Raw genomic sequence first — 144,179 nt, 5'->3', positions numbered from 1 at the left:
AAGTTTGCATTTAAAAAACCTGAACACCCCTCATTTTGAAGGTGTGTGTGTGCAGAATGTTGTTCCTATTTTGATTTTGGAATTCACTCTTCAGTTGTCAAAATGCCGTCCAAGCAAGAAGAGCAGCGTATCACAATTTTGCTCACGCATCGCGACAATCCGAGCTACTCGCACGCAAAGCTGGCAAAATCGCCAAAAGTTGCCAAATCAACCGTAACAAATGTAATTAAAGTGTTTGGGGAAGGTTTGTCGACAGCCAGGAAGTCTGGATCGGGGGGAAATCGAAAACCGGAAGCCGCTGAGACGACAAAGAGAGTTGCTGGCTTGAAAAGCAGCATTTTCATAGCTTCCGGGACTGTCAACCAAGAAATTTACGTGAAAGAGTGTTTGAATAAACGTCTGCTGCCTTTCCTGAAGAAACACGGTTGTTCCGTACTGTTTTGGCCGGATTTGGCATCTTGCCATTACGGTAAAAAGGCCATGGAGTGGTACGCCGCAAACAACGTCCAGGAGGATCCCAAAGACAAGAACCCTCCCAACACGCCAGAGCTCCGCCCAATTGAGAAATACTGGGCTATTGTCAAGCGGAACCTAAAGAAGACCAAAAAAACTGCTAAGGACGAGCAGCAGATTAAGGCAAACTGGCTTTCTGCTGCGAAGAAGGTGGACAAGGTGGCTTTACAAAATCTGATGGCAGGTGTCAAGCATGAGGCCAGTCAATTCGGATTTGGAAAAGCGAAAGCCTAACTGAATATTTTTCCTGAATTTTATACTAATTGAACTTGAAAAAGAAATTTAATTTGATTCTTTAAATAAACGATTTCACCGATTTACACGCGTTTTCTTGACCAAATTTTGACCGTATCACCCTTTATTCTCCAGATCCGGCCCCCAGCGACTTTTTCTTGTTCTCAGACCTCAAAAGGATGCTCGCAGGGAATAATAAAGAGGTGATCGCCGAATCTGAGGCCTATTTTGAGGCAAAACCGAAGGAGTACTACCAAAATGGTATCAAAAAATTGGAAGGTCGTTATAATCGTTGTATCGCTCTTGAAGGAAACTCTGTTGAATAATAGAAACGAATTTTTACAAGAAAATGTGTTTTTCTTTGTTAGACCGGGGACTTATCAGCCAACCTGTTATATACCGATCGACTCAGAATCACCTCCTGAGTCGACCTAGCGCTTGGTGTCCGTCTGTCCATGTATTTGTTGTTCGCAGGATTCCGCTATTGAATTTGGGAAAAATCGGATCAAATTTAGATATAGCTCCCATATATATGTATCGCCCGATTTCGATAAATGGGGTCATATTGCGTTCATTTACAAAACGATCGGCGTCAAATTTGCCAAAAAGTAATCTAATTGGCCACCCTTTAAGTGTGCAAAATTTCATGGTAATCGGTTCAAATTTAGATATAGCTCCCATATATATGTATCGCCCGATTTTCCCAAATTTGGCCGTAAGTTCCTTATTTATCAACCGATCTTACTCAAAAGTTGGCCAAATCTAATTTTCTATAGTTCTCACTATATGCGCAGAAGCTCATCGAAATCGGTTCAGATTTAGCTATAGCTTTCATATATATGTATCGCCCGATTTTAACAAATTTGGTTATATATTTATTATATATCAACCGATCTTACTCAAATTTGGCTTACTGTGATCTTCTGTAGTACTGACTATATGCGCAAAATATCATCCAAATTGGTTCAGATTTAGATATAACTCCCATATATAAAGGGTGATACGGTCAAAATTTGGTCAATATAAACTTGACGTATTTCTTTCAATTTTGCATTTAAAAAACCTGAACACCCCCCATTTTGAAGGAGTGTGTGTAGAATGTTGCTCCTATTTTGATTTTGGAATTCACTCTTCAGTTGTCAAAATGCCGACCAAGCAAGAAGAGCAGCGTATCAAAATTTTGCTCGCGCATCGCGAAAATCCGAGCTACTCGCACGCAAAGCTGGCAAAATCGCTAAAAGTTGCCAAATCAACCGTTACAAATGTAATTAAAGTGTTTGGGGAACGTTTGTCGGCAGCCAGGAAGTCTGGATCGGGGGGAAATCGAAAACCGAAAGCCGCTGAGACGACAAAGAGAGTTGCCGGTAGTTTCAAGCGAAACCCTAACCTCTCTCTCCGAGATGCCGCAAATAACCTGGGTGTATCGTCTACAACCGTGCATCGAGCCAAAAAACGAGCCGGACTATCGACTTACAAGAAGGTAGTGACTCTAAATCGCGATGATAAACAAAATACGACGGCCAAAGCGCGATCCCGGAGGCTGTACACGACGATTCTAACGAAGTTTGACTGCGTGGTAATGGACGACGAAACCTACGTCAAAGCCGACTACAAGCAGCTTCCGGGACAGGAGTTTTATACGGCAAAAGGAAGGGGAAAGGTAGCAGATATTTTCAAGCACATAAAAAAAGTTCGCAAAGAAATATCTGGTTTGGCAAGCCATCTGTACCTGTGGCTTGAAAAGCAGCATTTTCATAGCTTCCGGGACTGTCAACCAAGAAATTTACGTGAACGAGTGTTTGAATAAACGTCTGCTGCCTTTCCTGAAGAAACACGGTTGTTTCGTACTGTTTGACCAAATTTTGACCGTATCACCCTTAAGATTCGGCCTGGTTCAACTTTCGGTAATATATACTTGTTATATTATATACTGTCCTCAATTGTTATACTGTCGCTGAATTTAGTTCGTTCCGGAGGAATGTATTTGTTCTGTGGGTGTACATACTAACATTTTTGATTTGCTAGAAATTCGATTCCTTGCCTATGACATTCGTCTATTTCTCCATTCTCGAAAAAATATTATTTGCGATATTTGATCACAAATTAGGGAAATTTTAGTCTCTAATAAATTAGAGGGTATACCCCATTCGTTGTAAACCTACATTTAAATTAAAGATATATCCCCTTCGCTTTGCTCGCTTTCTCTGTATCCACAGAAATTCCGCTTAAACACCCACAACAACTACTCGCAATATTCACATGGCACAAAAGCTAAGAAAAACTATGGTAAATCACTTACAACAACGTGACAGTACCAATGGGTCAGCACATGGATGCTATGTTCACTGTGATTAGCAAGAAAACACCTTCTCCTTCTCGATAGCAGAGATTTTACCTCTTTTGTATTATTTGTTTATGATAAACTTTCTACATGCATTTCCTTTTCCCGAGTTTTACACAAACCCAATTATTGTTTTGCCTTCATCATTCTTTCTATGTGGGGTATGGTATTTAGAAATATGGTGACTTTAACACCATACTTACTAAGTTGTTGTTAGTACCAAAGGAAAAAAACAGATGACAAGTATTAAGGTCTATTGGCGTTTAATGGAAGGAACGTAGATTACTTATTTGTGATGATTTTCCATGTGTTTTAAATTTGTGCCTACTAGAAATGTTTATTTTAAAGCCCATAAAATATATACCGATCGACCCAGAATAATCTCCTGAGGCGATCTAGCCTCTCCATATTTTTCTTTTTCTTATGTCACTGAAGACACTAAAAAAGGACAAATTTTATTATAGGTAAGGTTTGGTGGCAGCCCGATGTATCAGGCTTACGTCGACTATTCAATCCATATCACATTGATATCACATATCACATTGGTGAACTTCTCTCCTATCACTGAGTGCTGCCCGATTCCATGTTAAGCTCAATGACAAGGGACCTACTTTTTATAGCCGAGTCCGAACGGCGTTCCACATTGTAGTGAAACCACTAGAAGCTTTGAAACATTGAGAAATGTCACCAGCATTACTGAGGTGCGGTCGAAGCAGGAATCGAACCCGCGACCTTGTGTATGCAAGGCGGGCATGCTATCCATTGTACCACGGTGGCTCCAAATAATATTATACTCAAGGAAATTCTGATTTATGGCATATTTTTTACGGGACTCTTCCTGGAAGCGGGACTCTTCCGGGGCTATCCAGGCGTATTCCGGCCATCAGGTAAGTCTAGAAGTAACGGCCTATATCGTTCCCTGCTCATATTCATCGACCGGAGGTAAATATAAATGCCGAGTATTATCGGGAAAATGATGTAGTTAAATATAGGATTGAAGTCTTGGGCCTCAGCACCTCTCAAGCACTCAACATGTGTAAACTAGAGGTGTGCACGTGAATACTATTTTACTCACGCTCACGCACACTCACGACGGAAAAGTCTTACTCACGCACGATATTGTTTGGTAGGACTCACGCTCACGCACACTCACGAAAGAAAACTGTTACTCACACACGAAAATGTCGTGACTCACGAAAAATATCGTGACTCACGAATAATTTTATGAGTAATTTACCTGAGGGACGTGTCTGAAATCATGAGCACGATTAAAATCGAGAGCGTTATTAAACTCTCAACATCCTAGGTGACACTAAAATATCAAATGAATTTAACTTTGAAGCGTTTTATTTTGGAGAGCGGGATTATTTTCGTGAGCGTAATTCGTTATTCACGCACACTCACGAAAATATTGTTTTCGTGACTCACGCTCACGCACGACATTTTGGTTTGTTAATCACGCTCACGCACACTCACACCGCTGACATTAGCCACGACAATTTCGTGTCACGTGAACACCTCTAGTGTAAACCAAGAATGGCTTAAAAATGACCAACAAATTCTCCACAGTGACCAACAAATTCTCCTTAGTTGGTAAAATTCTATCAAAAATGGCAGATTTTTTATTGCTTGGTAGATTTTGCGAAACATTCCTTTCTAACTAAGAGTACTTCAATTCTCTATAGAAGAAGAATTTTGACAAAATCTATAGAAATAAAAATTTTCCATTCGTTTTGTTTTGTTATTTTGATACAAATTTTCTATACAAATAAAATTTTGATAAAAATTTTCTATACAAATAAAATTTTGACAAAAATTTTCTATAGAAATAAAATTTTGACAAAATTTCTTTAAAAATAAAAATTTTACAATATTTTCTCTCTGTTGGTTAAGCTATCCTTGTAGTGGTGTTATGCTGAAATCAAAGCGATAAGAAATACAATTTTGACAAAATTGTCTATAGAAATAAAATTTTTATTGTTGTTTTGATTTCAGCTTAAAACCATTGTGTTGACTAAACTACAGGAGTAGCCTAGCCAACATAGAAAAAGTATTTTATGTCAAATTTAATTTGGTAGATTTGTGGTAAAATGTTCTTCAAATTTTGGTGGATTATTTTTGGCACGTGTGGTAACCGTGATCTCAATCCGTTGGATTTTTGCGCCTGGGACATTTTGATGTGAAACGTTGGCATCAAAAGATAGCAAAGTGTCGATTTTATCAAAGCAACCCTTGGAAGAGAATGGGCAGCATAGCCACTATCGAGCTATTTTCGACAAAATTTGTTTTTATACCCTAAACCACATAGTGGTCAGGGTATAATAAGTTTGATCTGCCAAAAAATGTGCCTACCAGAAATATTGATTTTAGACCCCATAAAATATATACCGATCGACTCAGAATCACCTCCTGAGTCGATCTAGTGCTTGGTGTCCGTCCGTCCGTGTGACCATGTATTTGTTGTTCACAGGATTCCGCTCGCAATTATTACCCGATTTTGATGAAATTTATTACAGGGAGTTTTTTGGCCACAAGGACGAATGTTATTGAATTTGGAAGAAATCGGATCAAATTTAGATATAGCTCCCATATATATGTATCGCCCGATTTCGACAAATGGGGTCACGTTGCGCTTTTTTTTCAAACGGATCGTCACCAAATTTGGCAAAAGGTAATCTGTTTCATCGCCCTTCAAGTCTGCAAAATTTCATCCAAATCGGTTCAGATTTAGATATAGCTCTCATATATATGTATCGCCCGATTTTCCAAAGTTGGCTAAATGTAATCTTCTATAGCACTAACTATATGTGCAAAAAATCATCGAAATCGGTTCAGATTTAGTTATAGCTCCCATATATAGGTACCGCCCGATTTGTCTAAATTTGGCCATAAAACCCTTATTTATCAACCGATCTTACCCAAATTTGGCTAAATGAGTCATCTATAGCACTAACTATATGTGCAAAAAATCATCGAAATCGGTTCAGATTTAGATATAGCTCCCATATATATGTATAACCCGATTTTGAAAAATTCGCCCCTAATAACCTTATGTTTGACCATACAGGCCTCATTTCTTAACTGATCTTACTCAAATCTTGCACAAGGTAACCTTTTGTAGTATTAATCAAACCCTCAAAATATTATGCAAATTGGTTCAGATTTAGATATATCTTCCATATATATGCATCGCTCGATTTTCCCACATTTGGCCATAGTACGCTTATATATTAACCAATGTTACTCAAAATTCAAATTTTGATGTACTAGTCGATCGTATTTATACGTACTTGAAGCTCTTACATAAGAATATTGCTTGATTTTTACAAATTTGGATTTATTACCCACACCAATTGAACGATTTTCTATTTTTTTAATAATGGGCTCAATATTAGTGGCATACTAACCCCGTAGGTGCAATATCAACTACAGCCCTATATATATAGGGTTTTTCTAATATTTAGCGTCTTGTAGGTACGTTGGACCACAATGTAGGGACATTTTCACTCAACACAATTTGTAAAAATTTTTACTCTAGAGGAGGAAATTAGAAGCCGGCAAGGCTTGGTCTTTAACAACATTTTCCACTCGTGCCAAAAAAATCTAACAAAATTTAAAGATTACCACAAATCTACCAAACAAATATTTCTATAGAAATTTTTGTCAAAACTTTATTCCTGTAGAAAATTTTGTCAACATTTTTTTTCTATAGAAAATTGTGTCAAAATTGTATTTCTATAGCAATTTTTTTCAAAATATTATTTCTATAAAAAATTTTCTCAAAATTTTATTTCTATGGTATTTTTTCTCAAAATTTTATTTCTATAGGAAAATTTCTCACAAAAATTTGTTTATAGAAACTTTTTCCAAAATTTTATTTTTATAGAGATTTAACAACAACAAAAATACTGTTTTGGGTAGAATTCTACCAACTTTGTATTACCACCACGGTTGCCACGGTTGCCAATTTATATTCAAAGTTATATACGTTGCATATTCATGTTTTAAGATAATAAATTACTTACAACCATTTTTGGTTTGTAAAATTTGTTTAAATTAAACGAAAAATATTGTGGGGAAAATTGTTTGGGAATGCATGGGAAAGTAGGGAACTTTTTTTGTCATTGTAGGGTAAACCGAACATTTTCCCTGGCAACACTGACTATGAGCTATAGTCGGATTGAAACAAAGCACCTGTAAACATGTACCCCTTAATTTTCTTAAATATGCAACTGCGGTTTATCTCCCATACCTATATCAATGTTACCCCACAAATGCTTATGTTTACTAATTCAGCAAGTGTGGTTTAGGGTATGATATAGTCGGCCCCGCCCGACTTTCTACTTTACTTACTTGTTGAATAATAAAATTAAAACAAGTAAGGAAAGTCTAAAGTTGGGCGGGCCCGACTATATTATACCCTGCACCACTTTGTAGATCTAAATTTTCGATACCATATCACATCCGTCAAATGTGTTGGGGGTTATATATAAAGGTTTGTCCCAGATACATACATTTAAATATCACTCGATCTGGACAGAATTTGGTAGACTTCTACAAAATCTATAGACTCAAAATTTAAGTCGGCTAATGCACTAGGGTGGAACACAATCTTAGTAAAAAACAAGTAAGGAAAGTCTAAAGTCGGGCGGGACCGACTATATTATACCCTGCACCACTTTGTAGATCTAAATTTTCGATACCATATCACATCCGTCAAATGTGTTGGGTGTTATATAAAGGTTCGTCCCAAATACATACATTTAAATATCACTTGATTTGGACAGAATTTGATAGACTTTTACAAAATCTATAGACTCAAAATTTAAGTTGGCTAATGCACTAGGGTGGAACACAATTTTAGTAAAAAACAAGTATATACGGCCGTAAGTTCGGCCAGGCCGAATCTTATGTACCCTCCACCATGGATTGCGTAGGAACTTCTACTAAAGGCTGTCATCCACAATCGAATTACTTGGGTTGCGATAACACTTGCCGATGGCAAGGTATCGTAAAACTTTTTAGCACTGTCTTCTAAATTGTAAGTTAGCCCATACGGGGTATATATTAAACAAAAAAAGGCCGATTAAATACGTATATAATCTAGTTTGAAAAAATTTTCTATAGAAATGAAACCTTGACAAAATTTTCTATAGAAATAAAATTTTGACAAAATTTTCTATAGAAATGAAACCTTGACAAAATTTTCTATAGAAATAAAATTTTGACAAAATTTTCTATAGAAATAAAATTTTGACAAAATTTTCTATAGAAATAAAAATTTGACAAAATTTTCTATAGAAATAAAAACTTGACAAAATTTTCTATAGAAATAAAATGTTGACAAAATTTTCTATGGAAGTAAAATGTTGACAAAATTTTCTACAGCAATACAATTTTGACAAAAATTTCTATAGAAATAAAATGTTGACAACATTTTGTATAGAAATGAAATTTTGACAAAATTTTGTATAGAAATAAAATGTGTACAAAATTTTCTACAGAAATAAATTTTTTACAAAATTTTCTATAGAAATAAAATTTTGACAAACATTTCTATAGAAATAAACTTTTGACAAAACTTTCTATAGAAATGAAATTTTAACAAAACTTTCAATAGTAATAAAATTTGACAAAATTTTCTATGGAAATAAAGTTTTGGTAGATTACAAAATTTTCTATAGAAATAAAATTTTGACAAAATTTTCTATGGAAATAAAATTTTGACAAAAATTTTATAGAAATAAACTTTTGACAAAACTTTCTATAGAAATGAAATTTTGATAAAACTTTTTACAGTAATAAAATTTGACCAAATTTTCTATGGAAATAAAGTTTTTGTAGATTATTTTTGGCGATATGGACCAATTTTTGTGTAATAAGTCATCGGTTATATATAACTAAAGACCGATATGGATCAATTTTTACATGGCTGTTAGAGGCCATATATTGACAAAATGTACCAAATTTCAACCGTATCGGATGACTTTTGCTCCTCCAAGAGGTTCCGGACGTCAAATCTGGGGACGGTTTATATGGGAACTATATATAATTATGGACCGATATGGACCAATTTTTGCATGGTTGTTAGAGACCATATACTAACACCATGTACCAAATTTCAACTGGATCGGATGAATTTTGCTCTTCCAAGAGGCTCCGGAGGTCAAATCTGGGGATCGGCTTATATGGGGGCTATATATAATTATGGACCGATATGGACCAATTTTTGCATGGTTATTAGAGGCCGTAAACTAACATCAGGTACCAAATTTCAAATTTCAATCGGATGAATTTTGCTGCTCCGGGAGGCTCCCCAAGCCAAATTTGGGGATCGGTTTATATGGGGGCTATACGTAAACGTGGGCCGATATGGCCCATTTTCAATACCATCCGACCTACATCAATAACAACTACTTGTGCCAAGTTTCAAGTCGATAGCTTGTTTCGTTCGGAAGTTAGCGTGATTTCCACAGACGGACGGACAGCCGGACAGACGGACAGACGGACAGACGGACAGACGGACGGACGGACGGACATGCTTAGATCGACTCAGAATTTCACCACGACCCAGAATATATATACTTTATGGGGTCTTAGAGCAATATTTCGATGTGTTACAAACGGAATGACAAAGTTAATATACCCCCATCCTATGGTGGAGGGTATAACAAGTAAGGAAAGTCTAAAGTCGGGCGGGAGCTATATCTAAATCTTAACCGATTTCAACCAAATTTGGCAGGCATAGCTACAATGCTAATTCTACTCCATGTGAAAAATTTCAACTAAATCGGAACAAAAAATTGGCCTCTGTGGTCATATGAGTGTAAATCGGGCAAAAGCTATATATGGGAGCTATATATAAATCTGAACCGATTGCAATAAAATTTGGCACGCATAGCTAGAATGCTAAATCTACTCCCTGTACAAAATTTCAAAAAAATTGGGCCAAAACTCGGGCTTCTGGGGCCATATAAGTCCATATCGGGCGAAAAATATATATGGAAGCTATATCTAAACCTGAACCGATTTCAATCAAATTTTGCACACTTGACTATACTACTAATTGTACACCTAGCGCAAAATTTCAACCAAATTCGGCCAAAACTCGGGCTTCTGGGGCCATATAAGTCCATATCGGGCGAAAAATATATATGGAAGCTATATCTAAATCTGAACCGATTTCAATCAAATTTTGCACACTTGACTTTACGACTAAGTGTTATGCTAATACAAAATTTCAAGCAAATCGGTATAAAACTCTGGCTGCTGGGTCCATATTAGTGCATATCGGGCGAAAGATATATATGGGAGCTATATCTAAATCTGAATCGATTTGAACCAAATTTGGCACACATAGATACAATGCTAAATCTACTCCCTGTGCAAAATTTCAACTAAATCGGAGTTAAAAATTGGCCTCTGTGGTCATATGAGTGTAAATCGGGCGAAAGCTATATATGGGAGCTATATATAAATCTGAACCGATTTCAATCAAATTTGGCACGCATAGCTAGAATACTAAATCTACTCCCTGTGCAAAATTTCAACCAAATTGGGTCAAAACTCTAGCTTTTAGGACCATATTAGTCCATATCGGGCGAAAGATATATATGGGAGCTATATCTAAATCTGAACCGATTTCAATCAAATTTTGCACACTTGACTATACTACTAATTGTACTCCTAGTGCAAAATTTCAACCAAATTCGGCCAAAAATCTGGCTTCTGGGGCCATATAAGTCCATATCGGGCGAAAGATATATATGGGAGCTATATCTAAATCTGAACCGATTTCAATCAAATTTTGCACACTTGACTATACGACTAAGTGTTATGCTAATACAAAATTTCAAGCAAATCGGTATAAAACTCTGGCTGCTGGGTCCATATTAGTGCATATCGGGCGAAAGATATATATGGGAGCTATATCTAAATCTGAACCGATTTCAATAAAATTTGGCACACTTGACTATAGTACTAATTGTTCTTCTTGTGCAAAATTTTAAGCAAATTAGGGTAAAACTCTGGCTTCTGGGGCCATATAAGTGCATATCGGGCGAAATATATATATGGGAGCTATATCTAAATCTGAACCGATTTCTTCCAAAATCAATAGGGATCTATTCTGAGCCAAAACACATACTTGTACCAAATTTGAAGTCGATTGGACTAAAACTGCGACCTAGACTTTGATTACAAAAATGTGTTCACGGACAGACGGACAGACGGACAGACGGACAGACGGACATCGCTATATCGACTCGGGAACCCACCCTGAGCATTTTTGCCAAAGACACCATGTGTCTATCTCGTCTCCTTCTGGGTGTTGCAAACATATGCACTAACTTATAATACCCTGTTCCACAGTGTGGAGCAGGGTATAAATATGGGAAACATTTAAATATGAAGCAATTTTAAGAATATTTCGCAAAAGTTTATATATGATTTATTGCTCGATATATATGTATAAGAAGTTTAGGAAAATTTTTTTACAACTTTTCGACTAAGCAGTGGCGATTTTACAAAGAAAATGTTGGTATTTTGACCATTTTTTTTCGAAATGGGAGCTATATCTAAATCTGAACCGATTTTATCAAAATTTGGCACGCATACACGCTCACAAAAAATCGCTTCTGTAACATATACTCCCAAACATATTTTGCTTCAAGCATATACATTTTTGGGTATTGCCCAAACATTTATATCTTTGATCTCTTCCAATATATAATATGTTTGAAAGCATATTGGTCTAAACAATATATGTTTGGGTAGTCAATTTCCAAACATTTTGTATTTTTGCATCCAAATTCAATAATGTTGTCTTCCAAAAAACAATATGTTATTATGTGAACATATAATATGTTTGGAAGCATTTTGCACCCAAAAATATTGTATGCTTAAAAAAAAATCTCCCAAACAATATTATGCTCAAAATTTTATTTATTTATTTATATATTTACAATCATAATGAATTATGAAAATAAACAGGTAATATAGGTGCTAACAACATAGGTTTTCGACCTGAATGCTCAAAATTTTGTTTCTGCCCAATTGTATATTCCCCGACATCTTTCTCACTTCCACCAGATTTTTTTTGTTCTTACCACCTTTTTCTGTAATACAAACATTGTAGAAGAAATTATTCAATTGTATGATTTTTTTTATTTTAATTTTACCTTTTGCCGGACGGGGATTCGAACAGCGGACCACACAGTTTGTAAGGATCAAAGAAGTAGCTGATCAATTGCCCAAGGAAAAATAAAATGTTAATTTTGTAATAACAAGCAACAACCACCAACTTAATTCAATATCGCTCCCTGTTAAATAGCGCTCCAAGCTACTAAACACATATATGTTTATAGGCAATTTCTAAATTAATATATGTTTGCATCCAAGCATATTATATTTACAAACATTTTATGTCCCAAACATAATATGTTCTAACATATTAACATATATGTCCCAAACATGTTATGCTAGTTTATGAACATTATATGCTTGCACTCAAAAATATTGTGTTTAAAAATTTGTGTTCCAAACATATAATGTTTATAGCCAAACATATGAAAAACAGTCTTTTTCAACCGTGTAGCTACAATGCTTATTCTACTCCCTGTGCAAAATTTCAACTAAATCGGAGTTAAAAATTGGCCTCTGTGGTCATATGAATGGAAATCGGGCGAAAGCTATATATGGGAGATATATCTAAATCTGAACCGATTTCAATAAAATTTTGCACACTTAGCAGCACAACTAATTGTACTCCTAGTGCAAAATTTCAAACAAATTGGGCCAAAACTCTGGTTTCTATGACCATATTAGTCCATATCGGGCGAAAGATATATGGGAGCTATATCTAAATCTAAATCGATTTCAACCAAATTTGGTACGCGTAGCTACAATGCTAAATCCACTCCCTGTGCAAAATTTCAACCAAATTGGGCCAAAACTCTGGCGTCTAGGAGCATATTAGTCCATATTGGGCGAAAGATATATATGGGAACTATATCTAAATCTCAACCGATTTCAATCCAATTTTGCACACTTGACTGTACGACTAAGTGTTATGTTTGTACAAAATTTCAAGCAAATCGGTATAAAACTCTAGCTGCTGGGTCCATATTAGTGCATATCGGGCGAAAGATATATATCGGAGCTATATCTAAATCTGAACTGATTTCTTCCAAAATCAATAGGGTTCTATTCTGACCCAAATTAGGAACATGTGCCAAATTTGAAGGCGATTGGACTTAAATTGCGTCCTAGACTTTGATCACAAAAATGTGTTCACTGACAGACCGACGGACGGACGGACATGGTTATATCGACTCAGGGACCCACCCTGAGCATTATTGTCAAAGACACCATGTGTCTATCTCGTCTCCTTCTGGGTATTACAAACATATGCACTTACTTATAATACCCTGTTCCACAGTGTGGCGCAGGGTATAAATATAGCGCTTTACATTTTGTATTATATGACTATCACCCTGCTTATCATTTAAACCATTCTTCAGATTTATTTATGGCTATGGGCATTGAACCTTACAGATTTGCTTAAACTAAAAATAATATAAAACTAAAATATTTAAAAATATATACAAAGCAAATGAAAAATCTTTTAGAATTAAAAACATTAAAAAATCATTTAGAATTTAAAACATTAAATTTCTTTAACGACCAAAGCAAAGCATCATTACATGAATAATTTCAATTCTTGATCCTTTTATACGTAGAGTTTAAACCGATCACAAAAAAATCTCATCATAATAATGAAATATATGGCGGCTGTGATTATAGTATGTTGTTTATGAACATAATATATGATTATTGTTGTGATCATTCTATTGAAGGGGTTGCCAAAAAGTAAAGGGTGATACGGTCAAAATTTGGTCAATATAAACTTGACGTATTTCTTTCAATTTTGCATTAAAAAAAACTGAACATCCCTCATTTTGAAGGCGTGTGTGTGTAGAATGTTGAATATTTTGATTTTGGAATCACTCTTCAGTTGTCAAAATGCCGTCCAAGCAAGAAGAGCAGCGTATCAAAATTTTGCTCGCGCATCGAGAAAATCCGATTTCTTCCAAAATCAATAGGGTTCTATTCTGACCCAAATTAGGAACATGTGCCAAATTTGAAGGCGATTGGACTTAAATTGCGACCTAGACTTTGATCACAAAAATGTGTTAACTGACAGGCCGACGGACGGACGGACATGGTTATATCGACTCAGGGACCCACCCTGAGCATTATTGTCAAAGACACCATGTGTCTATCTCGTCTCCTTCTGGGTATTACAAACATATGTACTTACTTATAATACCCTGTTCCACAGTGTGGCGCAGGGTATAAATATAGCGCTTTACATTTTGTATTATATGACTATCACCCTGCTTATCATTTAAACCATTCTTCAGATTTATTTATGGCTATGGGCATTGAACCTTACAGATTTGCTTAAACTAAAAATAATATAAAACTAAAATATTTAAAAATATATACAAAGCAAATGAAAAATCTTTTAGAATTAAAAACATTAAAAAATCATTTAGAATTTAAAACATTAAATTTCTTTAACGACCAAAGCAAAGCATCATTACATGAATAATTTCAATTCTTGATCCTTTTATACGTAGAGTTTAAACCGATCACAAAAAAATCTCATCATAATAATGAAATATATGGCGGCTGTGATTATAGTATGTTGTTTATGAACATAATATATGATTATTGTTGTGATCATTCTATTGAAGGGGTTGCCAAAAAGTATTAAGCATTTAAAAAAGAAAAGTCTATTAAATTAAATTTAAAGACATACTCGTAGTGATTCATGGTCAAGTCAGAAGTTACTTTGAGCAACCAACAAACAGTGGGTGAACTGACATCTTTTCATCGAATTAACTTTCAAGTTTTCTGATTGTAAAGAATCGTCCAGGATTGTGACATTTGTCCTTTGTAGAAAAATATGTTTTTTTTTGTTTTCATTCACATCTTTTGTTAAGAAACGTACGTTTTAGATACATTTTTCTTTGGCTATTGTTCTGGTTCTTTGGCTCTTTTGTTTCTATGCCATTGTTTGGCATGGCTTTTGTCCATGAAATTGATGTTTTGTAAGTTCCCCTCAAACGAAACCATTTAATTAGTCTCAATCTTAATTGTTGGAAGCTGTGAAAACTTGCCTTCGATGTCTGCATTGTGGGGCTTGGTTTTTGCTAGAGCTAGAGCTAAAAACAAAAAATAATTGAGAATAAAGAAAAATTGGCAAAAAATCGGTCATGTTGACTTTTTCATTGTGTCGCTTTTAAGTTCATTAGGAAATTTTCCGAAATTGGTCCGAAAGTTTTTTCTCAAGTAGGCTGATGTAGGAGCAATATCCTGCTAGAAATGAAGTCATGTTGAAAATCTTAATAAATTTTTTAAGATAAATTATTCGATTATTGTTTGTTGATGCCTTGGCCAAATATGCATCCTAACTAGTTTAACCCAGTTTTGCTAAAAGTAATTAAAAGCCATTTGTAACCAAGTGACCAAGGCACATAAATTTAGCTGCAGGGCCGAATGACAGTTGTAATTCCAAAATACACTGGGAGAAGATTTGGTAAATATATTGAAGTAATTGCAAATATTTTCAAGGACATTTTGACAGATTGGAGTAGCAAATTTCCTTAAGCGTTGATGAGTTATGTCAATATGGGGAATATAACCATCTAGACTGATGTAAACTTAATTGGTTTATTTCGCAGTACCAGAAGCAGTACCAATTGCTTACAAAACAACCGAATCATCGCTGATTTTTGTGGGCGATGTCCCGATTTAGAGCAGTTCTACATAGCGCTGATATAATTGCTCACTTTAATAGAAATATTGCTCAGAAGTGATATATGTAATCATGAGTATAGAATTGTTGGCGTTAAGGGAAACAGCACTACTTTTTATGTATCTATACTGCATGAATTGGTCGCAAACAAATGATCATAAAACAGTTTGATTAATCGTTTACGTTATTGCCACCGATTCATGCAGTGTGGAGGCACTGCCTACTTTATTGTATACCAAAAAGCTCAACTAAACTTTTACTGCTGAAGTATTTTTGGCTGGGAATGCTCCATTTTTTGCTGAGATATAGTCCCCATATAAACCGATACCCAGAATTGAACCGCTTCCTGCACGTCAAAATTTCATCCAATCCGTTTGGTATTTAGTAAGTGATGTCAGTATGTGCTTTCTGATAATCGTCCACATCGGTTCATAATATTTATATTTATATTTATTTATTTAGTTCATTTCTAATACAGCAAGACTAATATCTTATTAACGTAGTACTAGGATAATGTGCGTTATGTGCATTAATAGTTAGTACCTTGAACTTATTCAATACTAATTTTAATTTAAACAAAAAGAAAAAATATATATATTTTATAGTTTTTAACAATAGTATAATTTCAATAATAAGTATTTAAATCTACGAAGAGTTTTGTAGGAAGTTTTTTAAACAAGTTTTAAATTTAGCTGTGTTGGCGATAGTTTGAATATCGTTTGGTAATTGATTCCAGAGACGAATAGCTCTAACATAGAATTGTCTTTCCGATATTTGACTATTGTGAAATTGTTGGGTGACATTTCTGCCTCTCCTTGATCTAGAGAAGGTTATCCTTTCATAAAGGTGACTCGGTTCTTTTGTGTATATTATTTTATGGAAAAAGGAGAAAATTATATATGTTATATAGCATTGGAACGGCATGTTAAATATTTGATTCGCATGCACGGAAATTCTATCGAATCTTCTGATTCCATAAACATATCTGGCTATATTGTTGAAAGTTTTAGTGAGTTTGTCAGCGTCTCTAAAATTACAACCAGCAAAAATTTCGCAGCAGTATGTAAGTGTAGGAGTTAAATATGTTTTTGTCAATAGCATTCTGATTTTGAATGGAGTAAAATATTGGGTTAACCACAGGTTTCGCAGTTTGGCATACACACTTGCGCACGCCATGTTTATATGGTCAGTCCAGCTGAGATGTTCATTAAATACAACTCCCAAATTTTTTGCCTTGGGTACAATTTCAATGCGGGTGCCCCCTAGGTGTATATTGACATCTCTAATCTCAACATTCTTTCTGCGAACAATCATTGCTTTTGACTTTCTAGGGTTCAATAAAAGTCCGTTTTTACTCGCCCATTGCAATATATTTGAGAGATCGTGGTTTACCATATAAATGCAATCCTCAAGCATTGAAATTTTGGATGAAATAAATAGTTGTACATCATCCGCGTACATTCTGACGCTACAGTGTCGGATCACATTCGGCAAATCGTTAGAGTACATTGTGTATAACAGTGGTCCCAATATAGAGCCTTGAGGTACACCTCTTTTTAATGGAAGCGACGACGAAGATTGACCTTGATGTACAGTAAATTGTTGGCGACCTTTTAGGTAGGAAGCTATCAGTCTTGTAGCAGTATCGGAGAAGGCAAACATGTCGGATAGTTTCCGACACAATGTAGGGTAATGCACTGAATCAAATGCCTTAGAGTGATCTAATAAGATAAGTACAGAGACTTCATTATTGTCGAGGCTATAACGCAAAGATTCGGAGACACCAACCAGGGCCGTAAGACAACTATGATTCGATCTGAAACCTGACTGGGAAATTGAAAGTAGTTTGCGATTTTTCAGATGTGTATAAATTTGTTCATGTATTAGTTTTTCGAAGACTTTGGATAAAAAGGGCAGGATGGATATAGGTCTAAACTCTTTAGGGGCCCTTTCTATTGGGATGACTTTGGAGCATTTCCAAATATTTGGAAAAGTGCTAGTTGTTATGATAAAGTTGATGACATGGGTTAATGGTCTTAGAATTAGTGGTGCTACAAGTTTAACAAATTTAGGATTTATGTCATCGTATCCTGCAGTGTTTGACTTTATCGATATTAAGGCACACAGTACATCTTCTTCCTCCACATTATAATATAATATCACTTATATATATATATATATATATATATATATATATATATATATATATATATATATATATATATATATATATATATATATATATATATATATATATATATATATATATATATATATATATATATATATATATATATATATATATATATATATATATATATATATATATATATATATATATATATATAAGTTATTCATTCAGTTATTCAACATTGATATCATAACTAACAATTGTTCGTTTTATCATAACTAATAATTGTTCTTTAATTATATATAAACCGAACCCCAAGTTGGACTTTTGGATTCTCATATGGACTAAGACAATGTTAAGAAGTTTTACGATACCTTGCTATTGGCAAGTGTTATCAAAACCCAATTAATTCGATTGTTGATGACAGTCTGAAATAGAATTTTCTTCGCAATCCATGGTGGAAGATACATAAAATTCGGCCAGGCCGTATATACTTGTTTTCTTTTTGTGGCGTTAAAACAGATCGAGTTTACAGTTTACTTGTTTTCTGTGGACTTTCCAATTATTTTCTTACATGAGGATATAAAGCCGCAGAGGCTTCCTCTACTATAAAACTACAATATTTAGCCCAATAGTGAAATGCTGTAACTGTAGTTGCGTCTGTATATTGTTTTGTAAGTTAATTTATAAAACGACAAAGTTCCCGTTAAAAATTCTTATGAATCTTACCACCACCACCCCACACAACTCCAATAATTAATGTTTACTTATAAAAATTTTTGTTTCATCTGACACATGACATTTGTCGTGTGCTTCATAAACAAATTCTTTTAAGTATATTCAAAGGCCATGGCAAGAAAAAAGCTTCCGGTTTATATGTTCATTAGTGTGTACAGTCGACTATCTTAAGATTTTTGTATTGATATTAGCATTAAGTTGAAAATTATTTATATTAAAAATTATTTATATTAAATTATTGGGTATATTAAAAATTCTTAAAAAACTCAAATCAAGGACGTAACATCCTCAACATAAATCTAACTTTATATTTAAAAATTTTCCTTATCATTAATCCAAAGATTCAATATCCTAATAAAATTAAATACAGCATTTCAAACAAAAACATTTTCCTTATTCAAATTTCAAAAAATAATATCCTAAATTTAACGAAGCAAGCGTGTACGGTCCTAAGTACAGCAAGGTCGAATCTTAAATACCGACCACACGGATGAAAAAGACTGTTTTTCATATGTTTGGCTATAAACATTATATGTTTGGAACACAAATTTTTAAACACAATATTTTTGAGTGCAAGCATATAATGTTCATAAACTAGCATAACATGTTTGGGACATATATGTTAATATGTTAGAACATATTATGTTTGGGACATAAAATGTTTGTAAATATAATATGCTTGGATGCAAACATATATTAATTTAGAAATAGCCTATAAACATATATGTGTTTAGTAGCTTGGAGCGCTATTTAACAGGGAGCGAATATACAATTGGGCAGAAACAAAATTTTGAGCATTCAGGTCGAAAACCTATGTTGTTAGCACCTATATTACCTGTTTATTTTCATAATTCATTATGATTGTAAATATATAAATAAATAAATAAAATTTTGAGCACAATATTGTTTGGGAGAATTTTTTTAAGCATATAATATTTGTGGGTGCAAAATGCTTCCAAACATATTATATGTTCACATAATAACATATTGTTTTTTGGAAGACAACATTATTGAATTTGGATGCAAAAATACAAAATGTTTGGAACTTAGACTACCCAAACATATATTGTTTAGACCAATATGCTTTCAAACATATTATATATTGGAAGAGATCAAACATATAAATGTTTGGGCAATACCCAAAAATGTATATGCTTGAAGCAAAATATGTTTGGGAGTATATGTTACAGAAGCGATTTTTTGTGAGCGTGCACCATGAATGAAATATAATTGTTTTCTTTTTAAAACACCCCGCCCTAAAAGCGTTAGGTTAGTAGCGTGATACCTAATCGTGGAAACGGATTTGGTGTTCACTCAGACCATATTGGTCTTTTGTGGTTCTTCTTCAAGGTACGAGATGGAGCCTCTTGCTGTAAGTACTAATCTATAGAGACTGATCTATAGATCTATAGAGGGTTGTCCCTTCTCATGTGGCTTTATACAGCGTTAATAAAATCTGTAGCTACACAGAAAAAAGTAAACTGTTTTATAGCAAGAATGAACTACGTCGTCGTCGATTGAACTAAATTATCCTTCACGTTTTGAAATTTCCACAAATAGTTGTTAAAACCGAGAAAACTTTGTGCCCTGTTGTACTTTTTAACTGCAATACACGAAATTACACCCTCTCATAGAAGAAACAAGTAAGGAAAGTCTAAAGTCGGGCGGGGCCGACTATATTATACCCTGCGCCACATCCGTCAAATGTGTAGGGGGCTATATAAAGATTTTTCCCAAATACATATATTTAAATATCACTCGAGCTGGACAGAATTTGATATACTTCTACAAAATATATAGACTCAAAATTTAAGTTGGCTAATGCATGGAAACATTTAAATCTGAAGCAACTTTAAAGAAACTTCGCAAAAGTTTATTTATGATTTATCGCTCGATATATACGTATTAGAAGTTTTAGGAAAATTAGAATCATTTTTACAACTTTTCGACTAAGCAGTGGCGATTTTACAAGGAAAATGTTGGTATTTTGACCATTTTTGTCGCAAACAGAAAAACATATATATGGGAGCTATATTTAAATCTGAACCGATTTCAACCAAATTTGGCACGCAAAGCTATAATGCTAATTCTACTCCCTGTGCAAAATTTCAACTAAATCGGAGTAAAAAATTGGCCTCTGTGGTCATATGAGTGTAAATCGGGCGAAAGCTATATATGGGAGCTATATATAAATCTGAACCGATTTCAACCAAATTTGGCTCGCATAGCTACAATGCTAAATCAACTCCTTGTGCAAAATTTCAACCAAATTGGGCCAAAACTCTGGCTATTAGAACCATATTGGTCCATATCGGGCGAAAGATATATGTGGGAGCTATATCTAAATCTGAACTGATTTCAATCAAATTTTGCACACTTGACTATACTACTAATTGTACTCCTAGTGCAAAATTTCAACCAAATTCGGCCAAAAATCTGGCTTCTGGGGCCATATAAGTCCATATCGGGCGAAAGATATATATGTGAGCTATATCTAAATCTGAACCGATTTCAATCAAATTTTGCACACTTGACTATACGGCTAAGTGTTATGTTTGTACAAAATTTCAAGCAAATAGGTATAAAACTCTGGCTGCTGGGTCCATATTAGTGCATATCGGGCGAAAGATATATATCGGAGCTATATCTAAATCTGAACCGATTTCTTCCAAAATCAATAGGGTTCTATCCTGACCCAAATTAGGAACATGTGCCAAATTTGAAGGCGATTGGACTTAAATTGCGACCTGACTTTGATCACAAATATGTGTTCAAAGACAGACGGACGGACGGACAGACGGACAGACGGACATGGTTATATCGACTCAGGGACCCACCCTGAGCGTTATAGCCAAAGACACCTTGTGTCTATCTCGTCTCCTTCTGGGTGTTACAAACATATGCACTAACTTATAATACCCTGTTCCACAGTGTGGCGCAGGGTATAAAAAATATGGGAAACATTTAAATCTGAAGCAATTTTAAGGAAACTTCGCAAAAGTTTATTTATGATTTATTGCTCGATATATATGTATTAGAAGTTTAGGAAAATTAGAGTCATTTTTACAACTTTTCGACTAAGCAGTGGCGATTTTATGTTGGTATTTTGACCATTTTTGTCGAAATCAGAAAAACATATATGTGGAAGCTATATCTAAATCTGAACCGATTTCAACCGAATTTGGCACGCATAGCTACAATGCTAATTCTACTCCCTGTGCAAAATGTCAACTAATTGGAGCAAAAAATTGGCCTGTGTGGTCATATGACTGTAAATGGGGCGAAAGCTATATATGGGAGCTATATCTAAATCTGAACCGATTTCAACCAAATTTGGCACACATAGCTACAATGCTAATTCTACTCCCTGTGCAAAATTTCAATTAAATGGGAGCAAAAAATTGGCCTCTGTGGTCATATGAGTGTAAATCGGGCGAACGATATATATAGGAGCTATATTTAAATCTGAACCGATTTCAATAAAATTTGGCACACTTGACTACACTACTAATTGTACTCCTAGTGCAAAATTTCAACCAAATTGCGGTAAAACTATGGCTTCTGGGACCGTATTAGTCCATATCGGGCGAAAGATATATATGGGAGCTATATCTAAATCTGACCCGATTTCAATAAAATTTGGCACACTTGACTACACGACTATGTGTTATGTTTGTACAAAATTTCAAGCAAATAGGTATAAAACTCTGGCTGCTGGGTCCATATTAGTGCATATCGGGCGAAAGATATATATGGGAGCTATATCTAAATCTGAACCGATTTCTTCCAAAATTAATAGGGTTCTATTCTGACCCAAATTAGGAACATGTGCCAAATTTGGAGGCGATTGGACTCAAATTGCGACTTTGATCACAAAAATGTGTTCACAGACAGACAGACGGACGGACGGACAGACGGACATGGTTATATCGACTCAGGGACCCACCCTGAGCATTATTGCCAAAGACACCTTGTGTCTATCTCCTCTCCTTCTGGGTGTTACAAACATATGCACTAACTTATAATACCCTGTTCCACAGTGTGGCGCAGGTTATAAAAATGAACTAAAAGTAAAGAAAAAAATCATTGGCACCAAATCATGACCATTGGGATTCGTACGAAAAATTTCTACTGCTTTGGTTCATATTGAACTTATGCGTACGGTCATTGAACTTTATAACCACGTTTAGTTCATGAAATGTTTGAGACATACTTAAAAAATGGAAAATTTCGTTGGACTTTGGAAAATTTCGAAGAAAAATAATAAAATTGATCTTCAAATAATTATGTTCATTATAATAATTATTTGAATAATTATAATATCTTACTCACACACACTCACGCACGAAAATGTCGTGACTCACGAAAAATACCGTGACTCACGCAAAATATCGTGACTCACGAAATATGTCGTGACTCACGAATAATTTTATGAGTAATTTACCTGAGGAACGTGTCTGATATCATGAGCACGATTAAAATCGAGAGCGTTATTAAACCCTTAACATCGTAGATGTCACTAAAATTGTAAATGAATTTAACTCTTAAGCGTTTTATGTTGGTGAGCGGGATTGCTTTCGTGAGCGTAAATCTTTACTCACGCACACTCACGAACATAATATTTTCGTGACTCACGACTCACGCGTGAGTCACGACAATTTCGTGTCACGTGCACACCTCTAGTTGGTACATTTTTTGACAGATTAAAATTTATTATACCCTGGCCACTATGTAATTTAGGGTATAATAAAGAAGAAAACCATTTGCCCCAAATCACGACCACATTAATTCATTCCTCCAATTTTGGGAATCCTACGAAAATGTTGTGCTTTAGTTAATATTGATCTTGTATTATATTATTGATCTTCATATTGAACTTTACACCCACGTTTAGTTCATAAAATACTTGAGACATACTTTATAGAAGTAAGATTGCATTAGCTGTGCAAAATTTCGAAAAGCATTAAATTTTATTACATACATTTTATAAAATTTTATTATTGGTAGCAAATAATTTTTTTGCAATAAAAATAAGTTAAATTTAGAGTTAGTTTAACCGAGGAATGGTTTTTCTCGGAAACTTTTCGTTGCACTCTGTTATACAATTAAATATTTTGCCAAGAAAATTCCACATCCAGAATAAACTTAAACACTCTCCAACATTCACATTAAAACCCACCCACTCAGGCGGCATCATTTCCAGTACAAAACTGATGCTGAGGCTTGCTGTTCCAAAATATAGCACGAGTTAAATGTTAAAATATTTTGAAAATAATTAATTAGCGCCTAGCGCGTATAACGCGTCAATGCAATGCACTTCACTGGCACTCCATTTAACACTTTTGCCACCACAGCACACCACAGCCCGCCATAGCATTGGCAAATGGCATTATGCCACAATGTCATAGCTCAACAGAAGAATACCCCCACTCAACCCACTATGCTGTTATTGCCGGCATAGTGCAGCATTGTATCGCATCTTGGTCGCCTTAGAACAACCATTAAATGGGCACATATAAATCTAAAAAATCCCATGAATGGAACCATGCCGAATAGAATGGAAAACGATAATACAAGGTTGGCGGTTAAATTGTTTGTGCCCCTTTGGTGGAGAGGTCGGCATTAGAGAGAGAGAGAGAAAAATGAAGAAACAAAAAAAGAAAGGAGTTGTTTCTATGAAGCATCTCGTTTGCCATTCATCGTCATGCTGAAAAGCGTGATGGTTGCGTTAAGACCAACATTGCGTGGGATTAAGCATCTCAAAGTCATTTCTAGAATTTCGGATTTGTCTCATTGCCAACATTACTCTTTCACTGGTTGGATAGATAAAAACAGAGGCTAATGATGGGTATACCTACCACCAATAAGGCCTTTATTTGGCCTCAAACACATTCATATATTTTCAGATTTTTGTTTTCAAACAAACTTTTGCTTGTATAGTGAAAACTAAAGGTGTTATGATATATTTGGTTGGACTCACGTTCACACACACTCATGGAGAGAAAATCCGTGAAAACTAAAGGTGTTATGATATATTTGGTTGGACTCACGTTCACACACACTCATGGAGAGAAAATCCGTATTCACGCACTCTCACCAACGAAAATCTTTTAATACTCATTCTCACGATCAGAAATGTCGTGATTCACGAAAAGTCTTGCTTCTCACGAAAAATTGCGTCATTAAAGAACATTTTAGTGACTCACTATTGAGTCGCATCCCAGCAAATAAAGCGTCGCCAAAAACGTAATGAAAATGTTCTTTTTGGATCCGGAAGTGGTGCAAAATTGACGCAGAAGAGATGAAGTTAGCATGGGCTTGTCATAGGACGGATGTCCACCATTTCAACAGCCGTTGCACTTAATTTGCATCACTTCTTAAGGTGTGATGCGACTCCAGTGTTTTGTATGTGAATTAAGAAATTTTGTGATATTTTGACAAATAAACAATTTTTAAATTTTTTTTTATGATTTTTAATGCATTACAACGCTTGTCTGGAACATTTGACATCAAATCAAATTTATCAAATAACATCAAATTCAAAAAGTCGAATTTTTTCAAGAAAGGAGTTAGCATTTTTTTTTTTGCAAAATTTAAATAATTTGCACCATTTTATTAATTCTTAATTTGTTTTTAACTTTTTTGAAACAATAACTTCCTGTGTAGTTAAAATAAAGAACATCTTTGCGATGACATTTTTGTGCTTTTAAAGTTGTACCTTTAGTAGAACTTCTATTTTTTTTTTGCCGGGAAGTTAGTCCATGTATTAGAAAAAAGGCAGATTAAATGCAAGTTCTTCGATATATAAATATGGGGAGTATAAAAATAATTACGATCCGATATGATCTTTTGCGCAGTAATAAGAGAACAAGAAGTGAAATATGGGGGTTGGTTTATATGGAGGCTATACATAACTATGAAACGATATGGACCTATTTTTTGCAGGATCATGGTTGTTGAAGGCCGCATACAAGCAAAAAATACCGAACTTCGGCCGAATAGGATGAAATTTGCTGCTCCAAGAGGCTGCGAATATACTAAAACCACCTACTACATTTCAACCGGATCGGATGGAATTTGCTCCTCCAAGAGGATCCCGAGCACAAATCTATGGATCGTTTTATATGGGAGCTATACGTAAAAGTGGTCCTATATAGACCATTTGCACTACCATCAGACCTACATCAATAGCAACTACATGTGCCAAGATTCAAGTCGATAGCTTATTTCGTTCGGAAATTAGCGTGATTTCAACAGACGGACGGACATGGCTAGATCGACTCAGAATTTCACCACGATCCAGAATATATATACTTTGTGGGGACTTAGACCAATATTTCGATTTGTTACAAATGGAATTACAAAGTTAATATACCCCCCTTCCTATGGTGGAGGGTATAAAAAATAAAACAAGTATATACGGCCGTAAGTTCGGCCAGGCCGAAACTTATGCATCCTCCACCATGGATTGCATAGAAACTTGTACTAAAGACTGTCATCCACAATTGAATTACTTGGGTCGTGGTATCTTAAAACTTCTTAAGATCGTTTTCTATATTGTGAGTTAGTCCATACGTGGTAGAGAGCCAGAATTGAAATATGGGGGTCGCTTATATGGGGGCTATATACAAATATGAACTTGATATGGACCAATTTTTGTGTGATTGGGGATCGATTTATCTGAGGGCTATATATAACTATAGACCGATATGGATGGTTGTTAACGGCCACATACTAGCAAAATGTACCAAATTTCAACTGACTCGGATGAAATTTGCTCCTCCAAGAGGCTCCAAAACCAAATCTCGGGATCGGTTTATATGGGGGCTATATATGATTATGGACTAATATGAACCACTTATGGCACGGTTGTTAAATATCATATACTACCACCACGTACCAAATTTCAACCAGATTGGATGAATTTTGTTTCTCCAAAAGGCACCAGAGGTCAAATCTGGTGATCGGTTTATATGGGGGCTATGTATAATTATGGACTGATATGAACCAATTCCTGCATGGTTGTTGGATACCATATACTAACACCACGTACCAAATTTCAACTGAATCAGATGAATTTCGGTCTTCCAAGAGGTTCCGGATGTCAAATCTGGTTATCGGTTTATATGGGGGCTATATATAATTATGGACCGATGTGGACCAATTTTTGCATGGTTGTTAGAGACCCTATACTAACACCATGTACCAAATTTCAGCCGGATCGGAAGAAATTTGCTTTTCTTAGAGCAATCGCAAGCCAAATTTGGGGGGTCCGTTTATATGAGGGCTATACGTAAAAGTAGACCGATATGGCCCATTTGCAATACCATCCGACCTACATCAATAACAACTACTCGTGCCAAGTTTCAAGCCGATAGCTTGTTTCGTTCGGTAGTTAGCGTGATTTCAACAGACGGACGGACGGACATGCTCAGATCGACTCAGAATTTCATCTAAAACGAAGAATGAGCTGGCTTTGTTGTGGCCTCTGCATGTCGGGCCCTTGAACTCAACACCACTGTACACATTTTAATATTTGTCTTTCAAGCACTCATCTTTCTATGAATGTTCCATTTTTAAAAGAGGAAATGTTTTTCTACTTTTTTTTTTGGAAAGTGTGAGCGATGAAAAAGAACATCAACATAAAGACATAATAGAAACATAAAAATTAATTAATTGAAAAACAAAAGTTTTTTCTTTGGGTTGTTTTAACTTTATGTGTTTAAAAGTTGTTTTTATCATCAGTTGGTAGATTAAGATTTTCCAAGTCATTTGATATTAAAAAAAAAAACAAATATTTACCAAATTTAACTTATTTAACAATAAAACTGCAATATATTTATTGTAGGCTAATCATCGATCGGCTGGCATGTGTATAGACTGATTACCATTACGCTACAGCCTTCAATAATGAAGCTTTTACCCTGAGAAGGAACATGATCACCTCAATTCTGTTTCAAGTGCAATATGTTATTTTTAGACGGAGAACATGTAACAAGTTTGTCTCAACCATTGTATTTTCTCGGAAATTGTGTACTTGATTTCAGCATTCATGTATATGTTTGGCGAGAAAATAACCTTTTTGCAACAAACATGTTCCATGTTCCACGTCCAATAAATAACATTTTGCTCTTGAGGTGATCATATTCCTCCTCTGGGCGATTTTTTTTTCGATTTGTAAAAGTTCGCCTTTTGTCTGCAGGCAATTTCCAATTTCTAACGATTTTGTCCTCGGGTGATATTGCAAATGGATCATGTTGGACCACTGTAGTTTGGATCCCCCATTTGTGATCTGGAAGTAGTGCAAACTTGGAAGTACTCCATTTTTGGATCCTTTGCATTTAGAAGTTGGGCATGGGAAGTTCATTTGGATGAAGAAAATTAAAAAAAAAACCAAAAAAATTCCAATTTCACTCTTTATTTTTAGCAAACTCAGCCACAGAACAGCCATTAAACACGATGCATCAAAACGTCCATACAAATGTTTGTGATATGAACCTAATATGACACCATGGCATGACATTCTAACTACTTCCTGAGATGTTCTTTAGTATTATGAATGAAAAAATAAAGAACTCTGGTTAAAATTTCACCAGTGGCACATTTTTAATTAAACAGGTTTCCAAAATATGATATCTTTTATGTTATACAATGTTTTTATTGTGTTTGTTTTTTTTTTTTTCGGCATATATTTTTATATAAATGTATTGTTTCCATTAAAAATAAACCAAAAATTAAAAATTACCGAAATTTGCAAAACCTTCTCAAAATAACTTTCTTGGAAGTGGAAAACCAAAAGGCACAAGTTCAAATCACACCGGCAGCGTTACGTTGGGAATTTTCGAAAAGTGGCCCAAATATTTTTGAAAAGTGGCACATTCTTTCTATTAACTTATACCAACAAAACTTTAAAAATAAATGCCCTTATGAGGTAAAATTAAAATATATTTAGCGAAATCATATAAATTGGAAAACAATTGCTCTTTAAAATTGTTTTTAAGCGTTTTTAAATCATCGGGCCTTTTAATTATATCTTCAAATTCATTTACGATATCAAAATAATTTATACGATCATTGGTTTTTAAGTAATACGGATCTAAGAATTTTGTATTATTAAATTTCTTGCCATTTATATAAATTTATGATAAAATTTTAGAATATTAGATTTAACTGCAATATTATCAGTATTTGGGATGTTTTCTGAAATAATTTGTGATTTGGCTTCGTGGTCTACATATATTTTCGTAACTTCTTTAATACAGATATTCAATATTAAATTTCTTTATGGCGTGAACTTCGCAAAAAGTTAAACTTTAGAAAAAGTGGCACAAAATCGTGAAAAGAATCACATTTAGTGGCACCAAAAAAAAAAAAAGGCACAAAAGTGGTACCGGCCAAAAAAAGTAGCACATATGCCACTAAAGTGGCACAACGGTAAGGCTGCCCACCGGCGATGAATTTCCATAATGCGTTGTTATGCGTCGTGGTGAAATTCTGAGTCAATCTGAGAATGTCCGTCCGTCCGTCTGTTGCAATCACGCTAACTTCCGAACGAAATAAGCTATCGACTTGAAACTTGGCACAAGTAGTTGTTATTGATGTAAGTCGGATGGTATTGCAAAGGGGCCATAATGGTCCACTTTTACGTATAGTCCTTATAAACGGACCCCCAAATTTGGCTTACGGGGACTCTAAGAGAAGCAAATTTCATCCGATCGAGCTGAAAGTTGGTACATGGTGTAAGTATATGATCTCCAACAACTGTGCAAAAATTTGTCCACATCGGTCAATAATTATATATAGCCCCATATAAACCGATCCCCGGATTTGGCTTGCGGAGCCTCAAAGAGAAGCAAATTTCATCCGATCCTGCTGAACTTTGGTACATGGTGTTAGTTTATGGTCTCTAATGACCATGCAAAAAACGGTCCACATCGATCCATAATTATATATAGACCCCATATAAACCGTTCCCCAGATTTGAGCTCCGGAGCCCCTTGGAAGAGCAAAATTCATCCGAATCGGTTGAAATTTGGTATGTGATGTAAGTATATGGTATCCAACAACCATGCAGGAATTGGTTCATATCAGTCCCCAATTATATATAGCCCCCATATAAACCGATCCCCAGATTTGACCTCCGGTGCCTTTTGGAGAAGCAAAATTCATCCGATCTGGTTGAAATTTGGTACGTGATGTTAGTATATGGTATCCAACAACCATGCAGGAATTGGTTCATATCAGTCCCTAATTATATATAGCCCCCATATAAACCGATCCCCACATTTGACCTCCGGTGCCTTTTGGAGAAGCAAAATTCATCCGATCTGGTTGAAATTTGGTACGTGGTGGTATTATATATGTTATTTAACAACCATGCCAAAAGTGGTCCATATCAGTCCATAATCATATATAACCCCCATAAAAACCCATCCCGAGATTTGGTTTTGGAGCCTCTTGGAGGAGCAACTTTCATCCGAGTCAGTTGAAATTTGGTACATTGTGCTAGTATATGGACGTTAACAATCATGCCTAACTAGGTCCATATCGGTCTATAGTTATATATAGCCCTCAGATAAATCGATCCCCAATCACAAAAAAATTGGTCCATATCAAGTTCATAATTGTATATAGCACCCATTTGGACTAACTCACAATTTAGTTAAGAAGTTTTAAGATACCACAACCCAAGTAATTCGATTGTGGATGACAGTCTTTTTTTTTTTTTTTTTTTTTGAGGCGTGCAAAATATAACCCTCATAGGTTCAAATTTTGACAGCTCCTATATCGATGCCCTCATTCCAGAGTACGCTAAGTCGACTTAGCGTGTTTTGATGGAGTTCATTGTATATTATTCGGATTTTTGTGAATTACATCCTGTAAAAATTTTTTGGAAACTTCTATCAAAAGTTATGATTAATATTGTACTTAGCCTGTGACAAAAGTAAAAAAAAAATCCAATGTAAAAAGGTCAAAAGGCTTTGATCGGTTAAAGTGGTCTAAGTAATTTTTAGCCATGTTATATTATTACTATTTTGAGATCGTAAATACTAAACACAACTATAATAAATATGATTTTAGAGCGAAAATAAGGCAATTTATATCTTATTCTGGTTTTGAGGAATTTCAAAAACAAAACATTGAACTTGTTTTCTGTAAAATTCACTTTTTAGACTTAGCGTACTTTGGAATGGAGCAGTCGATATATGAGTAAACAATATTATGTAAATTTTCCTATACAATGTTTTTGTTACTAAACAAAAGTTGATAAATATGAATAAAATTATGGTGTAATCGCATGACGGTGGGTTGAATAACTTTGGTCATATTTTTCACTGACCCACGATTTTATGTTAGTGCATATGTTTGCAACACCCAGAAAAAGACGAAATAGAGACATAGTGTCTTTGGCAATATTGCTCAAGGCCGGCGCCTGAGTCGATCTACTCATGCCCATCCGATCCTTCTGTCCGTGTATATGTGAATATATTTTTGTAATAAAATTCTAGGTCGCTGTTTTGGTCCAATCAACTTCAAATTTAGCACATAGGTCTATTTTGCGTCACAATGGAACCCTATTTAAATTGGTTCAGATTAGCTCCCATATATATGTTTCGCCCGATATGTACTTACATGGCTCCAGAAGCAAGTGTTTTCCCTGATTTGCTTTAAATTTTACAAGGATTTAGCTCCCATATATAGCTTTCGGACGATCTGCTCTCATATGGCCTCAGAGACCAAAATTTTACTCCGATTTATGTGAAATTTTACACAGGGAGTAGTATTAACATTGTTGTCACGCAAGCCAATTTTGGTTGAAATCGATTCAGATTTAGATGAACATCTCATATATATCTTCCGGCCGATTTAGATTCATATGACCACGGAGGCCAAAGTTTCATTCCGAAATTTTGCACAGAGAGTGCAATTAAAATGTTAGCGTTTTGTGCCAAATTTGGTCAAAATCGGCTCCCACATTTTCTTTACAAAATCCGTACTGCTAAGTCGAAAACTCGTAAAAATGTTGATTATGATGAAAGGGGACATAAACATTTATATGCAGCACCCAACAAATTTAAAGAATTTGAAATGGTGTGCATCTACAAAATGGTACAGGGTATATTATGGTCGGTCCCGTCTTGCTTTAGACTTCCCTTACTTGTTTTTATATTGACTCAGATTTCTTTATTATGCCAAAAAATAAATGTAAATTTCACGATGATATGAGAGTTTATTGTAGTTTCCCATACAATCGATCCCCAGCATGAGTTTTTGATTGAAATATTTACTGTCACTCAACGCCCATTGTGTGAATTGTGAATATGTCTTTCATTTTCCCTCCACCTTCCTTCTTTATATTTTCCTATACATTGTGCTTGTTCATTCACATGGGTGGAGACTGGAAGTTTTAGCCAACTCCATTTCAATAAGGAGTATTAGTTCACACAAATGTCGGAACATGTATTTGGACAACTTAATACCACCTCATCATTTTCATATCCGGCCAAAAAGCAATATTCGATGATGATGTTCATGTTGCGTGTTTCACGCAAATCTTAGCCACACAAAAACACCGTAGGAATAATGACATTGCTTTTGTCAGGAGCAAGAAGAAGAATGTATGAAGCCAAATAATCCTGAATCCAGAGTAACCAGATGCCTCTTCTGTTTGCTTTTCCGTCAGTATCATGGAATATCAATGTTGGAAAAAACGTGGATTACAATCCTATTGCTGCCCTAAAACCCCGGTAGTTTGACGAATTCTATCCTTGAGGTCTTGAATCGACGCTCCCATAGACCTCATCATTGACGTGGCTCCAATGCATAAAGTCGCAAGGTGGCAAATCCCACACGCAAAAAATTAATCTATTTTCTGAGAAACGAAATTTTAGTGTAATGAAATTTTTTGTCATTAGTTTCAGTAGTTTCATTCAACATTAAAAAAATGTTTACTTGGATCCAAAGAATTTGACCTTCGCTTAAGGATTATGGTATTGATTCAGAGCCAAAGATGCGGTTTCTTTAAATCGAGTAATTTTTCTGCTACCTATCAGGCTTTAAGTCTAGGACCAATAAAATTAAAATTAGGCTACAAATCTCATTTAAATATTTACTTTCTTTGATTTATTTGATAGGAAGCATAAGGTGTTTTTATTCAGGTACTTAATAATCGGATATGTTAAGATGAGAGATATCATACCTTGAAAAATTATGCTTGGAATTAACACGTAATGTACAGGGGGTCCAAATGCATGTTTACAGTACATTTCTTACCTAACCTAAAACAAAAATATACAGCAGTAAGTTTGCCTGGGCCGAATCTTATATACCCACCACCATGAATCAAATATTATAGTTTCCTTTGAAATTTCAGGGGTTTTGATGACAGATATTCTTCCAAACAGAGCAGTTCAACCAGTACACTTCCCCAAGATAAATTTAAAGATTTTACCTATGAAGACTATATCATATTCTAGATTTATAAGAACCATTTTTGTTTGAGTTTTAGAGGAATCATTAACCTCTTGTAAGTGTGCAAGAAAATGATGAAATAACGCCTTGATTTGAAATCTAAAATCTGCAGATTTTCACTCCCATTTTGTAAATGATTACGAGAAGTAAAATCTGGAAAATGTGCATTCAGTTTCAAGCTATTTTCATGATCAGTGCGCCTTCTATACCCTCAATTGATAATGAGTTTCCGGACTCTGCAAAATTCAAGCGTCGTGAAATGAGCACGGAGGACGGTGAACGCAGTGGACGCCCGAAAGAGGTGGTTACCGACGAAAACATCAAAAAAATCCACAAAATGATTTTGAATGACCGTAAAATGAAGTTGATCGAGATAGCAGAGGCCTTAAAGATATCAAAGGAACGTGTTGGTCATATCACTCATCAATATTTGGATATGCGGAAGCTCTGTGCAAAATGGGTGCCGCGCGAGCTCACATTTGACCAAAAACAACAACGTGTTGATGATTCTTAGCGGTGTTTGCAGCTGTTAACTCGTCATACATCCGAGTTTTTCAGTCGATATGTGACAATGGATGAAACATGGCTCCATCACTACACTCCTGAGTTCAATCGACAGTCGGCTGAGTGGACAGCGACCGGTGAACCGTCTCTGAAGCGTGGAAAGACTCAAAAGTCCGCTGGCAAAGTAATGGCCTCTGTTTTTTTTTGGGATGCGCATGGAATAATTTGTATCGATTATCTTGAGAAAGGAAGAAGCATCAACAGTGACTATTATATGGCGTTATTGGAGCGTCCGAAGGTCGAAATTGCAGCGAAAAAATTTGGCTGCAATGAAGAGTTGATCGCCGAAACTGAGGCCTATTTTGAGGCAAAACCGAAGGAGTATTACCAAAATGGTATCAGAAAATTGGAAGGTCGTTGTAATCGTTGTATTGCTCTTGAAGGGAAATATGTTGAATAATAAAAACGAATTACTTGTAGATTTCGAATTTCAAGTAATTGGATAAAAAAATAAGGATTCTCTAAGTCCAAGAAGTGAAATCAGGAGATCGGTCTATATGGGGGCTACACCAAAACAAAGACTGATACTCACCATTGTTGGCACAAATCTTTATGGTTCTAAAATACCTCTAGATTTTGAATTTCAGGCAAATTGAATAAATCGGGAGGTCGGTTTATATGGGGACTATATCAAAACCTGGACCGATATAGTCCATCTTCGAACTTGACCTGCCTGCAGTGCAAAATTTCAGTACGATTGCTTCATTATTGAAGACTTTAGCGTGATTACAACAGACAGACAGACGGACATGCTAATATTGTCTTAGAATTTCACCCAAGAATATATATACTTTATATAGTCGGAAATCGATATTTCGATGTGTTACAAACGGAATGACAAACTTATTATACCCCCGTCACCATTCGATAAAAAGCCACCAAGCCATAAAAAGCCACCAATAAATGGAAACCGTGTTCGTGTGAATTTGGTAATGAATTCACATTCTTTGGATTTTTTTTTTTCGGAAGGATAATTGTATTTTCTTATTCTTCGAAATAATCTCTAAGTATATGATTAACGCAAAAAAGTTTACATCGAAGTAAATGCGATATTTTTTAACAACTCTCTCAATTTTTAAAAAAATTAGGAAGTCGCCCCCTGGGTTGGGCAAGCAACCAATTAAAGGAAACTTGTAATTTAGGACGTGATGTCGGTATACATCCCTCTGGAGGAAACATAAGATTTGGCCGTATTTACTACCCAGCAAGTAAATTTGGAAGTTCATCCAAAGGCACAACTTTAAAATCACTTCCAGAAGATGCACTCCCAATGATCTTCTTTATTTTAACTACCCAGGACGTTCTTTTAATTAAATTGTTTATAACTTGGTTTTTTCATACTTTTAATGGATTTTAACTTTTTATACCCTCCATCATAGGATGGGGGTATATTATACCCTCCATCATAGGATGGGGGTATATTAACTTTGTCATTCCGTTTGTAACACATCGAAATATTGTTCTAAGACCCCATAAAGTATATATATTCTGGGTCGTGGTGAAATTCTGAGTCGATCTAAGCATGTCCGTCCGTTCGTGTGTTGAAATCACGCTAACTTCCGAATGAAACAAGCTATCGACTTGAAACTTGCCACAAGTAGTTGTTATCGATGTGGGTCGGATGGTATTGAAAATGGGCCATATCGGTCCACTTTTACGTATAGCCCCCATATAAAGGGACCCTCAGATTTGGCTTGTGGAGCCTCTAACAGAAGCATATTTCATCCGATCCGGCTGAAATTTGGTACATGGTGTTTGTATATGGTCTCTAACAACCATGCAAAAATTGGTCCACATCGGTTCATAATTATATATAGCCCCCATATAAACCGATCCCCAGATTTGGCTTGCGGAGCCTAAAAGAAAAGCAAATTTCATCCGATCCGACTGAAATTTGGTACATGATGTTGGTATATGGTATCTAACAACCATGCAAAAATTGGTCCATATCGGTCCATAATTATATATAGCCCCCTCATAAACCGATCACCAGATTTGGCTTGCGGAGCCTCAAAGAGAAGAAAAATTCATCCGATCCGGCTGAAATTTGGTACATGGTGTTGGTATATGGTCTCTAACAATCATGCAAAAATTGGTCCACATCGGTCCATAATTATATATAGCCCCCATATAAACCGATCCCCAGATTTTGCTTGCGGAGCCTCAAAGAGGAACAAATTTCATCCGATCCGCCTGAAATTTGGTACATGATATAAACCGATCCCCAGATTTTGCTTGCGGAGCCTCAAAGAGGAACAAATTTCATCCGATCCGCCTGAAATTTGGTACAAAAATTGGTCCACATCGGTTCATAATTATATATAGCCACCATATAAACCGATCCCCAGATTTGGCTTGCGAAGTCTCCAAGAGAAGCAAATTCTATCCAATCTGGTTGTAATTTGGAACATGGTGTTAGTATATGATCTTTAACAACCGTGCCACAATTGGTCCATATCGGTGCATAATTAGATATAGCCCCCATATAAAATGTTCTCCAGATTTGACCTCCGGAGCCTCTTGGAGGAGCAAAATTCATCCGATCCGGTTCAAATTATGAACGTGGTGTTAGTATATGGTCTAACAACCATACCAAATTGGTCCAATCACACAAAAATTGGTCCATATCGGTTCATAATCATGGTTGCCATTAGAGCCAAAAATAATCTACCAAAATTTTATTTCTATAGAAAATTTTGTCAAAATTTTATTTTTATAGACAATTTTGTTAAAATTTTATTTCTAGAGAAAATTTTATTCGGTTCATAATAAAATTTTCATCATTGTCAAAATTTTATTTCTACACGCAAAAAAATAATTCTTTCCTCCCAAACGAAATTTTAGACAAACAAAGTTCGTTTCTCATATGCTTTTCGCTGTAAGGAAGTGTATTTGGAAGAAAAGTATATACTTTTTGTGATAAACGTTTATTCTTTTCCAGGATGTAAAAACAATTTCATAAAGACAAACTAAAAAAAAACATTGTTTTCTTGCTAATTGCATTTTCCCTCACATCTTTCTCACATCCACGAGGTTTTTCAGTTCTTAACACCTTTTCCTGTAATACCAACAATGTAGAAGAAATTATACGATTTTATAAATTTTAAAATTTTTTTTACCTTTTGCCTGGACGGAGAATCGAACCGCGGACCATGCACTTTGTAAGCCAACACACTAACCACTGAGCTATGTACCTGTTATGGTCATCAGTAGATAAATGTCCATATAAGTTATATTTATATAGCATAGCTTGCGGCGCCCACGAACCGAAGAAACAAAGTTTATTTAACAGAAACAAACAATTAGTTTGGCACCGTGGAGCAGTGGTTACTACGTCCGACTTGCATGCCAAGGGTCGTGGGTTCGATCCCTGCTGCGACCAAAGTTTTTTTTTGTTTTTTCTTTTTTTTACATACATATATTCCAGATATGTTCGGAAGATTCCGAAATAATTTTAAACATTACATTGTAGTATATTAAATTTTGAAGTGTAAAATGTGTCTTATTAACGACCTAAAGTCAGAAAAGAACAGTGTTTGATATAAACGAAATGGACTGTGTTGTTGTTTCAAAAATAACTTTGTTTATTGAAAAAATACACATTTTGTAACAAACGATTTTTTTTGGTGATAAAAGTTTAAAATTTTCGAAGCAATTCAAAAAACTCTAACAAAAGAAAAACGTTTTCGGTACACGTTTTCCAAACGTTTTTTTTCTTTGCGTGTAGAGAAAATTTTGTCAAAATTGTATTTCTATAGAAAATTTTGTTCAAATTTTATTCGGTTCGGAATCATGGTTGACACTCGAGCCAAAAATAATCTACCAAGATTTTATTTCTATAGAAAATTTTGTCAAAAGTTTATTTCTATAGAAAATTTTGTTAAAATTTTATTTCTGTAGAAATTTTTGTCAAAATTGTATGTGTACTTTGTCAAACTGAATTATATACGTATTGGATCGATCTTTTTTGATTTAATATATACCACGTATGGACTTACATACAATTTAGAAGATGGTGTTAGGAGGTTTTAAGATACCTTGCCATCGGCAAGCGTTACCGCAACTTAAGTAATTCGATTGTGGATGGCAGTGTTTAGAAGAAGTTTCTACGCAATCCATGATGGAGGGTACATAAGCTTCGGCCTGGCCGAACTTACGGCCGTATATACTTATTTTTGTTTCAAATAGGTTAAAAACAGAATAAAAATTCCTAAAATGGTACAAATCATTTAAATTTTGTCGAAAAAAATGTTTAACCCAATCTGAAAAAATTGTGAATTTTTGAAAATATTTGAGGTCAAACGTTTCCGCCAAGCGTTAGAATCCATTAAAAATTATAAAAAATTATAAATGACAAGCCTATCTTAAATTCATCGCTTCTGCGTCAATTCTGCACCACTTCCCGATCCAAAAAGAACATTTTCATTACTTTTGTGGCGACGCTTTTTTTGCTGGGTAGTTATACACACCATGATGGTGGGGTATACAAATTTTTCATAATTATTAAAGCCAAGTTGACCTTGGTTAAACAAAAATTTTCTTTCATGTAAAGATATCCATTTTTAGGACGCATCGCCTAAGTATAAGGACAAAACGACTTCATTGAAAAGTTTATCGACTTTTGGACAAGGAAAAAACCTTTATTTTAGAGAAATGCGTCTTCTATGCTTATCAAAATTTGCATTCGTTTGTTAATCTTTGGCATGACGATAATATATATTTTCTGAATAGAAGCCGTAATTTTTATCCAATTTTTCTGAAAATTGAAATCTAGAGGTATTTTATGCTTTGTATTTGCATGCTTTGGTACAGCTCTCATATTAACGGATATCTCGATTTGACTTCTTGAGTTTGTAGATCGTACCCATACACGAAATATCTAAGTTTTCTCTAAAATTCAAACAAAACTGTTTCTTATAAATCTAGAAACTGATGCAGACTCCATATGTAGAAAGTCTAAATTTAACTTCCGGAAGCATATCATTTGAACCGATCTTATCGAGGTAGTGTGTTTTATGAAATCACCCTGAAGCACAATAATATATTTTCACGAGGGCTTTCTGAGGGAACTATTATATTTGATTCATGATGGTGGGTACATAAAAGTGCGGCCCCTCGGAATTTTCTGCTGTATTTAACTGTTTCTTATTTACGACGCCACCGTGGTGGAAATGAGTCTCATCTTCGTAAATGATTTTTCCATGGAATTTCGTTTCGTTTTCGTATTTTTCCAGGACAAAGACAAGACATTTTTTATGATCGGCCGGTTTGAGTTCTCATTTTAACTGAACTATATTATCAATTACTTTATTTAGCACCCACAACGTCTGGCAACTCAATTTCCCTTGTACGAGTGAAGCAATAGAACATCAAATTCACATCATCTGAAACAATGAAGCAACACCAAAAGAAAGGAAATAATACATCCTACGAGGGGAATTGTGATTTTTTTAAGTGAATTTCATACAAACGGGAATACACCTGGCACGAAACAATGCTGTTTTGACATACATGTGGTTATCACCAAAAGCTTACGTGTCCGTATCATATTCCACATGACACTATTCAGGTGTTTTGGAAACAGTCATAGAAGAAAGTGTCTTTTTGCACGCGTACAGCTATTAATTGTTTTAATCCATACTGGAGTTGCTAGTATAAAGAGGCATATTAGAGGTTAACAAGTACATACGCCCGTAAGTTCGGCCAGGCCGAATCTTATGTACCCTCCCACATGGATTGCATAGAAACGTCTACTAAAGACTGTCATCCACAATCGAATTACTTGGGTTGCGGTAACACTTGCCGATGGCAAGGTATCTTAAAACTTCTTGACACCGTCTTCTAAATTGTAAGTTACTCCACACGGGGTATATATTAAACAAAACATGTATATACGGCCGTTAGTTCGGCCAGGCCGAATCTTACCCTCCACCATGAATTGCGTAGAAACCTCTACGAAAGACTGTCATCCACAATCGAATTACTTGGGTTGTGGTATCTTAAAACTTCTTAACATCGTTTTCTAAATTGTGAGTTAGTCCATACATGGTATATATTGGTCAAAAAAGGTATGTATAGTAAGTCTACAAATAATTACGAATCGATATGGACTTTTCCACGGTACGTAGAGAGAAATATGGGGGTCGCTTATATGGGGGCTATATACAATTATGAATTTGATATGGACCAATTTTTGTGTAATTGGGGATCGATTTATCTGAGGGCTATATATAACTATAGACCGATATGGACCTAGTTAGGCATGGTTGTTAACGCCCATATACTAGCTCAATGTACCAAATTTCAACTGAGTCGGATGAAATTTGCACCTCCAAGAGGCTCCAAAACTAAATCTCGGGATCGGTTTATATGGGGGCTATATATGATAATGGACTGATACGGACCACTTTTGGCATGGTTGTTAAATATCATATAATACCACCACGTACCAAATTTCAACCAGATCGGATGAATTTTGTTTCTCCAAAAGGCACTGGAGGTCAACTCTGGGGATCGGTTTATATGGGGGCTATATATATTTATGGACTGATATGAACCAATTCTTGCATGGTTGTTGGATACCATATACTAACATCACGTACCAAATTTCAACCGAATCGGATGAATTTTGCTCTTCAAAGTGGCTCCGGAGGTCAAATCTGGGGATTGGTTTATATAGGGGCTATATATAATTATGGACCAATTTTGACCAATTTTTGTGGGTGTTTGAGGCCATATATTAACACCACGTTTCAAATTTCAACTGAATCAGATGAATTTTGGTCTTCCAAGAGGCTCCGAAGGTCAAATCTGGTGATCGGTTTATATGGGGGCTTTAAATAATTATGGACCGATGTGGACCAATTTTTGCATGGTCATTAGAGACCATATACTTACATCATGCACAAAATTTCAGCCGGATCGGATTAAATTTGCTTCTCTTAGAGGCTCCGCAAGCCAAATCGGGGGATCGGTATATATGGGGGCTATATGTAATTATCGGCCGATGTGGACCAATTTTTGCATAGTTGTTTGAGACCATATACTTAAACCATGCAACAAATTTCAGCCGGATCGGATGAAATTTGCTTCTCTTAGAGGCTCCGCAAGCCAAATCGGGGTATCGGTTTATATGGGGGCTATATATAATTATTGACCGATGGGGACCCATTTTTGCATAGTTGTTAGAGACTATATACTTACACCATGTACCAAATTTCAGCCGGATCGGATGAAATTTACTTTTCTTAGAGGCTCCGCAAGCCAAATAGGGGGATCAGCTTATATGGGGGCTATATAATTATGGACCGATGTGGACCAATTTTTGCATGGTTGTTAGAGATTATATACTTACACTATGTACCAAATTTCAGCCGGATCGGATGAAATTTACTTCTCTTAGAGTTCCCGCAAGCCAAATTTGAGGGCTATACGTAAAAGTGGACCGATATGGCCGATTTGCAATACCATCCGGCCTACATCAATAACAACTATTCGTGCCAAGTTGCAAGTCGTTAGCTTGTTTCGTTCGGAAGTTAGCGTGATTTCAACAGACGGACGGACGGACATGCTCAGATCGACTCAGAATTTCACCACGACCCAGAATATATACATACTTTATGGGGTCTTAGAGCAATATTCCGATGTGTTACAAACGGAATGACAAAGTTAATATACCCCCATCCTATGGTGGAGGGTAGGTTAAAGTGGCAGGCCGATTAAGATTCAGGCTCACTTAGACTATTCAGTCCATTGTGATATGGTGGAGGGTATAAAAAGTTAAAAATACCCATATTTAAGGCTCACTTAGACTATTCAGTCCATTGTGATACCACATTGGTGAACTTCTCTCTTATCACTGAGTGCTGCCCGATTCCATGTTAAGCTCAATGACAAGGGACCTCCTTTTTATAGCCGAGTCCGAACGGCGTTCCACATTGCAGTGAAATCACTTAGAGAAGCTTTGAACCCCTCAGAAATGTCACCAGCATTACTGAGGTGGGATAATCCACCGCTGAAAAACTTTTTGGTGTTCAGTCGAAGCAGGAATCGAACCCGCGACCTTGTGTATGCAAGGCGGACATGCTAACCATTGCACCACGGTGGAGAGAATCTATCATCAAATCCTCCTGGAATTCTTACACCCATCACCTAACTTTAAGGAAAAGGCGCTTACTATGTATATTTTGTCAAATTTTGATTTAGTAAAAGAGATTTACAGCAGAGAAATGTGTCTTCTATGCTAAGCAAAATTGGCATTTATTTTTGTGCTTACTCAACTTTTTTCTCAGTGTAGATTTATTACATTCGAACTTATCATCCAGATGTTTTCAAGGCCTTGTATGGCATTGAATGAATAACATTAAAGTTGTAACAATTAATAACTTTAATTCGAAAAACTACAATATTTGGCCATAGTTGAATTATGGCCATAAATCGCTCCAGTTATTAATCATAAAGGCTCGTAGCGTTCTCAGCACCCATCTTTGATGGACAATCCTCAAATTTCATTTGCATTTTTGGGGCTTAGCGTAACCTAATGACACCTGTATGAGCTTTACGCAGTCTACAAAAAATAATTGTAATTCGTTTTTCTGACAAGGGCCTACATTAAAAATTATGAGTTTAGGAAACATTTAACGAAATGGAACAGTGAAAAAAAAAACACCATTAATATTTTTTTTATATTTTTGGTGGTAGTACCAAATAAATATAGTTTTTTTCGGTTGCTATGTAGCCGCTTTTTTTCTGGGTGGCATTAAAAGCCATACAAAGTTTTTTTTTCCCAAAATATTTCCTTTCTTTGAAGGTACTTTATGCCACGCACCTCAGCGCCATTTAAGTGAATTACACTACAAATGTTGTTGAATTGTAGTAATTTTTGTTAATTTGTTCAACACATGCCGCGTTGCCAGTTGTTTCCGCTGTCGTTATGGCTTTTATTACAAAAATTACAGGTTTTTTATGGATGTAGGTAAATGCGATACTTGATTCCCTTTTGCTATGATGTTATATTTAGGTGTAACCAAAATTAGGAATCACACCCAAATATTATTGGATATTAATCATTCAATGGATTTAATTGTAGATATTTAAATCAAATATGAGATTTTAAATCGGAGTTTGGTAAACAATCTTCTCGCATAGGTTAATTTTAATATTTTTAAATAATAAAATATGTAACTACTCTAGTATTGAAACATGTGAGTAACATAAAGTAGAAAGTCGGTTAATAATGGACATACGGACGGATATACGGACGGACATCAAGGGCTAGATCGACTCAGGACGTGATTCTGAGTCATCCAGTATATACTTTGTGGGGTTCTAAAATCAATATTTCAGGTAGACACATTTTTTGCTAGATCAAAGTTTTTATATCCTGACCACTATGCGGCTTGGTGTATAAAAAACAAAATTACTTTCTCCAATTTCACTTTTAATTTTTACAAATTGAAAAACTTATTTGCTTCCACCGGTGGTTGAACCTGGGTCTGTTGGCACCATAACAGAACGCCTTAGCACACTCGGCCACAAACACCATTAAACACGACGCATCAAAACGTCTATTCAAGTGTTTGTGATATGAACCTAATATGACATACGGCAGACATTCTATCTACGTCCTGAGATGTTCTGTATTATTGATGAAATTTGGAACACGGTGTTCCAAAGGTGATGCTGGTGGTTTTCAAACTTCTCTAAGTGGTTTCACTGCAATGTGGAATGCCTTGTCATTGAGCTTAACATGGAATCGGGCATCATTCAGTGATAAGAGAGAAGTTCACCAACACACAAAAAATAAAATATGAATTTGTACATAAATTTGTACATTTTTATAAATTTATGGACTTTTTCATAAAAAATGTGTACACTTACAAAATATATTGTTTTACTAAATCCTTGTTAAGAAATTATGAATCTTTTAATAATATATAGAGACGGTTTCATAAAATTAATGAAATTTTACTTAATATATCAAAAATACTGGTTTCCTCTTAGCGTGAGAGAGCCACAACATAGAGTTACTCTCATATGTATACAATACAAGCATGTAATACGAGACAGCAAAAAACGAAACATAACATTTTGAAGGTAACACGCGAGTTTGATGTATTTGAGTTTTTCAGTAGAGTTTGAGTCGCCGTCGCGATTTGAAGATTTTTTATTGCTGTAAAAAAAATACGAAAAAACAATATTAATTGGAGGCGCTGGTGCTCATGTTTATCAATAATATAAAATATTATAAAATTATGTTCTTTGCTGGCCGGACTTTAATGCGGGTTTTAATAAAAGTTTTCATACATTTTACCAATTATGCAGGTATTAAAAATCAGGGGGAAAAAATTAAAAGAAAAGTTGCATATAATGCATGACGTTTTTAGTACATATTATGTAAAGGTACATATTTTTCAATGACAAAAATATGTATACTTCATTTGTAATATTAAAATTTCCATTCATATTATGTACACATTCAATGAAAACCGGTATTTTTGATTTTATGAATTGTTTTCATTTAATTTATGAATCCCGTGTTTGGAAAATTTTTGTGAACACTATTCATAAAATAAATGTATTATTTTTTTGTGTGAATGTAGTATCACAATGGAGTCTAAGTGAGCCTGATACATCGGGCTGCCACCTAATCTAACCTAGTATATGGTCTCTAACAACCATGCCAGAATTGGTCCATATCGGTCCATAATTATATATAGCCGCCATATAAACCGTTCCCCAGATTTGACCTCCGGAGCCTCTTGGTCTTGGTATATGGTCTCTAACAACAATGCATAATTATATATAGCCCCCATATACACCGATCCCCAGATTTGGCTTGCGGAGCCTCTAAGAGAAGCAAATTTCATCCGATCCGGCTGAAATTTGGTACCAGGGTTGGCCTGTCACAAACTGTGACTTTTGCGACATACATTTGCGACGGTATAATACGTATGTCGCAAAAGTCGTAAACCTACTGTAGAAAACCTAATTTTGAATAGAAGAAATCCTGAACATTTTTTAATTTAGCATGACAGCATTCGCTGTGAGTTTCTGCAGAAATTTGTGAAAGTTTTTCCACCGTCAAGCCTATTTTCTTACGTGGTATCGAAATTCCCGTTGGTGAGTGTGCAAAATACCTTGGGGTTATATTGGACAGGAGACTGAACTTAAAGCTAAGAAAGGACGAGAAAATCCACGGTTACCCTGTACTCGTGCAAAAGGCAATAGGGAAAATGTGGGGACTAAAACCTTCTCTTCGCACATACCATCGTCTTGGATATCATCGAATTTGCTGCCTAGCTGACGCGACTGAAGTATTTTGAGTTTGCGACTTTTGTTACTTTTCCTACATTTACGACACGTATGTGCCGTTTACGACGTTTACAACTTTGCGACAGTCGCAAACCTAAAAAAGTTTGATACAGACCATCTCTGTTTGATACATGGTGTTAGTATTTGGTCTCTAACAACCATGCAAAAATTCACCCGATCCGGTTGAAATTTGGTACGTGGTGTTAGTATATGGTCTCTAACAACCATGAAAAAGTAGGTCCACATCGGTCTATAATTATATATAGCCCCCATATAATCCGATCCCCCGATTCGGTTGAAATTTGGTACGTGATATTAGTATATGGTATCTAACAACCATGCAGGAATTGGTTCATATTAGTCTATAATTATATATAACCTCCATATAAACCGATCCCCAGATTTGACCTCCGGTGCCTTTTGATGTCTTTTGATATATGATATATAACAACCATGCCAAAAGTGGTCCGTATCAGTCCCGATCCTGAGATTTGGTTTTGGAGCCTCTTGGAGGAGCAAATTTCATCCGAGTCAGTTGAAATTTGGTACATTGTGCTAGTATATGGCCGTTAACAACCATGCCTAACTAGGTCCATATCGGTCTATAGTTATATACAGCCCTCAGATAAATCGATCCCCAATCACACAAAAATTGGTCCATATCAAGGTCATAATTGTATATAGCCCCCATATAAGCGACCCCCATATTTCCATTCTGGCTCCCTACGTACCGTGCAAAAATCCATATCGATTCGTAATTATTTGTAGACTTACCTACACATACCTTTTTTGTCTAATATATACCACGTATGGACTAATTCACAATTTAGAAAACTATTTAAGATACCACAACCCAAGTAATTCGATTGTGGATGACAGTCTTTCGTAGAAGTTTCTACGCTATCCATGGTGGAGGGTACAAAAGATTCGGCCTGGCCGAACTTACGGCCATATATACTTGTTTTTTGTTGGGTTATCTCAAAATTTGGAATACAATTTGGTTCAATTTTCGCACGAGATAGTTCATTTTCGCATAAAATAGTTTACTTTTTTGTGTGTACTTACTGATGACACTGAAAAAAAAAATATTGTAGTGAGGCCAAAAAATTTCTTGAACTTAGAGTTCTTTTTCCTTGTCCAAAAGCCGATAAACTTTTCAATGAAGTCATTTAGTCCTTATAATTAAGTGTTTCGACTTAAAAATGGGTATCTTAACAGTGGGTATCTTAAGAATATTTGGTTTGACTAAGGTCAGCTTGCTTTTAATATATCTGAAAAATTCTTCAAAATAATGAAATCGTCTTTAATTTTGTTGATTTTTGTAGCTGGACTGCAAAGCAAAAAAGAGTTTATAGGAGATGTTTTTCTACACTTTATTATACCCTAAACCACATAGTGGTCATAACCCCATAAAATATATAGCAATTGGTGTCTGCACGTCTGTCCATATATTTGTTGTTCACAGGATTCCGATCGCAATTATTAACCGATATTGATAAAATTTGGTACAGTGTGTTTTTTAGGCGCAAGGACGAATGCTATTTAATTTGAAAGAAATCGGATCAAATTTATATACAGCTCCCATATAAATGTATCGCCAGACTTAGACAAATGGGGTCACGTATGCACTTTTTCACTAACCGATCTTCATTAAATTTGGCACAAAGTAATCATTTTCATCATCCTTTCCCCTTCATTGGCTCGTAATCATTACCAAAATCATTAGTGTAAGGACAAGATCTTTGAAATCGGGCGTGCTTTTTTTTCAGTGTACCTGTAAAAGTAAATTTTGTACCCACCTCGAATAAACACTTCTATATGGTATCTCCAAGCTTTAATGAACCTATTGTAAGACCTTATAAATATTTTCTCATTAGAACATAATTAAATTTCCCTGCACCGAATATTTTCTGCATTAATCTTAAATTACTCAAACACTCTTGTGGTTAGCCCACCTTGTATGGATCGGATACAAACAAATGGGCCAACTCATTAGCCATGAGGCAACTGCTGGTCTACATTGTTCCCAATATTGTTGAAAAGTCATAAACTCTAATTGCTTTACGATTTGAGCATACCCGCCCCAATCACCGCTAGCCATATTTCTTTCCAAATTCGTTTTCAATTTGAGATTTATTTACTTATGGATTTCCATAATGCATTCGAAAGGTTAAAGATACTTTGGTTTTTCCCCCTGCTGAAAGTAGGTTCGTCTAAATGTGTATGTGTGTGTGAGTGTCTAATTTTGTGTCTTAGGGCCACCATCAGCACCATTACCAAAACTGCTGCTTTTCAGAGCTCAAAGCTTAAAAGTGGTTCTTGCCAAAAGGCAGACGAATGATAAAATTGTGAGTCAAATGGACGGACCAATGAACAAATAGAGAGACAGACAAACCATCATTTAGACAATGGGTGTCAAAGTTAATTAACCTCAAATTTGTTTTATTTATGTTTTGTTTTTTTTTTCTTCTTCTTCTTCCCTGCCTGCCATTCTTGCAAAGAGTGGAATATCTACTAACAGAAAAAACACAACATTTGAGATATTTGTTTTAATTTTTTTCTTCTTGTTGATTTTTTACAGTTCTACTTTGTAAGTTCCTGGTTGGTTTATTTTTTATAAGGCGGGATAGGTGAAACAAAACAAGATAAATAAAATTTAAGGGAAATTAATTGATATTTAGTTTTTGCCACGAAAAATGCGCTTTACCACAATTCTCTATATTTTCTTTTCTTTTTTTAGAATGAACAAAAACAAATATTTTCCAAAAAAATTTGGCAAAAAATCTCGGTTTTAGATACGGGTACTTACCTACGATAAAAATAACATTTGATGCGATAAAACTGTTGTGGAGATAAATTTTTTAATATTTCGAATCGCGATACCGATACCATGTTTTATTTGCACGAAAATTCGATTTTTAACCATAACAATATATGATATTTAATTTTTTTTATTTATTTATTTGTCGTTACTTGGCAACGTCATACGCAGTATTGTTTGGCAATTACGCCTTATAACATACTTAAAACCAAGGCAGATTTAGTAACGTAGTTTTAGTATTACAGTGTTCCTACTTGTTAAACACTATGTTCAACAAGTGGGAAATATGAAATAGAGAAAATCTGGAAATATATCGATGTATGTTTCGAAATATGAGGAAATGTGTTATGGTTCGCAAGAATAATTGAAGTAATTCTTACCATCAATTATGAGGACAATTTATAGATTCCTTTCTGTCATAAATTTAAAGCAAATTGAAAATTGAAAAATTTTTTGAATCAAATAATAATATTTCGAATTTTTATTTTTATTTGTCACAATTGTGCAGTAAACATTGGCGTAGGTTAGGTTAGGTTATGTGGCATCCCGATGTAACAGGCTCACTTAGACTATTCAGTCCATTGTGATACCACAGTGGTGAACTTCTCTCTTATCACTGAGTGCTGCCCGATTCCATGTTAAGCTCAATGACAAGGGACCACCTTTTTATAGCCGAGTCCGAACGGCGTTCCACATTCCAGTGAAACCACTTAGCGAAGCTTTGAAACCCTCAGAAATGTCACCAGCATTACTGAGGTGGGATAATCCACCGCTGAAAATTTTTTTTGTGTTCGGTCGTAGCAGGAATCGAACGCACGACCTTGTGTATGCAAGGCGGGCATGCTAACCATTGCACCACCATTGGCGTAGCTAGCAACATTTTCGTAAGGGGTAAAAGCTACAATGTGTGCTCATTGTAAAGATACCTCAAAACGAAAAAAAAACAAGTAAGGAAAGTCCAAAGTCGAGCGGGGCCGACTATATTATACCCTGCACCACTTTGTAGATCTAAATTTTCGATACCATATCACATCCGTCAAATGTGTTGGGGGCTATATATAAAGGTTTGTCCCAAATACATACATTTAAATATCACTCGATTTGGACAGAATTTGATAGACTTTTACAAAATCTATAGACTCAAAATCTAAGTTGGCTAATGTACTAGGGTGGAACACAATTTTAGTAAAAAACAAGTAAGGAAAGTCTAAAGTCGGGCGGGGCCGACTATATTATACTCTTCACCACTTTGTATATATAAATTTTCGATACCACATCACATCCGTCAAATGTGTTGGGTGCTATATATAAAGGTTTGTCCCAAATACATACATTTAAATATCACTCGAACTGGACAGAATTTAACAGACCTCTACAAAATCTATAGACTCAATGTTAGTAAAAAATATGGGAAACATTTAAATCTTAAGCAATTTTAAGGAAACTTCGCAAAAGTTTATTTATGATTTATCGCTCGATATATATGTATTATATTAAGTTTAGGAAAATTAGAGTAATTTTTACAACTTTTCGACTAAGCAGTGGCGATTTTACAAGGAAAATGTTGGTTTTTTGACCATTTTTGTCGAAATCAGAAAAACAGATATATGGAAGCTATATCTAAATCTGAACCGATTTCAACCAAATTTCGCACGCATAGCTACAATGCTAATTCTACTCCCTGTGCAAAATTTCAACTAAATCGGAGCAAAAAATTGGCCTCTGTTGTCATATGAGTGTAAATCGGGCGAAAACTATATATGGGAGCTACATCTAAATCTGAACCGATTTCAATAAAATTTAGCACACTTGAATACACTACTAATTGTACTCCTAGTGCAAAATTTCAAGCTAATCGGGCCAAAACTCTGGCTTCTGGGGCCATATAAGTCCATATCGAGCGAAAAATATATATGGAAGCTATATCTAAATCTGAACCGATTTCAATCAAATTTGGCACACATGGCTATATTACAAATTGTACTCCCAGTGCAAAATTTCGAGCTAATCGGGCCAAAACTCTGGCTTCTGGGGCCATATAAGTCCATATCGAGCGAAAAATATATATGGAAGCTATATCTAAATCTGAACCGATTTCAATCAAATTTGGCACACATGACTATACTACCAATTGTACTACTTGTGCAAAAAGTCCATATCGGGCGAAAGATATATATGGGAGCTATATCTAAATCTGAATCGATTTCAACCAAATTTGGCACGCATAGTTACAATGCTAAATATACTCTCTGTGCAGAATTTCAACCAAATTGGGCCAAAACTCTGGCTTTAAGGACCATATTAGTCCATATCGGGCAAAAGATATATATGGGAGCTATATCTAAATCTGAACCGATTTCAATCAAATTTTGCACACTTGACTACACTACTAATTGTACTCCTAGTGCAAAATTTCAACCAAATTCGGCCAAAACTCTGGCTTCTGGGGCCATATAAGTCCATATCGGGCGAAAAATATATATGGAAGCTATATCTAAATCTGAAGCGATTTCAACCAAATTTTGCACACTTGACTATACGACTAAGTGTTATGTTTGTACAAGATTTCAAGCAAATCGGTATAAAACTCTGGCTGCTGGGTCCATATTAGTGCATATCGGGCGAAAGATATATATGGGAGCTATATCTAAATCTTAAACCGATTTATTCCAAAATCAATAGGGTTCTATTCTGACCCAAATTAGGAACATGTGCCAAATTTGAAGGCGATTGGACTTAAATTGCGACCTAGACTTTGATCGCAAAAATGTGTTCGCAGACAGACGGACGGACGGACGGACGGACGGACAGACGGACAGACGGACATGGTTATATCGACTCAGGGACCCACCCTGAGCATTATTGCCAAAGACACCATGTGCCTATCTCGTCTCCTTCTGGGTGTTACAAACATATGCACTAACTTATAATACCCTGTTCCACAGTGTGGCGCAGGGTATAAATATGGGAAACATTTAAATCTGAAGCAATTTTAAGGAAACTTCGCAAAAGTTTATTTATGATTTATCGCTCGATATATATGTATTAGAAGTTTAGGAAAATTAGAGCCAGTTTTAAAATTTTTCGACTAAGCAGTGGCGATTTAATAAGGGAAATGTTGGTATTTTGACAATTTTTGTCGAAATCAGAAAAACATATATATGGGAGCTATATCTAAATCTGAACCGATTTCAATCAAATTTGGCACACATGACTATATTACTAATTGTACTCCTAGTGCAAAATTTCAACCACATTGGGCCAAAACTCTGGCTTCTGGGGCCATATATAAGTCCATATCGGGCGAAAGATATATATGGGAGCTATATCTAAATCTGAACCGATTTCTTCTAATATCAATAGGGTTCTATTCTGACTCAAATTAGGAACGTGTGCCAAATTTGAAGGCGATTGGACTTAAATTGCGACCTAGACTTTGATCACAAAAATGTGTTCACAGACAGACGGACGGACGGACGGACGGACAGACGGACATGGTTATATCGACTCAGGCACCCACCCTGAACATTATTGCCAAAGACACCATGTGTCTATCTCTATCACCATGTGTCTATCTCGTCTCATATGCACTAACTTATAATACCCTGTTCCACAGTGTGGCGCAGGGTATAAAAACAAGAATATACGGCCGTAAGTTCGGCCAGGCCTAACCTTATGTACCCTCCGTAGAAACTTCTACGAAAGACTGTCATCCGCAGTCGAATTACTTGGGTTGTGGTATCTTAAAACTTCTTAACATCGTTTTCTAAATTGTGAGTTAGTCCATATGTGGTATATATTAGACAAAAAGGTATGTGTAGGTAAGTCTACAAATAATTAACAATCGATATTGACTTTTGCATATGGGTGTCGCTTTTATTGGATCTATATACAATTATGACTGATATGGACCAATTTTTGTGTGATTGGGGATCGATTTATCTGAGGGCTATATATAACTATAGATGGATATGAACCTGGTATGGTTGTTAACGGGCATATACTAGCACAATGTACCAAATTTCAACTGACTCGGATGCAATTTGCTCCTCCAAGAGGCTCCAAAACCAAATCTCGGGATCGGTTTATATGGGGGCTATATATGATTATGGACTGATATTGACCACTTTTGGCATGGTTGTTAAATATCATATACTACCACCACGTACCAAATTGCAAACAGATCGGATGAATTTTGCTTCACCAAAAGGCACCGGAGGTCAAATCTGGGGATCGGTTTATATGGGGGCTATATATAATTATGGTCTGATATGAACCAATTCCTCCATGGTTTTTGAATACCATATACTAACATCAAGTACCAAATGTCAATCGAATCGGATGAATTTTGCTCTTCCAAGGGGCTCCGTAGGTCAAATCTGGGGATCGGTTTATATGGGAGCTATATATAATTATGGACCGATTTCGACCAATTTTTGCATGTGTGTTTGAGGCCATATATTAACACCACGTACCAAATGTCAACTGAATCAGATGCATTTTGGTCTTCCAAGAGGCTCCGGAGGTCAAATCTGGTGATCGGTTTATATGGGGACTATATATAATTATGTACCGATGTGGACCAATTTTTGTATGGTTGTTAGTGACCTAACACCATGTACCAAATTTCAGCCGGATCGGATGAAATTTGCTTCTCTTAGAGGCTCCGCAAGCTAAATCGGTGGATCGGTTTATATGGGGGCTATATATAACTATTGACCGATGTGGACCAATTTTTGCATAGTTGTTAGAGACCATATACTAACACCATGTACCAAATTTCAGCCGCGCCGGATGAAATTTGCTTCTCTTAGAGGGTCTGCAAGCCAAATTAGGGGGTCCGTTTATATGGGGGCTATACGTCAAAGTGGACCGATATGGCCCATTTGCAATACCATCCGACCTACATCAATAACAACTACTTGTGCCAAGTTTCAAGTCGATAGCTTGTTTCGTTCGGAAGTTAGCGTGATTTCAACAGACGGACGGATTGACGGACGGACGGACATGCTCAGATCGACTCAGAATTTCACCACGACCCAGAATATATATACTTTATGGGGTCTTAATGCAATATTTCGATGTGTTACAAACGGAATGACAAAGTTAATATACCCCCATCCTATAGTGGAGGGTATAAAAAAACAACAAGTATATACGGCCGTAAGTTCGGCCAGGCCGAAGCTTATGTACCCTCCATCATGGATTGCGTAGAAACTTCTTCTAAACACTGCCACCCACAGTCGAATTACTTAAGTTGCGGTAACGCTTGCCGATGGCAATGTATCTTAAAACCTCCTAACACCATCTTCTAAATTTTATGTAAGTCCATACGTGGTATATATTAAATCAAACAAGTATATACGGCCGTAAGTTCGGCCAGGCCGAAGATTATGTACCCTCCATCATGGATTGCGTAGAAACTTCTTCTAAACACTGCCACCCACAGTCGAATTACTTAAGTTGCGGCAACGCTTGCCGATGGCAATGTATCTTAAAACCTCCTAACACCATCTTCTAAATTTTATGTAAGTCCATACGTGGTATATATTAAATCAAAAAAGATCGATCCAATACGTACATAATTCAGTTTGACAAAGTAGACATAAAATTTTGACAAAATTTTCTACAGAAATAAAAATTTAACAAAATTTTCCATAGAAATAAAATTTTCACAAAATTTTCTATAGAAATAAAAATGTTCACAAAATTTTCTATAGAAAGAAAATTTTGACAAAAATGCCTACAGAAATAAAATTTGAACAAAATTTTCTATAGAAATAAACTTTTGACAAAATTTTCTATAGAAATAAAATCTTGGTAGATTATTTTTGGGTCGAGTGGCAACCATGATTATGGACCGAATAAAATTTGAACAAAATTTTCTATAGAAATAAAATTTTGACAATGATGAAAATTTTATTATGAACTGAACAAAATTTTAACAAAATTGTCTCTAGAAATAAAATTTTGACAAAATTTTCTATAGAAATAAAATTTGTACAAAATTTTCTATAGAAATAAAATTTTGGTAGATTATTTTTGGCTCTAGTGGCAACCATTATTATGAACCGATATGGACCAATTTTTGTGTGATTGGACCAATTTTGGTATGGTTGTTAGCGACCATATGTGTTCCTAATTTGAACCGGATCGGATGAATTTTGCTCCTCCAAGAGGCTCCGGAGGTCAAATCTGGAGAACGTTTTATATGGGGGCTATATATAGTTATGGACCGATATGGACCAATTTTTGCACGGTTGCTAGAGACCATATACCAATACCATGTACCAAATTTCAGCCGGATCGGATGAAATTTGCTTCTCTTAGAGGCTCCGCAACCCAAATCTGGGGATCGGATTATATGTGCGCTATATATAATTATGGACCGATGTGGACCAATTTTTGCACGGTTGCTAGAGACCATATACCAATACCATGTACCAAATTTCAGCCGGATCGGATGCAATTTGCTTCTCTTTGAGGCTTCGCAAGCCAAATCTGGGGATCGGTTTATATGGGGGCTATATATAATTATGGACCGATGTGGACCAATTTTTGCATGATTGTTAGAGACCATATACCAAAACCATGTACCAAATTTCAGCCGGATCGGATGAAATATGCTTCTCTTAGAGGCTCCACAAGCCAAATCTGAGGATCGGTTTATATGGGGGCTATATATAATTATGGACCGATGTGGACTAATTTGTGCATGGTTGTAAGATACCATATACCAACATCATGTACCAAATTTCAGCCGGATCGGATGAAATTTGCTTCTCTTTGAGGCTCCGCAAGCCAACTCTGGGTATCGGTTTATATGGGGGCTATATATAATTATGGACCGATGTCGACCAATTTTTGCATGATTGTTAGAGACCATATACCAACACCATGTACCAAATTTCAGCCGGATCGGATGAAATATGCTTCTCTTAGAGGCTCCACAAGCCAAATCTGGGGATCGGTTTATATGGGGGCTATATATAATTAAGGACCGATATGGAGCAGTTTTTGCATGGTTGTTAGAGACCATATACCAAAACCATGTACCAAATTTCAGCCGGATCGGATGAAATATGCTTCTCTTAGAGGCTCCACAAGCCAAATCTGGAGATCGGTTTATATGGGGGCTATATATAATTATGGACCGATGTGGACTAATTTGTGCATGGTTGTAAGATACCATATACCAACATCATGTACCAAATTTCAGCCGGATCGGATGAAATTTGCTTCTCTTTGAGGCTCCGCAAGCCAAATCTGGGGATCGGTTTATATGGGGGCTATATATAATTATGGACCGATGTCGACCAATTTTAGCATGATTGTTAGAGACCATATACCAAAACCATGTACCAAATTTCAGCCGGATCGGATGAAATATGCTTCTCTTAGAGGCTCCACAAGCCAAATCTGGGGATCGGTTTATATGGGGGCTATATATAATTATGGACCGATGTGGACTAATTTGTGCATGGTTGTAAGATACCATATACCAACATCATGTACCAAATTTCAGCCGGATCGGATGAAATTTGCTTCTCTTTGAGGCTCCGCAAGCCAAATCTGGAGATCGGTTTATATGGGGGCTATATATATTTATGGACCGATGTCGACCAATTTTTGCATAATTGTTAGAGATCATATACCAACACCATGTACCAAATTTCAGCCGGATCGGATGAAATATGCTTCTCTTAGAGGCTCCACAAGCCAAATCTGGAGATCGGTTTATATGGGGGCTATATATATTTATGGACCGATGTCGACCAATTTTTGCATAATTGTTAGAGATCATATACCAACACCATGTACCAAATTTCAGCCGGATCGGATGAAATATGCTTCTCTTAGAGGCTCCACAAGCCAAATCTGGAGATCGGTTTATATGGGGGCTATATATAATTATGGACCGATGTGGACTAATTTGTGCATAGTTGTAAGATACCATATACCAACATCATGTACCAAATTTCAGCCGGATCGGATGAAATTTGCTTCTCTTTGAGGCTCCGCAAGCCAAATCTGGGGATCGGTTTATATGGGGGCTATATATAATTATGGACCGATGTCGATCAATTTTTGCATGATTGTTAGAGATCATATACCAACACCCTGTACCAAATTTCAGCCGGATCGGATGAAATATGCTTCTCTTAGAGGCTCCACAAGCCAAATCTGGGGATCGGTTTATATGGGGGCTATATATAATTAAGGACCGATATGGACCAATTTTGCATGGTTGTTAGAGACCATATACCAACACCAAGTACCAAATTTCAGCCGGATCGGATGAAATATGCTTCTGTTAGATGCTCCACACGCCAAATCTGAGGGTCCCTTTATATGGGGGCTATACGTAAAAGTGGACCGATATGGCCCATTTTCAATACCATCCGACCTACATCGATAACAACTACTTGTGCCAAGTTTCAAGTCGATAGCTTGTTTCGTTCGGAAGTTAGCGTGATTTCAACAGACGGACGGACGGACGGACGGACGGACATGCTTAGATCGACTCAGAATTTCACCACGACCCAGAATATATATACTTTATGAGGTCTAAGAGCAATATTTCGATGTGTTACAAACGGAATGACAAAGTTAATATACCCCCATCCTATGATGGAGGGTATAAAAAGATCGATCCAATACGTACATAATTCAGTTTGACAAAGTAGACATAAAATTTTGACAAAATTTTCTACAGAAATAAAAATTTAACAAAATTTTCCATAGAAATAAAATTTTCACAAAATTTTCTATAGAAATAAAAATGTTCACAAAATTTTCTATAGAAAGAAAATTTTGACAAAAATGCCTACAGAAATAAAATTTGAACAAAATTTTCTATAGAAATAAACTTTTGACAAAATTTTCTATAGAAATAAAATCTTGGTAGATTATTTTTGGGTCGAGTGGCAACCATGATTATGGACCGAATAAAATTTGAACAAAATTTTCTATAGAAATAAAATTTTGACAATGATGAAAATTTTATTATGAACTGAACAAAATTTTAACAAAATTGTCTCTAGAAATAAAATTTTGACAAAATTTTCTATAGAAATAAAATTTGTACAAAATTTTCTATAGAAATAAAATTTTGGTAGATTATTTTTGGCTCTAGTGGCAACCATTATTATGAACCGATATGGACCAATTTTTGTGTGATTGGACCAATTTTGGTATGGTTGTTAGCGACCATATACTAACACCACGTTCCTAATTTGAACCGGATCGGATGAATTTTGCTCCTCCAAGAGGCTCCGGAGGTCAAATCTGGAGAACGTTTTATATGGGGGCTATATATAATTATGGACCGATATGGACCAATTTTTGCACGGTTGCTAGAGACCATATACCAATACCATGTACCAAATTTCAGCCGGATCGGATGCAATTTGCTTCTCTTTGAGGCTTCGCAAGCCAAATCTGGGGATCGGTTTATATGGGGGCTATATATAATTATGGACCGATGTGGACCAATTTTTGCATGATTGTTAGAGACCATATACCAAAACCATGTACCAAATTTCAGCCGGATCGGAGGAAATATGCTTCTCTTAGAGGCTCCACAAGCCAAATCTGGGGATCGGTTTATATGGGGGCTATATATAATTATGGACCGATGTGGACTAATTTGTGCATGGTTGTAAGATACCATATACCAACATCATGTACCAAATTTCAGCCGGATCGGATGAAATTTGCTTCTCTTTGAGGCTCCGCAAGCCAAATCTGGGGATCGGTTTATATGGGGGCTATATATAATTATGGACCGATGTCGACCAATTTTTGCATGATTGTTAGAGACCATATACCAACACCATGTACCAAATTTCAGCCGGATCGGATGAAATATGCTTCTCTTAGAGGCTCCACAAGCCAAATCTGGGGATCGGTTTATATGGGGGCTATATATAATTAAGGACCGATATGGACCAATTTTTGCATGGTTGTTAGAGACCATATACCAACACCAAGTACCAAATTTCAGCCGGATCGGATGAAATATGCTTCTGTTAGAGGCTCCACACGCCAAATCTGAGGGTCCCTTTATATGGGGGCTATACGTAAAAGTGGACCGATATGGCCCATTTTCAATACCATCCGACCTACATCGATAACAACTACTTGTGCCAAGTTTCAAGTCGATAGCTTGTTTCGTTCGGAAGTTAGCGTGATTTCAACAGACGGACGGACGGACGGACGTACGGACGGACGGACGGACGGACATGCTTAGATCGACTCAGAATTTCACCACGACCCAGAATATATATACTTTATGGGGTCTTAGAGCAATATTTCGATGTGTTACAAACGGAATGACAAAGTTAATATACCCCCATCCTATGATGGAGGGTATAAAAACGGATTACGTACGTATATAATTTAGTTCTTGACCGGTAAATATAGAGAAGTCTACAAATAATTACGAAACTATAAACTGATATGGACCAATTCTTGCATGAATTTTAGAGACGATGGACGTAAACCACGTACCAAATTTCAACCGGATCGGATGAATTTTGTTCCTCCAAGAGGCTCCGGGGTTCAAACCTTGGGATCGGTCTATATGGGGGCTATATATAATTATGGGGCGATATGGATAAATTTGTGCCGGGTTGTTAGAGACCATATAGTTACACTGCGTACCAAATTTCAAACGGATCAGATGAATTTTGCTCCTCCAAGAGGCTCCGGAGGTCAAATCTGGGGATCGGCTATATATAATTATGTACCGATATGGACCAATTCTTGCATGAATTTTAGAGACGATGGACTTACACAACGTACCAATTTTCAATGGGATCGGATGAATTTTGCTCCTCCAAGAGGCTTCGGAGATCAAATCTGGGGATGTATTTATATGGGGGCTATATGTAAAATTTGTCCGATATGGCCCATTTGCAATTCATCCGACCTACATCAATAAGAATCACTTCGTTCGGAATTTCACCACTACCCAGAATATACATACTTTATGGGGTCTTAGAGCAATATTTCGATGTGATACACAGAAAAAAATTTCATCAAAAATTTTCCAATTAAAATTTTAATTGAGTTTTAAAAAATATTCAATTAAAAATTTAATTGATTTAACAAATTTTTTAATTGATACAAAAATCAATCACAAAAATTAATAGTATTAATTAATTTTTTAATTGGATCAATTAATTTTTTAATTGACCTCCAATTAATTTTTTAATTGATACTATCATTTCTGTGATTGAAGACATTTCAATTAAAAAATTAATTGGATCAATTAATTTCGTGATTGAATCAGAAAAAAATTTTTTTGTGTGTACAAACGGAATGACAAATTTAATATATCCCCCATCCTATGGTGGAGGGTATACACAGTATTTTGGGTGTAATTTCGTCATTTGTAATTTGTCAATAATGCTTGTTTTCTGATTAGCCCTTGCCTCTATCTTGTATGGGCTATAAATCTTAGGGAGTGTGATATGACCAATGCCCTCCATCGCCTATAGCATTGCTCAAATCTGAACATATGAAGAGGTGTAGGCGGAAAAATGTTCAGCTAATTGTTTAAATTGTCTATAATCAAATAAAAAAGTTCACTTTAGTGTGTAGCAAAACACATCAAAAATAATTTATAATAAGCCCTAGATGAGCCAAGCAACAACCAGCCACACATATTGCCCGGTGGCCCCAGAGGTCAGCTCCAAAGAGCCGAAATCTCAAAATAATCGCCACCATCCACAAAAAAGTCAGGGGCGGAAGGAACCTAACAGAAAAAAACCACACAGTCTTGTGGTTTCCTCTTTTATTCAAAATATTTTTATGGGTTTGCCAGCACCACAGTGATGTTTGCTTGGTACTTTTCAATGCTCGTAAATATAGTGACCAGATGTTGTTCACGCGCTGTTTTCTTTCTTTTTCCACAATAGCACTTTAAGTTTTTTAATGGGCCACAATTATTTGAATTCATGGCGATGTGTTCTGTGTCTTGAGCATTTGTCTCCGACAAAAGTAAATGGGATGACCGTCAGTCTAAAATGAATGTCATTTGTTTGGTTTATATTTGATCTTTCGAGGACGCAACATTACAATGATGATGCGAATGCAATCAAATTTTGTGACCTACTTTAACAAAAGAATGAGAACAAAAACTGTAATACCTCTACAATATTTAATTCGATTTAAAGGCTATAGGAATTAGGTCATATGAATAACTAACTTAAGATCCATTGAATCCACTGTTATAACATACCTATGAAATTTGAGGAATTTGAATTAATCTCTGATGAGACAACCATATTGTTTTCGATTCCGGGGGCAAGCAAATAAGGTGCCATTACGAACCATACTGGAATGAGCAAGAGGACGAATCAGCATTATATGATGGGGTACAACAGAACCTGTGCCAAATATACATAAATGCGAAACGAAGATAGGGAAATGCATCAACAAAACAAACTATAAATAAAACAAGGTAAGTTCGGCCGATCCGAATCTTAAATACCCACCACCATGAATCAAATATAATAGTTTACTTTGAAAACTATTCGCGTAGAGGGTTACTTTATAATATAGAGAATTTCAGGAGGGTTGATGACAGATATTCTCCCAAGCAGATAAGTTCAACCAGTACGTTTCCCGAAGATAAATTTAAAGATTCTACCTATGAAGACTAGATGAGATTCTGGATTTATAAGAAACAATTTTGTTTGAGTTTTAGAGAAATCATAAATATATCGTATAATTGATAAAAGAAAGCCTTGATTTGAATCCTTAATTTTGTAAATTTTTACCTCCATTATTTAAATGATTACGAGAAGTAAAATCTGGAACTTCTACTTTGCGCCCGCTATACCCTCAAGATGTGAAATCGGTCAATATCGATGCTTTACCAAATGGATTTTTGAGGGTCTAAGATACCAGTTTATTTACATTTTTATACCCTCCACCATAGGATGGGGGTATATAAAATTTGTCATTCCGTTTGTAACACATCGAAATATTGCTCTAAGACCCCATAAAGTATATATCTTCTGGGTCGTGGTCAAATTCTGAGTCGATCTGAGCACGTCCGTCCGCCCGTCCGTCCGTCTGTTGAAATCACGCTAACTTCCGAACGAAACAAGCTATCGACTTGAAACTTGGCACAAGTAGTTGTTATTAATGTAGGTCGGACGGTATTGCAAATGGGCCATATCGGTCCACTTTTACGTATAGCCCCCATATAAACGAACCCCCAAATTTGGCTTGTGATTGCTCTAAGAGAAGAAAATTTCATCCGATCCGGTTGAAATTTGGTATATGGTGTTATTATATGGTCTCTAACAACCATGCAAAATTTGTCCATACCGGTCCACTTTTACGTATAGCCCCCATATAAACGGACACCCAAATTTTGCTTGGGGAGCCTCTAAGAGAAGCATGGTACATGGTATTAGTATATGGTTTCTGACAACCATGCAAAAATTGGTCCATATCGGTCCACTTTTACGTATAGCCCCCATATAAACGGACCCCCAAATTTGTCTTGCGATTGCTCTAAAAGAAACAAATTTCATCCGATCAGGCTGAAATTTGGTACATGGTGTTATTATATGGTCTCTAACAACCATGCAAAAATTGGTCCATATCGGTCCACTTTTACGTATAGCCCCCATATAAACGGACACCCAAATTTGGCTTGGGGAGCCTCTAAGAGAAGCATGGTACATGGTGTTAGTATATGGTCTCTAACAACCATGCAAAAATTGGTCCATATAAGTCCATTTTTACGTATAGCCCCCATATAAACGGACCCCCAAATTTAGGCTTGCGATTGCTCTAATAGAAGTAAATTTAATCCGATCCGGCTGAAATTTGGTACATATTGTTAGTATATGGTCTCTAACAACCATGCAAAAATTGGTCCATATCGGTCCACTTTTACGTATAGCCCCCATATAAACGGACCCCCAAATTTGGCTTGCGATTGCTCTAAGAGAAGAAAGTTTCATCCGATCCGGCTGAAATTTTGTACATGGTGTTAGCATATGGTCTCTAAAAACCATGCAAAAATTTGTCCATATCGGTCCATAATTATATATAACCCCCATATAAACCGATCCCCAGATTTGAACTCCGGAGCCTCTTAGAGGAGCAAAATTCATCCGATTCGGTTGAAATTTGGTACGTGGTGTTAGTATACGGTCTCTAATAACCATGCAAAAATTAGTCCATATCGGTCCATAATTATATATAGCCCCAATATAAACCGATTCCCAGATTTGGTTTGCGGATCCTCTAAGAGAAGCAAATTTCATCCGATCCCGCTGAAATTTGGTACATGATATTAGTATATAGTCTTTAAGAACCATTCAAAAATTGGTCCATATCAGTCCATAATTATATATAGCCCCTATATAAACCGATCCCCAGATTTGAACTCCGGAGCCACTTGGACGAGCAAAATTCATCCGATCCGGTTGAAATTTGCAACGTGGTCTTAATATATAGCCGCTAATAATCATGCCAAAATTGGTCCATATCGGTCTATAGTTATATATAGCCGATCCCCAATCACACAAAAATTGGTCCATATCGGTTCATAATCATGCTTGCCATTCGAGCAAAAATAATCTAGCAAAATTTGTCGAAATTTTATTCCTATAGAAAATTTTGTCAAATTTTATTTCTATAGAAAACTTTGGAAACATTTTATTTCTGTAGAAAATTTTAATTCTATAGAGAATGTTGTCAAAATTTTAAATCTTTTGAAAATTTAGTAAAAATTTTATTTCTATAGAAAATTTTGTCAAAATGTTATTTCTATAGAAAATTTTGTTAAAATCGTATTTCTATAGAAAATTTTGTCCAAACTTTACAAAATTTTATTTTGTCAAAATTTTATTTCTATAGAAAATTTTGTCAAACATAATTATATACGTATTTAATCGGCCATTTTAAGTTTAATATATACCACGTATGGACTACGTGGTATATATTACGGTATTAGGAAGTTTTAAGATACCTTGTCATCGGCAAAAGTTACCGCAACCCAATTAAATCGATTGTGGATGACAGTCTTTAGTAGAAGTTTCTACGCAATCCATGGTGGAGGGTACATAAGCTTCGGCCTGGCCGAACTTACGGCCGTTTATACTTGTTTTTATTCGGCTGACATATTTGTGGTCCTAAAATACCCGTAGGTTTCCAATTTCAGGCGAAGTGGATAAAAACTACAGATTCTAGCAGCCCAAGAAATTCGAAAGTTAGGTCTATATGGAGGCTATACCAAAACAAGGACCAATACCCACTATTTTCGACACAATTCTTAATGGTCCTCAAATACCTCTAGAATTCCGATTTCAGACAAATTCGGTAAAAACTACGAATTCTAGAAGCCCAAGAAGTAAAATCGGGAGATCAATCTATATGGGGGATATACCACAACATAAACCGACACGGACAATTTTCGACACACCTCGTTATGGTCCAAAAATACCCCCAGATTTCCAATTTCAGGCAAATCGGATTGTAAATACAGTTTCTAGACGCCCAAGAAGTAAAATCGACAGATCGGTCTATATGTGGACTATACCAAAAAATTGACCGATAGGCAGCATTTTCGGCACACCTTTTTACGGTCATAAAATATATCTAGATTTCAAATTTCAGGCCATTCGGATAGTAAATACAGTTTCTCGACGCCCAAGAAGTAAAATCAGGAGATCGGTCTATATGGGTGCTATACCAAAACATGGACCGGTACCCCCCATTTTCGACACACCAATTAGTGGTCTTAAAATACCTCTAGACTTTCAATTTCAGGTAAATTTGATAGAAAATACACTTTCTAGACGCCCAAGAATCTAAATCGGGAAATCGGTCCATATGAGTGCTATACCAAAACATGGAGCGATAGGTACCATTTTCGGTACACTTTTTGATGGTCCTAAACTACCTCAAGATTTCCAATTTCAGGCAAATTCGATGGTTTTTATAAGCCCAAGACCCCAAATCGGGAGGTCGGTTTATATGGAGACTATATCAAAATTTGGACCGATATAGCTCATCTTCGAACATTTCATTAAAACTCAGCCAACGAAAAATTTTCATTGATATAACGTAACATTTTCATTAATACAATGAAAATATTCGTTAATAGTACGAAGCGTTACGTAAATTAATAGAAAATTCGTTATAATAACGAAATATTGCGTTGTATTAACGAATTTGTTTCGTTGGCTGACTTTTAACGACACATTCCGTTAATATAACGAAACTTTTTCTATTAGTGTACCTGTACAAAAAACGAATATGCTCCAAATTTCAGGATAATAGCGCAATTATTGAAGGCTGTAGCATGATTACAACAGACAGACAGATGGACGAACATGCATATATCGTCTTAGAATTTCTCCGTGATCAAATTGGAAGTCGATATTTCGATGTGTTACAAACGGAATGACAAACTTATTATACCCCTCATCACCATTCTATGGTGGTGGGTATAATTATGCTGATATCTTTATCCGTTCAAGTTGCAGAATTATTAAAAAATAAAAAAAAATAAAACAAAACAAAACCATTTGGAACCACTGTGCGCCGTGTCGAAACTGTGTGTCAGTATCGGTTTTGGGACAGGGAACATGCAGTTTTTTGGACAAGAGACAATTTTCTTTAGATTCCAATTATTCGGGAATTAAACCTTTATAACGTTTGAACTAATTGTGATATGATATTTTTAATAGGCTTTGCGAGGAAAATTGTTTTAAGAAATATTGCTGAATATACCATTCCCAAAATTCATATAAAAAATCTTCAAAATCTGCATATTTCTCAGTTCTTTACCGATAGGATTTGAAACCATTTACAGTTACACCCTCAAAAAAAATCGCTTCTGTAACATATACCCCAAACACATTTTGCTTCAAGCATATATATTTTCAGGATTGCTGCAAATAAAATATTGTTTGTATTGTTCAAACATATTATGTTTCACCTTAGGGCATACACTTTTCTTTGTGTGGATATATTTTTAAGGCGCCAATTGGTTTCTTCCATTATTTTACTTGCACCATACTCTCTATGTTAGGTCTCTCTTTCTAAACACATATATGTTTATAGGCTATTTCCAAATTAATATATGTTTGCATGTAAGCATATTATATTTACAAACATTTTATGTCCCAAACACAATATGTTCCAACATATTAACATATTTGTCCCAAACATGTTATGCTAGTTTATGAACATTATATGCTTGCACTTAAAACGATTGTGTTAAAAAATTTGAGTTCCAAACATATAATTTTCACACCCAAACATATGAAAAATAGTCTTTTTCGTCCGTGTAGTTACTGAGTCGTGAGTCATACTGATAGCAACGCCGTGAGTATGTGTGATTAACAAACCTAATGTCGTGCGTGAGCGTGAGTCACCAAAATATTTTTTTTGTGAGTGTGCGCGAGTAACGAATTTCGGAAAACTACGCTCACGAAAATAATCCCACGCACGGACGTAAAACGCTTACGAGTTGAATTCATTTAAAATTTTAGTGACACATGGGGTGTTAAGAGTTTAATAACGCTCTCGATTTTAATCATGCTCAGAAACGTCGCTAAGGTAAATTACTCATAAAATTATTCGTGAGTCATGAAATTTTTCGTGAGTCACGGTATTTTCTTTTCGCGAGTGTGCGTGAGACCTACCAAACAATATTGTGCGTGAGTGTGCGTGAGTAAGATTTTTCCGTCGTGAATGTGCGTGAGCCTGAGTAAAATATTACTCACGTGCACATCTCTAGTGCATACAAAGAAAATTTCATTAAAATTGAGCCAACGAACATTTATCATTGACGCAGCGAAACATTTTCATTAAGACAACGAAAATATTTGTTAATACTACAAAACGTTTCGTTGATTAACAAATTATTCGTTATAATAAAGAACAATTTCTTTATATCAATGCATTTGTTTCATTGGCTCAATTTTAATGTCACATTTCGTTAATAAAGGGTGGTTAAATTAAAGGGCCGATGTTTAATGTGAACCACACCTAAACGCCAAGATTTTTTCCGAATTTTATTTGACATTTATCTATTTCAGACTTACCCAATTTGAACCATGGAGAGATACACAATCCAACAACGTGTTAAATGGTTCCAAGAAATGGCAACAGTGGATGATCAATTTTCGAAGAAAATCATCTTCAGTGATGAGGCACATTTGGGCGAATGTGAATCCAAAAGTGATTGTCGAAAAATCAATGCACCCACAAAGAGTGACTGTTTGGTGCGGTTTATGGGCTTGCGGCATCATCGGGCCGTATTTTTGCCAAAATGAGGCCGGTCAGGCAGTTACTGTGATTGGTGTTCGCTATCGTGAGATGGTAACGAAATTTTTATGGCCCGAATTGGAAGATATGGATGTGGACGATTTGTGGTTTCAGCAGGACGGTGCCATTGTCACACAGCTAACGAATCAATGGCCCTTTTGCGCAACAAATTCAATGGCCGTGTTATCTCACGTAATGGCGATGTCAATTGCCCGCCAAGATCATGTGATTTGACACCGAACGAAACTTTTTCTACCATTGTGGGCACATGAGGCTTTTTGGAAAAGAGAACGGTTTAGCAATCGATGTTTTGACAAATGAGATTTTTTTAAAACAATTTATTTATTTTCTTTGGAAAATTGCAGATGCATCGATTCAGATTTGGATATAGCTCCCATTTACATCTATCGCCCAATTTTCCAATATTGGGCCATAATAGTCTTATTCCTTAGCCGATATTATTCAAAGTTAGTACAAGGTAAACTTCTGGGGTATCAACCAGCAAAATATCAATCAAATCCGTTCAGATTTAGATATAGCTACCTTCAATATGTATCGACCAATTTTCGCAAATTTGGCCATCCAGTTCAGATTTATATAATAGGTTGGCTGACAAGTCCCCGGTCTGACACATAGATGGCGTCGCTTCAAATGATTCGTGTCAAATTTTGACTTCTGTAAGTCAATTAGTTTGTGAGATAGAGCGTCTTTTGTGAAGCAACTTTTGTTATTTTGAAAAAATGGAAAAAAAAGATTTTCGTGTTTTGATAAAATACTGTTTTCTCAAGGGAAAAAATACGGTGGAAGCAAAAACTTGGCTTGATATTGAGCTTCCGGACTCTGCTCCAGGGAAATCAACAATAACTGATTGGTTACCGACGAAAACATCAAAAAAATCCACAAAATGATTTTGAATGACCGTAAAATGAAGTTGATCGAGATAGCAGAGGCCTTAAAAGGAACGTTTTGGTCATATCGTTCATCAATATTTGGATAGGCGGAAGCTCTGTGCAAAATGGGTGCCGCGCGAGCTCACATTTGTCCAAAAACAACAACGTGTTGATGATTCTGAGCGGTGTTTGCAGCTGTTAACTCGTAATACACCCGAGTTTTTCCGTCGATATGTGACAATGGATGAAACATGGCTCCATCACACTCCTGAGTCCAATCGACAGTCGGCTGAGTGGACAACGACCGGTGAACGGTCTCCGAAGCGTATAAAGACTCAACAGTCCGCTGGCAGAGTAATGGCCTCTGTTTTTTGGGATGCGTATGGAATAATTTTTATCGATTATCTTGAGAAGGGAAAAACCATCAACAGTGACTATTATATGGCGTTATTGGAGCGTTTGAAATCGCGGCAAAACGGCCCCATATGAAGAAGAAAAAAGTGTTGTTCCACCAAGATAACGCACCGTGCCACAAGTCATTGAGAATGATGGCAAACATTCATGAATTGGGCTTCGAATTGCTTCCCCTCCCACCGTATTCTCCAGATCTGGCCCCCAGCGACTTTTTCTTGTTCTCAGACCTCAAAAGGATGCTCGCAGGGAAAAATTTGGCTGCAATGAAGAGGTGATGCCTATTTTGAGGCAAAACCGAAGGAGTACTACCAAAATGGTATCAAAAAATTAGAAGATCGTTATAATCGTTGTATCGCTCTTGAAGGGAACTATGTTGAATAATAAAAACGAATTTTGACAAAAAGATGTGTGTTTTCTTTGTTAGACCGGGGACTTATCAGCGAACCTGTTATAGCTCCCATATATATGTACTGACCACAACAATCTTATTTATTAACCAATGTTACTAAAAGTTCAAATTTACATCTATTAGCCGATTTTATTCACACTTACATAAAGCTCTTACATAAATGTATTATCAAATTTTCACAAATTTGTCTGCATTAGCCACACTAATTGAGCGATTTCCAACTTTTATACCCTGCGCAATATTGCTCAATGGCCAAAATACCCATATATTCCTTGTAATCACCATTGCTAAGTTGAGAACTTGTTAAAATGGCTCAAATTTTCTAATTAGAAACAATGATATTCGCAGATTTCTTTTCTGGGGAACAAAATGTTAGACCAAAAAAGTTTTCTTTTGGTGTAAAAACAAATATGAGCTACCAATGACATTTTTTGCACTCATTTTCATAAATTCAGTCTTATTTGCTTTTAATAAAAATCCTAATAATTCCGTTCCGGTGCAAAGTATTTTTCTTTGGGTGAACTATGGGCTCCACAAATAGCGCTGGCCTCATTAGAAGGGCTTCTGCCCCGTCACCATACCGCTTTCTCTTGTAAAACAAAAGCTTTAAAAATCCCAATTTTAATGTGTCTCGATTTTATTGTCATGCCATTCTGGCGGAATAACTGAAGTTTATAAATTGATGGCCCTTAATCAATTGTTGATTTACGTGTAAATTAATCGTATTAAAATGCTGAACTCAGATGCCACTTTTTTTTTTGCATGATTTTCTTCTATCCGATGTCCATTATAAAATATTTTAATATACTCACATGACAACCTGGACAATTGAAAATCGTAGAGAAGCCATTTCCACCTAACCCCGCCGAACGAGAAATAAAAATTGTTGTCACATAAAACACAGTAAAAACAGAATTACCCACTCTACCTTTACCTTCCGCATTCAATTTCCTTAATGAAAATTCAAGGAATTTTTTGCGAGAATTTCTTGGAACCACAGAACAAAAAAAAAATACTAAAGCTTTGGTAACGTTACATTTGGTAGTGACCAGAGATTGAAGGCGGTCGGTCAACCAGTGCTACGAGTACGATCCATGATGCAAAACCTCCATCTCTCAAAAAAACAACAAACGAACGTTTTAAGAGGAGGATAAAATGGAACTTTTCTCCATTTGCCATGAATGCGTAACATAATATTAAACGTTATTTTCGGGTAATAAAAAAAGGAAGTCAAAATTGACGAACCCAACAGAAAAAAAGCAAAAAGAACATAAAACTTTAGTTACAGTTTCCTGGAAATTCTCTCCTTCCCCCCACCAAGTGCCGCCATCTATGCATTCATGTATCCGTCCAACCCTCGGTTATCTGCAGACCATGGCTTTAATGTCATCTATAGCCACGAGAGTTTTGTTTGACAAAGCATTGACCAGAAGAAATAAAAATCGTCTGCAATTCTAATCATGACATTTAGAAGGAGGAACAAACCAGGACCCTTGCCAACGCAAAAAAAAAACGTAGCAAAAATAGAAGGCAAAAGCCCGACAGATGAAAACCATAAAAGGCTATAATAGCCATGAGGTGTGTTACTGGGGTGACAGTGAATTTCGCTTAAAACTCCTCTTTGATGTTGGGGATTTCCTTAGAAGTAAAGCTCTTCCCTGTCAGCTTGTATCATGCCAAATATTGTCGCATTTTCTATTTTTTGACAGAGGAAAAAATAAATGAAAAGAGAGGGAGAGAGAGAGAGAACAAGCTGTTAAACTTTTGCGAAGGCGTTGACAAGTTTTTTTCAAAAGCGTAGAAAAGTGATGACTCCACTGTCCACCAAGTGAAGTGGATATTTCAAGATTTGTGGTGCCATCGTAAAATTTTTATTTTGTACCAAGGGAAGTAAATGATGCCCTTGCCTTTTATATTTTCCTGTAGGATTTCTATACATACATATATTATTTTTTTGCCCAATAGAACTTTGGAAATTCTCAAAATAGTTATTTCTATTTATGGGTAACTATTTTCAGTTCATATTCTATTTGCAGCTTGTCATGGATTTGCTTAACATTATAGGGTTTTCGCCATAGGATGGTTGGTATAATCAGTATTCCATTGCATTTGCTTGTCGGTCGGCGTCTGAGGGGAGGTAAACTTACAAGATTTCCTACAAAGGTCCTCTATGTATAATGGTCCACATTTTAATTTTCTGCGTTCTTGGGCACACATTTAGACCACGGAAAATGCTGTAGCCGCCCTAGCTAAAAATTAACAAGTATATACGGCCGTAAGTTCGGCCAGGCCGAAGCTTATGTACCCTCCATCATGGATTGCGTAGAAACTTCTTCTAAACACTGCCACCCACAATCGAGTTACGTAAGTTGTGGTAACGCTTGCCGATGCCAAGGTATCTTCAAACTCCTAACACCATCTTCTAAATTGTATGTAAGTCCATACGAGGTATATATTAAATCAAAAAAGATCGATCCAATACGTATATAATTCAGTTTGACAAAGTAGACATAAAATTTTGACAAAATTTTCTACATAAATAAAATTTTAACAAAATTTTCTAAAGAAATAAAATTTAACAAAATTTTCTATAGAAAGAAAATTTTGACAAAAATGTCTACAGAAATAAAGTTTTAACAAAATTTTCTATAGAAATAAACTTTTGAAAAAATTTTCTATAGAAATAAAATCTTGGTAGATTTTTTTTGGGTCGAGTGGCAACCATGATTATGAACCGAATAAAATTTGAACAAAATTTTCTATAGAAATAAAATTTTGAGAATGATGAAAATTTTATTATGAACCGAATAAAATTTTAACAAAATTTTCTATAGAAATAAAATTTTGACAAAATTTTCTATAGAAATAAAATTTTGGTAGATTATTTTTAGCTCTAGTGGCAACCATGATTATGAACCGATATGGACCAATTTGGTATGGTTGTTAGCGACCATATACTAACACCACGTTCCTAATTTGAACCGGATCGGATGAATTTTGCTCCTCCAAGAGGCTCCGGAGGTCAAATCTGGAGAATGTTTTATATGGGGGCTATATATAATTATGGACCGATATGGACCAATTCTGGCACGGTTGTTAAAGATCATATACTAACACCATGTTCCAAATTACAACCGGATTGGATGAAATTTGCTTCTCTTGCAGACTTCGCAAGCCAAATCTGGGGATCGGTTTATATAATTATGAACTGATGTGGACCAATTTTTGCATGGGTGTTATACCAATATCATGTACCAAATTTCAGGCGGATCGGATGAAATTTGCTTCTCTTTGAGGCTCCGCAACCAAAATCTGGGGATCGGTTTATATGGGCACTATATATAATTATGGACCGATGTGTTTCAATTTTTGCTCGGTTGTTAGAGACCATATACCAATACCATGTACCAAACTTCAGCCGGATCGGACGCAATTTGCTCCTCTTTGAGGCTTCGCAAGCCAAATCTGGGGATCGGTTTATATGGGGTCTATATATATTTATGGACCGATGTGGACCAATTTTTGCATGGTTGTTAGAGACCATATACCAACATCATGTACCAAATTTCAGCCGGATCGGATGAAATTTGCTTCTCTTTGAGGCTCCGCAAGCCAAATCTGGGGATCGGTTTATATGGGGGCTATATATAATTAAAGACCGATATGGACCAATTTTTGCATGGTTGTTAGAGACCATATACCAACATAATGTACCAAATTTCAGCCGGATCGGATGAAATATGCTTCTCTTAGAGGCTCCACAAGCCAAATCTGGGGATCGGTTTATATGGGGTCTATATATATTTATGGACCGATGTGGACCAATTTTTGCATGGTTGTTAGAGACCATATACCAACATCATGTACCAAATTTCAGCCGGATCGGATGAAATTTGCTTCTCTTTGAGGCTCCGCAAGCCAAATCTGGGGATCGGTTTATATGGGGGCTATATATAATTAAAGACCGATATGGACCAATTTTTGCATGGTTGTTAGAGACCATATACCAACACCATGTACCAAATTTCAGCCGGATCGGATGAAATATGCTTCTCTTAGAGGCTCCACAAGCCAAATCTGGGGATCGGTTTATATGGGGCCTATATATAATTATGGACCGATGTCAACCAATTTTGGCATGATTGTTAGAGACCATACACCAACAACATGTACCAAATTTCAGCCGGATCGGATGAAATATGCTTCTGTTAGAGGCTCCACAAGCCAAATCTGAGGGTCCCTTTATATGGGGGCTATACGTAAAAGTGGACCGATATGGCCCATTTTCAATACCATCCGACCTACATCGATAACAACTACTTGTGCCAAGTTTCAAGTCGTTCGGAAGTTAGCGTGATTTCAACAGACGGACGGACGGACGGACGGACGGACGGTGGTTCCTTGGGAACCACCTGCACGTTGTTGGCGGCGTACCACTCCATGGCCTTTTTACCGTAATGGCAAGATGCCAAATCCGGCCAAAACAGTACGGAACAACCGTGTTTCTTCAGGAAAGGCAGCAGACGTTTATTCAAACACTCTTTCACGTAAATTTCTTGGTTGACAGTCCCGCAAGCTATGAAAATGCTGCTTTTCAAGCCACAGGTACAGATGGCTTGCCAAACCAGATATTTCTTTGCGAACTTTGACAGTTTTATGTGCTTGAAAATATCTGCTACCTTTCCCCTTCCTTTTGCCGTATAAAACTCCTGTCCCGGAAGCTGCTTGTAGTCGGCTTTGACGTAGATTTCGTCGTCCATTACCACGCAGTCAAACTTCGTCAGCATCGTCGTGAACAGCCTCCGGGATCGCGCTTTGGCCGTCGTATTTTGTTTATCATCGCGATTTGGAGTCACTACCTTCTTGTAAGTCGATAGTCCGGCTCGTTTTTTGGCTCGATGCACGGTTGTAGACGATACACCCAGCTTATTTGCGGCATCTCGGAGAGAGAGGTTAGGGTTTCGCTTGAAACTGCCGGCAACTCTCTTTGCCGTCTCAGCGGCTTCCGGTTTTCGATTTACCCCCGATCCAGAGTTCCTGGCTGTCGACAAACGTTCCCCAAACACTTTAATTACATTTGTAATGGTTGATTTGGCAACTTTTAGCGATTTTGCCATCTTTGCGTGCGAGTAGCTCGGATTTTCGCGATGCGCGAGCAAAATTTTGATACGCTGCTCTTCTTGATTGGACGGCATTTTGACAACTGAAGAGTGAATTCTAAAATCAAAATAAGAGTAACATTCTACACACACACACCTTCAAAATGAGGGGTGTTCAGGTTTTTTAAATGCAAAATTGAAAGAAATACGTCAAGTTTATATTGACCAAATTTTGACCGTGTCTCCCTTTAGTCTGAAATTATTAATGTTTATACCCTAAACCACATAGTGGTCAGGGTATAATAAGTTTGATCGGCCAAAAAATGTGCCTACCAGAAATATTGATTTTAGACCCCATAAAATATATACCGATCGACTCAGAATCACCTCCTGAGTCGATCTAGCGCTTGGTGTCCGTCCGTCCGTCCGTCTGTCCATGTATTTGTTGTTCACAGGATTCCGGTCGCAATTATTAACCGATTTTGATGAAATTTGGTACAGGGAGTTTTTTGGGCACAAGGACGAAAGCTATTGAATTTGGAAGAAATCGGATCAAATTTAGATATAGCTCCCATATATATGTATCGCCCGATTTCGACAAATGGGGTCGCGTTGCGTGTTTTTTCAAACGGATCGTCACCAAATTTGGCAAAAGGTAATGTTTTCCATCGCCCTTCAAGTCTGCAAAATTTCATCCAAATCGGTTCAGATTTAGATATAGCTCTCATATATATGTATCGCCCGATTTTCCCAAATTTGGCCACAAAACCTTTATTTATCAACCGATCTTACTCAAAGTTGGCTAAATATAATCTTCTATAGCACTAACTTTATGTGCAAAAAGTCATCGAAATCGGTTCTGATTTAGCTATAGCTCCCATATATATGTACCGCCCGATTTTTCTAAATTTGCCAATAAAATTCTTATTTATAGACCGATCTTACCCAAATTTGGCTAAATGTAGTCTTCTATAGCACTAACTATATGTGCAAAAAATCGTCGAAATCGGTTCAGATTTAGATATAGCTCCCATATATAAATTTGGCCATAGAACCCTTATTTATTAACCGATCTTACTAAAAGTTGGCTAGATCCAGTCCTCTATAGTACTAACTATATGTGCAAAATTTCATCGAAATCGGTTCACATTTAGATATAGCTCCCATATATGTATCGCCCGATTTTGAAAAATTCGCCCCTAATAACCTTATGTTTGACCATACAGGCCTCATTTCGTAACTGATCTTATTCAAATCTTGCACAAGGTAACCTTTTGTGGTATTAATCAAACCCGCAAAATATTATGCAAATTGGTTCAGATTTAGATATAGCTTCCATATATATGCATCGCTCGATTTTCCCAAATTTGGCCATAGTAATCTTATTTATTAACTAATGTTGCTCAAATTTCAAATTTTGATGTACTAGCCGATCTTAGTTATACGTACTTGTAGCTCTTACATAAGAATATTGCTCGATTTTTACAAATTTGTATTTATTACCCACACTAATTTAACGATTTTCTCTTTTTTAATAATGGGCTCAATATTAGTGGCATACTAACTCCGTAGGCGCAATATCAACACAGCCAGTACGGGAAATTCCCTATATGTAGGGTTTTTCTAATAAAGGGTGATTCTTTTGAGGTTAGGATTTTCATGCATTATTATTTGACAGATCACGTGGGATTTCAGACATGGTGTCAAAGAGAAAGATGCTCAGTATGCTTTGACATTTCATCATGAATAGACTTACTAACGAGCAACGCTTGCAAATCATTGAATTTTATTACCAAAATCAGTGTTCGGTTCGAAATGTGTTTATCGACAAATTTTGTTCAGCGATGAGGCTCATTTCTGGTTGAATGGCTACGTAAATAAGCAAAATTGCCGCATTTGGAGTGAAGAGCAACCAGAAGCCGTTCAAGAACTGCCCATGCATCCCGAAAAATGCACTGTTTGGTGTGGTTTGTACGCTGGTGGAATCATTGGACCGTATTTTTTCAAAGATGCTGTTGGACGCAACGTTACGGTGAATGGCGATCGCTATCGTTCGATGCTAACAAACTTTTTGTTGCCAAAAATGGAAGAACTGAACTTGGTTGACATGTGGTTTCAACAAGATGGCGCTACATGCCACACAGCTCGCGATTCTATGGCCATTTTGAGGGAAAACTTCGGAGAACAATTCATCTCAAGAAATGGACCGGTAAGTTGGCCACCAAGATCATGCGATTTGACGCCTTTAGACTATTTTTTGTGGGGCTACGTCAAGTCTAAAGTCTACAGAAATAAGCCAGCAACTATTCCAGCTTTGGAAGACAACATTTCCGAAGAAATTCGGGCTATTCCGGCCGAAATGCTCGAAAAAGTTGCCCCAAATTGGACTTTCCGAATGGACCACCTAAGACGCAGCCACGGTCAACATTTAAATGAAATTATCTTCAAAAAGTAAATGTCATGGACCAATCTAACGTTTCAAATAAAGAACCGATGAGATTTTGCAAATTTTATGCGTTTTTTTTAAAAAAAAAAGTTATCAAGCTCTTAAGAAATCACCCTTTATTTAGCGTCTTGTAGGGACCTAGCTAGGACCACAATGTAGGGACATTTTCACTCAACAACATTTGTAATAATTTTTACATTTTGGTGGCTCTATAGGAGGAAATTAGAAGCCGGCAAGGCTTGATCTTTAACAATGTGTGGTAAACTTTATTCCTGGAGAAAATTTTACATTTTATTTCTATAGAAATTTTTTTCAAAATATTATTTCTATAAAAAATTTTCTCAAAATTTTATTTCTGTGGAATTTTTTCTCAAAATTTTATTTCTATAGAATTTATTGTCAACATTTTATTTCTATAGAAAACTTTCTCACAAAAATTTGTTTATAGAAACTTTTCCAAAATTTTATTTTTATAGAGATTTAACAAAAAAGATTACTAATTTGGGTAGAATTCTACCAACTGTGGCAACCGTGGTGGTAATACAAATTTATATTCTAAGTTATATACGTTGCATATTCATGTTTTAAGATTATAAAGTACTTAGAACCATTTTTGTTTTGTAAAATTTTTTAAATCTAACGAAAAATATAGTAGGGAAAATTGTTTGGGAACGTATGGGAAAGTAGGGAACTTTTTTTTGTCCTTGTAGGGTAAACCGAACATTTTCCCTGGCAACATTTACTATGAGCTATAGTCCGATTGACACAAAGCACCCATAGACATGTACCCCTTAATTTTCTTAAATATGTAACTGCGGTTTATCTCCCAGACCTATATGTTACCACAAATGCTTATGATTACTAATTCTGTAATGGTGGTTTAGGGTATGATATAGTCGGCCCCGCCCGACTTTCTACTTTACTTACTTGTTTAAATTATAAAAATGAATAAAAAATCAGACTTCAACAATTCAATTAAAGCAATTCAATTAAAAGCAACTAAAAGTAGTTCCACACTTTTTCCCAGCAAAAAATGGAAGTTGTTCTAAAGGCACGATTTTAAAAGCACTTCCAAAATGTCCTCACAAAGAAGTTAATTATTTTAACTCTTCAATGGCAATCGATATTAATTTTTGAAAAAAATCGGTTCAGACTTAGATATAGCTACCACATATATTTATCACCGATCTGGTTACACGTGACGCGCTTATCAGCCAATGAGGGGCTATATGACTATGGATCGATATGGACCCATTTTTACATGATTATTAGGTTTCAATTCGAAAGCTTATTGCGTTCGGAAGTTGACATGATTTCCACAGACGGACAGACACATACTGCTTCGAAAACGGCAAAAAAATTATATCTCTCAATAAAGTATTTTATTGAATAAAAAATAAAATTTAGCCATTTTTGTTTAGAAATATATTTAAAATATTTTTTAATTTTGGAGTATAATTTTGGTAATAACTCCTCATTTATAACAACAAAGGGATTTTGGATGAACGAGTTTTTGTCATGTATTGCGTTTTGTACTAATTTTATTTGGTTTTTTTTTCGATTTTAGTTTATGTATGTTGTTAACTATTAACCACAAAATACACACCTATGGGCTTGTAAGAAATTAACGTTATTTTTTATATTTTGGTAGCATTGTGAGGACTGGTGACAAACTATTATATCTCTGAATTTCATTTCTGTCTTTGATTTTGGTTTATATTTGTTGCTGGCTTTCAATCCAAAAAATAGAAAGTTTCGCTTTCCTGTGGTGCATCCTTCTATTTTTGTCCATTCGTTGTATGGGATCGAAGAACCGTAGGACATCGCTAGATCGACTGGGAATTTCACCACGACCCGGAATATATATACTTTATTGGGTCTGAGACCAATATTTCTATGTATTATAAACGGAATGGCAATGTTAGTAGACCTCCCAACCTCTGGTGAAGGGTCGTAAAACAACGTTTGAGACACTTGTTTTTCAAACGTTTTATTTTGTTTTGCATGTAGTAGCCAAAGATGTGGAAAATGCGGCCAACACAAAACGCCTTTGTTCCAATACTCAAAGATTTAAAATATCTTTTGAATTTTACAACATTCAGGTCACCTTGGATTCTCCCCAATGAATAGAATATCTTAGAGTTTCCTTTTATTGCAAACCACAAAATTAGGCTGATAAAATGATTTGATTTCAAGAGAACAATCACAAAGACAGTGAAGAAATTCACTTTGAATTCACGAATCACGATTGTGAGATGAATTGTAAGTGACACATAAATCTGTTTGGAATAATTTCATTTATCTCAGAAAATGCTGATGTAGACAAAATAGGTCACTTGGAAACTGATAGGATATAAATTTTTAAAACAATTATTGCTGTCGCTGGAAGCCGACAAAACAAAAATCATATTGGCAAAGAATAACCCACTTTCTCACATATTATTGTGGGTAAAATTCAAGGGAATTTTAAAAATTACTGCTTTCTGAGGCAGTTCTGTTTTAGGCCCACCACCATAAGGTGGGGATGAATAAATTGGATAAGTTTGCTATTCCGTCGATATATTGGTTTCCGATTATATAATGTACATATATTCTTGATCAGGGGATATTTCGAAGACGATTTAAGGAGATCCGCCAGCCCGTCTGTCTGTTAGAATTACGCTACAGCCTTCAATGTTTAATTTCTTCGTATACTGAAAAAATGTATGACCGGTTCTAAAGATTTCGTCTTTACACTAATGATTTTGGTATTGATTGCGAGCTGAAAGTGGATAACTGAAGGATACATTTAAGACAATATTCTCTTTTAAATTCGAGTTATGCGTACTGGATTCTAGGAAATAAATTTTAATTTATTCGGTATTCACACATCGAAATTTTGGTCGGGTGGTATTGCAAATGGGCCATATCGGACCACGTTTACGTATAGCCCCCATATAAATCGATCCCGAGATTTGAACTACGGAGCCTGTTGGAGAAGCAAATTTCATCCGATCCGGTTGAAATTTGGTATGTGGCGTATATATATGGTCTGTAACAACCATGCAAAAATTTATTCATATCGGCCTCCATTATACACCGATCCCCATATTTGACCTCCAAAGCCTCTTGGAGGAGCAAAATTCATCCGATCCGGTTTAAATTTGGTACGTGGTGTTAGTACAGTTGAAGCTCGGTTTAACGTACGATATATTGTCAGGCCCTTTCGTTATTTAGAAATATTCGTTAAATCGAACGGGAATATTAAATGTTAACTTTTATTGCAAATCGTAGTTTTTTTGCCAGATGAGTAAAAATTCAGAAGCATGTGGCAATATTAAACTACAGAGGCATTTAAAAAAATTTTACTTTAATTAATCCTTAAAAACTGATGAACTTGATATATCTAGGTTAACTTGAAAAGAGGATCCAAGATTCGCTGTATCAGGAGAGCCTGTATACACCCATGACAATATTCGCCTCGATGAGTGCTCTACCTTCTTAGACGAATTCCCTAATTTGTTTCCAGTCCCCAGTTTCAAGATGGACCAGGCATAGGTAGTGTTCATAGTAACATCTTCCGAAAATGTCCAACATACACATTACATTACTCTGCTGCCCTTGTCTGCATAGATGTACTCTCAACGCTAGATTACAGTTTCGGCCGAGCACCAAGAAAGTTTTTCAGCGGTAATTTATGCCTCTATGTAATTATGCTGACATTCCTGTGTATTGCATAGTTTCTCTTCAGCCATAAGAAGTAGGTTCCTTATCATTGATACAAAATATACAATCGGGTAGCACTCATTAATAAGAGAAAAATTCACCACCTGGCCAACTGGCGATCCTACGAAAATTTGGTGCATATTGCCACCTATCACAGGACTAGTACCAGTGCTCCAGTTTGTCGCAGATTTTAAATTTGTATATAATTTTTTGATTTATATTCTCTATTGATTTTAAAATCTTATTGGATTTACCTATGGGGTAGCATATTCCAAATTTTTCCTTCCTGGTGCAATTGGGATGCGCAAAATAATACGGGTTCCTAAGGGTTTATGCCAGACTGGTTAATGAGGACCTGTCTAGTCCTATTAAGTTCTCCTAGGTCATGTCCTTTGGAATGAGTCCAAGCCGTGTCCTACATTGTAAATTTATCCGTCAATGACAAACCCGTGTTAAAGTGACCAATCCCGTCCATACGTTTCAACCAGGCCTGGGACTGGTCAATTCACATCAGGGAGTATTCGTATACCGGTTCTGGGGTATATCCATTTTCCGTAGCGAAGCTGTCTCTCTATCTAACCTATGTTTACCCGGCCATTGAATTTGTGTTTCCAAATATTTGATGGAATAGAAATATCATGGGAATGCCGTACTTTGTAGACATTTCGGGAGGACTTAATCACTCTCACAATCGTGAAATATTGCTGATTTTTAGTTGTTTATTTTCTTAAGATTAAAAGCGTTTTCGTTAAATCGAACGTAAATTTTACTCAACCGTTCGTTATTTAGAATACTCAATATTAGGAATTTAGACGTTCGTTAAATTGGATATTCGTTAAACAGATCTTCGACTGTATATGGTCTCTAACAACCATGCACAAATTTATCCATATCAGTCTATAATTATAGATTTGATCACCGGACCCTCTTGGAGGAGCAAATTTTATCCGATTAGGTTGAAATTTGGTACGTGGTGAAAATATATAGTATCTTGCAACCAGGGCTGTGGAGCCGGAGTCGGAGTCTGAAGATTTTGCTGTAGTCGGAGTCGTAAAAATTTTGCTCGGCTCCGACTCCGGCTAAACCAAATTTTTTAAAACAATTTCCATTTTTGTAACTAAGCAAGATTTTACGCAAATTAGTCTCCATTGCTTTATTCATTCGATCAATGTACAGCATGATTGTAAATGAAAATAAACTTCCAATTACGGCTATCTTTTTATGGTTCCTAGAATGTTAGACTAGCAGATGGGCTGGATCGATCCATTTTAATGCCCATATCAATTTATTTGAAATATTTCGAACAATCGAAATTATTTTTTTTTTTAAATTTTATTTTAAGGCCATAACATATACATATGTGGAATATTGACAGAAAAATTTTTCAAAATTTTGTCAAAATGTTATTTCTATAAAAAGTTTTGTCAAAATTTTATTTCTATAGCAAATTTTGTCAAAATTTAGTTAGTGGCACTAACCGAAATATTGGAAATAAATATTAAAACAAATCAATAATCGATTGTTTCTATGACCTCAAGCCGAACAAAATTAATAATCAGAATAAACATAAAATAGGTCAACAACACTCAAAAATATTTTTAAAAAACAAGCGGAAGGCACGCCGCAAATATTCACCAAAAATGACTATCTACACAAGAATTAAAAGAAATTATAATGCTCACTCTTACAAAATCACCAAACAGTATTCCAGACATAACAAACAGAAAGCTAACTTAAAATCGTCTGTGACTTTTCTGATAAAATGCAGAGAAAGCGGCATTATCCCTAACTTTATTGTCAATACTACCAAACACATATATGATATATTTACAGACAGCAACAACAAAATCGCGCCAAATGTAGAAAAAACATTAGCAAATCATAACTACAATTTTCACTTAAAAATTTTGAAGCTTCTAATACAAGAAAAACACAAACAAATCAAGTTCAATAGTGAGAAAATTACATCAATACATACTCAATTGAGAGACCTCTTGATCAATGAGGATCTAAAACTATTTATCGACAGCGAACTTTCTCTTTTCAACAGTCAAATCAACAAAAACAAAACCACACACAGAAAGAAATTTGAGAATCTACTACAACAGCACAACAAAGAGATCAACATAAAGTTCAACGAGCAATGGTTTGTAAATACAACGAACAAACACATACCAACAAATGTGCAGTGGCTTCTCTCACTAGGCCCGAAGTATTCGCTCCCTTTGACGAGAGCTCAATTTCCTCTACTGAAAGTCATCGCAGAAGGAGAAGACTTGGTGAGAACTACAGATGACAAAGAAGAGCAAGAAATAGCAAGAACAAAGTTCACAACACTGATAGATGACCATTTACACAAGACAAACGTAAACTAAAGAGACAAATTTATACTAGGTACAGTGGCTCAAACGAAGAAATATTTGAAAGACAACAAGGATGTTTTAATATTAAGTGCGGATAAAGGTGGAAAAACTGTTGCTATGGACAGCAAAGAATACAAATCCAAAATGCATACGATAATACACGACATGTGTAGTTACAAACGGTTAAAAATTGATCCAACATCGAAATTTCAAACCAAGAATAATAAATTAGTGGAAAAATTATATAAAGAAAACTTAATCAGCATCGAGGAAAAGAATAAATTGACGAGTAAAACTGCTATAGCCCCAAGGATTTACGGCCTTCCGAAGGTACACAAGGAAGGAACACCATTGAGACCAATTTGCTCATCGATCAATGCACCATCGTATAAGATGTGCAGATATATATCTAGTATCTTAAAGAACGTCACCAAAGATTCAAAATACAATGTAAAAGACGCGATTGACTTTAAAACGAAGATTAAGAATGTAAGGCTAACAGATGATGAAATCCTGATATCGTTTGATGTTGTATCACTGTTTCCCAGTATACCGGTAAACCTAGCCATTACAATGATTGAGAAGAAATGGGACTTAATCAAAAATTATACAAAAATACCTCGTGATATTTTCAAGGAACTAGCACTATTTTGTATCAAAGACAGTAGGTACTTCAAATATGAAGATAAGACATATGAACAATTGAAAGGAATGCCAATGGGATCTCCAGCATCTCCAATAATTGCTGACATCATCATGGAAGAGCTACTAGACGTGTCCTTAAGCAAGATACCGAAACCTCGAATTATAACAAAATATGTGGACGACATATTTGCGATAGTAAAGAAAACCGACGTGGAAAGTACTCTTGACGCATTAAACTCATTCCACAGTCAAATACAATTTACAATGGAGTTAGAGAAGGATAACAAGCTACCATATTTAGACTGTAACATACTGAGAGATGATAATTGTTTGAGGCTGAATTGGTATCAAAAACCTACAGCAACTGGACGACTAATAAATTATAATTCAAAACACAATAAAAGTATAATCCATATGACAGCAATCAATTTTATAGATCGAATCTTAAGGATAAGTGATGCAGAATTCCACAAGGAGAATGAAATAAAGATAAGACAAATATTGACCACAAACGATTTTCCAAATAGAATAATAAGCAGACTAATAAATCGCGTTAAAAATAAAACACTTGACGAAAACATTAAAACTAAGACTATTGAAGAGCCGGACCATAATAAGGATAAGTCATACAAACCCATGACTTACGTTGAAGGATTCTCAGAGCGTTTTTTCAAATCGGACGTATATAACAAGGACAAGATTCAAATTGCTTCACGCACATCGAGAACAGTAAAGGAATTATTCAGCAACACAAAGTCAAAAATAAAGAATGAGGACAGGAGTAACATAGTGTACAAAATTAAATGTAATGGAGACAAGTCCAACATATGCCCAATGGCATATGTTGGCACTACAATGACCAAACTTAAGACAAGACTTTCGTCGCATAAATCAGACCTTAAAGCTGTAGACAAATCAGTAGAGCAAAAAACAGCACTTGCAGCTCACTGTGCAACAACAGGACACAAGCCCAACTTCACAGACGTCGAGATACTTGCTCAAGAGAATAATCATAGGCGTAGATACACTCTTGAGATGCTTAATATAATAGATCTCTCTCCTGACAAGAGAATGAATTTCAAAAAAGACACGGAAGAATGCGCGAGAATGTATCGACACATCATAAACAAGCATCGACACAAACGAAGCTTAGTGTACGGTGGCTTGCAGAACGAACAGCATCACACGAACTCACGTTAGTTATTTTCAATATATTATATCTAAAATAATATTGTGATTTGTGAACATTAAAAGTAATTTAATTTTTGTAATTTATGTAGATACAAAATCCCAGAAGATGGTTAGTGGCACTAACCGAAATATTGGAAATAAATATTAAAACAAATCAATAATCGATTGTTTCTATGACCTCAAGCCGAACAAAATTAATAATCAGAATAAACATAAAATAGGTCAACAACACTCAAAAATATTTTTAAAAAATTTTATTTCTATAAAAAATTTATTCAAAATTTTATTACTATAGAAATATTTTTTTCTATAGAAAATTTAGTCAAAAATATATTTCTATATAAAATTGTGTAAAAATTTTGATTCTATAGAATATTTTGCAAAATTTTATTTTTATAGAAAATTTTGCAAAATTTTGTTTGTTGCACAACATTTTTTTTCAAAATTTTATTTCTATTGATAATTTTATTTCTATAAAAATTTAAGTCAAAATTTTATTTCTATAGAAAATTTTGCCAACATTTTATAGTAATAGATTTTTTTATTAGAAAATTTGGTCAAAATTGTATTTCTATAGAAAATTTGGTCAAAATTTTATTTCTATAGAAAATTTAGTCAAAATTTTGTTTCTGTAGAATATTTTGCACAATTTTAGTTACTACACAAAAATTTTTCTAAAATTGTATTTTTAATGATAATTTTTCAAAATTTTATTTCTATAAGAAAAAATTGTCAAATTTTATTTCTATAGCAAATTTTCTCAAAATTTTTTTTCTTACTGATGCTCACTGATACTCACTGCTATAAAAAAATGTATTCAAAATTTTATTACTATAGATTTTTTTTATATAAAATTTAGTCAAAATTTTATTTCTATAGTAAATTTAGTCAAAATTTTGTTTCTATAGAATATTTTGCAAATTTTTTTTTTTCTATAGTAAATTTTGTTTACTACACAAATTATTTAAAATTGTATTTCTATTGATAATTTTTTCAAACTTTTATTTCTATAAAAAATTTTGCCAAATTTTATTACTATAAAAATTTTATTTCTATATATTTTGATCAAAATTTGATTTCTATAGAAAATTTTGCCAAAATTTTATTTCTACAGAAAATTTAGTCAAAATTTTGTTTCTGTAGAAAATTTTGCAAAATTTTATTTCTATATAAAATTTTGCAAATTTTTATTTACTTAAAATTTTTCCAAAATTGTATGCTCACTGATACTCACTGCTAAGTCGAAAACTTGTAGAAATGACTCAAATTTTCAAATTTTTCAATGAATGAATCATAAATGCATTTTTGCGAAATTGTCTAAACAATTATAAATATTTCCCAAATATTGCCTGAGATTGTGTAGAAGTCTGGTTTGAGATTTTATCAAAATGTAGATCTAAATACAAAGTTGTGCAGAGTGTATTATAATCGGCCCGCCCGACTTTAGAATTTCCTTGCATTTTTATTTTTTGTTAACATTGTGTTACGTCCCATAACGTTAGATTTAAATTGTAAGTACATAGATTTTGTAGAAGTATATACAATTTTGTCTAAATCGATTCAGATTCAAATTCATGCATATGGGAATATAAACCTTTATATAGCTCGCAACAAATTTGAAGGATTTGAGATAGTATCAATAATTTTGGTCCACAAATACATATACTGTTGGTATCTTCTCATATTATGATGGGTATTTATATCGCTATTTTATTTATTAAACATTGCCCTAAATTTGAAATATAGAGTTCAATTGGAATCTAATGTGAAATTAAGACCTTTTGTGTGCACACATAAATAAATACGATACTTTATATCGATCCACTTACGGTACCCCCACAATAGAACTACAAATTAGTGGTATTAAAATGAGATTTAGTTATATTTCCCGGAGTCGGAGTCGAGCTGATGAAAAATGCTGGAGTCGGAAATAAAATATATTTGAAAAGTAATGGTGCGGTATTCTGAGTAGTCGTTGATAATCGTCTGGTAACCGTGACTATATGTATGATATCACAAATAAATATTATCTTTCGTTACAAACAGAATGAGAAAATTACTATGCTGGATGGTATACAAATCATGGTTGAAATATTCATACATCATGCTGGGCAACTTAAAGTTGCTTCAATAGCTTCCAATTAAGATGTGCTCATAAAAATTTCGCCGACAAAGTCAAACTCTTCAGTGCATGAAATTGTCACAGGTAAAGCACAACAGGCATCGTTTAAAAAAAAATCCCCTACTAAAAAATTTGTGGATAAATTTACACGTTGCGGTTTTATGCGAATGACACTTTAGAGGATTTCAGGGAACTTTTATTATATTGATTTTAAATATATTTTATTTGAGCATTTAAGACTTGTTAAGGCGTTTAATGAGCGATGAAGAAAGGAACCAAAAAAAAAAAAAACGACGCATTATTAATTCCATTAGCAGTCTCATAAATGTAATAAAAAATCATTTATGGCCGATTTTTTACCTTCCCGTTTCATAAATACCTGTTCCACATTGGCGCCATGGTGCCTATAAAAAATTTGTGTTTATGCCTTTGATAAATTGGATGCGTGTCCATGTAGCTGGTTTTGTACTCTGATCTTTTCAATGATTTTGCTTAATGACGTCGCTGACGATGGTGATGATGATTATGATGACGACGACGACGATGGTGTTATGAAAAAGCTACAAAGCGCACACAAAGACCTATAAAAGGCAGGAAAATTCTTTTAATATTCCCTTTTCGCACCCCACTTGTCACTATAGTCTGTGTAGCCACCTGAATTGGGATAGAAGCCATCACTGAGTGATCTACTAATGAAGGAAAATACTGAAAACTACAGTGGGAATGTTGTAGATAACAGGAAGTGGCTTTTAGGACCACACATGGATTCCAATGCTGTCTACTACTTAGCTGACACCTTGAATGGAGAAAAGATGGTCTTGGAAAAAATATTTAAAAATTTTGTTCAATTATTTTGTGCTAGAAAATTAATTTCATAACAAAATTTTGAATTTCGTATCAAATTCTGTTCAAAATAATACGTGTTGTTAAAATAATACGAGGGTGGTCCGATAACGAAAACGCCATTGAACACAAAGCGTCGAAACATCAATTCAAATCTTTGTGATACACAGAACAAAAAGTAAACTGTTTTAGCAAGAATGAACTACCGTGTGCGGAAATTGCACTAAATTATACTCTACATTTAGAGATTTGCACAAATCGTTGTTAAAACCAGGAAAATGTATTGCCCTTGTATACGTTTTAACTACACGCAAAAAAATAATTCTTTCCTCCCAAACGAAATTTTAGACAAACAAAGTTCGTTTCTCATTTGCTTTTCTCTGTAAGGAAGTGTATTTGGAAAAATGTATATACTTTTTGTGATAAACGTTTATTCTTTTCCAGGATGTAAAAACAATTTCATAAAGACAAACTAAAAAAAAAACATTGTTTTCTTGCTAATTGCATTTTCCCTTCTCACATCCACGAGCTTTTTAGTTCTTAACACCTTTTCCTGTAATACAAACAATGTTGAAAAAATTATACGATTTTATAAATTTTTAAATTTTTTTAACCTTTCGCCTGGACGGAGAATCGAACCGGAGACCATGCACTTTGTAAGCCAACACACTAACCACTGAGCTATGTACCTGTTATGGTCATCAATAATAAATATCCAAATAAGTTATATTTATATAGCATAGCTTGTCCCGCCCACGAACCGAATAGACAAAGTTTAGTTAACAGAAACAAACATTTAGTTTGGCACCGTGGAGCAGTGGTTGCTACGTCCGACTTGCATGCCAAGGGTCGTGGGTTCGATCCCTGCTTCGACCAAAGTTTTTTTTTTACATATATTCCAGATATGTTCGGAAGATTCCGAAAAAATGTTCAACATTACATTGTAGTATATTAAAGTTTGAACTGTAAAATGTGTCTTATTAAAGGCCTAAAGTTAGAAAAGAACAGTGTTTGAAATAAACGAAATGGACTGTGTTGTTGTTTCAAAAATAACTTTTTTTTATTGAAAAAATAAAAACTTTGTAACAAACGAAATTTTTTGGTGATAAAAGTATACAAATTTTCTTTTGCGTTAGTTCATATTGAATTTATGTATACGGTCATTGAACATTATACCCACGTTGAGTTCAAAAAATTTAATAAAATTTTGACAAATTTTCTATAGAAATAAAATTTTGACAAAATTTTCTACAGAAATAAAATTTTGACAAAACTTTCTATAGTAATAAAATTTTGACAGAACTTTCAATAGTAATAAAATTTTGACAAAATTTTGTATATAAATAAAATTTTGGTAGATTATTTTTGGCGATATGGACCAATTTTTGTGTGATTGGCCATTGGCTATATATAACTATAGACCTATATGGGCCAATTTTTGCATGGCTGTACCAAAGTTCAACCGAATCGGATGAATTTTGCTCCTCCAAGAGGTTCCGGAGGTCAAATCTGGGGATCAATTTATATGGGGGCTTTATATAATTATGGACCGATATGGACCAATTTTTTCATGGTTGTTAGATACCATATACTAACACTATGTACTAACTTTCAACCGGATCGGATTAAATTTGCTCTTCCAAGAGGCTCCGGAGTTCAAATCTGGGGATCGGTTTATATGGGGTCTATATAATTATGGACCGACATGAACCAATTTTTGCATGGTTATTAGAGATCATATACTAACACCACGTACCAAATTTAAACCGGATCGGATGAATTTTGCTTCTCCAAGAGGCTCCGGAGGTCAAATCTGGGGATCGGTTTATATGGGGGCTTTATATAATTATGGACCGATATGGACCAATTTTTGCATGGTTGTTAGATACCATATACTAACACTATGTACTAACTTTCAACCGGATCGGATTAAATTTGCTCTTCCAAGAGGCTCCGGAGTACAAATCTGGGGATCGGTTTATATGGGGTCTATATAATTATGGACCGACATAAACCAATTTTTGCATGGTTATTAGAGATCATATACTAACACCACGTACCAAATTTCAACCGGATCGGATGAATTTTGCTTCTCCAAGAGGCTCCGGAGGTCAAATGTGGGGATCGGTTTATATGGGGGCTATATATAATAATGGACCTATATGGACCAATTTTTGCTTGGTTATTAGAGACCATATACTGACACCACGTACCAAATTTCTACTACATCGGAAGAATTTTGCTCCTCTAAGAGGCTCCGGAGGTCAAATCTGGGGATCGGTTTATATGTGGGCTACATATAATTATGGACCGATGTGCACCAATTTTTGCATGGTTGTTATAGACCATATACTTACACCACATACCAAATTTCAAGTGGATCGGATGAATTTTGCTCCTCCAAATCTGGGGGTCGGTTTATATGGGGGCTATACGTAAAAGTCGTCCGATATGGCCCATTTGCAATACCATCTGACCTACATCAATAACAACTACTACTTTTGTTTTCTGTGTATGATCGTAATATGACACCTTATAATTACTTCTGGAAATGCTATCAAATACTTTTCTACAATATATATTTTTTTTAGTTGTACATATTTTTAGTTTGTTATTTTTGACATATACACTGAAAACAAGCAAGTCCGGTTCCAAAGATTTTTTCTCTACCCTAATGATTTAGTTATTGATTCTGAGCCAAACTGAGAATTGAAGTAAGCATAACTTTAACCCTTTTACTACCGAAATAAACCTAATGTTAAAAACTTTACTTTTTCTTCTGTTTTCACTTGTACTAACAGCATGTAGAACAAAAATTTTAAATACTCAAATACCTCAATTAATTCAAGAGCTACACTGAAAAAAAGCATACTCGGTACCAAAGATTTTGTCTTTACTTTAAAAAATTTGGTATTGATTCCGAGCCAAAGAAGCGGAGAATACAAGTAAGGATACTTTTAAGACACAATTCTCTTTTAAATTTAGGTTTTGTGTACTTGCTTCTAGGAAGCAAATTTTAATATTTCGCTTTCTCAGCTTTTTTTCTTCATATGCTATCAAAGTCCTTTAAAAACGAGTTAACGGCAACTTTATTTTCCAAATTAGGACTCGACTTCCAGTAGAAATTATGCTATGTTTGAAGTAAAAAACTTCTTTAAAATAAAGTTTTGAAAAACATCTCCTATATTTGAACGATTTTTGCTTTGTAGTCAAGATGCAAAAAGACAACAAATTTAAAGACAATTTCATTAAATTTAAAGAATTTTTCTGAATTATTAAAGTCAAGTTGACCTTAGCCTATAAATTGTTTCTTTCATGTTAAGATATCCATTTTTAAGTCAAATCACTTAATTATGAGGACTATACGACTTCATTGAAAAGTTTATCGACTTTTGGACAAGGAAAATAACTTTATTTTAGAGAAATGCGTCTTCTTTGCTAAGCAAAACTTGTATTCGTATTTTAAAGACATGAAATCTTTGACCTCACGACAATATTTTTTTCAGTGTATATGAGTTTGTTCTTGAATTGTGACCAAATGGCCTTACAAAAACAAACATATAATATCTTTCGAAGTGTACTAGAAAATACAAAAAAGAATCCGGAAAAATATCGCCTATAGTTCTTGTACGAATATCCATTTACTACACTGAAAAAAATATTGTCGTGAGGTCAAAGATTTCATGTCTTTAAAATACGAATACAAATTTTGCTTAGCATAGAAGACGCATTTCTCTAAAATAAAGTTATTTCCCTTGTCCAAAAGTCGATAAACTTTTCAATGAAGTCGTATTGTCCTTATAATTAAGTGATTTGACTTAAAAATGGGTATCTTAACATGAAAGAAAAAATTTATAGGCTAAGGTCAACTTGACTTTAATAATTCAGAAAAATTCTTTAAATTTAATGAAATTGTCTTTAAATTTGTTGTCTTTTTGCATCTTGACTACAAAGCAAAAAATCATTCAAATATAGGACATGTTTTTCAAAACTTTATTTTAAAGAAGTTTTTTACTTCAAACATAGCATAATTTCTACTGGAAGTCGAGTCCTAATTTGGAAAATAAAGTTGCCGTGAACTCGTTTTTAAAGGACTTTCATAGCATATGAAGAAAAAAAGCTGAGAAAGCAAAAAAATTAAAATTTGCTTCCTAGAAGCAAGTACACAAAACCTAAATTTAAAAGAGAATTGTGTCTTAAAAGTATCCTTACTTGTATTCTCCGCTTCTTTGGCTCGGAATCAATACCAAATTTTTTAAAGTAAAGACAAAATCTTTGAAAACGAGTATGCTTTTTTTTCAGTGTAGAGACATACAGTATAAAAATGCCACTACATTAAAATAACATCGAGAAATAAATCAAAACTAACTGGGAATAGAGTTTGGTGTCGTTTTCGATTGTCCTCCTAGATGGACAACAGTAGTTAAAGGGTTAAGACACAATTCTCTATTAAATTAAAGTTTTGCGTACAAGATTCTAAGAACAAAATTTTAATTTACTTGTTTTTATACCCACCACCATAGAATGGTGACGGGGGTATAATAAGTTTGTCATTCCATTTGTAACACATCGAAATAACGATTTCCGACTATATAAAGTATATATATTCTTGATCAGGGAGAAATTCTAAGACGATATAACGATGTCCGTCTGTCTGTCTGTCTGTCTGTTGTAATCACGCTACAGTCTTCAATAATGAAGCAATCGAGCTGAAATTTTGCCCGAACTTGTCTTTGTCTGCAGGCAGGTTAAGTTCGAAGATTGACTATATCGGTCCATGTTTTGGTATGGTGCCCATATAAACCGATCTCCCGATTTGAGGTCTTGGGCTTATAGAAACCGTAGTTTTTATCCAATTTGCCTGAAATTTAAAATCTATGTGTACTTGAGGACCATCAAAAAGTGTGCCGAAAATGGTCCGTACCGTTCCATGTTTTGGTATAGCCCCCATATAGACCGATCTCCCGATTTTACATCTTGGGTTTATAGAATCCGTAGCTTATATACAATTTGCCTGAAATTGGAAATTTATAGGTATTTTAGGACCATAAAGAGGTGTGCCACAAATGGTGAGTATCGGTCCATGTTTTGGTATAGCCCCCATATACACCGATATCCCGATTTTGCTTCTTGGGCTTCTAGAATCCGAATTTTTTATCCAATTTGCCTGAAATTGGAAATCTAGAGGTATTTTCGGGCCATAAAGAGGTGTGCCGAAAACTCACCGTTTTCCATATTCGTCCATATTTTAGTATAGCCCCCATAAGAACGATCTCTCGATTTAACTCCTTGGGTTTCTAGAAGCCGTAATTTTTATCCGATTTGCCTGAAATTGTAAATATTCTGGTATTTTAGCCTCACAAAAACGTGTATCGGATTAAGTTTTTATCGGTCCATTTGGTAATGTCTCCATATAGACCGACTTCACTTCTTGAGGGTATAGAAGGCGCACTGACCATGAAAATTGCTTGAAACTCAATGTAAAATTTCCAGATGTTACTACACGGGTGAAAACCTACAGATTTAAGATTTCAAATCAAGACGTTATTTTATAATTTTCTTGCACACTTACAAGAGATGTTAATGATTCCTCTAAAACTCAAACAAAAATGGTTCTTATAAATCCAGAATCGGATATAGTCCTCATAGGTGAAATCTTTAAATGTATCTTCGGGAAGTGTCCTCAAGTCCTCCTGAAATTTCAAAGGAAACCCTAATATTTGGTTCATGCTGGTGGGTATTTAAGATTCGGCCCGGTCGAACTTACTGCTGTATATACTTGTTTTTCAGCTTTTTTCTTCATGTTCTGTCAAAATCCTTCAAAAATGTGTTAACGACAACTTAAATTAACAAATGCATGGTCGACTTCATATTGAAATTATGCTGTTTCAAGTTCAAACAGTTTTAAAATGATGGAAACAGTTTACTTGGATCCAAAGATTTTGACCTTCGCCTAAGAATTTTGGTAAGGATCCGAGCCAAGGATGCGGCTTCTTTAAAATAAAGAAATATTTTAGCGACCTATCTAACTTTAAATCTAGGACCAATAAAATTAGACTTAGGATACAGATCTCATTTATCAAATTTTCATTCTCTTTTCGCGGTTTATTAAAAAAAGCGCTTACGTAAAAAAAATTGTCAGTTTAAAAATCCATATTATAACGGATACTTCAATGTATAAAATGTTTTCTTAATTCCAAAAAAAAAAAAAACTTTAAACCAAAAACGCTAAATCCTCAAAATAAGTCGTAGCAAAATGTTATTTTTGTATGGTGACCATGTAACATGTTTGTCACGAAAATGTTATTTTATCGTCAAATATAACCTGCTTGCCGAAATCAGATACATGATATCCGAGAAAATAACATGGTTGCGAAAACCATGTTACATGGTCACCACCCAAAAATAACATTTTGCTCTTAAAACATGTTTGAGGTGATCATATTCGTTCTCTGAGTGTATAAAAATAATATTTACACGAAGAGAAGAAACATGGCTATCACGATCATATTCGAAGAGCAAACTAATGTGATCAGATTTCTCCTCGAAATCGGGTACAGCATAAAATAAAGCGTCAAAGAATCCACGATTTCATAATCGAAGGTGGGCGATATAGCTAATACCAAACGCATTACAAAAGATCGCGAGGGTCATATCCTGAATGACGTGAAAAAAGTTGTGGTATAAATAAAAAAGCCGTACATGAAATTCCAAAATCAAATTTCCATTTTGAATTCAATGTAATCCTTTCGATTCTCTATACCATATGTGATTGTGGTGGATGTTTGCCCATAGTTACATTTCTCCGTAGTACTGGATTAAAGTGAATTAATTTTTTTTAATTACTTCATCCTTTTCCAAAGGAATCTACTTAACCAGCGCATTAACATCCCACAGCTTACCAACATCAAACATAAACATTTGTAAGCCAGTCAGACACAAACACACTCGCACACACACACACAGAAACATGTGCTAAGTCACTTCAGCCAGTGATGTCATGGACATTTCCGTATCGGAACACAGGAAAATCATTTTGTAAATGGAAATGAATGGAAACGCCTCAAATGTGTGCTGTTTATATTCTTCTCTACATCACTCTTTGACAGCTTGATCCTGTTGTTTGTTACATTTATCCATATGGATTTCATATAAATACCCAATTTTTGTTAGTCAATGGAAATTGGGATTATCAAAGTGAAGAGGAGTGTCTTTCGGTGTTATATGTTGTGTTAGGAACATATTCCTAAAAAAGGGTTAGTCAGATGATGCTACTCATTGTTAATAGGAGGGAATTATTATTAATTTAACCGAAAGCCTATACAGCTGATATACTATTAGGGTGGTCATTAGTTTTGCCTACTTTTGGTATGAAATGTCGTTGTCTAATATATATAAAAAAAAAATTAGAAAAAATACCATAAATTGTACAGTGGTATTGTGAACTAGTATGCTCTGAATTCTTTAAGCCATTCACCAAGGGTTGTATTTGTTAAGATCTGCTATATTTTAAATTCACATTGGGAGCGCAAATTAAATGAAAACGCGGGACTTTTTGAGAATTTATATCGAAAAAAAAAATTGCAACACACTGGTCGATCACTATTCGCTAGTTAGAAACGACTCGTCGTGTTTGGTTTCCTCGTAAGAACGAAATTGTTAATCACAAACAGGGTTGATAAAGTTGTCACGTTTGTGCTTTTTTGATACATTTCGACTGCCAAAAGCACCGTGGCACGACTTCGAGCCATTTGGCACTTTTCCATCACAATTACTCTATATAGAGTTATTCTGCTCTAAATGTGAACGTTTCTCAGATATCAACTCAACTCTACACTGAAAAAAAAAGACATCCCCTGTTCCAAAGATTTTGTCTTTACACTAACAATTTTGATATTGATTCCGAGCCAAAGAAACGGAGAATACAAGTAAGGGTACTTTTAAGACACAATTCTCTTTTAAATTTGGGATTTGTGTACTTGATTCTGGGAAGCAAATTTTAATTTATCGTTTTTCAGCATTTTTTCTTCATATGCTATGAAAGTCCTTTAAAAATTTCAGTAGAAATTATGCTATGATTCAAGTAAAACAAGTGTATACGGCCATAAGTTCGGCCAGGCCGAATCTTATGTACCCTCCACCATGGATTGCGTAGAAACTTCTACGAAAGACTGTCATCCACAATCGAAATACTTGGGTTGTGGTATCTTAAAACTTCTTAACATCATTTTCTAAATTGTGAGTTAGTCCATACGTGGTATATATTAGACAAAAAAGTTATGTATAGTTAAGTCTACAAATAATTACTATAGACCTATATGGCATAGTTGTTAACGACCATATACTAGAACAATGTACCAAATTTCAACTAACTCGGATGAAATTTGCTCCTCCAAGAGGCTCCAAAACCAAATCTCGGGATCGGTTTATATGGGGCAATATATGATTATGGACTGATATGGACCACTTTTGGCATGGTTGTTAAATATCATATACGATGACCACGTACCAAATTTCAAGCAGATCGGATGAATTTTGCTTCTCCTAAAGGCACCGGAGGTCAAATCTGGGGATCGGTTTATATGGGAGCTATATATAATTATGGGCTGATAGGAACCAATTCCTGCATGGTCGTTGGATACCATATACTAACATAACGTACCAAATTTCAACCGAATGGGAAGAATTTTGCTCTTCCAAGGGGCTCTGGAGGTTAAATCTGGAGATCGGTTTATATGGGGGCTATATGTAATTATGGACCGATGTGGACCAATTTTTGCGTGGTTGTTAGAGACCATATACTAACACTATGTACCGGATCGGATGAAGTTTGATTCTCTTAGAGGCCTTGCAAGCCAAATCGGGGGATCGGTTTATATGGGGGCTATATATAATTATGGACCGATGTCAACCAATTTTTGCATGGTTGTTAGAGACCGTATACTGACACCATGTAACAGATTTCAGCCGGATCGGATGAAATTTCCTTCTCTTAGAGGCCTCGCAAGCCAAATCGGGGAATAGGTTTATATGGGGGCTATATATAATTATGGACCGATATGGACCAATTTTTGCATGGTTGTTAGAAACCATATACTAACCATGTACCAAATTTCAGCCGGATCGGATAAAATTTGCTTCTCTTAGAGGCCTCGCAAGCCAAATTTGGGGGTCCGTTTATATGGGGGCTATACGTAAAAGTGGACCGATATGGCCCATTTGCAATACCATCCGACCTACATCAATAACAACTACTTGTGCCAAGTTTCAAGTCGATAGCTTGTTTCGTTCGGAAGTTAGCGTGATTTCAACAGACGGACGGACGGACGGACATGCTCAAATCGACTCAGAATTTCACCACGACCCAGAATATATATACTTTATGGGGTCTTAGAGCAATATTTCGATGTGTTACAAACGGAATGACAAAGTTAATATACCCCCCATCCTATGGTGGAGGGTATAAAAACGTCTTTAAAATAAAGTGTTGGAAAACATGTCCTATTTTTGAACGATTTTTTGCTTTGTAGTCAAGATGCAAAAAGACAACAAATTTAAAGACATTATTCATTAATTTTAAAAAATTTTTATGAATTATTAAAGTCAGGTTGACTTTATCCCAAAAGTTTTTTCTTTCATGTTATGATACCAATTTTTAAGTCAAATCACTTAATTATAAGGACAATACGACTTCATCAAAAAGTTGATCGGCCTTTGGACAAGGAAAAAAACTTTATATTAGAAAAATGCGTCTTTTCTGCAAAGTAAAATTTGCATTCGTATTTTGAGGCCATGAAATCTTTGGCCTCACGACAATTTTTTTTCAGTGTATAAATTGTAAGTAACGGACATTGAAGAAATAAATATATAGGAAAACAAGTGAGTAAAGTAGAAAGTCGGGCGGGGCCGACTATATCATACCCTAAACCATCCCTACTGAATTAGTAGACATTGTTTGTGGTATAGATATATGGTATAGGTTTGGGGGTTTATCACCCATTTTCATATTTAGGAACATAAAGAAGTACATGTTTATGGTAGTCTTGTCACAATCTGAGTAGAAATGTCCTATATTAGGAGCTATAGTTGATTTTGCACCTACAGAGTTAGTATGACAGTAATATTGAGTACATTATTAAAACAAGTAAGTAAAGTAGAAAGTCGGGCGGGGCCGACTATATCATACTAAACCACCATTACAGAATTAGTAATCATAAGCATTTGTGGGGTAACATATGGGTCTGGGAGATAAACCGAAGTTACATATTTAAGAAAATAGTCAATGTTGCCAGGGAAAATGTTCGGTTTACCCTACAAGGACGAAAAAAGTTCCCTACATTCCCAAACAATTTTCCCTACTATATTTTTCGTTAAATTTAAAAAAAAATTTCCAAACAAAAATGGTTCTAAGTACTTTATTATGCAACGTATATAACATAGAATATAAATTTGTATTACGACCACGGTTGCCACAGTTGGCAGAACTCTACCCAAATTAGTAATCTTTTTTGTTAAATCTTTATAAAAATAAAATTTTGGAAAAAGTTTCTATAAACAAATTTTTGTGAGAAATTTTTCTATAGAAATAAAATTTTGACAATAAATTCTATAGAAATAAAATTTTGAGAAAAAATTCCACAGAAATAAAATTTTGAGAAAATTTTTTATAGAAATAATATTTTGAAAAAAATTTCTATAGAAATACAATTTTGACAATTTTGATTTCCCCTACTTCTAGCAACACTGGCTGTGTTGATATTGCGCCTACGGAGTTAGTATGCCACTAGTAGTGAGCCCATTATTAAAAAAGAGAAAATCGTTAAATTAGTGTGGGTAATAAATACAAATTTGTAAAAATCGAGCAATATTCTTATGTAACAGCTACAAGTACGTATAAGTACGATCGCTAGTATATCAAAATTTGAGCAACATTGGTTAATAAATAAGAGTACTATGGCCAAATTTGGGAAAATCGAGCGATGCATATATATGGAAGCTATATCTAAATCTGAACCAATTTGCATAATATTTTGCGGGTTTGATTAATACCACAAAAGGTTACCTTGTGCAAGATTTGACTAAGATCAGTTACGAAAAGAGGCCTGTATGGTCAAACATAAGGTTATAAGGGCGAATTTTTCAAAATCGGGTGATACATATATGGGAGCTATATCTACATCTGAACCGATTTCGATGAAATTTTGCACATTTAGTTAGTACTATAGAGGACTGGATCTAGCCAACTTTTAGTAAGATCGGTTAATAAATAAGGGTTCTATGGCCCAATTGGGGAAAATCGGGCTATACATATATATGAGAGCTATATCTAAATCTGAAGCGATTTGGATGAAATTTTGCAGACTTGAAGGGCGATGGAAAAAATTAGCTTTTGCCAAATTTGGTGACGATCCGTTTGCAAAAAGCGCAACTTGACCCCATTTGTCGAAATCGGGCGATACATATATACGGGAGCTATATTTAAATTTGATCCGATTTCTTCCAAATTCAATAGCGTTCGTCCTTGTGCCCAAAAAACTCCCTGTACCAAATTTCATCAAAATCGGTTAATAATTGCGACCGGAATCCTGTGAACAACAAATACATGGACAGACGGGCGGACACTAAGCGCTAGATCGACTCAGGGGGTGATTCTGAGTCGATCGGTATATATTTTATGGGGTCTAAAATCAATATTTCTGGTAGGCACATTTTTTGGCCGATCAAACTTATTATACCCTGACCACTATGTGGTTTAGGGTATAAAAAGAGAAAATCGTTAAATTAGTGTGGGTTATAAATACAAATTTGTAAAAATCGAGCAATATTCTTATGTAAGAGCTACAAGTACGTATAAGCACGATCGGCTAGTACATCAACATTTGAAATTTGAGTAACATTGGTTAATAAATAAGAGTTTTATGGCCAAATTTGGGAAGATCGAACGATGCATATATATGGGAGCTATATCTTAATCTGGACCAATTTGTATAATATTTTGCAGGTATGATTAATATCACAGACGGTTACCTTGTGCAAAATTTGAGTACGATCAGTTAATAGATGAGACCTCTATGGAAAAAAATAAGGTTATTAGGGCCAAATTCGGCAAAATCGGGCGATACATATATATGGGAGCTATATCCAAATCTGAACTGATTTCGATGAAACTTTGCACATACAGTTAGTGCTACAGAAGATTACATTTAGCCTAATTTGAGTACAATCGGTTGATAAATAAGAGTTTTACGGCCAAATTTGGCAAAATCGGGCGATACATATAAATGGGAGCTATCGCTAAATCTGAACCGATTTCGATTAAATTTTGTGGAATTGAAGAGTGATGAAAAATATTACTTTGTGCCAAATTTGAAGACGATCGGTTAATAATAAAGTACAACGTGACCCCATTTGTCGAAATCGGGCGATACATATAGATGGGAGCTATATCTAAATTTGATCCGATTTCGATGAATTCAATATAGTTTGTTCTTGTGCCCACACAACACTCTGTACCAAATTTCATCAAAATCGGTTAATAATTGCGACCGGAATACTGCGAACAACAAATACATGGACAGACGGACGGACACCAAGCTCTAGATCGACTCAGGAGGTGATTCTGAGTCGATTGGTATATATTTTATGGGGTCTAAAATCAATATTTCTGGTAGGCACATTTTTTGGCAGATCAAAGTTATTATACCTTAACCACTATGTGATTTAGGGTATAAAAAAGGAAATCGCTCAATTAGTTTGGGTAATAAATCCAGATTTGTGCAAATCGGCCAAAACATTTATGTACAAGCTACATGTATAGCTAAATACGATCTAAACGATCAAAATTACATTACAATTTTAAATTAAATAACGTTGGTTAATAAATAAGAGTATTATGGCAAACTTTGGGAAAATCGAGCAATTCATATATATGGGAGCTATGTCCAAATTTGAACCAATTTTCATAATATTTGGCAAGTTTGATTGATACCACAGAAGGTTACCTTGTGCTAAATTTGAGTAAGATCGGTTAATAAATAAGGCTATTATGGTAAAAACAAATATGGTTATTAGGGGAAATTTTTGACAATTGGGCGATAACATATATGTGGAGGCTATATCTAAATCTGAACCGGTTTTTATAATACTCGTATTTGGCGGATTTGATTGATGCAATAGAAGGTTAGCTTGTGCTAAATTTTAGTAAGATAGGGTAATAATTAAGGCTACTTTAGTAAAATATATTTTTATTAGGGCAAATTTGAAAATCGGGCGGTACATATATATGGGAGCAATATATAATTCTGAACCGATTTAGATGATATTTTATAGGTTTGGTTGATACCACCGAAGGTTACCTTTTGCTAAATTTGAGTAAGATCGAGTAATAAATAATGGTTTTATGGTCAGATTTGTGAAGATCGGGCGATACATATATATGGGAGCTATATCTAAATCTGAACCGATTTGAATGATATTTTACATGTTTGGTTGATACCACAAATATTTACCTTTTGCTAAATTTGAGTAATATCGGGTAATAAATAAGGGTGTTATGGCCAAATTTTGGAAAATCGGGCGATATATATATATATTTATATTGGAGCTGTATCTAAATCTGAACCGATTTCGATGAAATTTTGCATACTTGAAGGGTGATGAAAAAGATTACTTTGTGCCAAATTTGACGGTAATCGGTTAGTAAAAAAGCACAACGTAACCCGATTTGTCGAAATCGGGCGATACATGTATATTAGAGGTGTTCACGTGAGTAATATTTTTCTCACGCTCACGCACGCTCACGATGGAAAAATCTTACTCACGTACGATATTGTTTGGTAGGACTCACGCTCACGCACACTCACGAAAAGAAAATTTGTACTCACGCACAATCATGCACGAAATCACGAAAAATATCGTGACTAACGAAAAATGTAATGACTCACGAATAATTTTATGACTAATTTACCATAGGGACGTGTTTGAAAACATGAGCATGATTAAAATCGAGAGTGTTATTAAACTCTTAACATCCCAGGTATCACTAAAATTGTAAATGAATTCATCTCGTAAGCGTTTTATGTCAGTGAGCGGGATTTTTTTTCGTCAGCGTATTTTTCCGAAATTCGTTACTCACGCACACTCACGAAGAAATTATTTTCGTGACTCACGCTCACGCACGACTGTTGGTTTGTTAATCACGCTCACGCATACTCACGTCCTTGCCATCAGCATGATTCACGACTCACGCGTGATTCACGACTCACGCGTGAATCAGGAAATTTTTCATGATTCACGACAATATCGTGTCACGTGCACACCTCTAATATATATGGGAGCTATATCTAAATTTGATTCGATTTCTTCCAAATACAATAGCGTTCGTCCTTGTACCAAAAAAGCATCCTGTACCAAATTTCGTCAAAATCGGTTAATAATTGCGACCGGAATCCTGAGAACAACAAATACATGGACACACGGACGGACGGACACCAAGCGCTAGATCGACTCACCCCCTAGTGGGTCAGGGTATAAAAATAAAATAAATAAGATTTTTTTTTTTGAAAGAAATTGTTCAAATCGGTCTTGATTTAAATATACATATACTTTTACAATAGTCTTTAAATTTGATATTATGTAATTTTAGCACCGTTTGGCTTCTAAAAGTACACTTTTAGTACTCTTTCGACAACATCATTTATCATCCCTAATCAGAGGAGCAATGTCTGCACTACACGATGAATGGGGTAAGACTTCCCATTTGAGAGTTTTCAAATAAGTTTTTACGTGTTTTGCAACATGCATCCGAGCGTTATCACCTTACCGTTCCTTTCCAAATACTGTGGCGGTTTATCATGAAATGCTTGGCGTCATCTCATCAATTGTATCGAAATACAAAGCTAGGTTATAGCAGCTCATAGTACACTACACCCAGCTGGCCCCACCGAATACCCAACATAAGCTTCTATCCATGGATTTTGGGCTTTGCCTTTAGTACTGAGACATAACCGGGATAACCATATGATTTTCATACCCACCACCATAGAATGGTGATGGGGGTAAAATAAGTTTGTCATTCCGTTTGTAAAACATCAAAATATCGATTTCCGACTATATAAAGTATACACATTTTTGATCAGGGAGAAATTCCAAGACGATTTAATCATGTCCGTTTGTTTATCTGTTTATCTATATTTGTCCAAGTTTTGATATAGCCTCCATATAAAACGACCAACTGATTTGGGGTTTTGGGCTTCTTAAAGCCGCAATTTTTACCCAATCTGAAATTGGAAAGCTAAAGATATTTTAAGAAATGTGCTGAAAGTTGAGCGTATCGGTCCATGTTTTAGTAAAGCCCCCAGCAAAAAATAAGTATATACGGCCCTAAGTTCGGCCAAGCCGAAGCTTATGTACCCTCCACCATGGATTGCGTAGAAACTTCTACTGAAGCCGATGGCAAGGTAAACTTCCTTACACCGTAGTATATACCACATAGTCCATACGTGGTATATTATAAACTAAAACATATGCACTAGCTTATAATACCCTGTCCCACAGTGTGGCGCAGGGTATAAAAAGGCCGATTAAATACGCATATAATTAAGTTTAAGGTTTCTATAGAAATAAAATATGGACCAATTTTTGTGTGATTGGGGATCGGCTATATATAACTATAGACCGATATGGACCAATTTTGGCATAGTTATTAGCGGCCTTATACTAACACCACGTTGCAAATTTAAACCGGATCGGATGAATTTTGCTCCTCCAAGAGGCTCCGGAGATCAAATCTGGGGAACGGTTTATATGGGGGCTATATATAATTATGGACCGATATGGACCAATTCTTGCGTGTTTGTTAGAGACCACATTCTAACACCATGTTCCAAATTTCGACCGGATCGGATGAATTTTGCTCCTCCAAGAGGCTCCGGAGGACAAATCTGGGGATCGGTTTATATGGGGGCTATATATAATTATGGACCGATGTGGACCAATTTTTACATGGTTGTTAGAGACCATATACCAACATCATGTACCAAATTTCAGCCGGATCGCATGAAATTTGCTTCTCTTAGAGGCTCGGCAAGCCAAATCGGGGGATCGGTTTATATGGGGGCTATATGTAATTATGGACCGATATGGCCCATCTGCAATACCATCCGACCTACATCAAAAACAACTACTTGTGCCAAGTTTCAATTCGATAGCTTGTTTCGTTCGGAAGTGATTTCAACAGACGGACGGACATGCTCAAATCGACTCAGAATTTCACCACGACCCACAATATATACATATATACTTTATGGGGTCTTAGAGCAATATTTCGATGTGTTACAAACGGAATGACAATGTTAATATACCCCCTTCCTATGGTGGAGGGTATAAAAATCATCTGCGGAACTATGGAATTAGTAGCAGTCGTTCATTTGGCAAATCGTCCATTGTCACTATTTCATTCGGGTACGAGACAAAACTGATATATTTAAAAATACCTTGTTCAAGCATACTTAGATCTTGTTTCTGTGCTTTCAAGTGTACTTGACTATTTCACTCATGTTCGACCCTTTATCTTCGATACAGATTAAAAATCTTGTTAATTTAACAGCACGATTTTTATTTGCAAAATAATCTTCAAAGCCTCCGTATTTCCGTCACCAATGATTACTGCGAATTACCGTGGCTTCTTCCAGCCATTCTCAAATTAGTGCAAATTGGTGTATTTCCTGGCACTTTACGGCGACGCAGGGTATTATAATCCGTTGTAATGTTGAACATTTTCATATTCACATTTTCATTTGTAATTTGCATTTACTCAAAGTCATAACCATAACGATGATAATGCTTGTGACGTTAAAGTAAAACATTTAAAGTAATGATAAAACGATGTAACGATGTTACGAAGTGATGCCGTAAAGGGGCAAATCTGCATAATGGTGTGCGTGTAAGAGATAAGAGATTTTTAACCAGGGAGAGAATCTGCTATGTCGCCATATGTATTGCGTTGATTCTCTAATTCCATTCTCTCGAATATTTAAATGTTGTGAGTGAAGAACAAAAGTAATGAGCTACCCATTTCATTATAGGTTTCTATAAAACGGAATTAGATATTTTTTTATAGCTCTGCGATATAATTATAGAGATCATAAAAAATATATTCTTATATACGTAGATTTTTGTCAAAAATCAGCTAGCATTTAGTTTAGAAAAATTCTACTGTAGTCTCAGCTTAATTAACTTGCTGGAAAATCGAAACCTTTTTACAAGGGTTGCCTTTTATATTGCGGGATTGGAGCACAAAAACAAATATTTATTTTTGAAAATCTAATTATTGTTTTTCAATATAATATTAAGATCTACACACTTTTGCATGCGATTGAACCAATTGTCGAAGCAATTTTACCCCTCTGATTGAGGTATCTCCAAAACATGCATTCAGAACGCATCAACCGCTTCTTCAGGTGTGGGAAAACGTTGACCTCTCATTTTATTTTTCACTTACGGGAATAAAAAGAAGTCATTCGCTGCCAAGTTAGGAATATATAGTGGAGGATCCATCAAATCGAAGTTTTGAGTGCTCAAAATGCAGTTGATTGAGCCAATGTGTGTTGGCTCTTATTGTGGTGGTGAAAAGTAATCCATGATCATCGATTAGTTCTCCTGATTTCTTGGAAGACATCTGGCAAATGGCTGTGTACCACTCAGAATTGTTCTAGTGGGACAATTGCGACATGACCAGTTTTTCCGATAAAATAGGCGATAATTTCTTGGAAGTGGTTCGGGCGCGAGCCACTTTTGTTGCAAAATGTTGTGAAAATAGAGTACCTTATTTTTTAGTCTGTGGTCGGGAAGGGGAAATTCCCCCTTGTCCCACATTTTAAAATTGGATCAAAGATCTCCAATATACTTGAAATTTGCAGGAAATGTTGTGGGTGGCGACTAGACAATGATCTGCTACTTGTTTGGATATTTATTCGGGGAGAAGGTCCTCCCCTTTACCCAATTTACGTACGTACGTACTGTGAAAAAAAGGAAACTTCTCTGTTTTACTTGAAATTTGCAGAGGATGTGGGTGGTGATCATGTGATGAGAAATGGGGTATCTCATTTTTTGGTATCTGGTTGGGGAGGGCGACCAGTGTGAAGATTGTATTGTAGTTCTCCCATCTGCTTGAAATGTTTAAGACAGGTTGGGTGTTGCTCTAGATAAATGTCCGCTACCTTAATTTTAGATATTTGGTCGGGGAAGGGTCCCCCTTTTGGTTCGATTTTTTTTAAGAACTCTCACAAAACTAAACTTCTAATTTTTATTTGAAATTTGCAGATTACGTCACAAAGTGGTTTCAAAGCGCTTTTTTGGAAATAATTGGGCAATTTGAACGGATAAATATAATAACATAATTTTTCTGTGTAAAAGCTTAGGTGCTTTCCTCTAAGTTTGCTAGTTTGAGGGTCCCTAGTGGGTCCACGGGCTGACCTGTAAGCGTTAAAAGTTGGTCACCTCGGCTTATGAGATTTTGTTTTAGCTGTCAAATCCGCAATTATGAACCGATATCGATAATTTTTTCTTTGTTGGATAGAACTTGTAAACTCTTGTGCGTATTCCCTATAAAATTCTATGAATTTAAAAGAAACAATTATAAACGGCCGTAAGTTCGGCCAGGCCGAATCTTATGTACCCTCCACCATGGATTGCGTAGAAACTTCTACGAAAGACTGTCATCCACAATCGAATTACTTGGGTTGTGGTATCTTAAATCTTTCTAAATTGTGTGTTAGTCCATACGTGGTATACATTAGACAAAACAAGTATATACGGCCGCAAGTTCGGCCAGGCCGAATCTTATGTACCCACCACCATGGATTGCGTAGAAACTTCTACGAAAGACTGTCATCCACAATCGAATTACTTGGGTTGTGGTATCTTAAAACTTCTTAACATCGTTTTCTAAATTGTGATTTAGTCCATACATGGTATATATTAGACAAAAAAGTTATGTGTAGTTAAGTCTACAAATAATTACGAATCGATATGGACTTTTTGTACGCAGAGAGCCAGAATTGAAATATGGGGGTCGCTTATATGGGGGCTATATACAATTATGAACTTGATATGGACCAATTTTTGTGTGATTGGGGATCGATTTATCTGAGGGCCATATATAACTATAGACCGATATGGACCTAGTTAGGCATGGTTGTTAACGACCATATACTAGCACAATGTACCAAATTTCAACTCACTCGGATGAAATTTGCTCCTCCAAAAGGTTCCAAAACCAAATCTCGGGATCGGTTTATATGGGGCTATGTACGATTATGGAGTGATATGGACCACTTTTGGCATGGTTGTTAAATATCATATACTACCACCACGTACCAAATTTCAAGCTGATCGGATGAATTTTGCTTCTCCAAAAGGCACCGGAGGTCAAATCTGGGGATCAGTTTATATGGAAGCTATATATAATTATGGACTGATAGGAACCAATTCCTGCATGGTTGTTGGATACCATATACTAACATCACGTACCAAATTTCAACCGAATGGGAAGAATTTTGCTCTTCCAAGGGGCTCTGGAGGTCAAATCTGGGGATCGGTTTATATGGGGCCTATATATAATTATGGACCGATATCGACCAATTTTTGCATGGTAGTTTGAGGCCATATATTAACACCACGTACCAAATTTCAACTGAATCAGATGAATTTTGGTCTTCCAAGAGGTTCCGGAGGTCAAATCTGGTGATCGGTTTATATGGGGGCTATATATAATTATGAACCGATGTGGACCAATTTTTGCATGGTTGTTAGAGACCATATACTAACATCACGTACCAAATGTCAGCCGGATCGGATGAAATTTGCTTCTCTTAGAGGCCTCGCAAGCCAAATCGGGGGATCGGTTTATATGGGGGCTATATATAATTATGGACCGATGTGAACCAGTTTTTGCATGGTTGTTAGATACCATATACTAACACCATGTACCAAATTTCAGCCGGATCGGATGAAATTTGCTTCTCTTAGGGACCTCGCAAGCCAAATCGGGGGATCGGTTTATATGGGGGCTATATATAATTATGGACCGATGTGGACCAATTTTTGCATGGTTGTTAGAGACCATATACGGACACCATGTACCAAATTTCAGCCGGATCGGATGAAATTTGCTTCTCTTAGGGGCCTCGCAAGCCAAATCGGGGGATCGGTTTATATGGGGGCTATATATAATTATGGACCGATGTGGACCAATTTTTGCATGGTTGTTAGAGACCATATAATAACGCCATGTACCAAATTTCAGCCGGATCGGATGAAATTTGCTTCTCTTAGAGGCCTCGCAAGCCAAATTTTGGGGTCCGTTTATATGGGGGCTATACGTAAAAGTGGACCGATATGGCCCATTTGCAATACCATCCGACCTACATCAATAACAACTACTTGTGCCAAGTTTCAAGCCGATAGCTTGTTTCGTTCGGAAGTTAGCGTGATTTCAACAGACGGACGGACGGACGGACGGACGGACGGACGGACGGACATGCTCAGATCGACTCAGAATTTCACCACGACCCAGAATATATATACTTTATGGGGTCTTAGAGCAATATTTCGATGTGTTACAAACGGAATGACAAAGTTAATATACCCCCCATCCTATGGTGGTGGGTATAAAAAAAAGTATGTGTAGGTAAGTCTACAAATAATTACGAATCGATATGGACTTTTGCACGGTACGTATGGAGCCAGAATTGAAATATGGGGGTCGCTTATATGGGGGCTATATACAATTATTGATATGGACCAATTTTTGTGTGATTGGTGATCGATTCATCTGAGGGCTATATATAACTATAGACCGATATGGACCTAGTTAGGCATGGTTGTTCACGGCCATATACTAGCACAATGTACCAAATTTCAACTGACTCGGATGAAATTTGCTCCTCCAAGAGGCTCCAAAACCAAATCTCGGGATCGGTTTATATGGGGGCTATATATGATTATGGACTGATATGGACCACTTTTGGCATGGTTGTTAAATATCATATACTACCACCACGTACAAAATTTCAACCAGATCGGATGAATTTTGCTTCTCCAAAAGGACCGGATCGGTTTATATGGGTGCTATATATAATTATGGACTGATATGAACCAATTCCTTCATGGTCGTTGGATACCATATACTAACATCACGTACCAAATTTCAACCCAATCGGATGAATTTTGCTCTTCCAAGGGGCTCCGGATGTCAAATCTGGGGATCGGTTTATATGGAGGCTATATATAATTATGGACCGATTTCGACCAATTTTTGCATGGGAGTTTGAGGCCATATATTAACACCACGTACCAAATTTCAACTGAATCAGATGAATTTTGGTCTTCCAAGAGGCTGCGGAGGTCAAATCTGGTGATCGGTTTATATGGGGGCTATATATAATTATGGACCGATGAGGACCAATTTTTGCGTGGTTGTTAGAAACCATATACTAACACCATGTACCAAATTTCAGCCAGATCGGATGAAATTTGCTTCTCTTAGAGGCCTCGCAAGCCAAATCGGGGGATCGGTTTATATGGGGGCTATATATAATTATGCACCGATGTGGCCCAATTTTTGCATGGTTGTTAGAGACGATATACTAACACCATGTACCAAAGTTTAGCCGGGTCGGATGAAATTTGCTTCTCTTAGAGGCCTCGCAAGCCAAATTTGGGGGTCCGTTTATATGGGGGCTATACGTAAAAGTGGACCGATATGGCCCATTTTCAATACCATCCGACCTACATCAATAACAACTACTTGTGCCAAGTTTCAAGTCGATAGCTTGTTTCGTTCGGAAGTTAGCGTGATTTCAACAGACGGACGGACGGACGGACGGACGGACGGACATGCTCAGATCGACTCAGAATTTCACCACGACCCAGAATATATATACTTTATGGGGTCTTAGAGCAATATTTCGATGTGTTACAAACGGAATGACAAAGTTAATATACCCCCATCCTATGGTGGAGGGTATAAAAATGTGTCTTAGATTAAAAGTTGTAGACTCAACAAATTTGGAATTTCTAACCGAAATATTGTCCATTTTTTCGGAAAAGGCACCTACAATCATTTTGTCAGAACATTTTTATACCCTCCACCATATGATGAGGGTATATTAGCTTTTTTATTCCGTTTGTAACACATCGAAATATTGCTCTAAGACCCCATATATTCTGGGTCGTTGTGAAATTACGAGTCGATCTAAGCATGTCCGTCCGTCTGTTGAAATCACGCTTACTTCCGAACAAAACAAGCTATCGACGCACAAGTAGTTGTTATTGACGTAGGTTGGATGGTATTGCAAATGGGCCATATCGGTCCACTTTTACGTATAGCCCCCATATAAACGGACCCTCAGATTTGGCTTGCGGAGCCTATAAGAGAAGCAAAATTCATCCGATCCGGTTGAAATTTGGTACATGGTGCTAGCATACGGTCTCTAACAACCATGCAAAAATTGGTCCATATCTGTCTATAATTATATATAGCCCCCATAAAACCGATCCCCAGATTTGACCTCCGGTGCCTTTTGGAGATGCAAAATTCATCCGATCTGATTGAAATTTGGCACATTGTTCTAGTATATGGACGCTTACAACCATGCCAAACTAGGTCCATATCGGTCCATAATTATATATAGCCCCCATATAAAGCGACGCCCATATTTCTGGTTCTGGTTCTCTAATTACCGCGCAATATGTTAGGTCATATCGGCTCGTAATTATTTGCAGACTTATCTATATATACCTTTTTTGTAAAATATATACCACGTATGGACTAACTTACAATTTATAAGACGGTGTTAGGAAGTTTTGAGATTCCGCGCGAGCTCACATTTGACCAAAAACAACAACGTGTTGATGATTCTGAGCGGTGTTTGCAGCTGTTAACACGTAATACACCCGAGTTTTTCCGTCGATATGTGACAATGGATGAAACATGGCTCCATCACTACCTCCTGAGTCCAATCGACAGTCGGCTCAGTGGTCAGCGACCGGTGAACCGTCTCCGAAGCGTGGAAAGACTCAAAAGTCCGCTGGCAAAGTAATGGCCTCTGTTTTTTGGGATGCGCATGGAATAATTTTTATCGATTATCTTGAGAAGGGAAAAACCATCAACAGTGACTATTATATGGCGTTATTGGAGCGTTTGAAGGTCGAAATCGCGGCAAAACGGTCCCACATGAAGAAGAAAAAAGTGTTGTTCCACCAAGACAACGCACCGTGTCACAAGCCATTGAGAACGATGGCAAAATTCATGAATTTGGCTTCGAATTGCTTCCCCACCCACCGTATTCTCCAGATTTGGCCCCAGCGACTTTTTCTTGTTCTTAGACCTCAAAAGGATGCTCGCAGGGAAAAAAAATTGGCTGCAATGAAGAGGTGATCGCCGAAACTGAGGCCTATTTTGAGTCAAAACCGAAGGAGTACTACCAAAATGGTATCAAAAAATTGGAAAGTCGTTATAATCGTTGTATCGCTCTTAAAGGGAACTATGTTGAATAATAAAAACGAATTTTGACAAACAAAATGTGTTTTCTTTGTTAGACCGGGGACTTATCAGACAAGCTGTTAGGTGAAATGAGAAGTTTTATTCTCAACCCAAGAAGAAAAAAATTGTTTTAAAAAATTCTCACACAGAAAAAATACGCATTGTTAAATTTTTACAAAAAATATTCATCAAAAAATTATTAAAAATATGATAATTTCTTTCATTAATAATTTTGTATTTGTTAAAAAAATGTTGGGATATCAACGCCGAAGTGTACGAGTATTTTATCAATAATATTTGATAATAATTTCTGGTAATTTCTGGTTGGTATATCAACGGCCAATTTTACGAGAATTTTATTAATAAACTTTTTAAATATTTCTGATAAAAAATATACTTTTCTTGTTGGTAAAGACATTGTTATGATATGATATGTTAATTAGTTGGACGATCCACCAATTGATAAAAATATCGTATGTGTTTTATCAGTTTTATATCAAATGTAGCGCACATACATATATACATCTGCATATTAATTTCTAGCATCCAGAGAGAAAACAGAAAAATGCATGGATGTGCAAACGAATTTTGAAACCGTTAGTTTTTGGAAGCGTAGAAAAATAATCTATCATGTCCAACAATTGTGGATGTCATTTTTAACATATAGCATATAACATTTAAACAGTGAACACGCGTTCTTAATTTAGCAAAATTGAAGAAGTAAGTAGTAAGTGTTCATTTTGTGATTTCGTATTTATTGTCTTGCTAGAATTGTAGCTGCCATTCTTATTAATATCTTACAGCTGCTAATATTATTTACAGATTGGAATCGATTTTGAGTTAAAACATCCAGCTGCCGTCGATTAGAATTCGAGATGGAATGAGTACTGAGTCAAAAATTATTTATATATGCAATGAAGACAACAATTCGATTGTTTAATTATTTAATATTTCTTTGAAACGTCAAAATTTATATTTATTATTATTTTGGTTGAACAAATTATTTCTAAATAGAAATAATAAAACTTTTCTTTTTATGTAAAAATGTATTTTATTTCAAACACATTTTTTGATCAATATTGATGAATTGATGACGATATTTTTATCAAATGGCGGATATATTCATTAATTATAATTGATCATGTGCTTACGACATTTTTTATCGAAATTAGGATTTATGAAATTAATATGGAGTTGATATTTGCGAGAGGGGCCTCCCTTTGGCCGACTTTTGTAAAAATTCTTCCACAGTTGGACATCGCTAGATGAACTCAGAATTTCACCTCGACCCAGAATGTATATACTTTCTTCTGATTTCGTTTGTAACACATCCCACTTAGTATACTTACTTTGTCATTCCTTTTGTAACACATCGCAATATTTCTCTCAGACCCCATAAACTATGTATATTCTGGGTCGAGGTGAAATTCTGAATATAGATCTAGTGATGTTCGTCCGTCCGTCTGTGGAAATCACGCCAACTTCCTATACAAAGACTGGAGTTATTACCCAAGAAGAGTTGGACCACTCACCTAGAATTTAGAGCACCGACTATGATCATCAGGGGGTGGTACGTGTTGGGAGCATTTTGAGGTTAATGTGGCCTGCACTCAAAAACAGTTTACTTGGATCCAAAGATTTTGACCTTCCCTTAAGGATTTTGGTTTTGATTCCTAGCCACAGATACGGCTTCTTTAAAATAAAAAAAATTTTTAGCGACCTATCTGGCTTTAAATATAGGACCAATAAAATTAAAATTTGAATACAGATCTCATTTATCAAAATTTCATTCTCTTTTCGCGGTTTATTAATAAAAGTACTCATATACAAACAAATACCAGTTTAAAAATCCGAATTATAACGGATACTTCAAAGAAAACAAGTATATACGGCCGTAAGTTCGGCCAGGCCGAAGCTTATGTACCCTCCACCATGGATTGCGTAGAAACTTCTTCTAAACACTGCCATCCACAATCGAATTTTAACAAAATTTCTTTTCTATAGAAATAAAATTTTAACAAAATTTTCTATAGAAATAAAATTTTGACAAAATTTTCAATTGAAATAAAATTTTGGTAGATTATTTTTGGCTCGAGTGGCAACCATAATTATGAACCCATATGGACCAATTTTTGTGTGATTGGGGATCGGCTATATATAACTATAGACCGATAAAGGGTGATACGGTCAAAATTTGGTCAATATAAACTTGACGTATTTCTTTCAATTTTGCATTTAAAAAACCTGAACAACCCTCATTTTGAAGGTGTGTGTGTATAGAATGTTGCTCCTATTTTGATTTTGGAATTCACTCTTCAGTTGCCAAAATGCCGTCCAAGCAAGAAGAGCAGCGTATCAAAATTTTGCTTGCGCATCGCGAAAATGCGAGCTACTCGCACGCAAAGTTGGCAAAACCGCTAAAAGTAGCCAAATCAACCGTTACAAATATAATTAAAGTGTTTGGGGAACGTTTGTCGACAGCCAGGAAGTCTGGATCGGGGGGAAATCGAAAACCGGAAGCCGCTGAGACGACAAAGAGAGTTGCCGGTAGTTTCAAGCGAAACCCTAACCTCTCTCTCCGAGATGTCGCAAATAAGCTGGGTGTATCGTCTACAACCGTACATCGAGCCAAAAAACGAGCCAGACTATCGACTTACAAGAAGGTAGTGACTCCAAATCGCGAAGATAAACAAAATACGACGGCCAAAGCGCGATCCCGGAGGCTGTACACGACGATGCTGACGAAGTTTGACTGCGTGGTAATGGACGACGAAACCTACGTCAAAGCCGACTACAAGCAGCTTCCGTGACAGGAGTTTTATATGGCAAAAGGAAGGGGCAAGGTAGCAGATATTTTCAAGCACATAAAACTGTCAAAGTTCGCAAAGAAATATCTGGTTTGGCAAGCCATATGTACCTGTGGCTTGAAAAGCAGCATTTTTATAGCTTCCGGGACTGTCAACCAAGAAATTTACGTGAAAGAGTGTTTGAATAAACGTCTGCTGCCTTTCCTGAAGAAACACGGTTGTTCCGTACTGTTTTGGCCGGATTTGGCATCTTGCCATTACGGTAAAAAGGCCATGGAGTGGTACGCCGCCAACAACGTGCAGGTGGTTCCCAAGGACAAGAACCCTCCCAACACGCCAGAGCTCCGCCCAATTGAGAAATACTGGGCTATTGTCAAGCGGAACCTAAAGAAGACCAAAAAAACTGCTAAGGACGAGCAGCAGTTCAAGGCAAACTGGCTTTCTGCGGCGAAGAAGGTGGACAAGGTGGCTGTACAAAATCTGATGGCAGGTGTCAAGCGTGAGGCCCGGCAATTCGGATTTGAAAAAGTGAAAGCCTAACTGAATATTTTTCCTGAATTTTATACTAATTGAACTTTAAAAAGAAATTTAATTTGATTTTTTAAATAAACGATTTCACAGATTTACACGCGTTTTCCCTTGACCAAATTTTGACCGTATCACCCTTTATGATAACACCACGTACCAAATTTTAACCGGATCGGATAAATTTTCCCCTCCAAGAGGCTCCGGAGGTCAAATATGGAGAATGGTTAAATGGGGGCTATATATAATTATGGACCGATATGGACCAATTCTGGCACGGTTGTTAGAGACAATATACTAACACCATGTTCCATATTTCAACTGGATCGGATGAAATATGCTTCTCTAAGAGGCTCCGCAAGCCAAATCTGAGGGTCCGTTTATATGGGGGCTATACATGTTTCAAGTCGATAGCTTGTTTCGTTCGGAAGTTAACGTGATTTCAACAGACGGACGGACGGTCGGACATGCTTAGATCGACTCAGAATTTCACCACGACCCAGAATATATATACTTTATGGGGTCTTTGAGCAATATTTCGATGTGTTACAAATGGAATAACATAGTTAATATACCTCCCATCCTATGGTGGAGGGTATAAAAATGTTTTCTTAATTCCTAAAAAAAACTTTTAACCAAAGACGCTAAATCCTCAAAATAGTCTTAGCCTATATTTGAAGCGTTTTTATCTTAAATATAAAGTTTCAATATTTCAGATAATTTAAGGACAATTTCTTTAAATCAAAAATGTGTTTCTTTACTTTAGGGAAAAATAGCCTCAGTTAAAAGACATGCGACTTAACGGAGGGACGCAAATTTACAAAATTTGTGTCCTAAATTTAATGAAAAAAAATTTTTTTGAAGCAAAGATTATAAACTTTATTTTAATTAAAAATTCATTATTTTAAAGAAATTTGTCTTTCATATTTTGTAAATTTCTCATCCTAAAATTTAGGTTGCCTAATCTTTAATATCACGTAAATATTTTTTTCAGTGTGGGAACAATACCGTTGTCACTGTCCTGATTTTACAAAGCAAAGGTGAATAGATGATTCCGGCGCTGGAATATGGTCCCCAGCTTGAAAAGAGAGACTGGAAACAAATTGGAGAATTCGTTAGGGACATAAAGTTCTCGGAATAAAAGAAGGTTACGATGGAAAGACGGAGTTAGAGCTTAGTTGTATGTTAGCCAACATGAGAAAGGGCACCCTGAATCCCCTTTTTATGTTAGCCTAATCTAACCGTTAAGTCATTGGGATACAACAGATAGTGAAGTTAGTTCTCTTTTCAATAAGTGCTGACAGAATTCGAAGGGCTCTTCACATTCTTGGTTAAACCACTTGGAGAAGCTTTGACGCACTTGGTATTATTCTACGGAAATAAACAATTTTTGAGAAACTTACAGAATGCTAACGTAATGGGATTACGTTCAAAATTGGGTTTTCACTCTCCAGGCATCTCTTATTTAACTTTCCAGGAAGATCTCTATATCTGTATTCATAATCTCCCAATAATTATATATTTGTATAGTTCATGGTGGGTTGATAGATTTTAAGGAAATAAATTAGACTTAACTACCACAACTATAGTCTAACTACATTGTGTCCATAATTTATGTATGTCGATCTTTCACATGCCAAATGACGATGATGATGATGTGATGTATGAGTCTACAGTTCCAATTTTCTATACTCCAGAAATATAGACAGACGCCCATATTAAAATCAATCATTCATACCAAAAAGTTTTCATTTATCATTGCGATTTTCCATTCTATTATCTTTAGCTGACTACCAGCAGCAATAGCAACCCATAGAGATTTTTAAATCTCCAAAAACAAAAAACAAAGCACTCGTTGTTAGCCGCTTTAGGCAATTTTGGTTTTTATGCAGATGCATCACACACACATACAAACGAACGCGTGGAGTCAACCTCCCTGTTTGTCATAAATGAATCTTCTGACATGAGACGTTTTTTATGTTAAACCTTCATATTTGCCCCTGCCATCTCGTTGTTATTTTTATAAGTTGATTCCTGGTATTATTACCATTGCACAATGGGATGGGTTAAACGAACTATGAAGAAGAACGCAAGGACCTTACAAATAAAATTGGTCTTCTTTATAAATAATCGAATCAGTGTGAAGAGAGTATTACAGAAATTTGGAAGCCGCCACTGTATTCGGTTTCCTTGAAATTAATGCGGTTTCTTTATTATTGATTTAAAGCAGATAATTTAACTCAAATGATCCGAAATTTCTTTTCCATCTAGACTTCGTCAAGATTTAAAAATAACTTTATTTTTTTGATTTATAATTCTGATCATTTTAGAAAAAGTAACAGCAAAAATGAAGTGAATTTCAAATGAGTATCAATTTCAAGATAGTATCAACTTTACAAAGGAAGTATAATATATTACTTTGCTCCTAAACGTAAGATTGGGCAACTGTAGTTCGAAACAACTACTTGAAAATTTGTACAAGTAGTTGTTATAGCCCAAAAATTTTTTTTTTATGTTATGATACCCATTTTTAAGTCAAATCAATTAATTATAAGGACAATACGACTTCATTGAAAAGTTTATCGACTTTTGGACAAGGAAAAAAAAACGTTATATTAGAGAAATGTGTCTTCAATGCTAAGAAAAATCTGTATTCGTATTTTAAGCAGGACTGTGGAGTCGGAGTCTGAAGATTTTGCTGGAGTCGGAGCCGGAGTCGTAGAAATTTTGTTCGACTCCGGCGAAACAAAATTTGAAAGACACTTTATATCTTTCTAACTAAACAAATATTTCGACAAATTAGATTCCATTAGGGTTTTCAATCGAACAACAAAAAACGAAGTATTGGATTTCAGGTCATTCAAAGTGTATTTATACGGGTGAAATTTTACGGCAATGCAAAAATTAGGTTGACTAGAATATGGGCTGAATTAGTCAATTGCATTGTGCATTTCTAACATATTAAATTATCGATTTTTGACCCTATATATACTCTTGATAAAGGTACACTTTTAAGGCAATATAACAGTACAACCTAACGTTCTGAATTTTTGGCATGCATGTCGAGTTCGAAGATAGGTCATACCGGACAATTTTGTGATATAGCAACACATTTAAATCCAACATCCGATTTTTTAAAGAAAATTTTCATAAGATTTATCAGAAATTTTGAATTTAGAGTTATTTGAGATCCATAAAAAAGTGCGGAATTTTCCCGTCGGCCCAGATTTTGAGATAGCCCTACATAAGTACTTGAGAAATATACACCCGATGTCTTTGGAAGCTGTAATTTTAAATTAAACCACTTTTGTATGGTAGTTGTTATTTAAAATTCCGCCCGTCCTAATTTTTGGCAATTTATGTTTGTTTTATATATCCGACACATTGCATTTTTTTTTACAACTAAACATTCTATCTGATTAGTCCGACATTTTGATTTTATTATTATTTTTAGTTTCTTTTTATAAAATGCCTATACCAGGATTTTACTTCTAAAACTTCTGGAAGCCTAATTATTTTTTGGAATTTTGTGTTTTTATACCCTCCACCATAGGATGGGGGTATATTAACTTTCTCATTCCGTTTGTAACACATCGAAATATTACTCTAAGACCCCATAAAGTATATATATTCTGGGTCGTGGTGAAATTCTGAGTCGATCTGAGCATGTCCCTCCGTCCGTCTGTTGAAATCACGCTAACTTCCGAACGAAACAAGCTATCGACTTGAAACTTGGCACAAGTAGTTGGTTTTGATGTAGGTCAGATGGTATTGCAAATGGGCCATATCGGTCCACTTTTACGTATAGCCCCCATATAAACGGACCCCCAAATTTGGCTTGCAGACCCTCTAAGAGAAGCAAATTTCATCCGATCCTGCTGAAATTTGGTACATGGTGTTAGTATATGGTCTCTAATGACCATGCAAAAATTGGTCGAAATCGGTCCATAATTATATATAGCATCCATATAAACCGATCCCCCGATTTGGCTTGCGGAGCCTCTAAGAGAAGCAAATTTCATCCGATCCAGCTGAAATTTGGTACATGGTGTTAGTATATGGTATCTAATGACATCAGATAAATCGATCCCTAATCACACAAAAATTGGTCCATATCATGTTCATAATTGTATATAGCCCCCATATAAGCGACCCCCATATTTCAATTCCCTACGTACCATGCAAAAGTCCATATCGATTCGTAATTATTTGTAGACTTACCTACACATACCTTTTTTGTCTAATATATACCACGTATAGACTAACTCAAAATTTAGAAAACGATTTAAGACACCACAACCCGACATTATTTTTTTCAGTGCAGGCTGCCACCTAACCTAAACAAAGGACCGTTTGCACTGAATGAAACCTCCAATTTCTTAATAAACAATCCTAAAAAGCAACAAATTTAACAAACTGGGGCTATTTTTCGGGATCCTGGAAAATACTGAAAAAAATAATCTGGGACGGGTTTATCACGAATAAAACAGTCCTATTAAATACCAGGGATGGAAAATACAATTTTTAGAAAGTACAAAAAAGGTATTTTTGAGCGAAAAAGTACTTTTCACTAAATTTCAATAAAAATTCCATTGGAAGATTATTGTCAAGATCTCCTTTAAACTGAATTTTAAAGAAAATAAAATTTTGCTAGTCAACTTCTCAATTTTAAATATTTTTTTTTGTTTTATATTCGATTACATAAATTTTCTGTAGATAAATAAAAATCAATTTTTGACAAAATTTTCTAAAGAAATAAAACTTTGACACAAGTTTCTAAATAAATAAAATTTTGGCAAATTTATCTAAAGAAATAAAATTTTAACAAAATTTTCTAAAGAAATAAAATGTTGACAAAATTTTCTAAAGAAATAAAACTTTTACAAAATTTTCTTCAGAAGTAAAATTTTGACAAAATTTTCTAAAGAAATAAAATTTTTACAAAATTTTTTATAGAATTAAAATTTTGACAAAATTTTTTATAGAAATAAAATTTTTACAAAATTTTCTATAGAAATAAAATTTTGACAAAATTATCTATAAAAATAAAATTTTGGCAAAATTGTCTATGAAAATAAAATTTTGACAAAAGTATCTATAAAAATAAAATGTTGACAAAATTTTCTATAGAAATACAATTTTAACAAAATTTTCTATAGAAATAAAATTTTGAAAAAATTTTCTATAGAAACAAGATTATTGCAAAAATTTCTATAGAAATAAAATTTTCACAAAACTTTCTGAAGGAATAAATTTTTGCAAAATTATATTTTTTGGTAGTTTTTGGATAGATTTTCTCCAAATATTATTGGATTATTTTTGTCTCAAGGTTGGACCGTGACTGTAATGGTTCGCCTTATTTTAGCGATTGATAACTTCTTATCTAGAAAGTGTTCGGATGGGAGTGTAACATATAGAAACACATGCTTTTTTCGACTAAAACATTCTTGAAATTCCATAAAATTGTGTTGTTGACTACAACATCGAGATTGAACTTGCTTGTTTTGCCAAACTTGTAAAACTATTAGCAAAAAGGTTTGTTAAAGACATTCTTAAAATATTAAAATATTTTGTCAAAACTATTGTACCATAAATCTGATATTGACTCAAAAATGTCTATACAAAAGGTACTAAATCATTCGCGGGGGTACTACGGTACTGACCAGGGTGAAAAAGTATTGAAAAAAGTACTATAGTACTCCATTTTCCATCCCTGTTAAGTACACAATTTAAAAAGTTGAGTACCACAACCCGATTACAACCCGATGGGGATGAAAATCTTTAGTGGAACTTTGTGCGAGAACGTAAGATTCAGCCGAACTTTGGGTTTTTTTTAACAAAGCAATCATTGTTTTCTTTTTAATATCGGTTTAAATTTTAGATTTAGAACACAATAGTTTCTCAAATTTTGTCGGTATTAAAAAAAAACATATATTTGGCTCAGAATTAATACCAAATTCTTATGGGGAAGGCGAAACTTAAATTAGTTGTAGGACAGCCCACTATGCAGTTTCCCAAATCTCATGGACTCTAAACTGAACTGGATGGAAATGGACCATATACACGCAAAGAAAAAAAAACGTTTGGAAAATGTGTACCGAAAACGTTTTTCTTTTGTTATAGTTTTTTGAATTGCTTCGAAAAGTATACACTTTTATCACCAAAAATATTCGTTTGTGCCAAAATTTTTATTTATTCAATAAAAAAAGTTATATTTGAACCAACAACACAGTCCATTTCGTTTATATCAAACACTGTTCTTTTCTGACTTTAGGTCTTTAATAAGACACATTTTACAGTTCATAGTAAAAATTTAATATAGTAGAATGTAATGTTGAACATTTTTTCGGAATCTTCCGACTATATCTGGAATATATGTATATAAAAAAAAAACAAAAACTTTGGTCGAAGCAGGGATCGACCCCACGACCCTTGGCATGCAAGTTGGACGTAGCAACCACTGCTCCACGGTGCCAAACTAAATGTTTGTTTCTGTTAAATAAACTTTGTTTATTCGGTTCGTGGGCGCCGCAAGCTATGCTACATAAATATAACTTATATGGATATTTATCTATAGATGACCATAACAGGTATATAGTTCAGTGGTTAGTGTGTTGGCTTACAAAGTGCATGGTCCGCGGTTCGAATCTCCGTCCAGGCGAAAGGTAAAAAAAATTAAAAATTTATAAAATCGTATAATTTCTTCTACATTGTTTGTATTACAGAAAAAGGTGCTAAGAACTAAAAAACTTCGTGGAAGTGAGAAAGATGTGAGGGAAAATGCAATTAGCCAAAAAAAAAATGTTTTTGAGTTAGTCTTTATGAAATTGTTTTTACATCCTGGAAAAGAATAAACGTTTATCACAAAAAATATATACTTTTCTTCCAAATACACTTCCTTTCAACGAAAAGCAAATGAGAAACGAACTTTGTTTGTCTAAAATTTCGTTTGGGAGGAATGAATTATTTTTTTGCGTGTAAAGAAGTCTTATGCGACATTGTATTCTTATCGAAAATTTGTCGGGGAACAATGGGGAATGCGAACTTTTCTTTTTAATTGGTTTCATACTGCGGTCATTAGACTTATATACACGGACGAAAAATACTGTTTTTCATATGTTTGGGTGTAAAAATTATATGTTTGGAACTCAAAAATTTTAACACAATATTTTTAAGTGCAAGCATATAATGTTCATAAACTAGCATAACATGTTTGGGACATAAAATGTTTGTAAATATAATATGCTTAGATGCAAACATATATTAATTTAGAAATAGTCTATAAACATATATGTGTTTAGAAAGAGAGACCTAGAGAGTATGCTGCAAGTAAAATAATGGAAGTAACCAATTGGCGCCTTAAAAATATATCCACACAAAACAAAAAATCATTAAAATTGTATGCCCTAAGGTGAAACATAATATGTTTGAACAACACAAACAATATTTTGTTTGGACCAATCCTGAAAATATATATATGCTTGAAGCAAAATGTGTTTGGGGTATATGTTAAAGGTTAAAGTGGCAGCCTGATTAAATTTCAGGCTCACTTAGACTATTCAGTCCATTGTATATGTTACAGAAGTGATTTTTTTTAGGGTGTACAAACTTATGCCAGATTTGAGTGGTTTAGTCTCCTGGAGGAGCAAATTTCATCCTATCCGGTCGAACATTGGTGCGCGGTGTAAAAATCAGTTCATATTAATAGATATACCTCACATAAACCAATTCCCAGCTTTGATTTTTGGAGTTCTTTATGCTTCAGATGCCATAATTGATGAACTTCTCTCTTATTAATGAGTCCTGCACGATTCTATGTTAAGCTCATTGACAAGCGATCTCCTTCTTACGGCCGAGTACAAACTTAAAGTTTTCGAGTTACAAAAGAAAAACAATTCGCAAAATACTCTGGAAAATTAATGTCACGTCATTACGACTTTAACTTACGCCCACTAATAGACCTTAAAATCAATATCTTTTGCTTAGAAAATTTGTTTTATTACCACTCTTTCAACACCCCATCCCATGGTGCAGAGCTGCTCATCCATATGCTAGAAATTAATGGGAGTACGTACGTTCACCGGAATATTTACAGAGGAGGAGTACTTGTGCTCGTATTAAGCCAATATTGCCAACCATTACAGCCACTTAAAATGTAGCCTCCGGCAGCCAATGCCAAGGAAAAGAAGACAAAAATCAAATGCGTTTCATATTGAAGACACGGTGACGGTACCGAATTTCCCCTTTGGCAAAACTCTGAATGCCAGTGATCCCATATGATGGTGATTTGGCTATGCTACCACCGGCATGTGTACTGGCACCAGCGCCGGGCACTTGAACTTCGCCAATGCTGCTTGAGATTCATAGATTTCATTGTCAATAATTTTGACATGACGTGAAGTAATAACAATGGAGATAAACGGCTACAGAAGAAAACTCAGACAAAAAAAAAACACACACACACACAAATGAGGAGAAACTGAGGAAAATGCCAAAATCGACAAAAAAGGAAATGCATATCCATTACAATATTTCATCTCTATGTTCGCGCTATTTAAGTCATCATTAGAGAGAAAGTTGTTACGATTTTTTTTGATTCCGTTTTTTGGGAGATTTATGCTAAGTACCGACGAGGCGGTGTTGGTTGCCACTGCTTATACTTAGACTGAAGTATGGCTTAGCCTCAAGTCAATTAGCGTGGAGTTATTGTTAGATATTAAGAAATTTTATATCCTCCATCATAACAGATCAATGGGAAAGTTTCCGACCTGGCAAATATTTACATAGCAACAAAAAGGAAATTCTCCCTGTTAATAAAATATTTAATATTTATTAGAGAGACCTAAAAGCTTTTGATTAATACACTGCAAAAAAATATTTACCTAATCTGAAAGAATGCAACCTAATTGCAGATGCAATTTATACTATATCGAGGACAAATTCCTTCGAATTAATGATATTTTAATTAAAATAAAGTTTACAATTTTTGTTTCAAACTTTTTCTTCATTACATTTAGGACACGAATCTGGAAAATTTGCGTCTCTTTGTTAAAGTCGTATGATTTTGGAATTAGGAAACATTTTTTTAAAAGGAAGGAAACATTTCTTTGATAAAATATTTTAAATTTATTAGGGAGACCTAAATGCTGTTGATTATTACACTGCAAAAAATATTGACTTAATCTGAAAGATTATGCAATCTAAATTGTAGAACACAGAATTTACACAATATTAAAGATAGATTTCCTTGAATTAATAAAATTTTAATTAAAAGAAAGTTTACAATTGTTGCTTCAAAAATGTCTTCATTACATTTAGGACTCGAATCTTGAAAATTTGCGTCCCTTTGTTTTCTTTAAAGTAAAGAAAGCAATTTTTGATTTAAAGAAATTAAATTATCCCACCTCAGTAATGTTGGTGACATTTCTAAGGGTTTCAAAGCTTCTCTAAGTGGTTTCACTGCAATGTGGAACGCCGTTCGGACTTGGCTATAAAAAGGAGGTCCCTTGTCATTGAGCTTAACATGGAATCGGGCAGCACTCAGTGATAAGAGAGAAGTTCAGCAATGTGGTATCACAATGGACTGAATAGTCTAAGTGAGCCTGATACATCGGGCTGCCACCTAACCTAACCTAACCTACCTCTTTGGACTAAAGTTTTGGAATTTAGACAACATTTTTTTATTGTGAAGTATGTATTTATTAAATTTTGGATTTTTAAACTGACAATTTTGTTGTACGTAAAGCTATAATAATGTGTCGCTAATAGAGATATGAAAATTCGATAAATGAGATTAACATCCAAATTTTATTTTTTTTGATACTAGGCTTAAAGCTAGATATGCTTTAAGCTAAAAAATTTGTTTATTTTAAAGTAGTCACATCTTTGGTTCGGAATCAATGCCAAAATTCTTAAGGGCAGGTTAAAATCTTTGGATCCTAGTAAACTTTTGTTTTGAGTGTGTAGTGGAAGGACATTGTATAGAGCAAGGCCGTATTCAGGGGGGGGGGATGAGGGGGATCAAACCCCCCCCGAAATGAATGAATGTTAATAAAGGGTGATTTGTTAAGAGCTTGATAACTTTTTTTTTAAAAAAAACGCATAAAATTTGCAAAATCTCATCGGTTCTTTATTTGAAACGTTAGATTGGTCCATGACATTTACTTTTTGAAGATAATTTCATTTAAATGTTGACCGCGGCTGCGTCTTAGGTGGTCCATTCGGAAAGTCCAATTTTGGGCAACTTTTTCGAGCATTTCGGCCGGAATAGCCCGAATTTCTTCGGAAATGTTGTCTTCCAAAGCTGGAATAGTTGCTAGCTTATTTCTGTAGACTTTAGACTTGACGTAGCCCCACAAAAAATAGTCTAAAGGCGTCAAATCGCATGATCTTGGTGGCCAACTTACCGGTCCATTTCTTGAGATGAATTGTTCTCCGAAGTTTTCCCTCAAAATGGCCATAGAATCGCGAGCTGTGTGGCATGTAGCGCCATCTTGTTGAAACCACATGTCAACCAAGTTCAGTTCTTCCATTTTTGGCAACAAAAAGTTTGTTAGCATCGAACGATAGCGATCGCCATTCACCGTAACGTTGCGTCCAACAGCATCTTTGAAAAAATACGGTCCAATGATTCCACCAGCGTACAAACCACACCAAACAGTGCATTTTTCGGGATGCATGGGCAGTTCTTGAACGGCTTCTGGTTGCTCTTCACTCCAAATGCGGCAATTTTGCTTATTTACGTAGCCATTCAACCAGAAATGAACCGAACACTGATTTTGGTAATAAAATTCAATGATGAAATGAACCGAACACTGATTTTGGTAATAAAATTCAATGATTTGCAAGCGTTGCTCGTTAGTAAGTCTATTCATGGTGAAATGTCAAAGCATACTGAGCATCTTTCTCTTTGACACCATGTCTGAAATCCCACGTGATCTGTCAAATACTAATGCATGAAAATCCTAACCTCAAAAGAATCACCCTTTATATATATAAATATTTTTAGCTGCATAGAAAAATCTTATCGAAGATGTTGAAGAAAAGCTGGAGGTTTTAATTTGAAAAACGCTTACCTATAAAACTTGCACAATTCATAGAATACTAGTTGAAAAGTCCGTCAAACGACGGTCGAAAAAAACAAATTGTTTTTGTTCTCGCACCACAAATTTCATTTTTGGAAAATGTCTTTCTGCTTCTTATGTGTGTTTGTTGTTCTTTTTGTGAACATGACTCGCTTTGTTTGGCCATAGCAACAACAACGAAACAGCCAAACACACATTTGTAATGGCGCAAAACCTGCGAAAAGAACCTGCCTAATTCAGCGATGGAAGCACTTGGAGAGTGCAATAAAGAGATATTTCCACACGTGCATATTCTTTTAAAAATTTTGGTCACTTTTCCAGTTACTCAGGGATGGAAAATACAATTTTTAAGAAAGTACAAAAAAGGTATTTTTTGAGCGGAAAGGTACTTTTTACTAAATTTCAACAAAAATTTCACTGGAAGATTATTGTCAAGAAACTGAATTTTAAATAAAATAAAATTTTGACAAAATTTTCTATATAAATAAAATTTTGCAAACATTTTCTATAGAGATAAAAATTCTACAGAAAAAAAACTTTGCAAATTTTTTTTTATAGAAATAAAATTTTGCAAAAATTTCCTATAGAAATAAAATTTTTACAAAATTTTCAATTGAAATAAAATTTTGACAAAATTTTCTATAAAAATAAAATTTTGCAAAAATTCTATATAGAAATAAAATTTTGACAACATTTTCTACCGAAATAAAAAATCGATAATATAGAATCGAATTCTTTTTTCGACTAAAACATTCTTGAAGTTCAATAAAATCCCGTTTTTGACTATGTCTTTTACAAAATCGAGATTTTCTTCCCACATGAACATGTCTGTTTTGCCATATTTGTAAAAGACTATTAGCAAATAAGGTTGATAAAGACTTTCTCAAAATATTAAAATATTTGGTCAAAGCTATTGTACCATAAATCTGATATCGACTCAAAAATGTCTACACAAAAGGTACTAATTCCTTCGCGGGGGTACTACGGTACTGACCGGGGTGAAAAAGTATTGAAAAAAGTACGTGCTAATTCGAACGTTCATTTTCAACAATGAAGAGTTTAAAGACGTATCTTAGAAATTCGACTAGCGAGAGTAGACTCAATGGATTGGCATTAATGTCGGTTCATCGCCGAATAAATGTGCCGACTGAAGAAGTCATTGATTTATTTGTTGCCCAAAAAGCCCGTCGGCTCAATTTAATATTATAAAAATATTGTATACATACCTATGCATAAATAAAATTTTCTACACATGAGATTATATGAATATTTTTTTTAAAGTTGAACCCCCCCCCCCCGAATTAAAATCCTGGCTACGGCCTTGGTATAGAGTCTCTTAAGGGCTTAAACTACATTTCGCACAAGCCAACTGGGGCTATTTCAAGACATACACCGATATAAACGAAATTTGGCAACGTATCTTAAAACTTCTTAACACCGTCTTCTCAATTGTAAATTAGACCATACAGGGTATATGTTATATTAAGCAAACAAAGGCTGATTAAGTTCGTATATAATTCAGTTTGACAAAATTTTCTATAGATTCTATTCTAAAATTTTAACAAAATTTTCTATAGAAATAAAACCTTGACAAAACTTTCTATAGTAATACAATGTTGACAAAATTTTCTTTAGAAATACAATTTTCGTAGATAATTTTTGGGGATCGGCTATATATAACTATAGACCAATGTGGACCAATTTTGACATGGTTGTTAGTGGCCATATACTAGCACAATGTACCACATTTCACCACGTACCAAATTTCAACCGGATCGGGTGAATTTTGCTCTTCCAAGGGGCTTCGGAGGTCAAATCTGGGATCGGTTTATATGAGGGCTTTATATAATTATTGACCGATTTGAACCAAGTTGTGCATGACTGTTACAGACTATATACTAACACCATGTACCAAATTTCAGCCAGATGGGATGAAATTTGCTTCTCTTAGAGGGTCCGCAAGCCAAATCTGGGGATCGGTTTATATGGGGGCTACATATAATTATGAACCGATGTGGACTAATTTTTACATGTTTGTTAAGGACCATATACTAGCACTATGTACCAAATTTCAGCCGGATGGGATGAAATTTGCTTCTCTTAGAGGCTCCGCAAGCCAAATCTGGGGATCGGTTTATATGGGGGCTATATATAATTATGGACCGATGTGGAACAATTTTTTCATGTTTATTAAAGACCATATACTAGCACTATGTACCAAATTTCAGCCAGATGGGATGAAATTTGTTTCTCTTAGAGGGTCCGCAAGCCAAATCAGGGGATCAGTTTATATGGGGGCTATATATAATTATAGACCGATGTGGACCAATTTTTGCATGTCTGTTAAAGACCATATACTAGCACTATGTACCAAATTTCAGCCGGATCTTATAAAATTTGCTTCTCTTAGAGGCTCCGCAAGCCAAATCTGGGGATCGGTTTATATGGGGGCTATATATAATTATTGACCGATTTGTTCTAATTTTTGCATGATAGTTAGAGACCATATACTAACACCACGTACAAAATTTCAACTGGATCGGATGAATTGTGCTCCTCCAAGAGGCTGCGCAAGCCAAATCTGGGGGGTCCTTTATATGGGGGCTATACGTAAAAGTGGTCTGATATGGCCCATGTGCAATACCATTCGCCCTACATCAATAAGAACTACTTGTGCCAAGTTTCATGTCGATAGCTTGTTTCGTTCGCAAGATAGCGTTATTTCAACAGACGGACGGACGGACATGCTTATGTTAGATCAATAGGGAGCCACCATGGTGCAATGGTTAGCATGCCCGCCTTGCATGCACAAGGTCGTGGGTTCGATTCCTGCTTCGACCGAACACCAAAAAGTTTTTCAGCGGTGGATTATCCCGCCTCAGTAATGCTAGTGACATTTCTGAGTGTTTCAAAGCTTTTCTAAGTGGTTTCATTGCAATGTGGAACTCCGTTCGGACTCGGCTATAAGAAGGAGGTCCCTTGTCATTGAGCTTAACATAGAATCGGGCAGCATTCAGTGATAAGAGAGAAGTTCACCACTGCGGTATCACAATGGACTGAGTAAACTAAGTGAGCCTGAAATATCGGGCTGCCACTATATCTAACCTAGAGGAAAAGAGTTCCTGGAATATAAGCAGACAGGGCACAACATGAATCCTCTTTTCAACCTAACCTCACCGCATGTAGACCTACGAGAGTCTAATCTACAGACCAGTTAATATTGGTGCCATAGACAATATAATATATGAGCGATATACGAATATATATAAGAAGCGATATGGACCAAGTATTCTATGATTTTTAAAACCCTATTCTGATTTCGCTTGTCGAATTGCAAGGGAATCAGAAGAAAGTTGCGACCTCAAGAAATCAAGTATGGAGACAGGTTTGTATGGGAACTTTGTTTAATTTTAGACTTTTGTACACCGAATTTTGTGTGCCATATAGCGGATGTATACTTACATCACATATCGAAGTTAAACCAGATTGGATGAAAATTACGGCCTCAGGAGGGCCAAGAAAACAAATTGGGGGATTAGTTAATATTGGAGGCCCATATCTAAAATTGATCCAATATAGTGAAAGGAACCGACATTTCGAGAAATGAACATCTTTATCATATTGCGGAAAGCCATTTTACAGTTCGGCATGCATGCAGATAAAACATGAAATACCATTAAATTTCACCGCAATATCTAATGCAGTTTTAATGGTTGGTGTGTTCTTTTAATATTTAAAATTTTACGATTTTTTTACATGAGAGAGTAAAAATGTTTAAATTGCAACGAATTCTATTTACTCTTACATCACTTTGTTCTTCACTGACGTTGAACCGATAGATCGAATTTGGATACACACAGTAGTGTTACATGAGGGATGATTTTGTAACATGTTCTTGTTATATTTACTTGTTTTCTTCAAAACAATAGTCGAAATGAAAGAGCATAGAGTTTCACCGGGATTCATATGGAGGATGTAAAAAATTATAACTATGGTAACAAGAGTCCTAAGAGCAGAAGAGGATACAATCCTAAGAGCAGATTTTATGAATATGGTCCATGCAGCAAATAATTGTTAAGGTGGGCCGGCAAAATGGCTGAATGGAATAAAGAGGTGATCAGTGTATTTTGGGTAGTTGAAAAAGTCTTTCCGTATTTTGTCAGTAGATGCATTTGTAGACTCATTTAACTAAAAAACTTATTAAATTAAGTGGAAGTTATAAAAAGTTTACAACAGTTTAAAAATAAATTAAAATTGTTAATAGATGTATTGCAGTCTGCCAACTGACAGCTCTATCGTAAAGCTAAACATTTTTGAGATTGCACGTACTCCGAACGTTTTGAGATACGAGTGATTTTTGTGGAATTAAATCAATAATATATCTGTATATATTTTAAATCATAAAGATATTTTTTATTAACTCAACAATGTTGCATCGATGCACTTAATTACATTTTTGACCATCCCTAAAAAACTGGTCCGTGAGGATGTTTCACGGACCAGTTTTTTTAGGGATGGTATGGTGAACTCAACCGAGGTCGTGGTTCACTACAAGACGAATTTCATGAAGGTCGTCCAAATTCAGTTGTTATTTCGGAAACAATTGATGCTGTGCGTCATCTGATATTGCAAGATTGCGAAGTGACCTATCGTGAGATTTAGGCTACCTTAGGAATTAGTGGAAGTAGCGTACATTCAACATTCGATCGTCAAAAAAATTTGTTCGCATTGGATCCCACACAATTTGTCAATCGCTCAAAGCCAGGCTCGTGCTCGATTGGTTGCAAGAAATTCTCCAAAAATACGATCTTCTTATTTTGAAGGTTTTGATCATATTTTTTTATAAACAATTTTTGTTGTTGTTTTAATATTCCATTTTCGATGTTTATTACAGTATTTGGAATATTATATATTATGATCTCTTCTGTTAGCGGCGTTTTGTGGATGCATAATTTAACAAAAAAATTTTAACTTTAAAGATATTGAATTTGTAGAAAATTTCGTCAACATTTTATTTCCATGGACGATTTTTTCAACATTTTATTTCCATAGAAAATGTTGCCAAAATTTTATTTCCATAGAAACTTTTGTCATAAATTTATTTCTATAGAAAATTTTGTCATAAATTTATTTCTATAGAAAATTTTGTCAACATTTTATTTGCATTGAAAATTTTTTCAAAATTGAATTTCTTTAGAAAATTTCGTCAAAATTTAATTTCTTTAGAGAATTTTGTCAAAATTTTTTTCCATAAACAATTTTGTCAAACTTTTATTTCCATAGAAAATGTTGTAAACATTTTATTTCCATAGAAAATTTTGTTAAAAGGTTTTTTTCCGTAGAAAATTTTGTCAACATTTTAGAATTTTTTTTTTTCAAATTTTATTTCCGTAGAAAATTTTGTCAAAATATTATTTTCATAGAAAATTTTGACAAAATGTTATTTCCATAGAAAATGTTGTCAAAATTTTATTTCCATACAAATTTTTGTCAAAAGTTATTTCCGTAGAAAATTTTGTTAAAATTTTATTTCTATAGAAAATTTTATCAAAATTTTGTTTCCATAGAAATTTTTGTCAAAATTTTATTTCCATACAAAATTTTGTCGAAATTTTATTTTCATAGAAAATTTTGTCAACATTTTATTCCCATAGGAAATTTTGGCAAAATTTTATTTCCATAGAAAATTTCGACAAAATTTTATTTTCATAGAAATTTCTATCAAAGTTTTATTGTCAAACAAAATTCTATCAAAGTTTTATTTTTATAGAAAATTCTATCAAAGTTTTATTTCCATAGAAAATTCTATCAAAGTTGTATTTCCATAGAAAATTCTATCAAAGTTTTATTTCCATTGAAAACTTTGTCAAAATTTTATTTCCGTAGAAAAATTGCTTTTTTCCCACGGAATTTGTAAAAATTTTATTTCCATAGATAAGTATGCTAAAATTTTATTTTCATAAACATTTTTGTAACATTTTAATTTCGATAGAAAATTTTGTCAAAATTTTATTTCCATAATAAATTTTATCTCCATAGAAACTTTTGTCATAAATTTATTTCCATAGAAACTTTTGTCATAAATTTATTTCTACAGAAAATTTTGTCAAAATTTATTTCCTTAGAAAATTTTGTCAAAATGTTATTTCCTTAGAAAATTTTGTCAACATTTTATTCCCATAGGAAATTTTGTCAAAATTTTATTTTCATAGAAAATTTCGACAAAATTTTATTTTCATAGAAATTTCTATCAAAGTTTGATTTGCAAAGAAAATTCTATTAAAGTTTTATTTTCATAGAAAATTCTATCAAAGTTTTATTTCCATAGAAAGTTCTATCAAAGTCTTATTTCGATTGAAAACTTTGTCAAAATGTTATTTCCGTAGAAAATTTGCTGTTTTTCCCATAGAATTTGTAAAAAATTGATTTCCATAGATAAGTTTGTTAAAATTTAATTTTCATAAACATGTTTGTAACACTTTAATTTCGATAGAAAATGTTGTCAAAATTTTATTTCCATAGGAAATTTTATCAAACTTTTATTTCCATAGGAAAATTTTGTTACAATTTTATATTGAAAATGTTGTCAAAATTACATTTCCATTGAAAATATTGTCAAAGCTTTATTTCCATAGAAAATTTTGCCAACATTTTATTTTTATAGAAAATTTTGTGAAAATTTTATTTACAGAGAAAATTTTGTTAAATTTTTATTTCCATTGAAAATTTTGTCAAAGCTTTATTTCCGTAGAAAATTTTGTCAAAATATTATTATACCCTTCACCACTATTGTGGTACAGGGTATAATAAGTTTGTGCATTTGTATGTAACGCCAAGAAGGAAAAGTCGGAGACTCATCGTTTAGTATACCAATCGTCTTAGAATTAAATTCTGAGTCGATTTAGCGATGTCCGTCTGTCTGTCTGTCTGTCCGTCCGTCTGTCTGTCTGTTCATGTATTTTTGTGCGCAAAGTACAGGTCGCAGTTTAAGTCCGATCGTCCTCAAATTTGACATAGGGCAGTTTCTTGGGACAGAGACAATTGCTATTGATTTTGGAAAAAAATCGGTTCTGATTTAGATATAGCTGCCATATATATTTATCCCCGATTTGGTCATAGTTAGCGTGTTTATCAACCGATTTTCTTGAAATACCGTATATCCAAATATTTTATGAATCTCGAAAATCTTGCAAAATATCAGCTAAATCGGTTCACATTTAGATATAGCTCCCATATATATCTTTCGTACGATTTAGACTCATATGACCACAGAGGCCAACATTTACTACCGATCTTCGTGAAATTTCGCACAGAGGGTAGAATTGACATTCTACCAATGCTTGGTAAATTTGATTGAAATCGGTTCAAATTTAGATATAGCTCACATATATATCTTTCGCCCGATTTGGACTTATATGGTCTCAAAAGCCAGAGTTTTGGCCTGACTTACTTCAAATGTTTCACAAGCGGTACTTTTAACGATACTATTGTATGTGCCAAATATGGTCAAAATCGATTCAGATTTAGATATAGCTTCCATATATATCTTTCGTCCGATTTGAACTTATATGGCCTCAAAATCCAGGGTTTTGCCGTGATTTGCTTCAAATTTCGCACAAGGAGTACGTTTAGTAGTATCGGTAATTGTGCCAAATTTGGTTGAAATCGGTTCAGATTTAGTTATGGCTCCCATATATATCTTCCGTCCGATTTGCACTCATATGACCAGGGGGCCAAAGTTATACTCCCATTTACGTGAAATTTCGCATAGATAGCAGAATTATTATTCTAACTATACATGTCAAATTTAGTCAAAATCGGTTCAGATTATATATAGCTTCCACATATACGTACACCAGAGTTGGGTAAATATGGTAGACTGTTACACATTTTAGACCCATTTTCAATGGAAGTTTCCTCCAATTAACTGGATAGCGTTAGCCGATTTAAATTTTAATTCTAGAGATTTAGTAGAAGTAAAAAAGTTGTCTCCTTTATATAGCTTCCAGCAAATGTGAAGTAGTTGAGATGGTAACACAAATTTTGGCCTACAGAGGGGTGAAGGGTATAATATAGTCGGCCCCGTCCGACTTTAGACTTTACTTACTTGTTTTTATATAAAATTTTCCAATTTACCAATATAAAATTTTCCAATTTACCATTTTTGATAGAATTCTACCAATTGTGGTATCCGTGGTGATGAATCGTGGATATATATTAATCGTATGAGCTCGAAAGTACACAGCAGTGGAATACTTGGGTGTTCCATAACACTTCATCCACATCACACTTCCAAAATCCACTTTAACTAGATTTCAACTGTCATTTGCCTTTTCAAAACGAGATATCAAATCCACTTTTAGTTGATTTCGAGCCTAATGTGAATGAGGTATAAAGAAATGATCACGTGTTTTTTTTTTTTTTGTCGAAAAAACTGAACATTTGCTTCGACAATTGGTTCAAGCATATGTGAAAGTTTATAGATCTTAATGCGGAATATTGTACAAAACAATAAAGTTTTTTTGGATTATAAATATTTGTTATACACTCCACTATAGGATTGGGGTATATTAACTTTGTCAAGCTATCGACCTGAAACTTGGTGCAAATAATTGTTGTTGATGTATGTCATCTAGTGTTGTATGTGGACCATATCGGCCAACGTTTAGGTCCAGCCCTCATATAAAGGGACCCCCCAGATTTGGCTTGCGGAGGCTCTTCTAGGATGAGCAAATTTTATCCGATCAGTTTGAAATTTGGTACGTGGTGTTAGCATATGGCATCTAACAACCATTGCAATAATTGGTCCATATCGGCTCATAATTATATATTGCCCCCATATAAACCGATGCCCAGATTTGATTTCCAGGACTTCCTGGAGGTGCAAATTTCATCCGATATAATACCACAAACATTGCCAACACAGGTATATATGTCAAGGAGGTGAAAATCCGTGCATCAAAAATCTAAATCACGAGGTAGTTCACATTTAAGGTGGGTATTAAGTTCGAGTTTAGCCGCTAAAATCGTCATTTTTTCACGATTACTTTTCTTTAATAATCCATTTTAAGGAATTCAAACTTTGTGAAAATTTGCTTTGGGATATTCCCCATCAAGTTATAATGAAATCGGCAACAAATATGTATAATTTTATATCTTTTTTACTGATTTAGTTTTCACTTTAGTGAAAATTAGCGGCTAAACTCTAACTTAATACACACAGAAAACAGATTGGTTGGAAATCAGTTGTACTAAAGAAAATTCTATATTGAGTATTAAATATCAATTGTGCTGATCTATTTTCTTCAATCACAAACATTTTTGTGTCCTTAATACCATTTGGTTATAATTTCAATAGATATTCGTTTATGATTCAAAACAAATGGTTGTAGCAACCAAATGTCTCTTTTTAGAACAATTTTATTAGAATTCGATTGATATGACCTACTCTAAATAAATTTTGTTACTATCATTCTGTTGTCCTCACTGATATACGGTATTCTCAGGCGAATGCCATTTGATAAATTTCTCAAATGTAATTTCTATTATAACAAATTATTTAGTGTCCAAAGAAGTCGTATGTTTATTTGTTTCAAACAAAATCACTAAATTTAAAACGGATCTAATAAAATGCGCCGGCACTACGACCTATAACACGTGACATCGAAGTTTTGATACATTTGCGGGTAAGTTCTAAATTTTATAAATTCCAAAATGGATACATGTATCCTATAACATTTTAATTATATTTGTTCGTTTCTCAACTATATAGATCCATTTTTGAAGTATGCAACAATCCGGATTAACCAGCGATTAGACCTGGCTTTTAAAAAGCCACATTTCAGAGACGAAAGCAGTTGGATGTGGAAAATATTCCTAGTTCTGAACGATTTTACCAAATATTTTCACATCACGAATGTTAAATTATTGATATCCATAAAATAGAGGACCATATATATTTTTGATGCATAGAACGAATTCCCTGATTCTGGGCCAAGGTTTGAATTGTGACATTTTTGGACGAAAAATGAAATAAGTTTAATCTACAATTTGTATTCGTGTATTTACTGAAATATTTAAATATATGTAAAAAATACAATGCTCGCGGCTATAGAATTATTATTCAAATCGGTTGTGGGGATTATTAAGGTTGGATGATACAACCGAAACATGAAGGTGCCAATAACCAATTTTATTAGCTGTCATAGCTCCCATTATTCGATTGAGTCGACCGAATTAGTCGGGTGACACAACTTCCAACAGATAGTTGCTTCAACTGCCAAAATGAGGTTGGAAATAAATTCGGTTATCACAACCAATCTGTATTCTCTGTGTACTCACCTTTACCATAACAAATAACTTTCCCTTTCTTTGCATTCGCCAATACTTCTTTTAGAAAAACAACATTTAAACCATCCACTTACACATTTGTCCAAAGGTTGTCTAAATTTAGCATATGAACAGACCCACTCTAATATATTTACACATTAACTTGTGTCTATGGTTTTTTTGTTCATGTGAATATTGGTAGTTTCGTTCTGTATTTCCCAGCCTCAGTTTGAAGAAGACGTATTTGAGTTTCGTCGGTTTATTTTGATTGTTTCCAAGTGGCTCCATAAATATGTTTACTCAGACCTAGTTTTTTGTTGTCGTCTTTTTTATTGTTTTTAACATTGTTGTTCTTTGTACTCCTCCTCCTACTGCTGCTCCTTCCTTCGATCCAAATCAAATGTTTTTTGTCTTAATTTTATTTACCTTGAGTTGTGTTCGGTGTCGTTTGTTATCCCTCTACCTTTGATGTGAGACAATTATGCCTTGTGAAATGCGAAAGAGAGAGGAAAACATAATACAAGCCACATTTACTTGGAATTGGATTCCTTGTTTTTGTGGGCTTGACCTAGATCAGTGATGTAAATGGTGTGGTGCTTGGCTCTCTAAATTTCACATCCATTACAAGGATATTTGTGGGAATAGGATAAATCTTGCATATAGAATGAAATCAGAGAATCTCTTATCCCTATCTTAGATCCTTTGAGAAAACTACAATAGTTACTTCTTCAATATGTGCAGCTTCGTAGATGTTTACTACGTACGTTTCCATTACTTCTCCTTTATTTTTCTCTATAGGCTGAGTATGGATGTTTAGTTAAAAGCAGCTGTTGCTGCAAATTTTAATTCACTAAAAAAGTACTCAATGTGCAAAAAAATCTAAGGAATAGAGGACAGTGGTTGGGAGTTTCTTTAGACTAAAAAGTATGATCGAGTGGAAATCGTTTCCATAGCTTAAGTTAATAATTTTATGGCCTTAATTTTATGGTTTCTAATCTTTTGATTAGTAATTAATTGGAAGATAAACATCCGGTTATTAAAATTTTTGTATGCGGTGAGATTTTATATCGACATGTAAAATTATAAAAAGACATAGGGAACCGGTCTTATTGAAACAAGGTCATAAATCTCGCCCATACCAGAAGTATCTCTGGGCCACTTCAATCGCACACTCGTAACTTTTTTCAAGCGCCGAAACTTTTGTGTTGTGGTAAGCATGTCCGCCATACATACACAGGGTCATGGGTTTAATCCCAGTATCGACTGAACACCAAAAAGTTTTTCAATGGTAATGTTGGTGCCATTTGTGAGTGCTTCGAAGCGGTTCTAAGTGATTTCACCGCAATGTGGAATGCCGTTCGGACTCGACTATAAAAAGGAGGTCATTTGTCATTGAGCTTATCATAGAATCCGGTAGCACTCAGTGATGAGAGAGAAGTTCATCACTGTTCACACCGAGAAGGATATGATATCCCTGAACATGTTTTACGAGAAAAATGTTTCTTTTTCACGACAAATATCTAACATATTTGCACCTTCTCTGGTAGTGGTATCAAAATAGACTGAATAGTCTAAGTGAGCCTGAAATATCGTCCTACCACTATACCTATCCTATGGACTAGCCCTAGTTCTAGTTAAACCGTATGAAAGTGATCAGCCTCTTTATCATGGGATTGCCATTTATTTACACTCTAGAACACGACTTGGACTCATTCCAAACGACATGCGCTGGGACAACTTAGTATGACCCATATGAAAATTTAACAAGTACACCCACCGAAAGAAGATTACCACCTAGAGCAAAATGTTGTTGTATTACAAAATTGAGTTGAATTACAAAATAAGAAGTATATACGGCCGCAAGTTCGGTCAGGCCGAATCTTATGTACCCTTCACCATAGATTGCGTAGAAACTTCTACGAAAGACTGTCATCCACAATCGAATTACTTGGGTTGTGGTAATACTTACCGATGGCAACGTATCTTAAAACTTCTTAACATCGTTTTCTAACTTGTGAGTTAGTTATGTACCACTTTTGGCATGGTATCATATACTAACACCTCGTACCAAATTTCAACCAGATCGGATGAATTTTGCTTCTCCAAAAGGCACCGGAGGTCAAATCTGGGGATCGGTTTATATGGGGGCTATATATAATTATGGACCGATGTGGACTAATTTTCGCATGATTATTAGAGACCATATACTAACACCATGTACTAAATTTCAGTCGGATCGGATGAAATGTGCTTCTCTTAGAGGCTCCGAAAGCCAAATCGGGGGATTGGTTTATATGGGTGCTATATTTAATTATGGACCGATGTGGACCAATTTTTGCATGGCTGTTAGAGACCATATACTAACACCATGTACACAATTTCAGCCAGATCGGATGAAATTTGCTTCTCTTAGAGTCTCCGCAAGCAGAATCTGGGGATCGGATTATATGGGGGCTATATATAATTATGAACCGATGTGAACCAATTTTTGCATGGTGGTTAGAGATCATATGCTTACACCATGTACTAAATTTCAGCCGGATCGGATGAAATTGGCTTCTCTTAGAGGAACCGCAAGCCAAATCTGGGGTCCGTTTATATGGGGGCTATACGTAAAAGTGGACCTAACAACTATTTGTGCCAAGTTTCAGGTCGCTAGCTTGTTTCGTTCGGAAGTTAGCGTGATTTCAACAGACGGCGGGCGGACATGCTTAGATCGACTCAGAATTTCACCACGACCCAGAATATATATACTTTATGGGGTCAGAATTTCCACCACCATTACTAAGGAGGGATAATCCACAGCTGAAAAACTTTAACTTTGTCATTCCGTTTGTAGCAAATCGAAATATTGCTCTAAGACCCCTTAAATTATATAGATTCTGGGTCGTTGTGAAATTCTGAGAAGATGTAAGCATGTCCGTCCTTCCGCCCGTCTGTTGCAATCACGTTAACTTCCGAAGGAAATAAGCTATCGACTTGAAGTTATCGTATCGGACCAAGTATAGCCACCATATAAACCGATACCCAGATCAAGGTTGGCATGTTGCAAATTGTGATATTTGCATACATTTACGACGGTATAATACATATGTCGCAAAAGTCGTAAACCTAAAGTAGAAACTTAATTTCGCACCATCGAGTAGGACATTGTAATTATGGCTTGGAGTATCCCGTTGAAATAAGTCTATTCTCCAGTCTACATTTTTTAAATCCGTAATAATTTTATGAAAATTCTTTATGATTGTAATTTCTTCGAACATACCATCGTCTTGGATATCATCGAATTCGCAGCCCAGTTGACGCGGCCGAAGTATTTTGAGTTTGCGACATTTGTTACTTTTTCTACATTTACGACCCGTATGTGACATTTACGTCGTTTACAACTTTGCGACAGTCGCAAACCGAAACAAGTATATACGGCCGTAAGTTCGGCCAGGCCGAAGCTTATGTACCCTCCATCATGGATTGCGTAGAAACTTCTACTGAGAACTGTCATCCACACTCGAATTACTTGGGTTGCGGTAACACTTGCCGATGGCAAGGTATCTTAAATCTTCCTAACACGGTTTTCTAAACTGCAAGGTAGTCCATATGTGGTATATATTAAACTTACAAAGGCCGATTAAATACGCATATAATTAAGTTTGACAATATTTTCTATAGAAATAAAATTTTGAAAAAAGTTTCTATAGAAATAAAATTTTGATCAAAATAAAATTTTGATAAGATTTTCTATCTAAGTAAAATTTGGACAAAATTTTCTATAGAAGTAAAATTTTGACAAAATGTTCTATTGAAATAAAATTTTGAAAAATTTTCTATCGAAATAAAATTTTGACAAAATTTTCTATAGAAATAAAATTTTGACAAAATTTTCTAAAGAAATAAAATTTTGTCAAAATTTTCTATCGAAATAATATTTGACAAAATTTTCTATAGAAATAAAATTTAGGTAGATTATTTTTGGCTCGAGTGGCAACCTGATTATGAACCCATATGGACCAATGGGGGATCGGCTATATACAACTATAGACCGATATGGACCAATTTTGGCATGGTTATTAGCGGCCACGTTTCAAATTTCAACCGGATCGGATGAATTTTGCTTCTCCAAGAGGTTCCCGTGATCTAATTTGGGGTATGGTTTATATGGGGGCTATATATAATTATGGACCGATATGGACCAATTCTTCCGTGTTTGTTAGAGACCACATACTAACACCATGTACCAAATTTCAACCGGATCGGATGAATTTTGTTCCTGGCAGGAACTTCCTGCAAGAGGCTCGGAGGTCAAATCTGGGGATCGGTTTATATGGGGCTATATTTAATTATGGACCGATATGGACCAATTTTTGCATGGTTGTTAGAGGCCATATACTTATACAATGTACCAAGTTTCAGCCGGATCGGATGAAATTTGGTTCTCTTAGATGATCCCCAAACCAAATCTGGGGATCGGTTTATATGGGGGCTATATATAATTATAAACCGATATGAACCAATTTTTGCATGGTTGCTAGAGACAATATACTTACACCATGTACCAAATTTCAGCCAGATCGGATGAAATATGCTACTCTTAGAGGCTCCGCAAGCCAAATCTGGGATCCGTTTATATGGTGGCTATACGTATAAGTGGACCGATATAGCCCATTTTCAATACCATCCGACCTACATCAATAACAACTACTTGTGCCAAGTTTGAAGTCGATAGCTTGTTTCGTTAGGAAGTTTGGAAGAGCAATATTTCGATGTGTTACAAACGGAATGACAAAGTTAATATACCCCCCATCCTATGGTGGAGGGTATAAAAAGTTTGATACGGACCATCTCTTCCCCAGATTTGACCTTCGGAGCCTCTTGGGGGAGCAAAATTCATCCGATTCGGTTGGAATTTGGTACATTGTGCTAGTATATGGTCGCTAGGTTAGGATAGGTGGCAGCCCGATTTATCAGGCTCACTTAGACTATTCAGTCCATTGTGATACCACATTGGTGAACTTATCACTGAGTGCTGCCCGATTCCATGTTAAGCTCAATGACAAGAGACCTCCTTTTTATAGCCGAGTCCGAACGGCGTTCCACATTGCAGTGAAACCACTAAGAGAAATTTTGAAACCCTCAAAAATGTCACCAGTGTTCGGTCGAAGCAGGAATCGAACCCACGACCTTGTGTATGCAAGGCGGGCATGCTAACCATTGCACCACGGTGGCTCCCGCTAACCACCATGTCAAGCTTGGTCCATATAGGTCTATAGTTATATATAGCCCTCAGATAAACCGATCTATAATCACACAAAAATTGGTTCATATGGGTTCATAATTGTATGAAAATAATTCAATTGTAGATAAGATTCGGCCTGGTTGAACTTACGCCCGTATTTACTTGTTTTTAAATAGTTTGAAATAAACAACTCTTTCAATCAAAATTTTTAAATGTATTTTTTTATATGGGGTTTCAATCAACAATTTACGTATAGTTTATCCCTTTGCTCTGGATGTCTTCGTTTTTCCATTCTGCTGCCGCTATAATGTTTGAATTGAGGTTTTAAATTCTTTTTCCAACGATTCACGTTTTCCGTGCGTTTGTTATATCCTAAGGCATTTTTGACGCATCTCATTACCCCAGGTGGACGAAGACTGGTGACAGTGTAATAATCTCACTGCAAAGTGTTGTCATGTGAACACTAGAGTAAAGCGAAAAGAACAACCGTACATGAATTTTTATTTCTAGGAATAGAAATGCGGCAAACCATTGATATCCTTTCTTAGTAGAGATCTCATCCTGTGCGTAGCTGTACGTAAAGGTGTGTAAATTGTGACAAGTTTGTTGGTGTTATTTTTCACTATATAATTCGCACCTTGTCCTCCACATAGGTACACAGAACTTTTTCCGGCATATAATCCACAGACCGCAATGGTGTTTGTGTCTGTTGGGAGCTTTTGTTTCTGTTTGTTCCATCAGATGTCTTGTGTCGGTTCCTTTGAGCTTCACATCTAACTGGATATGGTGCGTCATCATATGTTCTAGTGTTTGCGTAATGCTTACGATGATATTATGGTGAGAATGTACCGTAGTCGTGTTTTCTTTAAAGAAATTGCCCAACACACAAACTTTGCCATTTCGTTTGTTAAACATCGAAATATTGGTATCCGGCTTCATAAAGTAAAGGGTGATTTTTAAGATCTATAGAAAAATTAAAACAAAACAAGTAAGTAAAGTCTAAAGTCGGGCGGAGCCGACTATTATACCCTTCACCACTATGTAGACAAACATTTGTGTTACCATCTCAACTACTTAACATTTGCTGGGAGCTATATAAAAGTTTGCATTTCCAGATACAAATACTTTTAATGGAAACAATTTTTTGTACTTCTACAAAAACTCTAGAATTAAAATTTAAATCGACTAACGCCCTGGGATGAAACACAATGTTATTAAAAAATTTCGGAAATATGAAGCGATAGAAATTTTAATGCAATTGTACAAAAGAGATTTATGATTTTTTAGACGATACATATGTATTCGAGATATAGGACAATTTGAGTAATATTTACAATTTTTGCTACTCAGCAGTGGCGATTTTACAAGGATATTGGTTAGATCTCGCCAAGATATGGGGTGAAGTGTGGGTTGTGATATATTATTTGGTCTAGTCGGGCGACTTGGAGCCTTATTTAAAACTCGTCCGTTCTCTGGAAATTTTGCAATTGCAATGTGTAGGATATGGCTTAGATATGGGGAAAACATCACAGAATTTTGTGTAAAGTGTGAGAATTTTGGCCATATTTGTATTCTCTGAGGAAACTATCCAGTCAATTGGAGGAAAATCCTATTGAAAATGGGTCTAAAATATGAAACAGTCTACCATATTTTCCCAACTCTGGTGTAAGTATATATGGGAGCTATATACAATCTGAACCAATTTTGACTAAATTTGACATGCATAGTTAAAATAATAATTCTGCTATCTATGCGAAATTTCACGTAAATTGGCCCCCTTGTCATATGAGTGCAAATCGGGCGAAAGATATATATCGGAGCTATATCTAAATCTGAACCGATTTCAACCAAATTTGGCACAATTACCGATACTACTAAACGTACTCCTAGTGCGAAATTTGAAGGAAATCAAGGTAAAACCCTGGATTTTGAGGCCATATAAGTTCAAATCGGACGAAACATATATATGGGAGCTATATCTAAATCTGAATCGATTTTGACCATATTTGGCACATATAATAGTATCGTTAAAAGTACCCCTTGTGCAAAATTTGAAGCAAATCACGGCAAAACTCTGGTTTTGTGGCCATATAAGTTCAAATCGGACGAAAGATATATATGGGAGCTATATCTAAATTTGAACCGATTTCTATCAAGTATTGGTAGAATATGAATTCTACCCTCTGTGCAAAATTTCACGAAGACCGGTAGTAAACTTTGGTCTCTGTGGTCATATGAGTCTAAATCGGACGAAAGATATATATGGGAGCTATATCTAAATCTGAACCGATTTGGCTGATATTTTGCAAGATTTTCGAGATGCATAAAATATTTGGATATACGGTATTTCAAGAAAATCGGTTGATAAACATGCTAACTATGACCAAATCGGGATAAATATATATGGGAGCTATATCTAAATCTGAACCGATTTTTTCCAAAACCAATAGCGATTGTCTATGTCCCTTGAAACGGCCCTATGCCAAATTTGAGGACGATCGGACTTAAATTGCGAGCTGTACTTTGTGCACAAAATTACATATACAGACAGACGGACGGACAGACAGACAGACGGACATCGCTAAATCGACTCAGAATTTAATTCTAAGCCTATCGGTATACTAAAAAATGGGTCTATGACCACTATTTCTTGGCGTTACATACAAATGCACAAACTTATTGTACCCTGTACCACAGTAGTAGCGAAGGGTATAAATACACAATATTCAGAAAAAATAATGAAATCTTTAGGGATAGTACGGTCCACATAATATAATTTAACAGGGCACGTATTTTGATACAAGGTTTGTCTCTCATCTTTCGAGATTAGAGAACAAATACTGATTTTGGACGACCCTCACGAAATTTGTCTTATAGTGAACTACGGCGTCTGTTGAATTCACCATACCATCGATAAACATTGATCCCTGACGGAGCTTCATCGCCCAAAATTTGATTAATGGCGATTTCGATTGGGGAAAAAGGTGCAACAGTCTAGAAATTTATTGCAAAATATGAAGGACACTGTCATAGCTTTTGGGTCCTGTAACTGTCACAATATTATTAATTAGCAATAACTTTGTAATGGCACTATCATTTGTGCGAAAATACAATGAGGAAAACCTAGTGTAAAACCAAGGCAACATATTTTTTGCGAAATGCCCTAAGTTATTCGATGCACTGTTCTTGAGTTAATCCACATCGAATGTTTTAAAAAATATTCGCACGAAAATGTTCAAAATTTAGTTCTTTTTTCCCAGAATGCCAAAACGTTCTTAGTAGAAAGCATAGAAAAAGCTGAAAAATGTCAAACTTTACGATTGAGCTGTCAGTTGAAAGATTGTAAAACAAGGGTTGCCCAACAGGTACCAGGTATATAGGTATGAAATGAGCGTTGTTTTCATGTGGCACCCATTTTCCACACTTTTGAATCTTTCCCATAGCTTTTATACGGTTAGAAATTGTTTGTTGTACAACATTTAACATTGCTGCCATTTGCTTTTGACTCACTGAAATTTGAAATCTAGAGGTATTGGTCCATGTTTTGGTATAGCCCCCATATAGACCGATCTCCCGATTTAACTTCTTGAGCTTATAGAAATCGTAGTTTTTATCCGATGTGCCTTAAATTGGAAATCTAAAGGTATTTTCGGGCCATAAAGAGATGTGCCAAAAATTGTGAGTATCGGCCCATGCTTTGGTATAGCCCCTACATAGACCGATCTCCCGATTTTACTTCTTGGGCTTCTAGAATCCGCAGTTTGGAAATTTAGAGGTATTTTAGAACCATAAAGAGGTGTGCCAAAAATGGTGAGCATCGGTCTATGTTTTGGTATGGTCCCCATATAAACCAACCTCCCGATTTGGGGTCTTGGGCTTCTAGAAACCGTAGTTATTATCAAATTTTGTCTGAAATTGGAAATCTAGAAGTATTTTAGGACCGTAAAGAGGTGTACCGAAAATGGTGGGTATCGGTCCATGTTTTGGTATAGCCCCCATATAGACCGATTTCACTATTTTATTTCTTGGGCTTTTAGTATCCGAAGTTTTTATCCAATTTTCCTGAAATTGGAAATCTAGAGGTATTTTCTGGCCATCAAGAGGTGTGCCGAAAACGGTGAGTATCGGTCCATATTTTAGTATAGCCCCCATAAGAACGATTTCCCGATTTAACTCCTTGGGTTTTTAGAAACCGTAGTTTTTATCCGATTTGCCTGAAATTTTAAATATTCTGGTATTTTAGGTTCACAAAAACGTGTGTCGGATTAAGTTT

At 35.3% G+C, this 144,179-nt stretch overlaps 1 protein-coding gene across 1 annotated transcript; it reads left to right on the top strand.

Moving 5' to 3' along the window:
- Window positions 1-47,272: 47,272 nt before the first annotated feature.
- LOC142231002 (uncharacterized) lies at window positions 47,273-85,566 on the top strand. Its single transcript, XM_075301620.1, has 5 exons — window positions 47,273-47,336; window positions 47,386-47,477; window positions 81,136-81,588; window positions 81,637-82,959; window positions 85,468-85,566. Exons 1-5 carry the CDS (start codon window positions 47,273-47,275, stop codon window positions 85,564-85,566), a joined length of 2,031 nt encoding a protein of 676 aa, XP_075157735.1.
- Window positions 85,567-144,179: the final 58,613 nt, after the last annotated feature.

The sequence above is a fragment of the Haematobia irritans genome, chromosome 3 (assembly GCF_050003625.1).
Source record: "Haematobia irritans isolate KBUSLIRL chromosome 3, ASM5000362v1, whole genome shotgun sequence".
In the NCBI taxonomy this organism is placed as follows: Eukaryota; Metazoa; Arthropoda; class Insecta; order Diptera; family Muscidae; genus Haematobia; species Haematobia irritans.
This window is presented reverse-complemented; position numbering and strand designations above follow the sequence as displayed.

Bases quoted from the DNA above. Each gene is read 5' to 3' on its own strand.
- LOC142231002 (XM_075301620.1), top strand. From the start codon at position 47,273: ATGGATTTCCATAATGCATTCGAAAGGTTAAAGATACTTTGGTTTTTC. The intron at 47,478-81,135 runs GTGAGTCAAATG...AAAATTTTGAAG, and splicing joins GGCAGACGAATGATAAAATT to CTTCTAATACAAGAAAAACA. The intron at 82,960-85,467 runs GTAAAGGAATTA...CGTTACAAACAG, and splicing joins CTTCACGCACATCGAGAACA to AATGAGAAAATTACTATGCT.